The sequence below is a fragment of the Oncorhynchus kisutch genome, linkage group LG17 (assembly GCF_002021735.2).
Source record: "Oncorhynchus kisutch isolate 150728-3 linkage group LG17, Okis_V2, whole genome shotgun sequence".
Lineage (NCBI taxonomy): Eukaryota > Metazoa > Chordata > Actinopteri > Salmoniformes > Salmonidae > Oncorhynchus > Oncorhynchus kisutch.
Genome location: NC_034190.2, coordinates 34,222,282 through 34,332,537, shown reverse-complemented (window position 1 = coordinate 34,332,537; position 110,256 = coordinate 34,222,282). Strand labels below are relative to the sequence as shown.

Genomic DNA, 110,256 nt, shown 5'->3' with positions numbered 1-110,256 from the left:
TGTAGGTCGGGGTCGGTAGGGGTGCCAATGCAAATAGTCTGGGTGGTCATTTGATTAATTGGTCAGCAGTCTTATGGCTTGGGGTTAGAAGCTGTTAAGGAGCCTTTTGGACGTAGACTTGGCGCTCCGGTACCGCTCGCCGTGCGGTAGCAGAGAGAACAGACTATGATTTAACTCATTAGACTTGGAGTCTTTGAAAATTGCCTGGGTCTTCCTCTGACACTGCCTCGAATATACAGTACAGTGCTGTGTAATTAAAGCGGTGTTGTTGTCTGTGTGTGTTTGTGGTAAACTGTCTTAGTGGATGATGAGGCAGTCTAATTTGGTAGTTGGTATTTCATTAGGATCCCCATCAGCTGTTGTGAAAGCAGCAGCTACTCTTCCTGGGGTCCAACACACAACATGAAACATGACATAATACAGAACATGAATAGACAACAACAGCTCAAGGACAGGACGACATACGTTTTAAAACGGCACACATAGCCTACATATCAACACATACACACAAAATGTCTAAGTCAAATGGTGGAGAGGCATTGTGAGGTGTTTCTTTATCTGTTTTTTGAAACCAGGTTTGCTCTTCATGTGAGCAATATGAGAGGGAAGGGAGCTCCATGCAACAACGGCTCTATATAACACGGTCCGCTTTCTTGAGGTAACACCAAGTCTCCACAACAGCCCATACGTTCATTACCAGATTCAGCTCAGTCCTATAACTTAGGGAATGATTTGTACCAAATACAATGCTCTTAGTTTTAGAGATCATCAGGACCAGTTAATTACTGGGCACTCATTCCAAAACAGACTGCAACTCTTTGTTGAGGGACGTCATTAGCTATTAGCTAGTTGCTGCAGCGCAATCAGAAACCTTCTCAATGAAAGTCAATGAGTCGCGGCGCAGTGTCATTCCTTCCACCTCCAGTAACTCTTGAGTGAGAGGTCGGTTGGGGGTTATTTCTGCTCGGGCAGAGCTGTGGGCAGGCCCTGGCACTGTGCTGGGACTGTGTTCAATAGGCACCAAATAGAAGAAAAGCGGCTGAAACGGGGAGGGACTACATGGAGTAGTCTAACAAGAACGGCATGTATTTGTTTTCCGTTTCAAAAAAAAAAAGTTTTGCTACCCTGTGCCATAATGAATACGCCCCTGGTGTCTATGATGGGTGGGGAAGAGCAAAAGAGAAACCCCCGGCCTTCAGCCATGTTGCTAAGGGGCTAGTCACGTAATGGTAGGTCCGTGTGTGTGTGTGCGGCAGTCTTGTGTAGCCATGTGATGGCGCGTCCACCAGACTGGTCTCTCAATGTGATTACACTGTCAAATCATATCCGCGGGCAAGATGAATCAAAGAATGGCATTGGAGTACACCTATCACTATTGAAATACGTTTGACCACAGGCAAGGAATTGTACATCGACTTATAATCTATTCCTTTTGCTTGTCGTATTAGACTGGAATTTGTCCATGATGGTGGGGGAAGTAATGTTGCATAACCATCGAGTCATACGTCTAGTAATAATAAGAGTATTACTTGTAGAATTCCCTCATTGACTGAACACTTTCCCATTTCGTCGTTGCATATGCCACCTCGTATCTCAGTGCACATGAATTCATACAGAATGTTGTCAAAAGTACAGTCTAATGGTTCTGTATGTATGAACACAGGCCTTGCCTTTGTGTTCAAATGTATTGTACGACCACTGGGAAGGATATATGTAATTATGCTCTTGTGCTCTCCATGATAACACCTTCTTAATTGCCTCAAAGCGGTAGAGTATTGTACTGGTCTGAATGAAGAGCAATCGTTAATCAACCTAGTTTTGTGCCATGTTACAATGGAATTACCAGTTGTTGTTTTTTAAACACCTCAACTAAGAGGCCACATTTCAGCAGGCAGAGAGAGGGGCGTAATTGCCCTTAAGGGGTACATATAGTTGAATTGCATTGAACTGAATTCAGGCCTAATTGAATTTAATTGAATTGATGGCCAGACATACCTGTGAACGGGGACCTGGGAGGACAATCGGAAGCAGCGTGGACATCGGAAGCATTGCGGCATTTGTATCGAAAATTGTTTGGGTACTTTGGGTTCTTTGGGTCTCCATCATTGACCACACTGTGCCCCTTCTCCATGCCCTCATCCTTGACCATTTCCTCTTTCACCACTCCACCATCTTGGTTGAAGGAGTCCTGGGACTCGTGGGGCAGGTGGTGGGTCTTTGAGCGTGCTCTTGCCGCAGCGCAGGTAGGTAGGTGTCCGGCTTGCGGGTGCTGTGGGTGATACAGTGGAGTGTCGACAATCTGTTCCGAGCGAACATCTTGGGGCAGAGGTCACACTTAAAGGGCTTGAGGCCAGTGTGGGCCTGGATGTTGGTGCGCAAGCGGCAGCTTAGGGAAGTGGAAGGGTTGGGGAGGATGGAGGTAGTTATGGTGGTGAGGGGTGGATGGGTTGGGGTCTCTTCTCTGCCACTCACCACAGCTGAAAGAATTACGGAAGTCAATAAACTCATCCACATAAATAAGTAGGAGCAAAACGTGAGAAAACCTTTTAAAAAAAGAGGTGCCCCAGGAAATTATCCAATGAAAACACAGATTTGCGTTTCCGTTTCAAAATGTTTTGCTACATTGTACTCGACTGAACACAGCACAGCTCTCCATGCTCCTTTAGGAAGCCTACCTAGTACCTACCGTTGTTGTTTTTCCACTGGAACAGAGGCCTAGGTATATTGCGGTCCACATGATGTGTGGAGCCCTCTGAGTCCCCTTCCCCTCTGTCTCGGTGGTAGAGGTACTTGGTAGTGTTCAAACATTTCTGTCCACACACGTCACAGTAATGTAGCGCCCCCGCCAAGCCGTGGATAGCATTGAGACTGAATTAGAATCAAAAACAGTATTCCTTCCTCAACACTCCCATGTTTACAAACCCTGCTGCCTGTAGTTCCAATCCAACTGATTCCTCCTCGAGCCAGACCTCCATCTGCACGGCCTGTGACTTCAGCACTGATTTGGTGCTGAAGCTGCCACGGCTTGGCGGGGGAGCTACATCACTGTGACGTGTGTAGAGAGAGCTTTATGAACACTATCAAGTACCTATACCACCGCAGGCAGCACTGAGACAGAGGGGAAAGGGACTCAGAGGGCTCCACACACCGGGTGGACAGCAATATAACTAAGCCTCGGTTCCAGTTGAAAAGCAACAATGGTAGGCTTCCTAAAGAAACTGTGTTCAGTAGAGTACAACGTAGCAAACCATTTTGAAATGGAAAATGCTAATCTTTGTCCTGATTGGATCATTTCCTGGGGCACCCCTTCTGTTTCAAAAAGTGTTCTTGGGTTTTGTGCCTACCTACTTATGTGGATAAGTTCATTATTTTACACAATTGACTTCCATAATTCTTTCAGCTGGGATGAGTGGCAGAGAAGACCCTTCCCCCTTGGGCGTGCAAAATTATTCAGCCCCCTTAAGTTAATACTTTGTAGCGCCACCTTTTGCTGCGATTACAGCTGTAAGTCACTTGGGGTATGTCTCTATTAGTTTTGCACATCGAGAGACTGAATTTTGTTCCCATTCCTCCTTGCAAAACAGCTCGAGCTCAGTGAGGTTGGATGGAGAGCATTTGTGAACAGCAGTTTTCAGTTCTTTCCACAGATTCTCGATTGGATTCAGGTCTGGACTTTGACTTGGCCATTCTAACACCTGGATATGTTTATTTTTGAACCATTCCATTGTAGATTTTGCTTCATGTTTTGGATCATTGTCTTGTTGGAAGACAAATCTCCGTCCCAGTCTCAGGTCTTTTGCAGACTGCATCAGGTTTTCTTCCAGAATGGTCCTGTATTGGGCTCCATCCATCTTCCCATCCATTTTAACCATCTTCCCTGTCCCTGCTGAAGAAACCAGGCCCAAACCATGATGCTGCCACCACCATGTTTGACAGTGGGGATGGTGTGTTCAGGGTGATGAGCTGTGTTGCTTTTACGCCAAACATAATGTTTTGCATTGTTGCCAAAAAGTTCAATTTTGGTTTCATCTGACCAGAGCACCTTCTTCCACATGTTTGGTGTGTCTCCCAGGTGGCTTGGGGCAAACTTTAAACAACACTTTTTATGGATATCTTTAATAAATGGCTTTCTTCTTGCCACTCTTCCATAAAGGCCAGATTTGTGCAATATACGACTGATTGTTGTCCTATGGACAGAGTCTCCCACCTCAGCTGTAGATCTCTGCAGTTCATCCAGAGTGATCATGGGCCTCTTGGCTGCATCTCGGATCAGTCTTCTCCTTGTATGAGCTGAAAGTTTAGAGGGACGGCCAGGTCTTGGTAGATATGCAGTGGTCTGATACTCCTTCCATTTCAATATTATCGCTTGCACAGTGCTCCTTGGGATGTTTAAAGCTTGGGAAATCTTTTTGTATCCAAATCCGGCTTTAAACTTCTTCACAACAGTATCTCGGACCTGCCTGGTGTGTTCCTTGTTCTTCATGATGCTCTCTGCGCTTTTAACGGACCTCTGAGACTATCACAGTGCAGGTGCATTTATACGGAGACTTGATTACACACAGGTGGATTGTATTTATCATCATTAGTCATTTAGGTCAACATTGGATCATTCAGAGATCCTCACTGAACTTCTGGAGAGAGTTTGCTGCACTGAAAGTAAAGGGGCTGAATAATTTTGCACGCCCAATTTTTCAGTTTTTGATTTGTTAAAAAAGTTTGAAATATCCAATAAATGTCGTTCCACTTCATGATTGTGTCCCACTTGTTGTTGATTCTTCACAAAAAAATACAGTTTTATATCTTTATGTTTGAAGCCTGAAATGTGGCAAAAGGTCGCAAAGTTCAAGGGGGCCGAATACTTTCGCAAGGCACTGTATATTTTGTTTGTGTTTCGACTGAAAGCAACTTCAAGTATTTATTTTATTACTCTACTGTATGTCTGTGGTGGTGTCCTAGAGTTCCAGAGTGACGCGTCAATCTCAATATGCACCATCCAAGCACCAACATAGACCCCAAAAGAGAACCTTCACGATGAACACAAACTTGCCTTACCTGCACAACCTCATGGAGAAGAGAGTGACAGGGCGTCCGACTGACTCCAGACTCTATCTTGGATCTTCTCTGTTTAAGTTCAACAGCCCCCAGAACCAGAACAAGACCCGGACCCAAACTCTCATACGCTAACAGTGAATCGAATGTGAGACCCTGGAGTTTCCTTTGTGTTCGCTTAATGAGTGGAGGCGTTTGAGCGCTTATCATGAGTGCAAACCTGTCGCTAGCTGATTAGTCTGTTGCTAAGGATAATAGGTAGCTAGGGGCTAGTTTTCATAGCAACACAATGCTCAGGGTGTGTCACGCACCACAGTCCTCAAGGGCTGCCGGGTCTAGTTTTTCTCCCTCACGGACACTTACATGATCGATTCTTGTCAGTGACTAGAGATTACATACATCTGGGTCTGCATCTCAAATGACACCCTAGGGCCCTGGTCAAAAATAGTACACTATAAAGGAAATATAGTGCCATTTGGGACACATCCAAGGTCTAAAATCTGATGAAAGCAGGCTAGGATGATACCAACACTTTTTCCTTGTAAAGAGTTCTTGGTCATCACGATATCTGACCATGCTAGAAAGGATTTATCGAACAAATCCAATTTGAACCACTTTCCATGATTTTAACCCTTAAACTAGTTAGGGATAGGCTGGACGCAAATGTCTCAACTGGCCAATTGCCAGGGAAAATGCAGAGCGCCAGATTCAACTAAAATACTATCAAATTCTAACTTTCATTAAATCACACATGTAAGATACTCAATTTAAGCTACACTCGTTGTGAATCCAGCCGACATGCCAGATTTAAAAAATACTTTTCGGCGAAAGCATAAGAAGCTATTATCTGATGATAGCACCAGCAGTAAACAAAGGGGTTAGCATATTTCCACCCTGCAGGCGCTACACAAAACGTTGAAATGAAATACAAAACATGCATTACCTTTGACGAGCTTCTTTTGTTGGCACTCCAATATGTTCCATAAACATCACAATTGGTACTTTTGTTTGATTAATTCCATCCATATATATCCAAAATGTCAATTTATAAAGCGTGTTTGATCCAGAAAAAAACACCTTACAAAAAATGCAACGTCACTACAAAATATTTCAAAAGTTGCCCATAAACTTTGCCAAAATATTTCAAACTACTTTTGTAATACAACTTTAGGTATTTTTAAACGTTAATAATCGATCAAATTGTAGACAGGGCAATCTGTATTCAATACAGGAATGAAAACAAACCAGCACCACTTTTCACGTCTTGCGCAACTCTCAACAGTGTACCCAGTTCCTAGTTGGCCTACTTCTTCATTGCACAAAGGAATAACCTCAACCAAATTCCAAAGAGATCCAGTGGAAGCGGTAGGAACTGAAAACAGGTTCCTAAGAAATATATATATTATTTTTAATTTTACCTTTATTTAACTAGGCAAGTCAGTTAAGAACAAATTCTTATTTTCGATAATGGAACAGTGGGTTAACTGCCTGTTCAGGGGCAGAACGACAGATTTGTACCTTGTCAGCTCCGGGGTTTGAACTTGCAACCTTCCGGTTACTAGTCCTACCCTGCCGCCCCAATATCCCTTGGCAATGACAAAAAATAATAATTCTGAACAGTTAGTCCTTGGGGTTTTGCCTGCTACATAAGTTCTGTTATACTCACAGACATGATTCAAACAGTTTTAGAAACTTCAGAGTGTTTTCTATCCAAATCTATGAATAATATGCATATCTTATATTTCTGGCATGAAGTAGCAGGAAGTTGAAATTGGGCACGCTATTTATCCAAAAGGGAAAATTCTGCCCCCTAGCCCCAAGAGGGGCTATTCCTAATCCTACACAAAGAACAAATAGCTCATGTTCGTAATCTTGATCATAAAGTCTGTCGATGTTGCCGTTTTGGTCCTTTCAAACATGGCCATCGAGTGACATCTCCTTTGGGTGCAGTACCTCATCCTGTGGTGTAGGAGGCGCTACAGGGACAGTCTCCTGTGTGTTGACAGGTTGGCAGATGAGTTGATAGGAGATTACCACCTCCAGAGAGTTGAATATCGGGCAGCAGATGGAGAACAAGTAGAGGGAGGAGTGGTCCATACCTACGTCTGAGAGGAATGCACACATTATAGACACACAAACACTCAAAAGACTGCAACCCAATTAATACACACACACACAAAGGCAGACAGACACACAGACACACAGTTAAATTGGCTCACATACAGCTGTCAGCCTTCTCCCTCCCTATCACAGTGAATGCTTAGTGATGGATAATGCTGGTAAGCTGACATACTGAGGTTGGCTGCACATTAGCTGTTTCCCTTTAGGGGGTCAGTGGGTGTGAAACAGTCCGTGTGAATTTCTCTGTCTTTTGTCTCCTCCTCCCTGCTCCCTCCTTGGATTCTCTGTGTGAGTTTTCTGAGGGTAAAACAGATGGCAGTTCGCTAACTGTTTGGCTAGGGACCCGCTCCGTATACACACACACACAATCACACACACAAGCAATCATGCACACACACAATACACAGACTATGACCCTAACAGCAAAGTGGATCACACAGACACATGCTGCACCATTTGGTTTCCATTGGAGAGTGTGTGTGTGTGTGTGTGTGTGTGTGTGTGTGTGTGTGTGTGTGTGTGTGTGTGTGTGTGTGTGTGTGTGTGTGTGTGTGTGTGTGTGTGTGTGTGTGTGTGTGTGTGTGTGTGTGTGTGTGTGTGTGTGTGTGTGTGTGTGTGTGTGTGTGTGTGAGCGTCTGCACGTGTCTGGTGCCATTAATAACAATTCCACTTTGTGCCCTTGATAGGACTCGGGAATCTTGGAGCTAAATGTGTTTTAAACGCTGTGGAACAGAGGTCATTTCCTGTTCCCATGTAACAGGCGAGCGCAATACCAGCCACAACTCCAATGGGATGTGAGAGATCTGAGATTGATATGTTTCCCAGCTCAAAATGCTTTGACTGTGTTGACTGACAATGTTATCTTAACCTCGGAGCTCCGTGTTGCTCCCAGGGGTTCACCGTTTAACAAAGTGGACATCGACGACACATCTAAAAGCCTAAACTCAATGCCAATATTTGATCACCTCGGTTGGGCGAATTCTAATATGTCTGGCAGTGTGAGAGAAAAGCATGTCTGTCAACAATGTTTCATCTATTTACTCATTGATTACTAATCACTCACTACATTAATCTTACATTCAAAAGTGCTGCCCGTGAACTTGTTTGTGAACGGAGGGGGTGGGTCTTGTTGAATATAAGCATTTTCTTTGATTTGGCATCTTGGCAAAAAGGTGTTTGTAGTTCGTAGAAGGTTATATAAAACTACAGAGAAAGGTTGAAATATTGTAGACAGCTGTGCCATCACACCTGTGCTGACAGAGTTACAGAATGACAAGCAGTTGGCACCATTGCTGACAGCAGCCTTCAGCGTGCAAAGCCAATACTGATGGATTGTGCAACGAGGCCCCCAGGCTTGTAATGTGCAAACGGTGAGGAATTTCCGAGGAGATGAAACCAGTTTGTTTTTAATCCTCTAAAAGCTTTGGCACTCGAGCTTGCTTGTCCTCTCTAACACTGTACTTGAGGGCAGATCTTCTTTTACTGATATTTATTTTTATATTTTGGGGGGGAAACATTAGCAGTAAAACGCATGCTCAGGTTGTAACCAGGCAAAACATCTTTACATACTGAGTGGAGAAACACTGAACTGGCCTGCAGGACTGAAGGTGTCCGTAAGCAATTGGGGGGAAAAAAAGAGTACATAGGGCAAGGTTCCCCTACTGGCGGCCCATTTTATTTGGCCCCCCAAGTTTTCTGAGCAAAAAAATAAATATATATACACCTCCGTTCAAAAGTTTGGGGTCACTTAGAACATCAAATTGATCAGAAATACAGTGTAGACATTGTTAATGTTGTAAATGACTATTGTAACTGGAAATGACTGATTTTTAAAAATAGAATATCTACATAGGTGAACAGGCCCATTATCAGCGACCATCACTCCTGTGTTCCAATGGCACGTTGTGTTAGATAATCCAAGTTTAGCATTTTAAAAGGCTAATTGATCATTAGAAAACACTTTTGCAATTATGTTAGCACAGCTGAAAACTGTTGTCCTGATTAAAGAATAAATAAAACGGGCCTTCTTTAGACTAGTTGAGTATCTGGAGCATCAGCATTTGTGGGTTTGATTACAGGCTCAAATAACTTTCTTCTGAAACTCGTCAGTCTATTCTTGTTCTGAGAAATGAAGGCTATTCCATGCGGGAAATTGCCAAGAAACGAAAGATCTCGTACAACGCTGTGTACTAATCCCTTCACAGAACAGCGCAAACTTGGGAGGCACAACTGAGCAAGAGGGCAAGTACGTACATTAGAGTGTCTAGTTTGAGAAACAGACGCCTCACAAGTCCTCAACTGGCAGCTTCATTAAATAGTACCCGCAAAACACCAGTCTCAACGTCAACAGTGAAGAGGCTCCTCCGGGATGCTGGCCTTCTAGGCAGAGTTGCAAAGAAAAGCCATATATCTGTCCATTTTGCAAATATTAATATTTTATTTTTATTGAGATTCTTCAAAGTAGCCACCCTTTGCCTTGATGACAGCTTTGCACACTCTTAGCATTCTCTCAACCAGCTTCACGAGGTAGTCACCTGGAATGCATTTCAATTAACAGATGTGCCATCTTAAAGTTCCTTTGTGGAATTTCTTTCCTTTAATGTGTTTGAGCCAATCAGTTGTGTTGTGACGAGGTACGGGTGGTATACAGAAGATAGCTCTATTTGGTAAAAGACCAAGTCCATATTATGGTGAGAACAGCTCAAATAAGCAAAGAGAAACGACAGCCCATCATTACTTTAAGACATGAAGGTTAGTCAATGTGGAAAATTTCATGAACTTTGAAAGTTTCTTCAAGTGCAGTCGCTATGATGAAACTGGCTACCGGTCAAAAGTTTTAGAACACCTACTCATCCAATCATTGATTGGATTTATATAGCACTTTTCTACCAACTGAGGTACTCAAAGTGCTTTACATAGTACGGGGGAAACTCACCTTATCCACCATCAATGTGTAGCACCCACCTCAGTGATGCACGGCGGCCATTTTTGTGCCAGAACTCTCACCACACATCAGCTATCAGTTGGAGGTGTGAGGAGGGATATATGCCCATTAGGAATGAGGGGGATGATTAGGTGGCCAGGTTGGGAATTTAACCATGACACCAGGATGAACACCCCTACTCTCACAATAAGCACCATGGAATTTTGAATGACCACAGAGAGTCAGGACACCTGTTTTAGCATCCAGTCTGAAAGACCGCGCCCTACGCAGGACAATGTTCCCAAATGTAATCAAGGTTTGAAAATGATGTTTTAGTCAAATACTATCTCTGTTTAGGCTTCTTGCGGCCAATATGCAGTCTAAAAATATAATGTATTATTATGTTCCGGAAACCAGACCATTCGCTTCAAAACATAATTGGCCAGCGGCTGAATCTAGTTGATGATCCGTGCTGTAGGGCCTTCTTGTATGGTGTTACTGTGTGTATGACAAAGTTCTAGGCAAAGCATGTTACAAAATTATAGACCATCTCTGGCCTAGGTTTATTCAAACCTTAGTCCTCCTTGATTTTCTTCTGTTTTTCTGTAGGCTTATTTGTCAATTCAGGCCCTAGCTATGAATGAGTAGTGTACAAGATGCAATGAACAAATAAACAGCACTATATTACACAGGCCTAAACATTTCAGTGCATTTCATGGTACACATTTGTCTCTTGTAAAATCAGTGGCCTAACCTTTCTATAAACATTCTCATACATAAATTCACTGTGATATCCATCCAAGCCTAACAAGTGACACTCTTCAATATAGCATCGGGATTTATTCATCCATTTCAACCTTATGCAATGTCGCCCCCTGGTGTGCTAGATACAACCTCACAACTTGTGGAAAGATGAGCGTGGAAAGAAATAGTCGAGGGCTTAAGTGTAGATCGACATTTACGTTCAAATATTATTTTGTGCAGATGGTTACCCCAGATTTTGTTAGAGATATTGACACAATGTATCTATTAGAAATGAATATTGTCTTTGTCTTGTCAAGCATCATTCCTTATGGATGCATTTTTACCATTTTTAGCTAAAACATTTGCAGGTATTCTTAGTAGTTACATTATTTGCTTTATTGTGTCAACGTGGCCTGACTGTACTGCAAGCCAGACAGGTGGAGTTGCTTGCTATACCATCGAGCTCAGAAACACTTTTACTTGTGGTTCCTATGGTACAATGGCTGCTCCTCTGTAGGTCGAATGTCTATATATCACTGAGGGGAGAACGGCGCAAGAGGGGTACAGTAAATTATTCGTGATGCAATAGTGCACTGCATCACCAATACTGTACCACTCTTCATTGGCTTGGTTTATCTTGATGTGCAACAATGAAGACCGCATTTAAAGACTTAATCCAAAAACAGCACTTAGTGTTACAATGTACTGTACCTACTCTTCAAATGCACCCACACCACAGCGGGACATCTACACGAAATATTAGGGATATTATTTATTTATTATCGGCAGAATTTCACAATGGCATTTGACGTGATTAGCATTTTCAACGTATAATCCAGTGTGGAACTGCAACACTGTGATTGGTGATACCTGGTGTATGTCTATATGATCAGTCTGATATAGCTAAGCCAAAACATTTCAAGGGTGCATCAGGTTAAAATGCACCTCAGCATTCATCCACATCTTCCCGGAAGGGACAAACATAAAACACAGTGCCCCGTATTTGAGCCAGCGAGGGGGGGGGGCTCCTGCTCAACCTCTCCACCGTCTCTGTGATGAGGCAAGACATGATCAGAACCAACTCATTGACGCCTAACATTACCAATGCACAAGCACTGTGTTGAGCAAGTTGAGAGATCAGATTTCTTCATGCACCAGGTTTCACCCATCACGGTGTTGTAGTTCCGCACTCAGAAAAGCCATCACAAGTTGCTCATTCATTGAAGACGATGTAACAACATTGAGCACTTACCAGCAGGTGGGCTCCGTTCCATGTGGGTTTCCATGACATTTGTATCCTCTCGAAAAGAGATGTAACTACTATGAAGAAATTTCATTTTCCCAGTATATAATGTGAGCTGTATCATTTTAGATGTCATACGAGGATGAGGTGTTTTCTTGGTTTGCTGTGTGAGTTACCTGCTGCACCGCTCAGAGCAAACACAGCACAGTGAACCAGGGAAAGGATAACCATTGCCATAGTGATAATGGGATCCTGAAAATAAGACATATACAATCAATAACAAACGAGACATCTACCTCAATTGATTAATAGATGTTTTGGGCTGTTAGTGATTCACTGATGATTCCCTCAAAAAAAAGCAGAGGAGCACTTTCATACTGTTGGCTCACATGGCCACAAGGAAACCGATTTCCCATAGTTCCATATCAGTTGAACACAGTACAAAGTATCATGTTTGTGAGAGTTAAATGCTATCATCTGATAGGCCTGTATTGGATTGAACTGTTTATTGGGGCAGAGATTCAACAATAGGGGGGGCAAGTTGGGCTGATTAAAGAGATGCCTTCTGCTCCGGCAAAAAAAAACATGTAGAAAACCCATACGTTTCGATTATGTATTTCATAACATAGGTTATTGGTAGATGACTGCAAAAAAAAAAAACATGGTACTTGGTGTCACCTTGCAAGAGTTTGTCACATGTACCGTTGCTGCAGCACAAGTATTGTGAAAATGAACGTTTGAACCAATGCACCTGTATAATGTTGTCGTCTTTGGTTCATTATCATGTTGATTTGACAGTGACACCGTTTATGAAGGGAACTACATCATGCCACTAATATACTACTAGTATAATGGCACACTGCAATAGGCTTACTGTAAAATACTGCTAGTATAATGGCACACTGCAATAGGCTTACCGTAAAATACTATATGACTTTTACGGCAGAAATAGGTTTAAGAACTCATGGGAGAAAATGAATTAAATGTGTACAATTAAATGTTTCAGATCAACAAATCATCTTCAAATGAAAATATGTGACAGAAAATGAATGTTAATGATTGTAAAAGGAGACTATTCAAGGGGCTGTTGTGATAGGAAAAACAATATGCAGATCGGTCCGTTACAGACCACACTTGAAGGATAATTGTCCCCTGACTGTGACCCAGTCTATCTAGGTCTGCAGACTGTCCGACAACTTCCTCGGCAGCGTCTGTGGCAGATTAAGAGTATGCAGATTGTCCTGCAGCAGCAGGTGCTTTGAGGTCGGGAAGGGCCCCAGGCTAAAATAAAGAATATAAAACATTTTATATGATGTGCCAATGGATACTGAAGCAGGCATTTGCTTTCTGCCTACTTCTCTAAGTGGCAGGATTATCAACCAACGCTTTTGAAGCCACACATCTTTTTGTGCAGGAGGTGACATTTCATCATTTAAAGTGACAGTCCCGAGTGAATGACATGTTTTAATCATATTTCAAAGCGGTATATTGTGGTAGACACAGATGACAATTTTATTTTATTTTAAATATTGATATACAGATATCAGATTAGCAACGAACCGCCCTTGCTGTCTCTGCCTGGCCGGTTCCCCTCTTTCCACTGGGATTCTCTGCCTCTAACCCTATTACAGGGGCTGAGTCACTGGCTTGCTGGGGCTCTCTCATGCCGTCCCTGGAGGGGGTGCGTCACCTGAGTGGGTTGATTCACTGTTGTGGTCATCCTGTCTGGGTTGGCGCCCCCCCCCCTTGGGTTGTGCCGTGGCGGAGATCTTTGTGGGCTATACTCAGCCTTGTCTCAGGATGGTAAGTTGGTGGTTGAAGATATCCCTCTAGTGGTGTGGGGGCTGTGCTTTGGCAAAGTGGGTGGGGTTATATCCTTCCTGTTTGGCCCTGTCCGGGGGTGTCCTCGGATGGGGCCACAGTGTCTCCTGACCCCTCCTGTCTCAGCCTCCAGTATTTATGCTGCAGTAGTTTATGTGTCGGGGGGCTGGGGTCAGTTTGTTATATCTGGAGTACTTCTCCTGTCCTATTCGGTGTCCTGTGTGAATCTAAGTGTGCGTTCTCTAATTCTCTCCTTCTCTCTTTCTTTCTCTCTCTCGGAGGACCTGAGCCCTAGGACCATGCCCCAGGACTACCTGACATGATGACTCCTTGCTGTCCCCAGTCCACCTGGCCATGCTGCTGCTCCAGTTTCAACTTCCACCTGACTGTGCTGCTGCTCTAGTTTCAACTGTTCTGCCTTATTATTATTCGACCATGCTGGTCATTTATGAACATTTGAACATCTTGGCCATGTTCTGTTATAATCTCCACCCGGCACAGCCAGAAGAGGACTGGCCACCCCACATAGCCTGGTTCCTCTCTAGGTTTCTTCCTAGGTATTGGCCTTTCTAGGGAGTTTTTCCTAGCCACCGTGCTTCTACACCTGCATTGCTTGCTGTTTGGGGTTTTAGGCTGGGTTTCTGTACAGCACTTTGAGATATCAGCTGATGTACGAAGGGCTATATAAATACATTTGATTTGATTTGATTTGATTTGTTTTAGGCCGAGTGTAGCTGTTGGATGCAACGTACAGAAAGCTTGACCCATAGGCTGTATGTAAATACCAATAAAACAAATCATGATCCATTTGCTGCATCCCATGTCTTTGCAGTGATGCAGCTTGATCCGTATTTGGACCAGCCTACTGGGCATAGCTCCTTGCACTCCGCCCCCTCCTCCACATCCCCCTACCTCCTCAGTCACATCCTCCTCTCTCCACTTATTCTCTGGGAGGACGGAAACAGGTTGCTGTAGCAATGTTAACATGTTTGTTTACAGACCACTGTCCATGTACAAATCTACCTAGAGTCTACCATTATGTGGAATGTACAATTCAAGTTTTTTTTATAGTCCTGGGCGAGTGACCAACTAAAAACTGAAAATGTTAATTCAACAAAAATAAGAGATTTAAAAAAAAAAACACTTACCAAGAGGCAACGTTTGCTCAGCAACCGTTATCTTCTTATGGGGCACTGCAGTGAAAGACAAGGGAGCACATTTTATTTCTCTTAGAAATGTATATTTCTTTACACATCTACTCCTTTCACAGGCACACGTAACTTTGAAAAAGGGTTCCAGAAGGGAGGCGAGTCTACAGTGGTACAAACTTACCAAGAGTTGGGTTCTGTTCAAAAGGTGTTTGCCTCGTCACCCAGACCCTCTGTAAAAACAGAAAACAGAGACATAACCAGTAAGGAGTGAGATGGGAAACCCTTTACCCACAGGAGGAACCTGTTCAATATCATTATCCAGAAATGGACCAAAACAATTCTCAAGGACGGTCACCCAATTTAAACATCTATGCATTCATTTTTAAGTGGGGGCCTCCCGAGTGGTGCAGCGGTCTAAGGCACTACATCACAGTGCTTGAGGCATCACTACAGACCCGGGCTGTGTGATCGAGAGACCCATGAGGCAGCACACAATTGGCCCAGCGCTGTCCGGGTTAGGGGAGGGTTTGGCCGGCCGCGATTTCCTTGTCCCATCACGCTCTAGCGACTCCTTGTGGCGGGCCGGGGGCCTGCAAGCTGACTTTGGTTGCCAGCTGGACTGTGTTTCCTCCGACACATTGGTGCGGCTGGCTTCCGGGTTAAGTGAGCAGTGTGTCAAGACACAGTCCAGCTTGGTAGGGTCGTGTTTAGGAGGACGCATGGCTCTCAGCCATCGCCTCTCCTGAGTCTGAAGGGGAGTTGCAGATATGGGACAAGACTAGCTACCAATTGGATAACACGAAATTGGGGCGGGGGGTTAAAAGTTTTTATTTGTAATTATGGTACCTTGATGTGAACTAGTTGTTAATATTGATGTTTTTGTTTTTGCACCATAGGTTTATTGGTGTACTTAAAGATTATAGCTACAACGTGACCCCCTTGACAAAGATCAAAACAAGCACTGTATTTATCCATACAGGCCTGGAAATAATAAACATTAATACAAATGGCATCAATACTTAAAACTTCTTATGGCTGCAGGGGCAGTATTGAGTAGCTTGGATGAAAGGTGCCCAGAGGTGCCCAGAGTAAACAGCCTGCTCCTCAGTCCCAGTTGCTAATATATGCATATTATTATTAGTATTGGATATAAAACACTTATAAAACTGTTTGAATGATGTCTGTGAGTATATCAGAACTCACTCATATGGCAGGCAAAAACCTGAGAAGAAATCCAAACAGGAAATGGGAAATCTGAGGGTTGGTTGATTTTCAACCCAGCCCTTATTGAATACACAGTGGGATATTGGCTATGTTGCACTTCCTAAGGCTTCCGCTAGATGTCAACCATCTTTAGAAACTTGAATGAGGCTTCTACTGTGTTGTGGAGCCGGATGGGAGCTGTTTGAGTCAGTGGCCTGGCAGAGTGCCAGGTCCTGGTCACGCATTTCACATGATAGCGACCTGCGTTCCATGGCTTCTCTACAGATATAGGAATTCTCCGGTTGGAACGTTATTGAAGAGTTATGATAACAACATCCTAAAGATTGATTCTATACTTAGTTTGACAAGTTTCTTCGACCTGTAATATAACTTTTTGAAGTTTTCGTCCGCTTGAGTGTTTGGATTTGTGTACTAAATGCTCTAACAAAAGTAGCAACTTGGACATAAATAATGGACATTATCGAACTAATCAAGCATTTATTGCGGAACTAGGATTCCAGGGAGTGCATTCTGATGAAGATCGTCAAAGGTAAGGGATTATTTATAATGTTATTTCTGATTTCTGTTGACTCCAACATGGCAGATAATTTTATTTTTAATCTGAGCGCCGTCTCAGATTATTGCATGGTTTGCTTTTTCTGTAAAGTTTTTTTGAAATCTGACACAGCAGTTGCATTAAGGAGAGGTATATCTATATTTCCATGTCTAACAATTGTATTTATCGACATTTATAATGAGTATTTCTGTAAAATGATGTGGCTCTGCAATATCACCGGATGTTTTTGGAACTAGTGAACGTAACGCGCCAATGTATGCTGAGATTTTTTAGATATAAATATGAACTTTATCAAACAAAACATACGTGCATTGTGTAACATGAAGTCCTATGAGGGTCATCTGATGATGATCATCAAAGGTTAGTGATTCATTTTATCTCTATTTTTGTGACTCCTCTCTTTGGCTGGAAAAATGGCAGAATTTTTCTGTGAGTTGGTGGTGACCTAACATAGTAGTTTGTGGTGCTTTCGCTGTAAAGCCTATTTGAAATCGGACACTGTGGTGGGATTAACAACAAGATTACATTTAAAACGGTATAAAATACATGTATGTTTGAGGAATTTTAATTATGAGATTTCTGTTGTTTTGAATTTGGCGCCCTGCACTTTCACTGGCTGTTGTCATATCGATCCCGTTAATGGGATTGCAGCCCTAAGAAGTTGTTTAAGGCACATTCATGTAACAAGAACAAAACATGAATATACAGCTCTCATCTGTTATGACAAACCAATGACTGAAATGAAAATACAAGTAACTAGCAACATCAGACTAGCCACCTAACAATGTCAGGCGAAAATGTAGACACATAATCCTGTAATAATGACGGAAATAAACAAGACACATAATGCTGTAATAATGACACAACTATTCTTAAACTATTACTTCATCAGTTAAACAGGGGGAAACATATACCTTACTTACAGTTCTGGTATTCACACACAGTGATGAATAAATTGGTCAGAATGGAAATTATGTCCAAAACTGAGATTTTGTGTTCACAGCAGGAAGTAGCGAGTTGCACTTGGTAATGAACTTAACACTCTGCCAGTGCACTTGGTAATGAACTTAACACTCTGCCAGTGCTTGATAGCTTTGATGCGATCACTGAGATCTTAAAAGGACAGGCTTTCTTATAAGAGTCATGCTTTTTCAATTTCAGTCAAGGGGAGGGTTTAGTGTTTTTTTTTAAATCAGGTACAGGGGAGGGTCATGTAATTTGTAATTGACGAAATGTCTATATTTCACAGTGTTTTAGAATTCTTTGATTATTAGGCTATATATCGAAGTGTGCGATGCCACTGGGCGCGCAATATAAACGTTCCTATAGGCTATTTAGTGTGGTCTCAATCAAAAGATCCATAGCCTAAAGGCTAGGAAGTACATGCTCCGAGAAGCACAGAGCAAAGTTATATTTCTAAGATAGCTGCTGGGATGGTGTAAATAACACTAGGCTGCATTACACACTGCAATGGACATTCCAACCCTGAGCCCCGGCCTGATCTCCTCTTGCTAATCAAAAACTTTTTTGTAGCCTCCCGGGTGGCGCAGTGGTTACGGGCACTGTACTGCAGCGCCAGCTGTGCCATCAGAGTCCCTGGGTTTGCGACCGGGAGGTCCGTGGGGCGACGCACAATTGGCCTAGCGTCGCTCGGGTTAGGGAGGGCTTGGTCGGTAGGGGTGTCCTTGTCTCATCGCGCACCAGCGACTCCTGTGGCGGGCTGGGTGCAGCGTGCGCTAACCAAGGTGGCCAGGTGCACGGTGTTTCCTCCGGCGCATTGGTGCGGCTGGCTTCCGGGTTGGATGCGCGCTGTGTTAAGAAGCAGTGCGGCTTGGTTGGGTTGTGTATCGGAGGACGCATGACTTTCAACCTTCGTCTCTCCCGAGCACGTACAGGAGTTGTAGCGATGAGACAAGATAGTAGCTACTCCAACAATTGGATACCACAAAATTGGGGAGAAAAAGGGGTAAACAAATTCACAAAAAAAAACCGCACTTAACTTTGTGTAATGTGTGCTGCTTAGGGCTATGGTGGCAGTTCATAAGGTTCCGTTAAAAAAAGGTTTAGGCCTAGTCCCAAAAAATGCACGTTTTGTTCAGTTTGAGAAGGAGATTGTGATGAGAAGGACCCGGAGGTCAACTTTGATAGATTGCTACTAATATCATTGAATTTATTTAAAACAATATGTTTCTTGCCCATTAGGTATTTATCAGAGTTATTGACCTCACAATAAGCCAGTTTTGAGTAATTAACATTGTCCATAAATGGACAGCTCATGGTGCTGAAAGTAGGCAAATTCGAGTTAGCATAATTAATTTTGACTGCTTCATTTGAATTAGACTTAACAACAAGAGGGCTTTGTGTAATATGATTTAGGCAGCTCTTGATTGGATATTGCAATTCATCCTAATTTCACAAAGATTAAAGACAGATGACTAAAGATAAAGTGATTGTATTGATATTCTATCATGATCTGGCTCACGTTTCAGCAAACATCTTCAATATCACCAATCAACCTAATCTAAAGAGCAGGGGGGAAAATTAACATGAAAAAAGAAACAATATCAAGTTTAACCATTTTTTTTTTTTAATTGGCTGATTTTTCCCTTGTGGCCATGTGAGCTAACTATTTTAAAATGCTCTTCTTTCTCCAGCTGAACAGAACCTGCAGATGGGCAAGTCCTCTTCTCACCGACAACACTGTGTGTTGCTGTTTGGAGCTCTTTTTCAGTGAGTTCTTCCTGACTGTTTCTAGTCTTCTCTTTCTCAGTAATGTATTTTAAAACGTATGTCTTGTTTTCAGAAGCCCATCATCACCATGGCGATGTTGACCATATCTCTACTACTTCGTGCTGCCTTTTGCGCTGAGTAGTGCACCAGGTAAAATGCACCGCAAGACATATATCCATGCGTACTCCACTTGAGTTGACAAGATAATGACAACTTCGGACAATTGCACTGATGATTTCGTTGTCCAGGTGCCGAGGTTTCACTCTCTTTTGTGTGGCAGTTCTTGTTTCAGAACCTTCATTGGAGGGAAACATGGAACATCCCCCTTGGTAAGTGTGTGCATATACAGTATGTCGATAGTGTCCAGCGGACATTATTGAAACTTTTAAAACAATGTCTTCCCTCCATATGTTTCTATGTCATAGAGGATATGGATGATGAGGGAAACACCTTTAAACAGAACCCACCTCTTGGTAAGTCTTGCCTAGGTAGACTCCCTTCACTAGATGCTTCCAGTTTTCAGAGTAAAGATGTGTTGTGAGGAGTAAACGTTCAAACAAAGATGTTGCATAAATATTGCTACGACAGTTTTGATTGAATGTACCCCCTCGTGTTTCACTGTAGAGCCCCTTGAGGTGATGGTCGCTGAGCTAACATTGCCTCTGGGTACGTTAGCAGATCGTAATGTTTGCCAGTGAAGCTTACGTCTATAGATTATTTTGTTTGGCCCCAACCAGTGTGTCAGTCAATTCATTTTGTGTCTGTCCTCCCCTCCAGAAAGTGGAGGACAGAGGAGGGCATGGACCAAATACTGATCTTGCTGCTACAAGTTCTTCCAGACTGCAGGGACATGGGCTGCAGCTGAGGTACAGTATCATATTGTGTTTACCTTCTACGGTGAATCAAGTTACTGTTTGATTGGATTTGGTTGAGACATTTATTTCGTGCCTGGTTCAGGCTCACGGAATATTGGAGAAAGTGAGGCAAGGTCTTTATGAGCATGTTGCCATGGGGATCATCATTTTTAGACTAACTCAAATCACATGTATTTATAAAGCCCTTTTTACACCAGCTGTCAGGGATCCCTCCGGAACTTTCATTACGCACACCTGGCCCCTATTCCCAGTGATTAGTACTTGTATAAATGTGCCCTTGGTTTACCAGTGTCCTTTAGATTGTTGTTACAATGTCCGTTGGTTTGTGTGGGTACCTGTGCTGTGTGTTCTGGATTTTGTGCCATTGTGGATTGCGCAGATGATTACGGGTCTCGTCCCCTGTGTTAATCATTGTGCGCATGTGTTATTTATTCGAGGTACTCCTCACTCTTTTGTTTGGGTTTCAACCCTGTGTTTTGTATAGTGTTTGATTGGTCTACGTCCCCGTGACTTTACACGGCACGCTGTAATTTGGGTAAATTAAAAACCCATATTACGCATTCCTGCACCTGTCTCCCAATCAAACATACCAACGTGGCATCAGCAGAAACCCAGCCTAAAACCCCAAACAGCAATGTCACGACTCTCATTTTTACTATAAAATGAATCTGTTCTTGTCCACCTCGCTCTCTAGCGGCACTGTGTGCACTTCGGGGCGAACCTTGCATCGGTGCAAAGCTCTGCCAAGTGCCATTTCTTACAGGAGGTGGTGATGACCAGTACTGGTGATTTCTCCAAAACATGGATTGGAGGAGTTGATGCTGTTCATGTAGAGTACTTATCGATATCTCTAAAGCCAAGACTCATGAAGTCAAGTCTAGGTTTGGAAGCTCTTTGAGAGGCAGATACTAGAGCAAATGCTCGATGAATTATCCACTGGCTTTGTTTTTACTCTATGGGAATGAGTCTGAGACTTGACTGTTCTTCCCCACAGAAACGGGTGTGGTTCTGGAGTGATGGCTGTAAATTATATATTTTTATAGACCATTTTGTGACAATTTTCTTGTCAGGATCCTCTCATGTGTAGAAACCACCACTTTCACAAGCCCCGTGTTATTCAATAGGTGCAAGCTTTCTATCGGTGGAAAGAGGGGATTGAGTTGTGGTAATTCTCTAGCATAAACACACAAGAAACTATTAAAAATGGCGTCAGGTGTGAAGCGCAGGTGCGTCAAGCTACTCTAGGTGTACCAGCATATTTGTTGTGGTGTTGAGAAGGTTTAAATCCTAAGCAACCTGCCTACATGTTGTTTGAAGTACATTAGACCAACATAGCTACATAGCAGGTCAAAGCTGGAAAACCTTGGTAGAGCATGGGTGAAGTTAGGCCTTTTGCATTTTTTAAGAACAACAAGTCAGTTAAGAACAAATTCTTACTTACAATGACGGCATACCCTGACGACGCTGGGGCAATTGTGCGCTGCCCTATGGGACTCCCAATCACAGCCGGATAAGATGCCGCTTGGATTCAAACCAGGTACTGCAGTGATGCCTTTTGCACTGAGATGCAGTGTCTTAGACCACTGCGCCACCACTGGTACTCGTGAATTTCCTTTCTTTTTAGGCTTCAGACCGACCTAGATAACATGATAATAACAGGCTATATTATTATAATATATCATATTCACAAAACAGAATTGGTTAATTACCATGATCATGTTGAGGTAATTATACTAGTGAGCTGTTCATGGAGGGAATAAGTACCATGCCTGTGAGTACCATGCCATACAATATGGGTCTAATACATGTGCCAGTAATAAGCACATCTTGTACTCACAAACTGAGTTTGGACATTTGTTTGGTTAAAACAGTAGGATAAATACACATGTTGTCCATTCTCGTATTTAACTTTAAAATCTGTATGTACAGTTGAAGTCGGATGGATCAACACTTTATTTTAAGAATGTGAAATGTCAGAATAATTGAGAGAATGATTTATCTCAGCTTTTCTTTCTTTCATCACATTCCCAGTGGGTCAGCAGTTTACATACCCTCAATTAGAATTTGGTAGCATTGTCTTTAAATTGTTTAACTTGGGTCAAACGTTCAGGTAGCCTTCTACAAGCTTTGCACAATAAGTTGGGTGAATTTTGGCCCATTTCTCCTGACAGAGCTGGTGTAACTGAGTCAGGTTTATAGGCCACCTTGCTCGCACACACTTTTCAGTTCTGCACACACATTTTTGATAGGACTGAGGTCTGGGCTTTGTGATGGCCAATCCAATACCTTGCCTTTGTTGTCCTTAAGCCATTTTGCCACAACTTTGGAAGGTTGCTTGGGGTCATTGTCCATTTGGAAGACCCATTTGCGACCCAGCTTTAACTTCCTGACTGACGTCTTGAGATGTTTCTTCAATATATCCACATCATTTTCCTTCCCATTGATGCAATCTATTTTGTAGAAGTCCATCCTGCAGCAAAGCACCCCAACAACATGATGCTGCCACCCCGTGCTTCACGGTTGGTATGGTGTTCTTTGGCTTCCAAGTCTCCCCCTTTTTCCTCCAAACATGATGATGGTCATTATGGCCAAACAGTTCTATTTTGGTTTCATCAGGCCAGAGGACATTTCTCCAAAAAGTACGATATTTGTCCCCATGTGCAGTTGCAACCCATAGTCTGGCTTTTTTATGGCGGTATTGGAGCAGTGGCTTCTTCCTTCCTGAGCGGCCTTTCAAGTTGTGTCGATATAGGACTCGTTTTACTGTGGATATAGATACTTTGTGGCCGTTTCCTCCAGCATCTTCACAAGGTCCTTTGCTGTTGTTCTGGGATTGATTTGCACTTTTCGCACCGAAGTACATTCATATCTAGGAGACAGAACAAGTCTCCTTCCTGAGCGGTATGATGGCTGCGTGGTCCCATGGTGTTTATACTTGCATACTATTGTTTGCACAGATGAACGTGGTACCTTCAGGCACTTGGGAATTGCTCCCAAGGATGAACCAGACATGTGGAGGTGTACAAAAAAATTTCTGAGGTCTTGGCTGATGTCTTTTGATTTTCCCATGATGTCAAGCAAAGAGGCACTGAGTTTGAAGGCAGGCCTTGAAATATATCCACAGGTACACATCCAATTGACTCAAATTATGTCAATTAGCCTATCAGAAGCTTCTAAAGCCATGACATAATTTTATGGAATTTTCCAAGCTGTTTAAAGGCACAGTCAACTTAGTGTATGTAAACTTCTGACCCACTGGAATTGTGATACAGTGAATTATAAGTGAAATAATCTGTAAACAATTGTTGGAAAAATGACCTGTGTCATGCACAAAGTAGATGTCCTTACCAACTTGCCAAAACTATAGTTTGTTAACAAGAAATGTGTGGAGTGGTTGAAAAACGAGTTTTAATGACTCCAACCTAAGTGTATGTAAACTTCCGACATCAACTGTATATACCTAGTGAGAGTTTGGAAACGTAAAGCTACATTCTGGAATTCGAAATACAACTAAATGTTCGCCCAACTTCTTGGTATACAGGGAAGGGAAATGTAACACCTCTCAAATTCATAGATTGTGCTCTAGATGCAAAGACTGACAGTCTATGACATCCACATGATAGTTTTCAACAGATTGTAAAGATGTTTACGTTCTTGTTTGTCCGGTAATAAAACCTTTTGTGTCATTATGGAGAATAATTTATGAATTATATTCTTCAAGAATAAATGCAAGGTTATTAGAATTTTGTGATTTTCTATTTGTTCTTGTCACGACTTCCGCCGAAGTCGGTTCCTCTCCTTGTTCGTGCAGCGTTCAGCGGTTGACGTCATCGGATTTCTAGCCTCGCCAATCCACCTTTCATTTTTCCATTTGTCTTGTCTTGTTTTCCTACACACCTGGTTTCAATTCCCTCAGTATTAGAAGTGTGTCACGTTCGTCGTAACGAGGAGACCAAGGTGCAGCGTGAGATGAATACGTTCTTCTTTTATTAAAACAAAGAACACTAAACAAACTAACAAAATAACAAAATGACCGTGAAGCTATAAACAAGAGTGCTGACATGCAACTACACATAGACAATAACCCACAAAACCAAAATGGCAACCTAAATAAGATCCCCAATCTGAGACAACGATAAACAGCTGTCTCTGATTGGGAGCAATTCAGGCCACCATAGACCTACATTTACCTAGACAATACCAAAACCCCATAGATATACAAAAAACCCTAGACAAGACAAAAACACACATACCACCCTCATCACACCCTGACCTAACCAAAATAATAAAGAAAACCCCCCATGTCTGTGTGTGGAATTGTTTGTTGTTTCATGTATGTGCACGCTAGACTGGTTTGCGCTGGGTTATGTCAACCCATATTGTGTTTAGTGTTCTTAGTTCCGTGTGTTTTGTTCACTGAAATAAAAGGCTCCTTTGTCTACCCAACTTCTGCTCTCCTGTGCCTGACTCCCTTACAGCCAGATACGTAAGGGGAACCTACTGAAGAGATGAGTCTTCAATAAAGACTTAGGGGTCGAGACCGAGTCTGCGTCTCTCACATAGATAGGCAGACCATTCCATAAAAATTGAGCTTTATAGGAGAAAGCCCAGCTGTTTGCTTAGAAATTATGGGTACAATAAGGAGGCCTGCGTCTTGTGACCACATGTAGGTATCTACAGCAGGATCAAATCAGAGAGATAGGTAGGAGCAAGCCCATGTAATGCTTTGCAGGATAGTAGTAAAACCTTGAAATCAGCCATAGCCTTAAGAGGAAGCCAGTGTAGAGAGGCTAGCACTGGAGTAATATGATCAAATGTTTTGGTTGCAGTCAAGATTCTAGCAGCCTTATATTGTTTATTTAGTGCTCTATCTGGGTAGCCAAAAAGTAGAGCATTGCAATAGCCTAATGTAGAAGTGACAAAAGCATGGATTAGCTTTTCTGCATCAGTTTTGGACAAAACATTTCTGATTTTTGCAGTGTTATGAAGAAGCTGTCCTTGAAATATTCTTGATATGTTTGTCAAAAGAGAGATCATGGACCAGAGTAAAGCCGAGGTCCTTCACAGTTTCCTTTAAGACAACTGTACAACCATCAAGATTAATTGTCAGATCCAACAGAAGATCTCTTGGTTTCTTGGGACCATCTCTGTTTTGTTTTGTCATTTACCGCCATCCACATCCTTATTTCTGAAACAGGGTGGGTAATTTTGGGGCTTAACCATGTTGCGACAGCTGTGTATCATCCGCGTAGCAGTCAAAGATAACATTGTTTCCGAATGACATCACAAAGAGGTAAAATATATAGTGAAAACAATAGCGGTCCTAAAAAGGAACCCCGAGGAACACCGAAATGTATAATTGATTTGTCAGAGGACAAACCATCCACAGAGATGAACTGATCTCCTTTCCGACAGATAACATCTAAACCAGGCCAGAACTTGTCCATGTTGACCAATTAGGGTTTCCAATCTCTCCAAAAGAGTGTGGTGATCAATGGTGTCAAAAGCAGTACAAGGACAGATGCAGAGCCTTGGTCTGACGCCATTAAAATATAATTTACCACCTTCACAAGTGCAGTCTCAGTGCTTTGATGGGGTCTAAAACCAGACTGAAGCATTTCGTATTCACTATTTGTCTTCAGGAAGGCAGTGAGTTGCTGTGCAACATATTTTTCTCAAATCTTTGAGAGGAATGGGAGATTCCATATAGGCCGATAGTTTTTTTATATTTTCTGGGTCAAGGTTTGGCTTTTTCAAGAGGGGCTTTATTACTGCCACTTTTAGTCCGGAGAGAACGGGGAGTACGTCTCAAGGTCAAGGTCTCCCTGATCTCTGTCGGCTGGGTAGTGAGACAGTATGTGCGTAGGATACCTACTGTTTGTGTGGAAGTATGTGCGTAGGATATCTTCTGTTTGTGTGTATGTATGTATGTATGTAGGATGCCTACTGTTTGTGTGGAAGTATGTGCGTAGGATACCTACTGTTTGTGTGGAAGTATGTGCGTAGGATATCTTCTGTTTGTGTGTATGTATGTATGTAGGATGCCTACTGTTTGTGTGGAAGTATGTGCGTAGGATACCTACTGTTTGTGTGGAAGTATGTGCGTAGGATATCTTCTGTTTGTGTGTATGTATGTATGTAGGATGCCTACTGTTTGTGTGGAAGTATGTGCGTAGGATACCTACTGTTTGTGTGGAAGTATGTGCGTAGGATATCTACTGTTTGTGTGAAAAATGTGCGTAGGATATCTACTGTTTGTGTGGAAGTATGTGCGTAGGATACCTACTGTTTGTGTGGAAGTATGTGCTTAGGATATCTACTGTTTGTGTGGAAGTATGTGCGTAGGATATATACTGTTTGTGTGGAAGTATGTGCGTAGGATATCTTCTGTTTGTGTGTATGTATGTATGTAGGATGCCTACTGTTTGTGTGGAAGTATGTGCGTAGGATATCTACTGTTTGTGTGAAAAATGTGCGTAGGATACCTACTGTTTGTGTGGAAGTATGTGCTTAGGATATCTACTGTTTGTGTGGAAGTATGTGCGTAGGATATCTACTGTTTGTGTGGAAGTATGTGCGTAGGATACCTACTGTTTGTGTGGAAGTATGTGCTTAGGATATCTACTGTTTGTGTGGAAGTATGTGATTAGGATGTCTACTGTTTGTGTGGAAGTATGTGCGTAGGATACCTACTGTTTGTGTAGAAGTATGTGCTTAGGATATCTACTGTTTGTGTGGAAGTATGTGATTAGGATATCTACTGTTTGTGTGGAAGTATGTACGTAGGATATCTACTGTTTGTGTGGAAGTATGTACGTAGGATATTTACTGTTTGTGTGGAAGTATGTGCGTAGGATATCTACTGTTTGTGTGGAAGTATGTGCGTAGGATATCTACTGTTTGTGTGGAAGTATGTACGTAGGATATCTACTGTTTGTGTGGAAGTATGTGCGTAGGATATCTACTGTTTGTGTGGAAGTATGTGCGTAGGATATCTACTGTTTGTGTGGAAGTATGTGCGTAGGATATCTACTGTTTGTGTGGAAGTATGTGCGTAGGATACCTACTGTTTGTGTGAAAAATGTGCGTAGGATATCTACTGTTTGTGTGGAAGTATGTGCGTAGGATATCTACTGTTTGTGTGGAAGTATGTGCTTAGGATATCTACTGTTTGTGTGGAAGTATGTGCGTAGGATACCTACTGTTTGTGTTTATGTATGTGCGTAGGATACCTACTGTTTGTGTGGAAGTATGTACGTAGGATATCTACTGTTTGTGTGGAAGTATGTGCGTAGGATACCTACTGTTTGTGTGGAAGTATGTGCTTAGGATATCTACTGTTTGTGTGGAAGTATGTGATTAGGATATCTACTGTTTGTGTGGAAGTATGTGCGTAGGATATCTACTGTTTGTGTGGAAGTATGTGCGTAGGATATCTACTGTTTGTATGGAAGTATGTGCGTAGGATATCTACTGTTTGTGTGGAAGGATGTGCGTAGGATATCTACTGTTTGTGAGGAAGTATGTGTGTAGGATATCTACTGTTTGTGTGGAAGTATGTGCGTAGGATACCTACTGTTTGTGTGGAAGGATGTGCGTAGGATATCTACTATTTGTGAGGAAGTATGTGCGTAGGATATCTACTGTTTGTGTGGAAGTATGTGCGTAGGATATCTACTGTTTGTGTGGAAGTATGTGCGTAGGATATCTACTGTTTGTGTGGAAGTATGTGCGCAGCTATAAAATTGATGTTTTTGTATTCTTGACTTTAGAACATTCTCTGAATAAACTGTACTAACCTTTTGCACAAGCTGAGTCTTTGACTAATTATTATTATTATACCCATGGTCTTACAAACCTTGGGGATTGGTCAGAGCTATTGATTGTCAGTTATCATTGGGATAGTAAATTCTCGTGACAGTTACATTTAATTAGTCAGTTAGGTGGTTAACCAATTTTTGTCCTCCGACGTCCTTGGGTAGGTGGAGGGAGTCTGGAAGTGCATCTAGGAATCTTTGGGTTGTCCGAGAATTTATGGTACGGCTTTTGATGATCCTTGGTTGGGGTCTAAGCAGATTATTTGTTGCGATTGCAAACGTAATAAGATGGTGGACCAATAGTCCAGAATTATGAGGAAAAACGTTTAGATCCACAATCTTTATTCCACAGAACAAAACTAGGTCCAAGGTATGACTGTGGCAGTGAGTAGGTCCAAAGACATGTTGGACAAAACCCACTGAGTCAATGATGGCTACGAAAGCCTTTTGGAGTGGGTCTGTGGACTTTTCCATGTGAATATTAAAGTCACCCAAAATGTTAATATTATCTGCCATGACTACAAGGTCCGATAGGAATTTAGGGAACTCAGTGAGGAACGCTCTATATGACCCAGGAGGCCTGTTAACATTAGCTTTAAAAAGTGATTGAGTAGGCTGCAAAGTTTTCATGACTAGAAGCTATAAAGACGAAAGCGCAGTCATTTTTTTATTTTATTGAAATCTGCTATCGTATATGTTAGAAACACCTCCTCCTTTGCGGGATGCACGGGGGATATGGTCACTAGTGTCACCAGGAGGAGAGGCCTCATTTAACACAGTAAATTCATCAGGCTTAAGCCATGTTTCAGTCATGCCAATCACATCAAGATTATGATCAGTGATTAGTTAATTGACTAGAACTGCCTTGGAAGTGAGGGATCTAATATTAAGTCACCCTATTTTGAGATGTGAGATATCACAATCGTTCAATAATGACAGGAATGGAGGAGGTCTTTTTTCCAGTGAGATTGCTGAAGCGAACAACCTAGATCGAGACACAGACACGTTCTCAATGGGGATAGCTGAACTGACTACACTGACTATGCTAGTGGCAGGTTCCACTAAGCTGGCAGGCTGGCTGACAGCCTGCTGCCTGTCTCATTGTGGAGCTAGAGGAGTTAGAGCCCTGTCTATGTTCATAGATAAGATGAAAGCACCCCTTAAGCTAGGATAGAGTCCGTTATTCCTCAGCAGGCCAGGCTTGGTCCTGTTTGTGGATGAGTCCCCGGAAATCTTTTGTGAGGGGCAAATAAACAGTTTTCAACCAGCGATTGACCTGTGAGACTATGCTACAGAGCTCATCACTCCACCTAACTGGGAGGGGGCCAGAGACAATTACTCGATGCCGACACATCTTTCTAGCTAATTTACACGCTGTAGCTATGTTGTGCTTGGTGACCTCTGACTGTTTCATCCGAACATCATTGGTGTCGACGTGGATAACAATATCCCTATACTCTCTACACTCTCCAGTTCTAGACTTAGCCAGCACCTTCTTCAGATTTGCCTTAACGCCAGTAGCCCTGCCACCTGGTGAACAGTGTATGATTGCTGGATGATTATTTTAAGTCTAATACTGCGGGTAATGGAGTCGCCAATTGTCAGAGCAAATGGTGAGAGGCTTCGGTGGCACAGTCCCGGTAACGGGTGGAGGAGAGATCAGGGAAGGCTCGGCCTCTGACTCCGACTTGTTGCTTAATGGGGAGAACTGGTTGAAAGTTTCTATCGACTGAATGAGTGACACCGGTAGAGCATGCCGACAGCATTTCATTCCAGAAGCCTTGAGAAAATTGTCTGGCTGCGGGGACTGTGCAAGGGGATTTATACTACTATCTGCACTTACTGGTGGCACAGATGCTGTTTCATCCTTTCCTACACTAAAAGGACCCTTGCCTAACGATTGCATCTGAAGCTGGGCTCGCAGCACGGCTATCCTGACGTGCAGCTACTGGTTACCATTGACGAGCAGCTACTAATAGCTAGCTGGTGGCTATCTCTCCTTGTATTTCTCCTGAAATTGTATGTGTAACGATTCTCGTCCTCTTCTTCTGATGAGGAGTAGCAAGGATCGGACCAAAATGCAGCGTGGTATGTATCCATAATGATTTAATGATTTAATGAATACAAAATACAAAAGAACAACATGAAAACCGAAACAGTCCCGAATGGTGCAAACACTGAGACAGAAAAATAAACACCCACAACTCAAAAGTGAAACCAGGCTACCTAAGTATGATTCTCAATCAGGGACAACGATTGACAGCTGCCTCTGATTGAGAACCATACCAGGCCGAACACAGAAAATCCCAAATTATAGAAAAAAGAACATAGACAACCCACCCAACTCACGCCCTGACCATACTAAAACAAAAGACATAATAAAATGACTTAAGGTCAGAACGTGACAGTATGATTCTTTGTGAGCGCTGTTCAGATGAACTTTTAAGTTGGTTGGGTTTTCCCTTTTATCTCTGTTCCACACGCTGCCATCTCCTGACACTACATTTGCTTTTGTCCTTTCCAGCAACGTACTCGAAACAATCCCATACAGCACTTTTCCTTTTGCTGCCGCCATTGTTCACACCTATGGTTCACACTTGGAGCTCGCCCTCGGATGTCTTCCCTGTTAGCTACGGATAGCTAGTGATAGTGATGCACAAGCAAAGCCTATTTGAACCATTACCATTTGCTGGCAGCATTTACCCGTCAGATTCAGTAGCTAGAAAACCCCATTCGATTTTTGCCCAATGGAGGGAAAAAAACGAAAACTAAACAATTTATGATGCTTTTCATTTTATTTTGCAGTCAAAGACAATAGTTTCAGTATAGTTTTATGAATTTTTTAAATGTTTTTATTTATTTTTTTATTTTGTTTATTCAATTGTTTATCCAAATTGCATTTTTATTTTAGTATCAGTTTTTGTTGACTGTAATAACCTTGAATCGACGGATAAATATCAAGAATTGAAATGACCATAGAGTAAACTCTGAGATCCTAGACTGTACCTTCAAGAATCCTCTTACAATTATGGTAGTATCATTCACATTTAATAGTGACTCAAAAGAGAAAACACAATGTCTACTCCCGTTTTATTGACAATAAACAACAAAAGCATCACTCAACATATATGAACAACCACTAACTCAAAGTTACAGTTAACAGAAACAACTTATGACTTTACCATAAAGACTGTTCAGTTGGGTGTTGGCACTATGGAGTATCATTGTTGGTTTCAGTTCTTCTGGATTTCACACATTCTTTTGGAGCACACCGAGGGAAAGCTGCTTCCACAGTTTATATCGTTCCAGCCATATTTATCTTAAAAGGAAACACAGCACAGAAATGACCTCTCAAATAATCTCAGGTGTTCACACAACAATAGAATAGTGGGTTTGCGGTGTGTGTGTGTGTGTTTCAGCTTTATTTGATGAATGGATCAGTGAATGATACTGGGCCTACTGTACCTCCCCAGTTGATCACTATACATGGCTCTCTGCCACCGCTATTATTGGGCTCTCCTTTCTTCCAGTTCTGGTAATCAAATTCAGAGCCGTCACTCCAAAACCATAGTCTGTCCTGTGGTGAAGAAGTGTGGTCTCAGTATCCCATGTTATCATTATAATAGTATGCCAATAGATACTGCAGTGACCTTTTTGTTGTTGTTGAGTACATCTATAAGATCCTCCAAACCGAGATCTGACTTTATCAGTGACCCTTGAGATATTGATGAGTTTACCAAAGAAATTACTGATCTGTGAGTATACTCCACCTGAACAGCATCAAATCCTCCAATCCAGGTAGTTGAGAAACCGCCAGTCTTGCTCGCCACCACTTCCTGTAGAAATTGATACTCCGCAGAGCTGTGCACAGACACCAGGTTTGCTCCAAGGGACACACAGTGGCGCTACAGTGAGAGGTAGACAGGGACAAAGACATTTCATAATATAAGTATTAGTCAGCAGTACAGTCTGTGATAACTTATCTTCTGGACTCTCACAATCAAATATTGTCCATCGCAATTAATGCTCCTTTAAAAAAATGCTCTAGGAGATATTAGATTATCTCTGTCTTAACCAATGTCATGTAGGTTCCAATATACAGTAGGCCTTGATTAACATACATATATTTATAAATATGCCACGCTTTAAGGGTAACCTCAAACCAAATAAGCGAGTTGATTTTGATTGAACTTTCCCTTTAATTCACAGTAGGGAGTAACCATAATACCTCTGCTAGGGGCCATGACCTTGCAGTCTCGACGAACATGAAGCAGCGCGATCCAAATTGGAACCAGCCTGTGGGGCATTGGTTCCTGTTCTCTGCTGCCACTACTCCCTCCTCTTCCCCCTTAGCTCCTGGAAGAAGGACAGACAGGCAGGAATTCAAATGGACAAGTCATAGCAATGTTGTTCACAAACAACCGCCCCTGCACACGACTGTTATTCTGATTAGTAGAATCATCAACCTGTGAGAGGTGTCTACCTAGTAGTACTGCGGATGAATCTACTGACATAGGTTTCATGGACAGAGATTAAAAGCTATAATTACCCAGAAGCAAAGCCTGCTCAAAGTCCTGGAACAGTTCTAAAACTGGAACACAAAAAAGAGGGAAGGTAGGCCCTCAGCACCCAGATAACAACAACTTCAACTAGCTGGAGTTCCAGGGATCGACAGGAAAGGAGTGTTTTGTAAAGAATGCTGTAAAGTGTGAACTAAAGTGTATATTCTCGGTTTGCTGTGTGTCCTACCTGTTGCACCATTCAGAGCAACGGCAGCACAGAGCAGCAGAGATATGGTCAACATTGCCATGGTGGTGATGATGGTCTCCTAAAAACAAGGTACTGGAACAATCAGAGGGCAATAATGCTAGAAACATCCAGAATTCTCTGAAAAACAGCATAACAGCAAATTAAACAGTTTATTACTTAATGTACATGAATTGAGGATTTACCTGTTAATGTGAATCACTGGTAAATTCTGCAGGTTCCGTTAATCTGGAGAAAGAGGAGCACTTTTACACTGTCAGCCACAAATAAATAGCCATTTCAAACAACTGTTAGCTGGCAATGGTGTTCCATAGAACTGATTTGAGGTGTGTTCAAATTCCAGATATGAATGGCTTTTCATGGCAATGTCCTTTGGAATGTTTACCTATCGTGTGAGCTATTAAAGATTATCAAAAAAATTAATGGTTACCTAGTAAATGGTTTTCCATGGAACTAGTATCCTGTTGAATAAAGTTCAAATGCCATATTCATGATACTGTTATTGGGAATAGTGTTGCATCCAGGGTTGGGGCCAACTAAAATAGAAATTCTTGACATCAAATAAAATCAAGTCAAATTTGATTGGTCACATACACATATTTAGCAGATGTTATTGCGGGTGTATTGAAATGCTTATGGTCCTAGCTCTACCAGTACAGTAATAAACTAACAATTCACAATAATACACACAAATCTAAAAGTAAAAGAATGGATTCAAGAAATATATAAATATTAGGATGAGCAATGTTGGAGTGGCATTGACTAAAATACAGTAGAATACAATACAGTATATACATATGAAATTAGTAAAACAGTATGTAAACATTATTAAAGTGACTAGTGATCCATTATTAAAGTGACCAGTGATCCCATGTACATAGGGCAGCAGCCTCTAAGGTGCAGGGTTGAGTAACCAGGTGGTGGCCTTGGGATGTGGTGGCCCTGTTCCCTGATTTAAGAGGTGATGACCACCACTCCACTACCATTGTCAACTCTCTCCTGACATGAACTGAAGCCACGTCTCATGTGCCCGCTGATCCACTGGCAAATTGAATGTTTCCTCTCCAAGTACTGTGAGTACCCCTATCAGTTTTCTCTCATTCCTGTATGTAGAGTCAATCACAAACACAATCACATGATGACACATTCAATGATTTTACTCCTTGCTTGGACTAACTCATTCTTAGCTCTTTTGTCTAACTGTATAGTGTGTTGTGTTATTGTTTTTTGTCTTCCCAGTCAAACCCTGTCCTGCAGTGGTCAAGCCTCTGAACACCTCAACTCATGCCTCATACCCTCATTCAATCACTGCTGTGATCCCATCCCAACACTATGTAAGTAACTCATAATATTGTAATTTAAATGTCTTTATTAAACTCTTTAGGTTAAAATAGTTAGTCTTTGATGATTTTTGAAACACACTTTTGTTGTCTCCGTGCGTTCCGCGCCTATACCCTGGGTCTCCCATCCTCCTCAATTTTTCAAGTCCCCAGCCTCCACTGGCCCAGTAATATAGTCAAGTGCCACAAAAAGGAAAGTTACAGTTGGCCCAGAACAAAGCAGCTGGCCCTTAAAGCTCACATTAATAATATGCATGTCAATCTCTCTTGGTGCAAAGAAGAGGAAAGATTGACTTCATCACTACTTGTATTTGTGGGAAGTATTGACATGTTGAAAGCACTAAGCTGTCTGTTTAAATGACTAGCACACAGCTCAGACACCCATGCATACCCCACAAGATATTCCACCAGAGGTCTCTTCACAGTCCCCAAGTCCAGAACAGACTACCCGAAACACACAGTACTATATAGAGCCATGACTACATGCAACTCTATTCCACATCAAGTAACTCATACAAGCAGTAAAATCAGCTAAAAAGACAGTTAAAACTACACCTTATGGAACAGTGCGGGCTGTGAAGAGACACACACACAGGCACAGACACACGCATAAGCACACACACTCTGCCCATGTACATATGGATTTTGTGTTGCAGATATGTTGCAGTAGAGTAGTGTGTAACAATGTGTTGTGAAATGTAATGTTTTATTGTATGTAATTGCCTTAATGTTGCTGGACACTTGGAAGAGTAGCTGCTGCCTTGGCATAATAAATATAAATACAAGGCACAGCACCCATTGGTCAACCTCCATCGGAATTAGCATCCCCACACCGGAGAGGTAACTGACCGCACATTGAACACATGGGACATAGCAGAGGAGAAGATCCTACTCTTCGTAACTGACAACGGGGCGAACATGGTCAAGGCTATTACAGTATAGACAAGAGAATACCTGTGATCAACAACAACCAGAACTGGCCTTAGCTTTGAACGGTGCGGCAGAAATGTCTGAATCTGAGTCGGACACCGCCGATTATTCTTATAAGGCTAGGCACCACAGCCTCATTTTTCTCCCCTTTACCAGTTGGATGTAGACACAAATATCATACATTATTGTATTGCAATGTTTCTGAAATATGTTTAAAAAATATGCAAATATAGTAATATCTCGTTAAATATGTGCATATTGTCATATCGGGCAAATAAATTTTTCTTGATACTGGATGAAGTCAAGTCTATATTTTGGTTTCATTTCATTAAGACACTCCAGGACCGGACTTGTCCAGAGAAGATTGTGGAGAAATACTTTTTTTCATCTTTCTATCTGTCAAAAAAAAAAAGATCTACAATAGAAAATGTACAACATATCAACAAATCTTTCTGGGCAAATCTGGAGAAAAATCTGGAGGATAACCAAACAAAGTGGGGTATGTAGTATGGTAAACTAAATAACATTTACATGAGACTTCAGGAGACAGCAGAGGGAGCACGCCAGCATCCACATCGACAGGACCGCAGTGAAGAAGGTGAAAAGCTTCAATTTCCTCAACGTACACATCACTGACAAGACAGTGTGGTGAAGAAGGTGCAACAACAGCGCGTCTTCAACCTCGGGAGGCTGAAGAAATTACATTTGTCTTGGCACCTAAGACCCTCACAAACTTTTACAGATGCACAATTGATGGTATCCTGACGGCTTGTATCACCGCCTGGTACGGCAACTGCACCGCCCACGCATCACTGCATGCCCTCCAGGATACCTACAGCACTCGGATGTCACAGGAAGGCCAAAAAGTTCATCAAGGACATCAACCACCCACGCCACAGCCTGTTCACCCCGCTATCATCCAAAAGGCGAGGTCAGTACAGGTGCATCAAAGCTGGGACCGAGAGGCTGAAAAACAGCTTCTATCTCAAGGCCATCAGACTGTTAAATAGCCTTCACTAGCCGGCTACCACCCGGTTACTCAACCCTGCACCTTAGAGGCTGCTGCCCTATTTACATAGACATGGAATCACTGGTCACTTTAATAATGGAACACTAGTCACTTTAATGATGTTTACATACTGTTTTACTAATTTCATATGTATATACTCTATTTTAGTCAATGCCACTCCAACATTGCTCGTCCTAATATTTAGATATTTCTTGAATCCATTCTTTTACTTTTAGATTTGTGTGTATTATTGTGAATTGTTCGTTTATTACTGTACTGGTGGAGCTAGGACCACAAGCATTTTACTACACCTGCAATTTGAACTTTATTCAACAGGATACTAGTTCCATGGAAAACCATTTACTAGCTAACCATAAATTTTTTGATAATCTTTAATAGCATTCCAAAGGACATTGCCATGAAAAGCCATTCATATCTGGAATTTGAACACGCCTCAAATCAGTTCTATGGAACACCATTACCAGCTAACAGTTGTTTGAAATTACTATTTATTTGTGGCTGACAGTGTAAAAGTGCTTCTCTTTCTCCGGATGAACAGAACCTGCAGAACTTACCAGTGATTCACATTAACAGGTAAATCCACAATTCATGTACATTAAAGTAATAAACTGTTTAATTTGCTGTTATGCTGTTTTTCAGAGAATTCTGGATGTTTCTAGCATTATTGGCCTCTGATTGTTCCAGTACCTTGTTTATAGGAGACCATCATCACCACCATAGCAATGTTGACCATATCTCTGCTGCTCTGTGCTGCCGTTGCTATGAATGGAGCAACAGGTAGGACAAGAATACACACTTTAGTTCACACTTTACAGCATTTTTTACAAAACACTCATTTCCTGTCGATCCCTGGAACTCCAGCTAGTTGAAGTTTTTGTTGTCCAGGTGCTGAGGCCCTACCTTCACAATTTTTTGGGGTACCAGTTCTTGTTTCAGAACCTTTGCTGGAGAAAAACACTGAGAAAGGTGTGTGCCTAGTTAGTTGCACTTGTTTTGAATTTGGCCAGTACGATAGTAACTTTTTCACACTACTGAGTCGAGTCGAACTGCACTGGGCTGGCCTGGTTACGAAACCACCGTAGTTGCTGGAACAGTGCTGGGAAAGGCAATGTGAAGATAAAATATCTGAGCCAGCACATGACAGTTCGGGTGACCTGAACTTTGCAAAGGCAGCGTTGATTTCATGTGTTTTCTTGTCTTTAACTGCATTCCCTATAGAGTCCCTTGAAAAGACAATTTACTTTGAGCAGGCTTTGCATCTGGGTAATTGTAGTTTTTAATCTCTGTCCATAAAACTTATGTAAGTAGATTAATCCGCAGTACTACTAGGTAGACACCTCTCACAGGTTGATGATTCTACTAATCAGAATAACAGTTGTGTGCAGGGGCGGTTGTTTGTGAACAACATTGCTATGACTTGTCCGTTTGAATTCCTGCCTGTCTGTCCTTAATCCAGGAGCTAAGGGGGAAGAGGAGGGAGTAGTGGCAGCAGAGAACAGGAACCAGTGCCCCACAGGCTGGTTCCAATTTGGATCGCGCTGCTTCATGTTCGTCGAGACTGCAAGGTCATGGCCCCTAGCAGAGGTATTATGGTTACTCTCTACTGTGAATTAAAGGGAAAGTTCGATCGAAATCAACTCGCTTATTTGGTTTGAGGTTACCCTTAAAGGTGATTTGGCCTATTTTTTTTTATAGGCAACGCACGTGTCATGTAAAATATTGAACCTCTCCTTGAAGTTATTGTTTCATTGGAATTTTTCTTTAAGCGTGGCATATTGATTGATATATTTATGCTAATTAAGGCCTACTGTATATTGAAATCTATAGGACATTGGTTAAGACAGAGATAATCTAATATCTCCTAGAGCATTTTTTTAAAGGAGCATTCATTTGCGATGGACAATATTTGATTGTGAGAGTCCAGAAGATAAGTTATCACAGACTGGACTACTGACTAATACTTACATTACGAAATGTCTTTGTCCCTGTCTACCTCTCACTGTAGCGCCACTGTGTGTCCCTTGGAGCAAACCTGGCGTCTGTGCACAGCTCTGCGGAGTATCAATTTCTACAGGCAATTGCGGGGTGCAAGACTGGCGGTTTCCCAACTACCTGGATCGGAGGATTTGATGCTGTTCAGGTGGAGTATACTCACAGATCAGTAATATCTTTGGTAAACTCATCAATATCTCAAGGGTCACTGATAAAGTCAGATCTCGGTTTGGAGGATCTTATAGATGTACTCAACAACAACAAAAAGGTCACTGCAGTATCTATTGGCATACTATTATAATGATAACATGGGATACTGAGACCACACTTCTTCACCACAGGACAGACTATGGTTTTGGAGTGACGGCTCTGAATTTGATTACCAGAACTGGAAGAAAGGAGAGCCCAATAATAGCGGTGGCAGAGAGCCATGTATAGTGATCAACTGGGGAGGTACAGTAGGCCCAGTATCATTCACTGATCCATTCATCAAATAAAGCTGACACACACACACTATTCTATTGTTGTGTGAACACCTGAGATTATTTGAGAGGTCATTTCTGTGCTGTGTTTCCTTTTAAGATAAATATGGCTGGAACGATATAAACTGTGGAAGCAGCTTTCCCTCGGTGTGCTCCAAAAGAATGTGTGAAATCCAGAAGAACTGAAACCAACAATGATACTCCATAGTGCCAATATCCAACTGAACAGTCTTTATGGTAAAGTCAAATATTCAGTAAAGATTATTTGTACTTGTTTTGTTGTTTATTGTCAATAAAACGGGAGTAGACATTGTGTTTCCTCTTCAGAATCATTATTAAACATGAATGATACTGCCATAATTGTAACAGGATTCTTAAAGGTACAGTCTAGGATCTCAGAGTTTGTTCAAAGAATCATACAAACAATTTCAGTATAAATACCAGGTGAGATAGCCACCAGCTAGCTATTAGTAGCTGCACGTTAACCAGTAGCTGCACGTCAGGACAACCAACTTCAGCAGTTTGCATGAAAAGAGCAGAAACATAGCAACCATAGCAACCTCAAATGAGTTTCAAAAAAAGAGAAGAAGCACTGGTTAATTAATTCGTCCAGTCTGAAAATTCCACGAGACTGCGATGAGCCAGCCTTCAGAAAATTCAACTGAACACTTGATACCAAATGTCAAACTCCTGCTGCTGTTAGAGCGAACGGCTTGATTGCTTCGCAAAACTATACAGCAACCCAGAACGTTAAGGAGATTTTGAAAGAGGCATGAAAAATAACCATGTGGATAGACGGATGGAGCAAGAAAGGACTGACTGCTTCGTTTATGGGCATATCAGCCTGTTTCTATCACCCCACCTCCATCAAGGAAATTGAGCAAGCTGAGGAGACTAAACTGCTCGGTGTAACCTTGGATTGTAAACTGTCTGGTCAAAACGTATTGATGCAAAGGTAGCTAAGATGGGCAGGGGTCTGTCCGTAATAAAGCGCTGCTCTGCTTTCTTGACAAGGCTATCAACAAAACAAGTCCTACAGGCCCTAGTTTTGTCACACCTGGACTACTGCCCAGTCCAGTGGAGGCTCCGCAGAAGAAGAATGAGAGTACCATCCTCCTCAGTAAAATTTAATAAAAATAAAAATAGTGAAACAATAAAAAAGTGATCCTTTTTAGATTAAACTATACTAAATACATTCATTTCTCAGCAAATAATTGATTAAAACAAATAGTTTTGCAATGAAGGTCTATAGCAACAGTACTCGCTGGGGTAGCACCATGGTGTAGCCGGAGGACAGCTATCTTCTGTCCTCCTCTGGGTACATTGACTTCAATACAAAACCTAGGAGGCTCGTAGGCCTCAACCCCTTCAATAGATATACATGGTAATTATGACCACTTCCGGAGGACGACCTCCATCCAGTCAAAGCTTTGGCAGTATGAACAGACATGCGGTTCATCCAATCATAGGATTAGAATTAGAGAATGAACCTAGTGTGTTGTATTCGGGTTGTGCCGAATACAGGAGATGGAAGAGGTAGATTATAAATTGTTTTCTTGGTTTTAGAACTTTATTTTTGTGTCCAGTTAGTGCAATTTATTTCAACCAACTGGAATTAAATGTATAGCTGGTTAACAGGGAGCCTTGCATTGCAGGACTTGCCTGCTTTTTGGAAAGTCTGAAACTTGGGCAAAAGGGGGGTACAGTGACCTGAAGTACATTGATCGTTCAACTAAATGCCAAAACAAAATCATGGAGCATATAAATGCCCACATCAGATCTAAGTTGGGAAAAAGCTGAATCAATTATGACGAAGGTCTGCGTATTCAAACCTCGCAACACAACGGGAAAGTAAGAAGAAACAGGGATGTTGTCAAGCGGCATATCAACACCACTGCATTTTGGGTCAGGCCAGAATTGGCTACTAGAGGATATGACACAAGGGCAACTACAAGGAGCTTGCAGCGGTAATTGCGCGTTAAGATGCTTTACTTGCTGAACATATGGAACTTTCGACTGTGCTTTCTGGGATGTCGGTAGGGCCTCGGGTAGGGCCTCGGGTAGGGCCTCGGGTAGGGCCTCAGCACCTGGACAACAAAAACTTCAACTAGCTGGAGTTCCAGGGATCGACAGGAAAGGAGTGTTTGGTAAAAAATGCTGTAAAGTGTGAACTAAAGTGTATATTCTTGGTTTGCTGTGTGTCCTACCTGTTGCACCATTCAGAGCAACGGCAGCACAGAGCAGCAGAGATATGGTCAACATTGCCATGGTGGTGATGATGGTCTCCTAAAAACAAGGTACTAGAACAATCAGAGGGCAATAATGCTAGAAACATCCAGAATTCTCTGAAAAACAGCATAACGGCAAAGTAAACAGTTTATTTTGAAATGTACATGAATTGAGGACTTACCTGATAAATGTGAATCACTGGTAAGTTCTGCAGGTTCTGTTCATCCGGAGAAAGAGGAGCACTTTTACACTGTCAGCTACAAATAAATAGTTAGCAATTTCAAACAATTGTTAGCTGGCAATGGTGTTCCATAGAGCTGATTTGAGGTGTGTTCAAATTCCAGATATGAATGGCAAAGAATGTTCTTTGGAATGGTTACCGATCGTGTGAGCTATAAAAGATTATCAATTTAAAAAAATGATTAACTAGTATTGGTGTTCCATGGAACTACAGTAGTATTCTGTTGAACAAAGTCCAAATACCATGTTAATGGCAATGTTATTTGGAATGGTTATGCAATCAGGGTTGGGGCCAACTAATATAGAAATTCCTATTCAATTATTGACATCACTTATGAAGTGGAGAATTTACGTGGTATTCAAATTCGAATTGCAACAAAAATACCTTCAAGGGGCAATCAAACAGTCGAAACAATAACAAAGCGTACTAACACTAACCTTAACCCCTAACACTAACCTTAACCTCTAACACTAACCTTAACCCCTAACACCTAGCCTAGCTAATGTTAGCCACAAATAATAGGACCGATGAGTCAGAAGTATAACTTTTTGGATGACATGGGTCCCATTATGTCTGGCAAAAACCAAACAGTGCATTCCACAGTAACAACGGTCAAGCATGGTGGTGGTAGTGTGATGGTTTTCTTCCTCAGGACCTAGACGACTTAATAGAAGGAAGCATGAATTCTGCTCTGTATCAGAGAATCTAATAAGAGAATGTCAGGCCAACAGTCTGTGAGCTGAAGCTAAAGCGCAGCTGGGTCATGCAGCAAGACAATGATCCAAAACACACAATCAAGTCTACATGAAAACGGCTAAAAAGTAACACATTTGAAGTTTTGGAATTGCCTAGTCCTAATTCCACTTGAGAGGTTGTGGCAGGACTTGAAATGAGCAGTTAATGCTTGAAAACCCACAAATGTCGCTGAGTTTAAGCAGTTCTGCATGGAAGAGACGTGAGAGACTGATCAACAACTACACAAAACGTTTGGTTGGAGTCATTGCAGCTAAAGGTGTCACGACCAGTTATTGAGTGTAAGGGGGCAATTACTTTTTCACACAGTGGCATTGGGTGTTGCATAACGTTGTTTATTAAATCAATTAAATAAGTATGTCATTATTGTGTTATTTGTTCACTCAGGTTCCCTTTATCCAATATTAACTTTTGATTTGATAACATTCAGTATGAAAAGTATGCATAAGTAGAGAACATTTGAAAGGGGGATAATACCTTTTCACCGCCCTGTATACATTTTATTTGGGGAAAAAAAACATTTGGGATGTGAAATGTTTTCAGTGTAAACTTAAAAATAGAACCAGAAAAAGTATGTAGAAAATATAAATATATTTTGAATAAGATCTGAGGACTAACAATCATTAAAATAAAAGCTAAACAGTCAGGGAAAATAAACAAAATTCCCAAAATGATGCATTTATAAGTCATTTTGTTTTGGCATGGGACCCCAATGGATTTCGTTATGTTTGAGACACTCCAATAGCATTGCAATAAACTAGCTTTAAAACACCTAATTCTATCAGCCCCTGGCATGAAATGTAGAATTGCAGGACATTTGCTTTGCAAACTGCAAATTCTCTCAGCCCCATGGCAAGATGTGTAGAATTGCAGAAAATGTGCATTAAAACCGCAGAACTATCACTGCGTCCAAAAGGAGGACCTCAAAAGAAATTGGTCGGCAAAACGCACCATTGGCCACGGCCACCACCTAAGCCCCATTTGGATCCAGAAAAAGCCCTGACATCAGATCATACTAATTTGAGTGTCCCGGATTTACATTTTATGTCCACACCTTCGTAGAGGTTGCAGCAAGAGTTGGTCCAAGTGGCTGCATAGCACGATTCCTAATAAACACTGTTCGATCGTTGGACCTCTGCACATGTGTAGTTGTTGACCAAAAAACACTAACTGATAATGAAATGGTACATATGCAGAAATACACTGCCATTGGAGCTGCTGTCTTTTAACAATCAATACTTCTGGCTTTGTAGGATATGTTAGTTCTTTTATCAAAAATGACCAAAAGGTGACATGTGAAAGTGATGTTTCAAACATGTTACTCAGTCTGACACAATAACAACAAGGGCTCATAGGAGTTATCACTTTATTAAATGAGCTCATTTCATACAGACAAAAACAGACAGTTGGGTTCTCTCCCTCCTTCCCTCTGTCCCAAAAGCACACCAGGTCTCCTGACCAGGAAGATACAATAGAAACAGGATTGGAATGAAAAATTACTGATAACAATTTTACTCACAGAACATTAAAAAGTGACCTCACTTGGTTTGCTATACACAGAACAGGGTATTTCTAGTATAATTAGCTAGTAGCCTGACCCTGCTGAGATTTAGTTATGAAACCAGCAAACAGGCATGTACATCAACACACAGAACAAGAGGGGGGGGGGGGGGGGGGGGGGGGTTGATAAGCCATTTTGTCCGTGGCTGACATTTTGAAAGCAGCAAGTCGGAATTGTCCTTGATGGGCGTAGGCATTGTCAGGGGAGGGAGGCTGGCTGCACCATCCGACCCCGTGTCGCCATGAAGGCCCTCAGGTTTACCCTTCACATCCAGCGGGTATTTTTTAAAAACATTTATTATGGCTTCTCTGCAGTACAACATGACACTTTCACACAATTTAAATCTCTTACATTGGGCGCCCATTGTAATGAATGGTACAGGGGCCGTGCATTGGCCAAATGGTTATCTGGTAAACTCATAGCCCACAATCACATTTCCCTGTCAAAAGGTCAGTACGTAGGTGACTTCAGGTATAAAAATAAAAAATTAAAACAGGGAAATATATTAGTTGGAATCGTACCACAGATATAGTCTGATCAAATCTGGATATATCCAACCAAACATTTTCAGTCCAACTTTCCAAACATACCAATGTCGTGAGTTCCAAGTACAGTAGATGTATTCTGGAACACTCTACATAATGCCCACAAAACAGTCGGTGCCTCAACCTCTCCCTACACGAGAACACCAAGTGAGGTAATAAATAAAGCCGAGAGACACAGTACAATCACACGTTATGGAGGCGCGCGACCAGAGAGAGACGGAGAGAGAGACATCAACAAACAGGGAGGGAAAATGTGCTCTTTTTTGTGTGTGGGGGGGGGGGTATTTACATCTTGAAATCAGGCCATTGAAACTGATTGTATTTACAGACTTTTGAATGGAACTGAAAGTGGTCCGTGACGAGTTCAACAAGTAACGGAAAAATAAAACACTGTAATAAAAATAATGAGGGGAAATTAAAAGTTGGTGATATTTACAGGGCGGGAGAAGAAAAGATGAAGAAAAGGAATCCAAACCAATATGCTCCATTTCACGCAGGAAGAAGATGGCTTCAGAGAGATAAGAGGAAAAATGTGTTCTTTAAATCAACGTCAGCACATATGACGGTTGTTTCTACAAGTGGGTGGTAGAGGTGGTACAATATCATAACACGCTTGTACTAGAAAGCTCTCAAGTGGTCAGTACTGAGAACTGATCTAAATCTACAACACTGGCTTTTCAAAACGGTGCAGATTGGATTCGGAGTACGATTATTCACATGGAACAACAACACATTATCATCACACACACACAAAACTCTGCCATTCCCTCACCCGCTTCAATTTCTCACTCATTCTCATTCACTCCCACAAGCACAAGACTGTAGGGCTACTATGAACTCGCTATCGGCCACACTACACCGTTAACAGAGTACACGTCTTCACACACACACACGACCTCGACTCCATTTGAGAATTAACAGAACGGAACTGGAATCATGGTCTGTTTCAAATGTCCAAACTGGAGTCAGCTACTCCATGTAGGATACATGTATGTCCACATGGCTGAACCCATAGTTGATAATCCCTTGGTCCTCTACATTCTAGATGGGTGCAACACTGACAAAGATTCTAACAAGTGTGCTGTGAAACTCTCCAGAGCTTTTTTTAAAGCCGTCAAGCACAGCGTGTATATACTTTTAAAAAAAAAAATTCAAATCAGGAGTTCTGGAGAGTTCATGCTATGAATGCATGAGTGCCAAATTAGCCAGAACCAGATTTTGAAATCAAACATATAACCTCACCATACAATATTTTTTATGGTATGCCATATATTGAAGCCAATAGGAAGGTGACATTTCACTACCACAGCAGTCTTAAATACAGGAATGAAGGTCCTATAGATGGTTGTCTTCCCAAGGACAGTAAAGGGAGGCTCAGTTTGGGACTGTCTGAGAGATGCTGCTACACAGATGTGAATCATGGATGTCTCAGTCTCCACATGAACACCACCAGCCTCACCATCTGTCAAACCCTTTCCTTCAGATCCTCAACACACACACACTGGAAATTTGCTAGCAAGTATGGCTACCAACTATAAACTTGAACCCTCCCCTTTCCATGTAAAAATTCACAGTGCCTTCGAAGCAAAAAAATAAAAAAAATAATGAAAAAATAATAAGCAGCTGTCATTTCATATTTTTTAAATATAATTTTATAAAATGTATTAAAACAAAACACAGCATCTTCCTCCCTCCATCTGGCAACCAGAACCATTTTATCCTATTTGTCTACAAATGACTGTAACAGGGAAACACCTCAACTAGCTTGTAGAGACAAACTCCTGTAGAATTTGTGTGTGGCTGTGGCAGAACGCTTCATGAAGTCTTCAGTTAAATAAATACACACACATAAAAAAAAAAAAAAACTTGATAAAAAAAAAAGATATATTATAGAGAGGACCTGCCCCACCTACTGAACCTTCGAATGCCACCCTCAACAGCAGGAACATGAGTGTTACAAACAGGCAGAGAGAAAGAGGGAGCTGGGCCAAAGGAGATACAGCCAGGGAGTGGAATAATACTTAAGGTGTCATCAATACATGAGAAAGTGTGTGTGTGAGAGTGTCGAACTCTGCCTGTAGTGCTGATCTAGTTTCAATTGAATGTAACAAAACTACCTTGTCAGCTAATGATACCCTCTAACGCTATAAATGGTTTGTTCAATGTATGTACAGTACAAAAAGGTATGTTTGTAACCAATGGGGAGGAATAACAAGCAGCGAAGTAGAAAGAAGCAATATAGTGTGTGTGTGCGGGGGGGGGGGGGGGGGGGGGGGGCTGGCAGACAGAGGGTTTGCAGGGATGTTTCAGGTGCTGTTGTTGAGTGATCCGGGTACTGAGCTGTGCTGAGAGGAGCCGTCTAACCCAGAGCCATCTACTGAGGGATAGAGGATAGAGAGGAACAGAAGTGGTACAGAAGAGGACAGTGTTAGATATTTTGAACGGGTATAACAGATTGTTTTTGCTAGTCAAGTATAAACTGTAAACATATGCCATTACGCAGCCAAATTGTAGTAAGACCTCAACTAAAACGGATCAGAAAACATTTTCCAGATAGAGGACCTCCTTAAGACTACAAACATTTACAATGCACAAAGGTGTGGTTACTAAAACATAAAGGAGACAGACGTGTGGTTCTCAGGCTAGTGCCCCTTTGGTTGGCTGCTGTCTTATACAGAAAGGATTACAATGACCAGAAACATGGACAAAGAATATTTGAAGCGATAATGGAAGAGCCATTATTTTTGCCATTTGTAAGAGCAGTCATCTTACTATCCATTTCCCTCATTTCATGTGGATTTAGCCTAGAACTCCACCGAACCTATGTCTGCAAGCCAATTACTACTCCATGACGCTAGCTGCAGATATGGGAATGAATGATTGACAGCTACTCTATCCACTGTGTGGCACTGAAGTGACATGGGTAGCCAATTACTATGTTTGGGATTGGGGGGGGGGGGGGGTCGTACCAGATGAACTGGACTGTGCGCGGGCATGAGGAGGAATTAGGGTGGAGTTCAGTTGGGGCTGGATTGACAGCTCTGGAAGGATAGGAGAGAAAAAGAAAGATAGGAAAAAGCATTAGATTTATAAGAAAGAACTGGTACAAAACTGTGGCAATTTTAAACACCCCAACACATAGCTATACAACGTTACACATAGACAACAAACAAATATATTTCGAAACTTTCTATTGTAGATATCCTAAAAGGACATCTCAATTCTTGAATGGGAGTTTCAATTGATTCCCTGAATTTTTATTGAATCAACCACTTTTGGGTTACAAAAAGGTCAGGGGGTCAACATGGTGTACAGACCAGTGGTGCTGAAGTTGAAGAGCAGGGGCAGCTGTCGGCCGCTAGGCAGCCGGGCGTTGGGCTGGCGCAGCTCGTCGAAGAAGGCGTGAGCGCAGGCCTCCAGGGGTGAAAAGCGCGTGACCGGGGTGTACTCCAGCAGGCGCGAGCACAGGGCGACGGCCTCCGGAGGGGAGCGAGGCTTAAACACCTGCGAGAGGAGGTACAGGTACACACACAACATGAAACAGTTTCAGAAAAAAATAAAGACATTACTTGAAAGACAAAAACATAACCAGGTTGACATAACTATTTATTTTTTTAGAACCATTTACCTTTGTCCAGGGATGTGCTTTGATTTGGGGGAATTTGAACTCTGTGTAGTTGGGGTTCATTTCTCGGATCTGTTCCCGTGTCGGAGTCCCCAAAACCTGAGAAGCAGACATACAAGTACACAGTTAGTAGCGTACAATGGTTGTCATTTTGAATCTCCCCACGTCACTGATTATTATAAACTGGGTGGTTCGAGCCCTGAATGCTGATTGGCTGACGGCCGTGGGGCTGTTCTTAGGCACGATGCAACGCGCGCCTTATTGTTTAATTATATCACTGATTATTACTCCCCTTGCTTTCCCCCACCACTCACACAAAACATTCTCATTAGTCAAATGTCCTCCTAATGTTGGTATGCAATCAGAATGGCGGATATTTTGTCCCTGTAAAGTAAAACACATACAAACACATATTCCTCCTATTTACTCACCTTGATGATCTCCACTAGCTGGTCCACTCCGCTGTCCCCGGGGAAGATGGGCTGTCCCAGTAGCAGTTCGGCCAGCACGCAGCCCGCCGACCAGATGTCGATGTTGGCCGTGTAGTCGGTGGCGCCGAAGATGAGCTCTGGGGCGCGGTAGTACCGCGAGCAGATGTACGACACATTGGGCTCCCCGCGAATCAGCTGCTTCGCGCTGAAGGTAGGGTAAACGGCAGAGGTTGAAGGTTAGACTAATAGTCTTTGAAGCTAAATCTAGGTTAGGCTAATATAGTATTCTAAGCTAAGTCTAGGTTAGGCTAATACAGTCTCCTAAGCTAAGTCTAGGTTAGGCTAATATAGTATTCTAAGCTAAGTCTAGGTTAGGCTAATACCAAATACTTTTTATAACTAACCCAACATAGAACAGAGCCTGTTGTTTCCAATGGGAGCAAATTAATCATAGTGGGAAGAACAAGCAAGGAGATAGGAAGAGCCAAGCACGAGCTAGTGAGATCCTATTGGTGTGTTCTAGCATTTATTAGCATATTTGCATAAGGGAACACCTACTCTGTGAAGTGCGCTTGTGCAATAACTCAATTTGTCCTAAAGCCCCAACATTTTTTAAGGAAGCTTTGGCAAAGGGTAAGGTCTACAAAACACAATCCACTCTGTTACAGATTCTAGTCCTAAATCTAGCTTAAGCTAATGCAGTCTTCTAAGCCGAGTCTAGTTTATTCTAATAGAGCCGTGTTACAATACTTTCATCTCTACCCACTGCAACAGTTGTCGCTGGTACGATAAGCAGTAGATGCTCAGCAGTAGAGGCTAATACTGAGCCCTGCAGGTCTAACCATGTGGTATAGGATTATACCCGACCACATGAGACCACCTGACCCATTGACATTTGGTGGAAACTGTGTTATACAGTGCTTAATAAACACGATGAATGAGGGGTGGAGATTTATACTTATTGATTTACAATTAAGACGGTCACAGTATACTTTCTATAGAAAAGCAGCCCTGTGTCTGCACGGTAACAGCAATGGATGTAATATGTGCAAAATACACAATGAAAAGGGTGTGAGTAGGAGATTGTAACTAAGGATACAACTGGATCAGTGTTCAGTGGATCAGTGGATCGTTTCACATTGTGTCTGGTTGAGCCCATTTATTCAACACATTCAGACACATATGACCCAGGTTTACTTCAATATTTCGGTACCAGTCATTCATTTCGGTTCAATAGTATATAAAACACCGTCTATGTGGAGGGAAATGGGAAATACCTGACCAGCTTACCTCCCAAAGTCACAGAGCTTTAGGATGGCAGTTTCAGGGTCCACCAGCAGGTTCTGGGGTTTGATGTCTCGATGGCAGACACCCTGGGAATGGATATAGGCCAGGCTGCGAAAAAGCTGGTACATGTACACCTAAGGAGACACAAAATGGCCGACGTAGACCAATTAGAACCATAAACAAATCAATAAGGTGGGTTATTTTGTGTCAATGCCAAGCCTGTTTGGGAGAGTAAAAAAAGTATAGTTCATAGTTGAATGACTTATACTAGACAATCAAAGTCTAATGAAAAGACGTTGAGGCAAGCGAAAGTTGGACAATGAAAGAGAAAGGGAGGGAGTTTACCTTGACGTAAATGATAGGAATGATGCTTTTGGCCTTGTTGAAATGCCGGGCCACCCTGTACACGGTCTCCGGGACAAAGTCCAGCACCAGGTTGAGATACACCTCATCCTTCTGTATAAGGGGGAAAGAACAGACAATCATTATACGCCAAATGACTGCACCAGTCATAACTCGATATGTACTCAAGTTATTCATGCGTTTTGAAAATCCCAACTTTGTAGTGGGAAGAATGACTCGTATGAAGAGGAAACAGACCGCTCAGGTCCTCAGCATTCTCATTTCTGCATTAAGGTGTGCCAAAAACAATGGATGGCAACCTACCTTTTCTCCACTAGAGTAGAAGAAGAAGCGCAGCCTCACGATATTGCAGTGGTCCAACTTTCGCATGATCTGTAGCTCTCGGTTCTGCATGGGAAAGGTATTAAACAAAAGCACAGTTCTGGAATTGAACAGTGGAAAAGGGTTTCTAATTGCCCTGTAAGTGAATTGATCTTTACAATGCGTGGGATATGTGTTTGTTCAGTAAGGTGAAGGCAAAGTGTCCATTTCGGTCACAGAAAAACGTAGGCTACAAATACAAATTTCCTCCCACAAAGTCATATGGAAATGTTTCTTCTAAAATGACAAAAGGTGTGTCCTGTATTCAGAAAAACAAAATAGCCTACTCATAACATTATAGGAATTTACGAGACCAATCCAAAAATGGATATTCCTCATCTCATGACATAAAGGATAAGACAATTTAGTGTTGCCATGATACAGTATCACAATACTACATTTTCTATGGCAATAGCCCCCAAAGCAGACTCAGAGTTATGGTCTGTTAAAAACCAGATTTATATAGAGTACCAGTCAAAAGTTAGGACACCTTCTCGTTCAAGGGTTTTTCTAACCCGCCCCCCCCCCCACAAAAAAAAGTGTTAAACAAATCAAAATATATTTGATATTCTTCAAAAGGTAGCCACCCTTTTCCTTGACAGCTTTGCACACTTTTGGCATTCTCTCAACCAGCTTCACACGGAACACTTTTCTAACCGTCTTGAAGGAGTTCCCACATACACTGAGCACTTGTTGACTGCTTTTCCTTCACTCTGCGGTCCAACTCATCCCAAACCATCTCAATTGGGTTGAGGTCGGGGGATTGTGGAGGCCAGGTCATCTGATGCAGCACTCCATCACTCTCCTTGGTCAAATAGCCCTTCCACAGCCTGCCGGTGTGTTTTGGGTCATTGTCCTGTTGAAAAACAAATTATAGTGGGACTAAGGGCAAACCAGATGGGATGGCGTATCGCTGCAGAATACTGTGATAGTCATGCTGGTTAAGTGTGCCTTGAATTCTAAATAAATCACTGACAGTGTCACCAGCAAAGCACCCCCACACCATCACACCTCCTCCGTGCTTCACGGTGGGAACCATACATGCGGAGATCATCCGTTCACCTACTCAAATGTGGAGTCATCAGACCAAAAGGATAGGTTTCCACCTGTCTAACTAATGTCCATTCCTCGTGTTTCTTGGCACAAGCAAGTCTCTTCTTATTGGTGTCCTTTAGAGGTTGTTCATTTGCAGAAATTCGACCATGAAGGCCTGATTCACGCAGTCTCCTCTGAACAGTTGACGTCGAGATGTGTCTGTTACTTGAACTCTGCAGCATTCATTTGGGCTGCAATTTCTGAGGCTGGTAACTCTAATGAACTTATCCTCTGCAGCAGAGGTAACTCTGGGTCTTTCCTGTGGCAGTCCTCATGAGAGCCAGTTTCATCATGATGGTTTTTGCGACGGCACTTGAAGAAACTTTTTTTTAAATCTTGAAATTTTCCACATTGACTGACCTTCATGTCTTAAGGTAATGATACTGTCGTTTCTCTTTGCTTATTTGAGCTGTTCTTGCCATAATAGGGCTATCTTCTGTATACCACCTCTACCTTGTCACAGCACAACTGATTGGCTCAAACGCATTAAGGAAAGAAATTCCACAAATGAACTTTTAACAAGACACATCTGTTCATTGAAATGCATTTCAGGTGACTACCTCATGAAGCCGGTTGAGAGAATGCCAAGTGTGTGCAAAGCTGTCAAGGCAAAAGGTGGCTACTTTGAAGAATCAAACATATATTTGGATTTGTGTAACACTTTTGGTTACTACATGAGTCTGTGTGTTATTTCATAGTTTTGATGTCTTCACTATTCTACAATGTAGAAAATAGTACAAATAAAGAAAAACACTTGAATGAGTAGGTGTGTCCAAACATTTGATATATACACATACACACTGACCAAAAATATAAACATGTAAAAAGTGTCAGGCCAATGTTTCAGGAGGTGAAATAAAATATCCTAGAAATGTTCCATACACACACACACAAAAACAAAAATTCTCTAAAATGTTGTGCACAAATTTGTTTATCCCTGTTAGTGAGCATTTTTCCTTCACCAAGACATACAGGTGTGCCATATCAAGAAACGGATTAAACAGCATGATCATGAAGTTGTCACAAAATAATGCCAAAGATGTCGCAAATTGAGGGAGCATGCAATTGGCATGCTGACTGCATTTATGTCCACTAGAGCTGCTGCCAGAGAATTGAATGTTAATTTCGCTATCATAAACTGCCTCCAACATCGTTTTAGAAAATTCGGCAGACCACGTGTATGACGTCGTGCGGGCGAGTGGTTTGCTGATGTCATCGTTGTGAACAGAGTGCCCCATGGTGGCGGTGGAGTTACGGCATGGGCTACGGACAACGAACACAATTGCATTTTATTTTATGACCATTTGAATGCACAGAGATACCGTGACGAGATCCTGAGGCCCATTGTGCCCATGTTTCAGCATGATAATGCAGGTCCCCATGTTGCAAGGATCTGTACACAATTCCTGGACGCTATAAATGTCCCGGTTACCAATCTATTGCATCTTGCCTATGCCGCTCGGTCATCCATATGTACTGTTAGGTTCTAATTTTCAGACAAAAAAAAAAAAAAAAAAAAAAAAACTCTACGGACACTATAGAAGCTTAACCAAGTTGATTCTTCCCAGAGGGTCCATACAGCTGCATTCAGACAAAAACATGGTTTCACCTGTGGTAATATGCAAACCCCACTTTGATAAAGAGGAGACTCCCCCCACTAAACATTGCATCATTATTGCGTATTAGGTACAGTGCCTTGCGAAAGTATTCGGCCCCCTTGAACTTTGCGACCTTTTGCCACATTTCAGGCTTCAAACATAAAGATATAAAACTGTATTTTTTTGTGAAGAATCAACAACAAGTGGGACACAATCATGAAGTGGAACGACATTTATTGGATATTTCAAACTTTTTTAACTAATCAAAAACTGAAAAATTGGGCGTGCAAAATTATTCAGCCCCTTTACTTTCAGTGCAGCAAACTCTCTCCAGAAGTTCAGTGAGGATCTCTGAATGATCCAATGTTGACCTAAATGACTAATGATGATAAATACAATCCACCTGTGTGTAATCAAGTCTCCGTATAAATGCACCTGCACTGTGATAGTCTCAGAGGTCCGTTAAAAGCGCAGAGAGCATCATGAAGAACAAGGAACACACCAGGCAGGTCCGAGATACTGTTGTGAAGAAGTTTAAAGCCGGATTTGGATACAAAAAGATTTCCCAAGCTTTAAACATCCCAAGGAGCACTGTGCAAGCGATAATATTGAAATGGAAGGAGTATCAGACCACTGCAAATCTACCAAGACCTGGCCGTCCCTCTAAACTTTCAGCTCATACAAGGAGAAGACTGATCAGAGATGCAGCCAAGAGGCCCATGATCACTCTGGATGAACTGCAGAGATCTACAGCTGAGGTGGGAGACTATGTCCATAGGACAACAATCAGTCGTATATTGCACAAATCTGGCCTTTATGGAAGAGAATTGCAAGAAGAAAGCCATTTCTTAAAGATATCCATAAAAAGTATTGTTTAAAGTTTGCCACAAGCCACCTGGGAGACACACCAAACATGTGGAAGAAGGTGCTCTGGTCAGATGAAACCAAAATTGAACTTTTTGGCAACAATGCAAAACGTTATATTTGGCATAAAAAGCAACACAGCTCATCACCCTGAACACACCATCCCCACTGTCAAACATGGTGGTGGCAGCATCATGGTTTGGGCCTGCTTTTCTTTAGCAGGGATGGTTAAAATTGATGGGAAGATGGATGGAGCCAAATACAGGACCATTCTGGAAGAAAACCTGATGGAGTCTGCAAAAGACCTGAGACTGGGATGGAGATTTGTCTTCCAACAAGACAATGATCCAAAACATAAAGCAAAATCTACAATGGAATGGTTCAAAAATAAACATTCAGATGTTAGAATGGCCAAGTCAAAGTCCAGACCTGAATCCAATCGAGAATCTGTGGAAAGAACTGAAAACTGCTGTTCACAAATGCTCTCCATCCAACCTCACTGAGCTCGAGCTGTTTTGCAAGGAGGAATGGGAAAAAATGTCAGTCTCTCGATGTGCAAAATTGATAGAGACATACCCCAAGCGACTTACAGCTGTAATCGCAGCAAAAAGTGGCGCTACAAAGTATTAACTTAAGGGGGCTGAATAATTTTGCACGCCCAATTTCAGTTTTTGATTTGTTAAAAAAAGTTTGAAATATCCAATAAATGTCGTTCCACTTCATGATTGTGTCCCACTTGATGTTGATTCTTCACAAAAAAACACAGTTTTATATCTTTATGTTTGAAGCCTGAAATGTGGCAAAAGGTCGCAAAGTTCAAGGGGGCCGAATACTTTCACAAGGCACTGTAGTTGTGGAATTGTTAGATTACGTGTTAGATGGTTCTGCACAGTCGGAACTAGAAGAATTTCACTACACTCACATTAACAGCTGCTAACCATGTGTATGTGACCAATAGAATTTTATTTGAGTTCTTCCATGGCCTGCATACTCACCAAACATGTCAGCCATTGCGCATGTTCGTGATGATCTGGATCGACAGCGTGTTCCAGTTCCCGCCAATATCCAACAACGCACAACCATTGAAGAAGAGTGGGACAACATTCCACACCGGTATTTGGGGAGTGTCTCCCATTCTTCTCTGCAGATCCTCTCAAGCACTGTCAGGTTGGATGGGGAGTGTCGCTGCACAGCTATTTTCAGGTCTCCAGAGATGTTCGATGGGGTTCAAGTCCGGCCTCTGGCTGGGCCACTCAAGGACATTCAGAGACACGCCTGCGTTGTCTTGGCTGTATGTTTAGGGTTGTTGTCCTGTTGGAAGGTGAACCTTCACCCCCGTCAGACCCTGAGCACTCTGGAGCAGGTTTTCGTCAAGGATCTCTCCGTACTTTGCTCAGTTCATCTTTCCCTCGATTCTGACTCGTCTCCCAGTCCCTGCCGCTCAAAAAGATGCCAGCAGTATGATGCTGCCACCACCATGCTTCACCTTTGGGATGGTGCCAGGTTTCCTCCAGACATGACGCTTGGCACACAGGTTAAAGAGTTCAATCTTGGTTTCATCAGACCAGAGAATCTTGTTTCTCATTGTCTGAGAGTCCTTTAGGTACCTTTTGGCAAACTCCAAGCGGGCTATCATGTACCTTTTACTGAGGAATGGCTTCTGTCTGGCCACTCTACCATGAAAGGCCTGATTGGTGGAGTGTTGTAGACATGGTTGTCCTTCTGGAAGGTTCTCCCATCTCCACAGAGGAACTCTGGAGCTCTGTCAGAGTGACCATTAGGTTCTTGGTCACCTCTCTGTCCAAGGCCCTTCTCCCCCGATTGCTCAGTTTGGCCGGGCGGCCAGCTCTAGGAAGACTCTTGGTGGTTCCAAACTTCTTCCAGAACGATGGAGATGATGAGGCCGCTGTGTTCCTGGGGCCCTTCAATGCTTGATAAAATCCTGTCTCAGAACTCTACGGACAATTTGTTCCACCTCATGGCTTTTTGCTCTGACATGCATTGTCAACTGTGGGACCTTATATAGACAGGTGTGTGCCTTTCCAAATCATGTTCAATCAATTTAATTTATAACAGGTGGACTCCAATCAAGTTGTTGAAACATCTCAAGCATGATCAATGGAAACAGGATGCACCTGAGCTCAATTTCGAGTCTCATAGCAAATGGTCTGAATACTTATGTAAATAAGGTGTCTGTTTTTAAAAAACTGTTTTCGTTTGTCATTATGGGGTATTGTGTGTAAATGGAAGAGAAGAAAAAAAACATTACTTTAAAAAAAATAAGGCTGTAACATATCAAAATGTGGAAATGCAAGTGTCTGAATACTTTCCAAATGCATTGTAAATTATGTGCTACAGATTTGAAAATAAACAAATGTGACTCTGGGTGACAACAAGGCTGTATTTCTCCAAGAGACTGGCCGCCATACCTTGAACCTCTTATCCTGCAGCACCTTCTTTATGGCCACCATCTCCTGGCTGTCGATGAGGCGTGCCTGGTACACCACACCGAAAGAGCCATTCCCAATCACCTTGATGTCCGTGTAGGACACCTCCTGTGGGCGGTCGGGACCCTGCCCAGATGTGGCCACCACCGTAGTCACCTTCCCACTGTCCCCTGGGAAACAAGGACACAAGTCGTGTCAAAAAAATGGTCCTCTTTTCAGATTTGAAATAGAGGAGATTAAGAGGGTTTTGTTCATTCAGTAGGTACAAAACTGAAGAAAACAGACCAAAACGGGGTTGTAGGCCTATTATCTGAACTCTAAGAAAAGCTGTTTTGCTACGGTGTGACATAATGAACATGACCAAGGACATTGTTGCTAATATATGGTTAATTTCTACGTAAACAAGGGCTCAAGTGTATTGACATTTTTGGCCTGGGGTGGTGTAGTGGTTAACATCCCCGCCTTCAACAGCGTGACGGCATGGGTCGGAATGCTCTACCCACCGCTACTTTGTCACATACCCTCACTGACTTCCTTACTTCTAGACTCTTAAAAAATATATATCTGAGGCTTATGGCATTGACAGCATTTAGGGCAAATGATAATAGGCCTTTACATAGCCAAAACAGGCAGAGTAAGCAATTACTCAGCATAGAAAATGGGCCTACAGGGTCATGTTAAGTAAGGAGAATTTTTTTTTAAAGTGGGTGAAATACCATCTAGACTTGTTTCAATAAATGACTTGTCGTTGAAAAATGAGTTACTGAATGTCCTACTGAACTCAACCCAGGGCTCGTGTTATTAACTACCTCGTGTTTGTGTAACCACTACAGTAGCCGCCTGCCTTGTTGGAGGAACGGGTGCTCCTTTGAACATCATTTGACCTAAGGAACACGAGACTTGCGATCCTCCAATAGGCCCATCATCGATCTCATCCAATACACTTGAACTCAAAACAACGGTTACCTACAGGCCACCTCAAACAACTGTGTGTTTGGTGGCCTGGGACAGAGAGTTCTGAGGCAGGCCTACCGCATGTGAGATTCATTCCCTGTATGAGGACAGGACAGGGCCAGTTGGCTGGTTGAACTGGAGACCTTAGCACTTTGCACGGAGAATGACCCCGCTCGAACTCTGCTCAGATCACTCAGCCTCCCACAAACAAATGATGTGTGTGTGTGTGCACAATCACCATGGTGATGACATAATAGTGTGCTCCTGCAGAATGACATGTCCAGGTGTATCAATTCCACACCCTCATGTGCAGAAATAGAGGGAGTTGTTTTTAAAGAAATGGTTGAATTTATGGACCTGTGAACTTGTGCAATAAATACCAGAGATCTGAGACAAAATTCAACTTTGGTTCACTTAGTCAAACGCAATCAACGGCTAGACCAGTAGCCTATATTCTTGCTAGTGTCAAATCCAAACCACATAAATCTTAATGACTTGTCCCACATGAAGCATGAAAAAACCTTGACAAAAAAGGTGACCGGTCATCATTTGGAACGCCGCTTCACCATTTCAAAAGCATCAGCATGTCCGGTTGTCCACATCTTTGCTTAGTGTTTCACCAAGATTGACTTATACCATTAGGTTTGAGCTCCAACTTTCATCATCACATATAATACAATGTGGCTGCAGATCAGACTTGCCCCAGAAATGGTTTCCTCCGGACTAAAGACCCCAAAGCTTCTGCGCATGTGTTTATTCTCTACTTTACACAGTCTCTGTTCTAGCCATAGAGAACAGGCTACTTTGGCAAATGGAGGTCATTTAATAAAAGATGGATAAAAGCTGAATCAATGTCTGCAAGATCACACAATGATAGGTAGAATACTAACAGAACCGAATATAATAGCATAGAATAACGTTACTGTAAGACAGGCAAAATTCGCTCACTGTACATCACTCAAAACAACACTGCAGGCTACTGCGAAAATAACACTAACTCAGGGAGATCTAAACGCATACGGACATTTCACCAGTAAAACTTGAAAAATTATCATTCACCGTTGACAGTGAGAAATGTGCAAGGGACCACAAATCTGTGCAGTAAAGACACACGTGCAGAACGTGATCTGCACATACGCTGAAGCTTCGAGACCTTTAGTCAGGGGGAAGAAGGTCTGGGAAAAGTCAGATCCACAGCCAACAAAATGTACTCTGCATGACAAACATTGATCATCATGGTGGATAAAGCCATCCAATTCCAATGTCCACTACAAGGCACAAAGTGGAAACATGCTCTAACAAAAAAAAACATGTGCAAAGGACACATGGAAGTTGTTGATGTGCTATGTAAGCAAGTATTTCAGCTTGTCACCTTCCTTCTGTATATCTACTAGCCTACTTCTTGGAGAATTACTAGCTCATAATATATTATACAGCTGGCTAGTAGTTACATGTTTCACCACTTTTTATCAAGTTCTGTATCACCGGTTAACAGTCACTGTATAACTAGAGATTTATTTCTAGGCTGGTTACTTATCTGAGCTACTGGATAGATATGTATCCACTATCGACCTAATTTGAACAATAGGTAAGGGTGTGCTTAACATGAATCAGTGTTGGGAAGCACAAAGCTAGTTGTTTTCTGGCTAGCTTACTTACTTGTCAGCCGTTATGAACAAACAATTAGGCTACCTATTGCCTATGCAATATTTATTTCAATTAATACTGTCGTTTGTAGTGTCACGTAACTAGCTCGTTAGGTAAAGAATTGTTGTTTGAACTAGCTAGTTATCACTGATTCGTTTGCTTGTTAAAACAATTAGGCTACCTTGCCTATGCAATATTTATTTCAATTAATACTGTCGTTTGTAGTGTCACGTAACTAGCTCGTTAGGTAAAGAATTGTTGAACTAGCTAGTTATCACTGATTCGTTTGCTTGTTAAAACAATTAGGCTACCTTGCCTATGCAATAATATCACTGATTCGTTTGCTTGTTAAAACAATTAGGCTACCTTGCCTATGCAATAATATCACTGATTCGTTTGCTTGTTAAAACAATTAGGCTACCTTGCCTATGCAATATTTATTTCAATTAATACTGTCGTTTTTAGTGTCACGTAACTAGCTCGTTAGGTAAAGAATTGTTGAACTAGCTAGTTATCACTGATTCGTTTGCTTGTTAAAACATAAAAAGCACTACTACTACTGTAGCTAACTAGATTGAATCTCCTTGTAAACTAGTTAACGTTACCACATAGCCATCTAAAACCGATCTGAGATGCTAGTTATCCATCTGCTATAGCTGCTTCTTACAAGTTAGCTGGCATGCCTTAGCACACGTAGCTAAGGTTGTTTATGTTGCTTATGCTTTCTTTATATTTAGCTAGCGTTACAGTATGGTACCGCGAGGTCATTAATTAGCTAGCATGCTAATATACACGGAACAAAAATATAAACGCAACATGTAAAGTGTTGGTTCCATCTTTCATGGGCTGAAATAAAAGAGCCCAGAAATGTTTCATACACACATCCTCAAATGTTGTGCACAACATGTGTTTACATCCCTGTTAGTGAGCATTTCTCCTTTCACCTGACAGGTGTGGCATATCATGATCCTGATTAAACAGCACGATCAGTACACAGGTGCACCTTGTGCTGGGGACAATAAAAGGCCAATGTACAGTTGTCTCAAGTTGAGAGAGCGTGCAATTGGCATGTCCACCAGAGATGTTGGCTGATAATGTATCTACTATAAGCAGCCTACAACTTCGATTTAGAGAATTCGACTGTTTGCCCAACTAGCCCCACATCCGCAGACCACGTGTATGGCGTCGTATGGGCAAGCAGTTTGCTGATGTCAATGTTGTGAACAGAGTGCCCCGTGGTGGTGGTGGGGTTATGGTATGTGCAGGCATAAGCTATGGACAACGAACACAATTACATGTTATCGATGGCAATTTGAATGCACAGAAATACCATGACAAGATCCCGAGGCCCATTTTTTAAAGGTATCTGTGACCAACAGATGCATATCTATATTCCCAGTCATGTGAAATCCATAGATTAGGGCCTATTGAATTTGTCAATTGACTGATTTCCTCAATCATATGAATTGCAGCTCAGTAAAATCTTTTAATTTTTTAGATTAATATTTTTGTTTAGTATAACTAATCTAGACCTAGCAAGCTAGCTAGCTAACGCGAATTACTTAGTTTTTGGCGTGGGTTAGCAAGTTACAGTAACTAGTTTGCTAACTGACAACTCAACCGTTCAGACAACGACAGTTAATCAAGGCAGTTAACTAGCTAACTCGTTTTTTAAAAACTAACTAACGTTACAACAACAATGGCAATCGTGCAAAATTGACCACATTCGCTACGACACTGGACTGTAGCTACAATGTGTGTCTTTCAATCATCCAAGGCAATATTTTTCAGGAAACACATCATAATAAACTTACTGGCCAGCTTTAAATTTGAGCATCCAGACGAACTGCTCCCCGAGGCCTGCTGGACCCCGGTCTTTCCTGTGCTGCTCCCCACCGCAGCGGCTGATCCGGTGGATGCTGCAGCGGCTCCGGGATTACTTTGTGGCTCAGCAAACGAGCTAGTTCTGGGCCGCCCGCTGCCGCTCATATCTCTGTGCAAGGGTAGCGGGCGGGGGGCTAGAGATTCACACCAAGTGAGTTTAAATGTTGCCTCTTTTGAATGCAAATGCAATAATCGTTGTAAAACAGACAGAATTGACACCGTTCCGATGAGTCCTCCCTTGCACTGCCTGTCTGAGCTCGTAGACAGTAGAAACTGACAAATTGCATTTTCTCCTGGGAAATGAAGTTCGATTTGGCTGTGGCTCACGACTGTTCCCTTGTCTTTGAAAATACCCATAGAACTACACTGCTAAAATAACAGTGTTGAGTTTCACCAGAGGTGGCGCTTCCGTCTGGGATTTCTTGATTTCTACCGTGACAGTAAAAATAATGTATACACGAAAGGGAGTACAGACATGAAAACTACAAATCCCATTATGTTTTAGATAAGAGTAAGAATTTCACATAAAATAAGGGTCATTGCTTTCCGGCATCCTTTGGACGTCCCTACCCTAACTGTAACCATTTTTACATTTCAATGGGGTTATAGTTAAGGTTTCAATGGGGGGGGGGGGTAGGTAAAGAATCCCAAATAGCAGACTTAAAAACGAATCCTTAATATTTATTTCAATACCCTTCACATGCCTCTGGTGGCCTTACAGCAGAGCCCTCCCACTTCTCACACCATTTTAGCAAATTCGGGGGGGTTTCCTGACCTGGCCTTGAACCCAGGTGTCTGTTTCAGAGGCAAATACACAGTTCACAACAATGATGTCAGAAGTGGAAAGTGACTCAAATGTAGTGCCTGATGTCAACTAAAGGACAAGCAAATAGTGTCACCCAGGTATTGGTTCTTTAAATCAACACACTGCCCAAGATCTCTGAATGGTCTGGTACACCAAGTTTTGGATTGACGAGTTTGAGTTTATTTATTTGTATTTTTACAGGGACAGTGCACATTAATCAACATTTCAGTAAAAGTGCCGGTTTTAGCCAACCGGCTAATTTTCAACCGCAGTCCCTAACGAGCATGAGATTGAGTTCATATCTCCACCTGCCTTGGCAGGAAGGATCTTGACATTGTAATTGCAGGTAATCCCACTTTAACATGACTGATGGACAGCTGTGACATGTCTACTTGTGTATAGAAAATCAATCAACAAAGGGAATCTCAAAATACTGAGGATTTCACTTCGTGGAAGCAGCCATAGTCGACTGTGTGGGGGAGTCACAGGTTCGCGTTCTCTGAATTCAGATTCTCTTCCAGTCATCATTTCAAGTATCAGTACTCGCTCAACCTTCAGGCATAACATCTACATAGGATAAAGTAGTTATTTGTTATTACCGACCTTACAGGGGCACTTCCGTTAGAATCTTGGGTCAGTTGTACAGAGATGGATTCCATCAAACCAGCACACTCACATTCACTAATCTGACTCAGAACAAAGTCAAAGACCAAGGATATTGTGTTAGGTCTTTTAATATTTTCAATATTTAGTTGTTTATTTTGCTTAGAAATATTGCACATGGTCAACATGCCTGTTTATGAGCTCACACTCATCTCTCTCATTCTAAAATTCCTTCTCCAAGGTATGGACAGTTTATTTTAAGCACAATCATACAGTGTACACGCATTCGTGTGTGTGTGTGTATGTATGTCTGTGTGTTTGCGTGCGCACATGCATGTTCACGGAATCATTTCAGGCCTCACCTTTGCAAGACTCAACAAATCTTTGATAAATTCTATGCGTTTGATCTTGGACTATCTCATTAATATAACAGTCAAGGTGGCATATAATAGTCCTGGTGACTGTATAAAAAAATACTGCCTCCAGTATATGTGAAGAACATATGATTGATCATGTCTTATTGTATGGTATGTGAAGGGTGTGGCCGAGTCCATACATGCATGTGCGCAAACACACACACAACATCTATATGCACATATGGAAATATAGATATTTTTCACACATCCAACTGTATACAGAGAAATAAAGGTACACCCATAACTACCCCAACTCTTCCCAAAACAAGTGAAGAGGCAAAAAGTGCTATTTGAATGTCTTTGACTTTAGTTAGTTAGCTATGCTCTATCTCTTCAAATATAGCAATCTCAGAGAGTTCTTCTTATGCCATAGTTGTTAGAATGGGTCTTCTGACTGTACTGTAAATATCTATGGCACAGACCCACATAACCCACCCATTCCAAATGTCCTATTGCACCATTTAATAAGGAAAAAAATAAAGTGGCAGAGAGGGAAGAGAGAGGGCTCCAGAGAATGCCCTACGGGGCTGGTCTAGGATCTGTTTTCCCTGAACTAAACTCTAACCAGAGCCATCCTGAGCTACGTAACAGAACTGACCCTGGACCAGTGCTTAAGGGCACTTTCTAACAACACTTGGTTAGTTAGAGGGGCAGGGAAAGGAAGCAAGGGGGAAAGGGGCTCCAAATGGAAGAAGGGGGGATTGATAACATTGAACAACAAGGTTATTTCTAAGAAACAATCTCTAAAAATAATACTTTCCTGATTTAAATTGCAGTCACAAGACCACACATTGTGCAAACACCTGATTTCAACGTTTAAAAACAAACTGCCTGCCCCCTCCTCTATGTGTCTACTGAGCAGTCATGGGAGAGGGGGAATGGCCCAAAGTAAAATTTAGAAGAGGGGTTGCGTGGGCTGTTTCCAAACCCCTTTTATATAAGTTTATGCTGGAGAAACACCAATGAGAGCCACAAGAGAGAAAACAGGCCACAGAAAAAACGTGTTATTTCCACTGCAACAATACAAGATAAAGCAACATATCCACTGGGTGACTCCTAGACGTTGGTTATAAATCTACTTTTGCTTGTCAACTGTCACTTGGGAGCCAAGTGAGCCATGTCACATCATCTGCTTCCGGCTTCCTTGGTGGAATCCGCAGCCTCTTGAGTTGACCAATGAATGGACGATTTGTCTCGTTCAGCCTTTCTCTGTGCTCGTTTACAGCCAACCAATGTTGAGTTTGTTGCTTTGTCACGCATCACCCTTCAAGCTTTACATATTTCATATCTCATAACGGCGTCCACAAGGGGGGAAACCTCAATATACAATATCCTCTCCAGCCAATAGGAACTCAGCCTGTCTGTGACGTTGATTACTGATTGGGCCAGGGATTGGTCAATGGTCACGCTGAGTCCAGCCTCCCTTTTTCGGGAGCCAATGGTTGACTCACTTTCTCCAATCTCTAAAAACTGTGCAGGCCAAAGGCTTGGTCAGGCGAGTGTTGAGTTGACTGGCAGACTGTGTGTGTGCAATGTGTGTCCAGTTCAGTGCTGTCTGTTGTTGCAGCATAGAGGGGCTGTGGAATTTCAGTGGATGTTACATTGGATACATCCCAACCACTGTGCTGAGGAGTGGAGGGAGGGAAGTCAATGGCAACAGAGGGCTGCAAACTGAATCCGCACAAATTGTTACAAAGTGCCATTGTGTACATCTGTGTGACAGTGCTCGTGACTGCCACCCAAGAGTAACAGTCTGAGTTGGTGGGGTGTGTGTGCGCGAGAGAGAGACAGTAAGAATGTGTGTACCAGTGGAGGCTGGTGGGAGGAGCTATAGGGGGATGGGCTCATTGTATTGGCTGGAGTGGAATAAATGGAACGGTATCAAACATATGGAAACCACGTGCTTGACTCCGTTCCTTTTATTCCATTCCAGCCATTACAATGAATCCATTCCAGCCATCCCCCTCTCCTATAGCTTCTCCCACCAGCCTCCACTGGTGTGTACCACAGAATGTTCTGCGTCAAACTACAAATGTGCTGAGGGTACAGCCAGTACAGAACTGTGCCGAAGTGAAACTGATGTCCTGTGACTACATGTACAAGGACATGCTGTGGGACACAACAACACTCCTCTCTCTCTTTTGACACTTTCTCTCCACCTTCTCTATTCTCTTGCTTTTCTCCTTCTTTCCATCTCTCCTTCTTTCCATTCCTACAATTTGCCCACATTCCTGGGCTCCTCGGGACTCCGCCCTCTTTCTCCTGGCCCCGTCCCTGTACCATCTCGAGTGTTGGTATTGGAGGAGCCGATGGCGGCCGAGGCGGAGTCCATTGAACCTATGACCCCTGTTGTTGACCCGCCGGGCTCAGAGATTCCGGGGGTTCCAGGTGTGGCTGTCTGCATGATCTTCTGCCTCACCTCCCTGATCTTCAGCTGCAGACACAGTTTGGTGGGGAAGGTGTCTGAGTATCGTGCCTGGAAGGCTGCAGTGGCCTGAGCTAGATGGGGGGGCGGGGGGGGGGGGGGCAGAGGATGAGAGGAGAGGGAAAGAAGATGAGCCCTCTCTGAAGAAAAATAATTGCAGTGCAACCTTTGCCTGGTTGTATCAGAGACTAGTTGGTTGTAATCTGGCCTTGCTCAACCACAGAATCAGTATACAAGGTGACCACTGACAGTCAACAATTTGGCTACATGAGCCAATGAGAGAAGCAGATGGTGCCGGGTGGTTACCTGAAGGGAAGAAGCCGTGTTCCTGGAAGAGCTGCATAACGAGAGCCCTGCGCTGGTCCAGAGTCCTCCGGAGAGAGGAATACGGCACTTTGTCCATCTCCCCCAGGACATCCTCAGACTCAGCACCTACGGTAGAGAAATGACGGTGGTTGAGAGAAGGGAGGGATGAGAGATAGTTGAGAAGCATGAGTAATATGAAGAGAGAGTGAGAGGAGAGGGTGGTGATTGAGAGAAGAGAGGGATGAGAAGAATGGAGAAAAGAGGAGGCACCGAGGGGAATCCAAACTGATGAGTGAGAAAAGAATGCGAGGAGGAAAGGAAAACTAACTAAGGAAAAAACTACAGGGGCCTAGCCAAAAGTAGTGCACTCCAGAAGGCACCATTTAGGACACAAGACATCACCTATAACAGACCTCCGTACACTCCACACTACATACCAGCTCTGTCGAAGGTGAAGATGTCCCCCTCACACTTGACCTCGCTCTTTGGTGTGTTGGGCTCCGAGCTGCAGCTGGAGAGACGGCTCCGAGCGGCAGCCTTCCTCCTGGGAGAGCTGGGGTCCTCTGCAGACGAGTCCAGGTCTGAAGGGGAGGAGGAGAAGAGGAGGAAGAACAAGAGAATGGGGGGAGAATGATACAGAAGAGGGGGAGGAGGAAGATACAGAGGAAAAGGAGATGGGAGTGAGTGAAGAAGGAGGCGGAGGATAGAGGATGAAGAGAAGGTGTTTTAACCACAGAATCCAATAGAACACGCAACCACAATATATCCTACCTCTGTTTTTAACGGAGGAAAGAAATCTGTTCGAATTCATTTTAGCGGCCGTGCTAGATTCTTAATACATTTTCTTTTGAATATGTTCGACAACTCTCTCCCCAGTCATGCTTGTTTCAGGATAAGGTTTAACCCGACAGTGCAGCTCAAAGCCTTAATCTTGAGACTGACCAAGACAGCAGGGAAGAGTATTTGGCATGAGACTTCCCTCCTCTCTCCGGTTCATTTTCCAGGAGACCGTCATCAGACAGGCTAGAAAGGTCATATCGGACCCCATACGCAGAGTTCCAGCTAATGCCAGCGATGAGGCGTTATATGGTGCCTAGATGCAGGCTGAACAGTTATAAACATCAGTTTGTCCCCCTGTCAATAAAAGTGCTTAACAGCAAGGGAGACATAGAGGCAGACTGAAGCTGGCATGTAAGGCCTTAAAGAGATACTTTGGGATTTTGGCAATGAAGCCCTTTATCTACTTCCACAAAGTCAGATGAACTTACGAATACCATTTTAAATGTCTCTGTGTTCAGTATGAAGGAAGTTAAGTTTTGCGAGCTAATCCTAAATCCGTTTTTCATTTAACCCTGGCAAGTCAGTTTAAGAACAAATTCTTATTCACAATGACACCGGCCAAACCCGGACGACGCTGGGCCAATTGTGCGCCGCCCTATGGGACTCCCAATCACGGCCGGTTGTGATACAGCCTGGATTCGAACCAGGTTCTCTTCAGTTAAGCCTCGAGCACTGAGATGCAGGGCCTGAGACCTCTGCGCCACTCGGAAGCCGTGAAATTGAAAGCGTTATACAATGTTAGCGCAATGACTGGAAGTGTATGGGTATATGCTAGCATTGCCAGAATCCCAAAGTATCTCTTTAATCGTGTGGAACTGCCACCTGGTCGCAGTCTTGCCTGACATGAACTTATGAGCTTTTTTTGTGTGAGTGGGGAGGGGTGTGTATAATGGGGTGTTCTTCTCAACTGATTCTATGTATTTATGTGGAAGCAGAAGCACTTTTTGAACATTTTGTTTGATTTAACTAGGCAAGTCAACTAAGAACAAATTCTTATTTACAATGACGGCCTACCAAGAGGCAAAATGTAGGACAAACCTCACATCACAACAAAATCTCTCTCACTCTCTCACCTGTGGAGTTCCTCCTCTTCTTCCGGTAGCTGCCCAGTATGGCTCGGGGGGAGGTGGCCAGACTCTGGAGGGTGGGAGAGGGCAGCACCTCTTCTGGTCTGAACTCTGGCAGCTCGGCAAAGCGCTCCTCGAAATAGGACCCCGACAGGACCCTGTACAGTTGAAATATAGTTTAATTTTATGACACCCATGTTGGGATCCAAACGTACCCGGTTCCACGAGTGGGCTAAATAAAGGGGCTTGTGCACCTCAGTTTTACTTTCACTATATAAAAATAGTGTGACAGGTTGGGTCAAAAAAAAAGATGCATCTCCACTGTGGAGAGAGCACCGCAGTGTGTGTAGGGGGGCTCTCGAAAGCCACTGGGGCGGTTAGGTATGACTCCTCTGGGTTTCCATAAAAAGCAGGGGGGGGAAAACACTTCTCATCTTTGCGGTAGACTAAGTGAATAATGTGATACGCCACTGCCTGTCGTTTTTTGATTTATACTGTAAGGGCGGGTTCAAGTTTACCAGTCCGGCCCTGGTGAGGACGCCGTGTTGGAGACTCAACTGTCTCCTTCCTGGTTCTCTCTTGTTCCTATAGGGAGGGGGGGGGGACTCTGCAGGAGTGTCTCCGGAGCCTGGAGAGGATGTGCTCTGACCCTTTCCACGGGAAAATGACTGCACCGCAATATGTTCCTGGGTGTGGCATGGAAGTTGTGTCACTGCTGGGGACAACCCCAGTGTCCACTGTGTACCTTTCAGGAGAGAATGCTCCCTTAACTTGCTTCAACAAAGGCCCATACGTGGAAGTTTATGCCCCATCGCCAAAAGTTTAGTGGATTGTGTTTAGGGCCTGGGCAAAGTGTTCATCTGCCCCGGGGTCAACCGTATGGAGTGTCATCCACAGCATGTTGGTCAATATGCAGCATGTGTCCAGTGCTCACATGGAATGTGCCATTCTGCCTCGCCGTCACATGTCCATTAGTTTGGGCAATATGTGCGTTTAAGGGGGGGGGTGGTTTAGAAATACTGAACCGTATTCATTTCAGTTGAAGGGAGACTGACCACTGCTACATCCTGGCAATGTTATTGAGGTTCCTGCCGACTTGGGAGGAACGTGTCTCGAGCATCATTTAAAAATGTCGAGACCAGAATAAGCAAAGACGCTGTATAGCCACGTCTCTCTCCACTATTAGAGCACTGACACGCGCTAATTCGTGAGCACTATTTGTTTCATTGTGTCAATTGGTTGTCCCTGTTAATCAATGCTCCGCGAACTATATATATTCATCAGTGAAGTTACTTTTAATGCCAATATACTCGCAAAGTTACTTTTAATCCCAACATACTCCCCCATTCATTTAGGTTGGTTAAGGAGATGCGGATAAGTCATTCAGTATAATACGGATTCATACCATTCTCCAAGTGGAAACGTTGTTTTGGAGAGCACACCAATGTTTGATTTACTTCATTGCATTTACCAGTTTCCTGTCCATTTCTCATTCTGGGAGCATGTGTCCGGTTCCTCCGTCATGTTTAACGTTGTGTGAACGAGCGAGAACATGTGTGGCCAAATGTATTTAAGTGCCCGTACATTTGTAAATATCATCGTCATCTCCGAAACACCAGCGCTGTGTAAATAAATCCAACTCATTTGCAATGCTACCTGCATGCCTCCTGTTGAATCTTTGTCCTTACGACTGCTAGAGGGAACCCTATTTAACGCTGATGCAGTACAATGGAGAAAGGCTACCGATCGCGCCAACCGGTCACAAAGCCCTCAATGATCTCAGAGTCTCTGCATTTGAGCTTCATGTTTATTGTGGTGCAGCATGATGTAAACAGAATCCAATGTAATTCCAAATGCAAGAAACCCCCCCCCCCCCCAAAATGCCAATTTCAACTGCCCCCTTAGTCACGTTATCCTGTCGCCGGGTCTGGATCGAACTCTCAACACTAGTGATGTAAGCACCAAGCTCCAACCAACTGATTCCCTGGCTACAAATTCTTCTCCACTTGGTCTTAACTGTCAACTGTCAAAAATGTACCACATAGTGACAACAGAGAGAAGCAACGCGATGGTGATGTGTTTTCAGATCCTCCCATTGCACCCCTCCCCCCATCCCTGTCACTCACTTTTCAATGGCGTCTGAGGGCTTTTTGAGCGGCGGGGGGCGGAATTTGGTCTTCTTGGCTGAGGGGGGCACGTCCCTGTCAGTCTGTAGGGGAGGCGGAGGAGGGTCCAGTCCTGTGGTAGGGTGGAGAGGTTCCCTCGGTCCAGCCTGGAGAGAGAGAGAGAGAGAGAGAGAGAGAGAGAGTGAGAAAGCCTTGTCCTTGATAAGTGCTTGTGATAATTGTTTACATCGCGATAATCCAATTGTTTGCATTGCGTTTTGCAATCTCTACAGAAGTCATTGTTTTCGATGGGTGCTTAATCTTCAGCAAAACCCAGAGTCTCGTACCTCTTTGCTGTGGCCCCCGTTGCCACTGTCCCCTTTGTTGTTTCCCTCATGGGGCCAATCCTCTGCCTCCCTGGACTCCTCTGGTTCAGGCGTCCCACTCTCCTTCTTTATCTCCCTCTCCCTCTCTCCATTCCCTCTGGCATAATCTCGGTCATCGTCCGTATTCTCTTCTTTCATGTGGCTGGCTCGACCACCGTCTTCTTCACTCCCTGCAGGAAAATGCACAATAGTGGCCCATGACTCCTAGTAATAATATATTGTAACATAGCTAGTTATAAAAGAGGCAACTATAGCAAAATACATGCACTGAAAGTACATTCAAAAAGGCCATAAGCATAGAAGGGAAGAGAGGGGAGGTGGAAGGAGAAATGGAGGCGTGAAAGTGAAGGGAGGCGGACTACAGTTTCGACGTACCTGTTGGTATATTGCTGCTGGACATAGCCATTGAGTTAGCACCAGGTTTGCTATATGCCTCGACATCCTCCGTCGTATTCTCTTTCTTTATCTGAGCCTTGTTCTTCCGTTGGGCCTGGCCCTCCACCTGTGACTTTTGCTCCAACTCTGCAGTCAGGTGTGGCATTCCCTCTTCATGTGACCGGGTAACGTCCTTTGAACCCTGCACGCCGACAGCCGAGGCTGATGATTGGCCAGACACTTCTTGAGCCAAATTGGGGGGCACGGAGGTCATGGCGACCACACCTGACGCTAGGGTGATGCTTGGGGCCGGGTAGATGGCGGTGAGGAGTTGACGTCCCGTCCCCAGGGCTCCAGGGGAAAGGGCTGGGGCTAGTAAGGGCGGTTGGCCCGCTACGAGAGGCTGCATCAGGGCTTGGCCGGCCGGAGCAATGGCGGTGAAGCCCAGAGACGTCAGGGACGACGGCAGGTAGGCGGGTCCTGGAGAGAGAGGGGCCTGGACCGTTGCCGTGGAGACCACTCCAGTGCTGGATTGGACATAAGTGATCCTAGAGTGAAGAAGAGACAAAAAGAAGATGGGTTAGCTATGAACACACTGTTTTGATGAAGGTCAATTGACCAGCCACAATAAACTAAAAGCAACTGCCATGTGAAAGTAATAGTGGGACATACAGTGCATTGGAAAGTATTCAGACCCATTGACTTTTTCCACATTTTGTTACGCTACAGCCTTACTCTAAAATTGGTTAAATTGTTTTTTCCCCCCTCAATCTACATACAGTACCCCATAATGACAAAGGAAAAACTGTTTTTTAGAAATTGAAATATCACATTTACATAAGGATCCTTTACTCAGTACTTTGTTGAATCAGCTTTGGTAGCAATTAAAGCCCCGAGTCTTCTTGGGTATGGCACTACAAGCTTGGCACAGCTATATTTGGGGAGTTTCTCCCATTCTTCTCTGCAGATCCTCTCAAGCTCTATCAGGTTGGATAGGGATCGTCGCTGCACAGCTATTTTCAGGTCTCTCCAGAGATGTTAAATCGGGTTCAAGTCCGGGCTGTGGCTGGGCCACTCAAGGACATTCAGAGACTTGACCTGAAACCACTCCTGCTTTGTCTTGGCTGCGTGCTTAGGGTTGTTGTCCTGTTGGAAGGTGGACCTTTGCCCCAGTCTGAGGTCCTGAACGCTCTGGAACAGGCTTTCATCAAGGATCTCTCTGTACTTTGCTCCATTAATCTTTCCCTCGATCCTGTCTCCCAGTCCCTGCCCCTGAAAAACATCCCCACAGCATGATGCTGCCACCACCATGCTTCACCACCGTAGGGATGATGCCAGGTGTCCTCCAGACGTGACTCTTGGCATTCAGGCCCAAGAGTTCAATCTTGGTTTCATCAGACCAAAGAATCTTGTTTCTCATGGTCTGAGAGTCTTTAGGTGACTTTTGGCTCAAAGCAGGCTGTCATGTGCCTTTTACTGAGGAGTGGCTTCTGTCTGGCAACTCCACCATAAAGGCCTGATTGCTGGGTGTCCTTCTGGAAGGTTCTCCCATCTCCACAGAGGAACTCTGGAGCTCTGTCAATGTGACCATTGCGCTCTTGGTCACCCCCTTCTCCCCCGATTGCTCAGTTTGACCAGGTGGTCAGCTCTAGGAAGAGTCTTGGTGGTTCCAAACTTCTTCCATTTAATAATGATGGAGGCCACTATGTTCTTGGGGACCTTCAATGCTGCAGAAATGTTTTGGTACCCTTCCCCATATCTGTGCTTCGACACAATCCTGCCTCGGAGCTCTACGAACAATTCCTTTGATGTCAAGGCTTGGGTATTGCTCTGACATGCACTGTCAACTGTGGGACCTAAATATAGACAGGTGTGTGCCTTTCCAAATCATGTCCGATCAATTGAATTTACCACAAGTGGACTCCAATCAAGTTGTAGACACATTTCAAGGATGATCAATGGAAACAGGATGCCCCAGAGCTCAATTTCGAGTCACATAGTAAAGGGTCTGAATACATTTGCAAACATTTCTAAACACCTGTTTTTGCTTTGTCATTATGGGGCATTGTGTATAGATTGATGAGGACACTTGATGAGAATACTTTCCGAATGCACTGAACATACTGTATAATCAGACGTTTATTGTAGGTTTAAAGTGAGTACCTTGTTGGAGGCGAGGTCAGCAACACAGTCTGGGGGGGTTTGATGCCCGGAGTCATCACAGTGGCTGTTGCCATGGATACAGGGAAGGGACTCCCAGGATGCACTGCTCCAGCAGGGTGGACATTTGTCTGGACCATTGGCATGGGGGCGATGTGGATGATCTGTGCAGGATAACACACACACACACACAGGTCAGCAAGGAGGCTAGTGGTCCACATGCATACTTGCACCATCAGAGTTGTGGTTTTATTCCCTCAGTAACAATAAATTGAACTGTAGATCATGTTTGCTTAATGCCTATATTGTGATCATCACAGTGTGTGCCTATGTATTTGACTGATGTTCAAGCCTTTTATTCCGGAAAGAGGTCTACAAGTTGCTGTTCTGTGGTATGCTTGTGTGTAATAACCACTACCTTGTTTCCTGGTAGAGCACCATTTTGCACAGGAAGGGGAGGGGCCACGTGGGAGATGGGCTGAGGAGGAGTAGAGCCTGTTCTCACTGTTGCCATGGGAACCAACATCTTGCTCTGCAAGACTGGAGACTGGGCTTGGGCTGATGAAAGCGAGAGAGAGAGAGAGTGAGAGAGAGAGAGAGAGAGAGAGAGAGAGAGAGAGAGAGAGAGAGAGAGAGAGAGAGAGAAAGAAAGAGAAACAGAGAGAGAGAAATAAAGAGAGAAACAGAGAGACAGAGAGAGCAGTTGAGGTAAGACTGTTGACATGACAACTAATGACAATCATAAGGTGACGAATTCTCTCTCCCGGAGTATGCAAATATTGGAGATAGTTAGATTAGCATAACAGTTTGATGAAAACATTTACATGCTTTGCAAGAAGAACGATTTCCCTAATAATCCTGTTCACACATGGACACATCTGAAATCAGGCTACCTGATGGCACTCTGATAAATGCAGGAAATCACCAATCAAAATAAAATGTTCAACCACAGCGAATCATTTGGTTCCACCATTTGGTTCCACCGCTGGAACGTCGATTAAGGTTTTAACATGTCCTAATCATTTGAAAGATTGTTCTGAAAACCAGCTGTTTTAATCTGTGTATTGCTCACTTCGATTTTGACCTTATGCTGATGAAGATAAGCAGCGTAAAGTGTTGCATAATCTGTCTACTGCCATAATCCGATTAATATTGAATTATTTGGTTGCATGTAAATGTACTCACTTACAGGTAATATTAAAGAGCAGGGATATGCGAGACTAAATGGAAGGTTACACGTATTCTGGGATTGAAGGGGACTTCAACTAATTTCCCCCCCCCCCAAAATAACACTTAGACATACAGTTGAAGTCGGAAGTTTACATACACCTTCGCCAAATACATTTAAACTCAGTTTTTCACAATTCCTGACATTTAATCCAAGTAAATATTCCCTGTTTTAGGTCATTTAGGATCACCATTTTATTTTAAGAATGTGAAATGTCAGAATAATAGTAGAGAGAATTATTTATTTAAGCTTTTATGTATTTCACCACATTCCCAGTGGGTCAGAAGTTTACATACCCTCAATTAGTATTTGGTAGCATTGCCTTTAAATTGTTTAACTTAGGTCAAACTTTTTGGGTAACCTTCCGCAAGCTTCCCACAATAAATTGGGTGAATTTTGGCCCATTCCTCCTGACAGAGCTGGTGTAACTGAGTCAGGTTTGTAGGCCTCCTTGCTCACACACTCTTTTTCAGTTCTGCCCACAAATTTCTATAGGATTGAGGTCAGGGCTTTGTGATGGCCACTCCAATACCTTGACTTTGTTGTCCTTAAGCCATTTTGCCCCAACTTTGGAAGTATGCTTGGGGTCATTGTCCATTTGGAAGACCCATTTGCGTCCAAGCTTTAACTTCCTGACTGATGTCTTGAGATGTTGCTTCAATATATCCACATCATTTTGCTTTCTCTTGATGCCATCTATTTTGTGAAGTGCACCAGACCCTCCTGCAGCAAAGCACCCCACAACATGATGCTGCCACCCCCGTGCTTCATGGTTGGGATGGTGTCTTCAGCTTGCAAGCCTCCCCCTTTTTCCTCCAAACATGACAATGGTCATTATGGCCAAACAGTTCTATTTTGGTTTCATCAGACCAGAAGAAATTTCTACAAAAAGTTCGATCTTTGTCCCCATGTGCAGTTGCAAACTGTAGTCTGGCTTTTTTTATGGTGGTTTTGGAGCAGTGGCGATATAGGACTTGTTTTACTGTGGATATAGATACTTTTGTATCCGTTTCCTCCAGCATCTTCACAAGGTCCGTTGCTGTTGTTCTGGGATTGATTTGATTCACTTTTTGCACCAAAGTCCGTTCATCTCTAGGAGACAGAATGCGTCTCCTTCCTGAGCGGTATGACGGCTGCCATGGAGTTTATACTATTGTACTATTGTTTGTACAAATGAACGTGGTACCTTCAGGTGTTTGGAAAAAATGTTTCTGAGATGTTGGCTGATTTCTTTTGATTTTCCCATAATGTCAAGCAAAGAGGTACTTAGCAAGGAAGGTAGGCCTTGAAATACATCCACTGGTACACCTCCAATTGACTCAAACTCAATTATCCTATCAGAACCTTCTAAAGCCATGACATAATTTTCTGGAATTTTCCAAACTGTTTAAAGGCACAGTCAATTTAGTGTATGTAAACTTCTGACCCACTGGAATTGTGATACAGTGAACTATAAGTGAAATAATCTGTCTATAAACAATTGTTGGAAAAATGACTTGTGTCATGCACAAAGTAGATGTCCTAACCGACTTGCCAAAACTATAGTTTGTTAACTTCTTTGGGACAGGGGGGCAGTATTGAGTAGCTTGGATAAAAAGGTGCCCAAAGTAAACTGCCTGCTACTCAGTCCTAAAAGCTAGAATATGCATATAATTAGTCGATTTGGATAGAAAACACTCTGAAGTTTCTAAAACTGTTTGATTGATGTCTGTGAGTGTAACATAACTCATATGGCAGAAATAAAAACCTGAGAAAAAATCCAACCAGGAAGTGGGAAATCTTAGGTTTGTAGTTTTTCAACTCTTCGCCTATCCAATATACAGTGGAAATTGGGTCATATTGCACTTCCTAAGGCTTCCACTATATGTCAACAGTCTTTAGAACCTTGCTTGATGATTCTACTGTAAAGGAGGGGGGAATGGGAGCTGAATGATTAAGAGGTCTGCCGGAGGTATTTGGACATAAATGATTAACTTTATCGAACAAATCAAACATTTATTGTGGAACTGGGATTCCTGGGAGTGCATTCTGATGAAGAGCATCAAAGGTAAGTTAATATTTATAATGCTATTTATGACTTTGTTGACTCCACAACATGGCGGATATCTGTATGGCTTGCTTTGTTGTCTGAGCGCCGTACTCAGATTATTGCATGGTGTGCTTTTTCGGTAAATCTTTTTTGAAATCTGACACTGCGGTTGCATTAAGGAGAAGTGGATCTAAAATTCCACTTGTATCTTTTAGCCATGTTTATTATGAGTATTTCTGTAAATTGATGTGGCTCTCTGCAAAATCACCGGATGTTTTGGAACTACTAAACGTAACACGCCAATGTAAACTGAGGTTTTTGGATATAAATATGAACTTTATCGAACAAAACATACATGTATTGTGTAACATGAAGTCCTATGAGTGTCATCTGATGAAGATCATCAAAGGTTAGTGATTAATTTTATCTATATTTCTGCTTTTTGTGACTGAAAAATGGCTGTGTTTTTCTGTGACTAGGTACTGACCTAACATAATCGTTTGGTGTGCTTTCGTCGTAAAGCCTTTTTGAAATCGGACACTGTGGCTGGATTTACAACAAGTTTATCTTTAAAATGGTGTGAAATACTTGTTTGAGGAATTTTTATTATGGGATTTCTGTTGTTTTGAATTTGGCGCCCTGCACTTTCACTGGCTGTTGTTGAGGTGGGATGCTACCGTCCCGAATATCCCAGAGAGGTTAACAAGAAATTTGTGGAGTGGTTGAAAAACGAGTTTTAATGACTCCAACCTAAGTGTATGTAAACTTCCGACTTCAACTGTATGAATCTTGGATGGTTGTAAGCATATCCCCTTGTATATAGCAAAGTACCCTCCCCTTTTCCATAGGTCCACCCCCTTTCCATCCCTGTCAGCCAATCACTCCTCTCTCTCACCTCTTGCTCCAGGACTGACCCCTCCCACTGCGGCATATCTTATTCCCGCTCCTGCCCCCGAATGTATTCCATTGGCCTGGAAGACATGGGTGGGCGGAGTGGAGGGCAGCGTGAGGACGCCGGTTGGCTGCTGGGTTAGCTGGGGGGAGGGGCTCTTGGGGTTGGCACTGACAGAAGACAGCATGGGCAGGATGTACTGCACCTGGGTGAGGCCAGGCTTGGCACCGCCAGCGGAGGTGAGAGAGGCGGCAGGAAGGAACTGGGGCTGCAGCAGGGGGAGGGGAAGTGGCAGGGTGCTGTGGGTGGGGCTTAAGAGATGCTGAGGCGGGGCTATGAGCTGTATAGACTGGTTGGGGAAAGCTCCTCCCAGCACTAGACTGGTGACCTGCAGCCCCCCCGGCCCCACACTCACGGGATTGGGAGAGGACGAGGACAAGTACCCACCCCCTGCTGTGATAGGCCCACCTACTGCTCCCGGTCCACCAATCAGAAGCGTGGCTTTCTTCTCCCCAGGGAGGGCACTGAGGGCGATGGGGCCTTCCCTTGGCTTGCTGGTGATAGGGATGGGCGTGCTGGCGATGGGGCATACCACATTGGTCACCATGGTGGGGGCCATCCGGACTGCACTGAGCACCTGGGTGAGTCCATAACCCAGAGCGGGGGTCGAGTTGAAGGGCGCCGATCCAGGGATGGAATTAGAGGGAACCTGCCCCCTTCCACCTCCTCTTTTGGATTCTCCACTTCCCTCTTCTCCTCCCTCCATCCCTCGTTTTCTCTTCCTCTCAGAGCTCTCTCCAGTGCTCCCCCCTGTGTTCCCCTTGGTAGAGTCGGAGTGAGAGTCGGCGTGGGAGGTGCTGGTGGCATAGGGGAGAGAGGAGCGGACCACTGGCTGGAAGACTCGCTGGACGGGGAGAGATCAAAGAGAAACATTAACTAAGGTCCCTCCTCAATTAAGTCTCTCAGTGCACCAGTGTAGAATTCAAAACTGGTGGGGGAATGAAACAGATCAGACTCACACCATCTTAGCATGTGTGGGAGGAAAGAGTGGGAATTGAATATATATCTGTTCAAATTCAATATGGCTATGCTACTTCATTTGGCAATTCCATTACCCATGAAATCTAAATTGTAGCTAGTTCATAGCACCTACAGTCCAAAGGGCTAAGAGGCTATACGGCTAAACGTGTAGAGTACCTGTCCATCCGGCTCATCCTCGTCACTGTCAGTCACTCTCTCTTTACACTTGAGGTCTATGGATCCCTCAGGGCACGAGTCCTCTGGAGATAAAGATGATCCGATAGGTCCAATCAGACAAGATAGGACAGTAAAGACATGGAAATAAAACAATAGTGAATGTGCCATTAAAAACGGACCAATATGAGACAGACCAGCAACACAGCAGCTATAGGAGTTGTCTCTAGGATAGTTACTGTAGTAAAACATATATAGACTAAATGTGCAAGACATTGAGGTGCCACAGAACAGCTATAGAGCAGCATTAAGACCATATACAGCGCATTCGGTAAGTATTCAGACCCCTTGACTTTTTCCACATTTTGTTAGGCTACAGCCTTATTCTAAAATGGATTATCAATCTACACCCAATACCCTATCATGACAAAGCAAAAACAGCAGCAATTACAGCCTCGAGTCTTCTTATGTATGCCGCTACAAGCTTGGCACACCTGTATTTGGGGAGTTTCTCCCATTCTTCTATATTAATTATTTTCTCCCATTCTTCTTCTTCTCTTCTCTCAAGCGCTGTCAGGTGGGATGGGAAGCGTCACTGCACAGCTATTTTCAGGTCTCTCCAGAGATGTTCGATCGGGTTCAATTCCAGGCTGTGGCTGGGCCACTCAAGGACATTCAGAGACTTGTCACTCCTGCGTTGTCTTGGCTGTGTGCTTAGGATTGTTGTCCTGTTGGAAGGTGAAACTTTGCTCCAGTCTGAAGTCCTCAGCAAGTTTTCATCAAATATCTCGCTGTACTTTTCTAAGTTCATCTTTCCCTCGATCCTGACTAGTCTCCCAGTCCCTGCACAGGCCAAAGAGTTCAATCTTGGTTTCATCAGACCAGAGTATCTTGTTTCTCATGGTCTGAGAGACCTTTAGGTGCCTTTTGGCAAACTCCAAGCGGGCTGTCATGTGCGTTTTACTGAGGAATGGCTTCTGTCTCCAACTGCACCATAAAGGCCTGATTGGTAGAGTGCTGCAGAGATGGTTGTTCTTCTGGAAGGTTCTTCGATCTCCACAGAGGAACTCTGGAGCTCTCTTAGAGTGACCATCAGGTTCTTGGTCAACTCCCTGACCAAGACGCTTCTCTCCAGATTGCTCAGTTTGGACGGGCAGCCAGCTGTAGGAAGAGTCTTGGTGGTTCCAAACTTCTTCCATTTAAGAATTATGGAGGCCAGTGTTTTTGGGGACCTTCAATGCTGCAGAAATGGTAGATCTGTGCCTTGACATAATCCTGTCTTGGAGCTCTACGGACGATTCCTTCAACCTCATGGCTTGGTTTTTGCTTTGATATGCACTGTCAACTGTGGGACCTAAATATAAACCATAAGCCAATCCAAATCATGTCCAATCAATTGAATTTACCACAGGTGGACTCCAATCAAGTTGTCAAAACAGGATGCACCTGGGGTCAATTTTGAGTCTCATAGCAAAGGGTCTGAATACTTATTATTTTATTTGAAAAATTAAATATTTTGAAAAAATGTATAAAAAACGGTTTTATAAACAAAAATAATATTAATCCATTTTAGAATAAGGCTGAATAGTTTCAGAATGCAGTGTAAATAGAATAGGGAATCTATTAGGGAATCTAATAGGGAATCTATTTTATTTCAGAGAATGAGACAGTGGGCACACAGAGTAGTCACCATAGAGATCCTATTAAATTACTAGAAAGGCTATGCCATTAACCTTCCAAGTTCCAAAATGGAACGATAACGGAGGCCATTTCGGTCAGGGAGAAATCCAAACCAGTCTAATTGAAATGAATGGCGGTAGAGCCATAGGTGATGCATTTCCTGCTTTAAATTTTTTTTTTATTCTACTTCCTAATTCTATGGTAGCCACACTAAATATGACTGCGACCTCACCCATGACATCATCGTCCCCCTCTTCCTCACAGATGACCATGCGCTCCTCGTCGCTGGTCACGTCCTCGCTGGCCCCACACTGTGTCAGGGAGAGAGTAGGGGGGCGGCTGCGGAATGAGCCTGCCCCATCTCGACACAACTGAGAGTGAAACACAGAGCTAGAAGTTAGCTCCACTGTGATAGAAGGTTTGGCTCAAAATAGCCGCAGTGCATGACCTGGGTGTGGGTGCTAGACATTGGTGGTGAGGGAGTTTCCTATTTACTATGCTAAGTGCTTTTAGATCAAATGCAGTATTTTACTGGAAAACTATTACTAAACAGAGAGAGAAGAAAGATGAAATGAAAAATGAAAGACAAAAAAAAGGGGAGAAAATGGCGTACAAAACAGGTAGAACAGAAGAAAAAGTAATGCCACCAACTATATCAGTACCTTCTCCACATCTCTGGCCCGCTCCCTCCTCTCCAGGCTGTGTACTGCACTCTGGGAGAAGGCCCGGGGGCGAGGGAGCTGACCACTGTAGGCGCCCGCATGACGCTCAGAGCCCCCAGGCCAGTCCGGGCCTGCCGCACCCTTCGCCTCCATTCCCTGAGAGACTGACTCAGGCTCTACGGCGGAGGAGGGGGGTAAAATAGTCTTAGTAAAATCACATTAAACAGGGCTGGTCTCCCAGACACAGATTCACTCCTGGACGAAAAAGCACATTCAATGGAGATTTTCAAATGAGCTTGCCATTTAGTCCATTGTCCGCGAAACAGGCCAATAGAATAGAGGACGTTGTATACAAGACATACCAAAATAGCAAATACACTCATACAAGCACACAATCACACAATTACACACAACCAAGAAGCTTAAAAATTGCTTGCACAAGCACAGGAAAAAACAAACCCACTCACATACATGCACCCTCAGAGGAGTGGAGCACGGAAATATACAAATAAGTATGGAACCCTTTTCATCAAAGTGCTCTCATTACTATGTACATTTTCCTGTAAGTAAAGTGTAAGACCTTAAGATGATAAATAAGCACACACAAAACACACCTATAGTAAAAAGACATGCAAACACACACACACACAAACACGCACACACACGCACACACACACGCACACACACACACACACACACAAAACACACCTATAGTAAAAAGACGTACAAACACACACACACACACGTTAACACACACGCACTCTGACCTGTGCTCTCCGACATGCTCCTCTCGCGTGCCTCTTTGGCCCCTGGGGTCTCTCGGCCCTCAGAGATGGACTTTCTCCTGTCCTTGTTGCACCACTTCCAGTCTGGGTGGGCCTTGAAGTGAGCCTCTTTCACCTGGGAGACAGTGAGGGAGAATGGAGGGAGAGAGAGAAAATGGAGTCAGACACAGAGTCATAACATGAAAAGGATAGAAGGAAGGACAGAAAGAAAACATAATATCCTATTCTCCGGTTTAGAGTCCTTGGGTGTATTGAAAGGCACAATAAACAATACAATCAATTGATATAAACATCATTATTATAGCCTGGTCCCAGATCTGTTTTTTTTCTGTATGGTATTTGTATGAGAGGTCAACCGACCGGCATGGCCGATTAATTAGGGCCGATTTCATAACAGTCGGTAATCTGCCGTTTTGGACACCGATTATGGCCAATTACATTGCAATCCACGAGGAGACTGTGTGGCAGGCTGACCACCTGTTACACGAGTGCAGCATCAAAAGGACTTGTGGCTGAAAGGAGCCAAGGTAAGTTGCTAGCTAGCATTAAACGTACCTTATAAAAAATATCAATCTTCACGTAATCCCTAGTTAACTACACATGGTTGATATTACTAGGTTAACTAGCTTCTCCTGCGCAATGCGGTGCCTGTTAATTTATTATCGAATCACAGCCTACTTTAATTTCGCCAAACGGGTGATGATTTAACAAAAGCGCATTTGCGAAAAAAGCATAATCGTTGCACAAATGTACCTAACCATAAACATCAATGCCTTTCTTAAAATCAATACACAGAAGTATATTTTTTTAACTTGAATATTTAGTTAAAATAAATTCATTTTAGCAAGCAATATTGTGTCAGTTCTTTGCGTTCAGGTATATATGCAACAGTTTGGGCCACCTGGCTCGTGTGAAGACCATTTCTTCCTAACAAAGACCGTAATTAATTTGTCAGAATGTTACATAATTATGACATAACATTGAAGGTTGTGCAATGTAACAGCAATATTTAGACTTAAAGGGATGCCACCCGTTAGATAAAATACGGAACAGTTCTGAATTTCACTGAAAGAATAAACATTTTGTTTTCAAAATTATAGTTTCCAGATTTGACCATATTAATGACCAAAGGCTCGTATTTCTGTGTGTTTATTATATTATAATTTAGTCTATCATTTGATAGAGCAGTCTGACTGAGGGGTGGTAGGCAGCAGCAGGCTCGTAAGCATTCATTCAAACAGCACTTTACTGCGTTTGCCAGCAGCTTTTAGCAATGCTTGAGGCACAGCGCTGTTTATGACTTCCAACCTATCAACTCCTGAGATTAGGCTGGCAATACTAAAGTGCCTATATGAACATCCAATAGACAAAGGTATACGAAATACAAATGGTATTGAGAGAAACAGTCAACGCATCATATTTCATAGAATAACTTGCGGCGAAACATGAAAGGGGTTCCTTCGTTATTTTACCGTTCATGTCTTCCATAGGGAATGTCTTGATCTACTTCAAATAAAGTCTGTTTCGTGCAGGCTCAAACCGCCTCTGCGTTTTGATACCCGTGTAAATCTGGCTAGGATAAGGTAACGTTTGTCAACATATTTTAATAAATCCACTCTGCAAAAAACATTTTTTTTCTTATATTTTGCCAATATTGATCAGAGTTACTGTGTCCTATGGATATCTACACAGTTATCAAACTGGCAAGGTGGTGTAAACCTACACGAAACACAGACCTTATTTGAAGTGAATCTAAAAATATCCTATGGAATAAATGAATGAAGGAACGGCTTTTCAGATTTTGCCGGAAGGTGTCATGGGAATTATGAGTCACACTTTGGTAGTCAATGCTTACCATACCCATTATTAAAATAAGATTTCCTGCATATAGAAATGACAGTTTTTGTTTTCAACATTCATCACAGGTAACTTCAACTCTAGTTTTTTTAATTATTCAAACATTTGAGAGTATTTGTGTCTCCTAAGCAGACTCTTCAGTATCATTGTCACGTCAGAGAGCTGTGTGTGTGTGTGTACGATTATATTCATTTTACAGATGGCAGAGAAAAGCAGAGCACCAGTGAGGGACTATTTCATTGAATTGGCACCAGGGAAAGCCATGTGTCTTATTTGTGATAACTGTCATAATTACAAATATATATATAAAAACCGGCCAATTAATCGGTATCTGCTTTTTTTGGGGTCCTAGAATAATCGGTATCGGCATTGAAATATCATAATCGGTCGACCTCTAATATGTACCAATGATGTATATAAACCCTGGATTGCTGATGCTTTGTATTGGCTACTGAGAGGCTTTGAAGACACCGGTCGGCCATATTGGCACTCCCCAGTAGGAGCAGTCCATAGTAATGAAAGGAATTGTACAGTATTTCAAATAAATGTTTCAAGGACAAAATTACATGTATTTAAGTTTTTTTTTTGTAGTGGGGACAGTAACATTAGTACTCTCAAATAAATATTTTAATATATTGTTATTAGATTTATGTTTAGTTAACATAATTGAATTTGCATTAAGGTGTCTGTAACAGAAGATGAATGTAGACATTAATAAATGTATTTCTATAGCTATCAAAATTGTTTTCACAATGGAGGAGTACCAAGATGGCTGTGCGGTGGCTTCAATACAGAGCCCCCTGTCAGTCATCCAGGGTTTATATACATCATTGGTATGTACCTGGAAGGCGAGGTCGTGGTACTTCTGCTTCTCTTTGGGCCCCAGGGCGTACCACCACTCGCCCAGGATCTTGCTGACCGTGCGGTTGTCCTGGTTGGGGTGCCTCTGGTGCACCAGCGCCCGGTGACGCTTGCTAAAGATCATGAACGCGTTCATTGGCCGCCGAATGTGGTCCTTTTCCCTCTAAGAGAGAGAGAGAAAGAGAGAGAGAGAAAGATACATGTGATAAGGGGGTGCATGGAAGGGATGAGCCACAAGGAGTAGGTCGAATTTGCCCCTAATCACTGATACAGGGTCAGTTATTTTTTTGCCCCCTAATGGTAAGATTGGGATTGGGGGTCAGGTAATCTGATCCTCGATCTGTAGATAATGGCAATTTCTAGTTTGAGCTAATAGCACACAGAGAGAAGGACACATAATGTATGTGAGTGGGAGATATTGGACTGAGAGACACAGATAAGAAAATAAAAGCCAGAGACAGACAAGCAGAGAGCTCACCTTTCTGTCTCCATCTTTGGGAAGGGCGCTGAGGGACTGAGTGCGCCTCTTGATAGGGCCCGTAGACGGGGCAGGATCATTGGCTACACCCGGAAAAAACCTGCCAATCAGAAACTCAATGTGATAGCGGCCTGCCAATCAGAAAGTCTGTGTGAATATGGCCTGCCAATCAGAAACTTAATGTGAATATGGCCTGCCAATCAGAAACTTAATGTGAATATGGCCTGCCAATCAGAAACTTAATGTGAATATGGCCTGCCAATCAGAAACTTAATGTGAATAAGGCCTGCCAATCAGAAACTTAATGTGAATAAGGCCTGCCAATCAGAAGCGTAATGTGAATATGGCCAGATTTTCCAATCATCTTCAATTCTGTGCTAATAGCTATTTCTTCAAGAGAATATGCCATTAGTAACATACTGTACCTGGATAAAGAAAGGTTGAGGAGGGCAAAAAGCTTGTATCCTTCTTCATCACTTAAATACCAAGCTAATTTTGTGGTTTTAAGTGGTACATTCTATGGTATACAAACACAACTATGACACTTTCTCTATGTAGGTCTCTCCATCAAACTAAGATTATTCAACAATCAATGACGCCAGGGCAATTGAAAGGAACTGGTCTTTCCAACTGCAATGCAAGCATTTGTGATGGACTGTTCTCGAAAGCCATAGTGTCAAAGACTACAGACAACATTATTTCCTTTGACATCCCACTCGTAGTGTGTCACCTGACACACCTTCGAACGACCATTAAACAACCTAGGAAAAAAAACAACGTACGGGTCGTCTGCATCGCTCTCCGTCTCGCTGTCGGCTCCACCTCTTTCTGCTCTTCCAGCTGGGGGGTCGTTGTCATTGGAGGAGGGTGGTGGGCGGGATGGAGACCCTTGCTCTGCGTCTGGTGGACCCACCCATCCATCACTCACTACGGCCACCCCACAACGGGGCTCTGAGACAAGTGAGAAGGGAGTTAGTTGGTGGACGCTGGTTGTTTTTCATCACTCTGCTCCGTGTCGTGGCACCCACCTTCTGCACAGTGCATTACTTCCAGAGAACGCATAGCCCCTAGTTGATTATCCCTTACAATAAGAAGCTAAAATGGTTTAATAGAGAAATTATGATTATTGGACACAATAATCAACTCAATGTAACCCAATGTAACCAGATCTCAAGGTAATTGCAAAAACATGCAGGTCGAATGTCACCAACATAAATGTATTTAAAAAAAATTGTGCTGAGAGTTATTTATTTTTGTTCAGTTATTTAAGTTATTTATTTATGAAGTGATGCAGCAAATAGTGAAAGATGCAATACGGTATACTGTACAATAAATATCTTTACAAAATAAGTAAGTACAACACATGAGTTGTGTATGCAACCTGACTAGAATAGGCCTATTTATTTCAACACGAGTGAAGTGTTAAACAAATCCTCACCTTTGCTCTGATTGACAAGCTGTTGGCCATCAGCGGGCTGGGCAGCCGCACTCGATTGGCTGGGCTCCAGGAAAGGGACCAATGAATGCCAAGGAAACACTGGCACTGAACGAGGCTCCACATTGGTCCATACTGTGGGAGGAAAAGGCAGATTCGGAAGGAAAATATTAAGAATAGTTGGTGATTTATTTTAAGTCTCAAATAGTGAGGGTTAACTGCAGTGGTTCCCAAACGTCTTTGCGCAGTGACGGCGTGACCATACTGAATTCTCCGCCATTTGAATTCTCTTGTGACCCTTAAGAAAAACAAAATATTTCCTGTCTGAGCAGTATTTAGTCATGCCCCTCTCAGCCCCATTGGGAATTGACCCACCATTTTGGAAAACACACACTCTTAGAAAAAAAGGGTTCCAAAAGGGTTCTTCGGCTGTCCCCATAGGAGAACCCTTTTTGTTTTCAGATAAAGCTATTTTGGGTTCCATGTAGAACCCTCTCTGTAAAGGGTTCTACGTGGAACTCAAAAGGGTTCTACCTTGAACCAGAAAGGGTTCTCCAAAAGGTTATCCAATGGGGATAGCCAAAGAACCCTTTTAGGCTCTGGATAGAACCTTTTTTTCTACGAGTACACTGGTTAACAGTCATACAGTCAAACAGTTCAAGGGAAAACTAATATTTAGGGTCTCATTGGAAAAGCAACATAGGTCTTGATTAGTATATAATATGCTTCCATTATTTTAGATATTTAGGAAGTACATAATTGAGATCAAATTCTCTTTTACAATGACAACCTAGTTGGTCAAGAACAACATATACTCATATGGGCTTTTGCACATTAGAGCTGCTTAAGATTTTTGAGTCACATTGAGATTGATCCCTTGACATTTTCATATCACCAAGGATCTATTATGGTCCACACATACCAACACAGTCACGAGAAGGGCACGATAACACCTCTGCCCCCTCAGGAGGCTGAAAAGATTTGGCATGGGTCCTCAGATCTTCAAAAGGTTCTATAGCTGCACCATTGAGAGCATCTTGACTGGCCGCATCACCGCTTGGTATGGCAACTGCTTGGCATCCGACCACAAGGCGATACAGAGGGTAGTGCATACAGCCCAGTACATCACCGGGGCAGAGCTCCCTGCCATCCAGGACCTCTATACCAGGCGGTGTCAGTTCTCTCTGCTACAGCACGGCATGTCCCAAGTCTGGAACCAACAGGACCCTGAACAGCTTCTACCCCCATTCAGTCACAAGCACTTTAGTGAGGTCGGGCACTGATGTTGGGCGATTAGGCCTGGATCGCAGTCTGTTTCAATTCATTACAAAGGTGTTCGATGGGGTTGAGGTCAGGGCTCTGTGCAGGCCAGTCAAGTTCTTCCACACCGATCTCGACAAACCATTTCTGTATGGACCTTGCTTTGTGAACGGGGGAATTGTCATGCTGAAACAGGAAAGGGCCTTCGCCAAACTGTTTCCAAAAAGTTGGAAGCACAGTATCTGTGTCATTGTTTGCTGTAGCGATAAGATTTCCATTCACTGGAACTAAGGGGCCTTGACCAAATCATGAAAAACAGCCCCAGACAATTATTCCTCCTCCACCAAACTTTACAGTTCAAATAAAAGGTAGCGTCCTCCTGGCATCCGCCAAACCCAGATTTGTCTGTCGGACTGCCAGATGGTGAAGCGTGATTTATCACTCCAGTGAACGCATTTCCACTGCTCCAAAGTCCAATGGCGGCGAGCTTAACACCACTCCAGCCAATGTTTGGCATTGCACATGGGGATCTTAGGCTTGTGTGCAGTTGATTGGCCCTGGAAACCCATTTCATGAAGCTTCAGACGAACAGTTATTGTGTTGACGTTGCTTCTAGCGGCCTACCACTTTGCGGCTGAGCCGTTGTTGACCGGGGCAGTTGACAGGGGTAACTCTACCAGGGCAGAAATTTGACAAACTGACTTGTTGGACAGGTGGCATCCTATGACGGTACCATGTTGAAAGTCACTCAGCTCTTCAGTAAGGCCATTCTACTGACAAATGTTTGTCTATGGAGATTGCATGGCGGTGTGCTTGACTTTACCTGTCAGCAACGGGTGTGGCTGAAATAGCCAAATCCACTAATTTGAAGGGTTGTCCACATACTTTTGTATATATAGTGTATCTACCTCAATTACCTCATACCTATATATAGCTATATATAGCCAAGTGGAATGCTTACTTAGGGGGCCCTTCCTATCAATGCAGAGAGAAAGAAAATAGAGAAATAATAGAATAATAAGTCAAACACATAATAATAGATGCGCAATGAGTAACGACAGTTACTCATTGCGCATCTATTATTATGTGTTTGACTTATTATTCTATTATTTCTCTATTTTCTTTCTCTCTGCATTGATAGGAAGGGCCCCCTAAGTAAGCATTCCACTGTTAGTCTAGACCTGTTGTGTATGTGACAAATAACATTTGATTTAATTTGATGTTGGCCAGGTGAGATACTGTACATGACGAAGGATGACTGAGTTGCCTTTAGAGGATAGAGGGGTTTCTTCTCAGAAGTGTTTGAAGTCTTGAACTTGCAAGCCCTCCTCAGGTAATCTCATGACACATGGGAGGGTCATGGCGGAGCACATTACTTCATGCACACACGCTGAGACTACTGCTCTAGACAGGGCTAGCTTTAAACATTCACTTCATCTCCCATTGACTTCAACAGGACCATAGAGTATAACGTGACAGAATGGCGGAGAGAAGCATGATCCAATAAGCAAAGAGAGCTGCACTAATTCCATCGAGAGACTAATTATCCATGACAACACTTTAATACTTTTGGTCCTTCCCATTTTGGTGGGATAAAATAAAACCACTGGACTTGCCCTTGGTTACTCTGCCCGGGGTTGTGTATCGTCTGCTATACTGGGCTCTGTGTGTTTGTTTGTGTGAGTCCTCCCTGCTCTCAGCAGCCTTGCATGTTGAGACACGTCCCTTTTTCAAAGTTGAACTGAAACTGAAGCACACAGACCCACACCCCTTATCGCACACTCATTGACCCCCCCCCTGCCCCACCACACACACACACACACACACACACATACCCACACCCCTTATCGCACACTCGTTGACCCCCCCTGCCCCACCACACACACAGACCCACACCCCTTATCGCACACTCGTTGACCCCCCCTGCCCCACCACACACACACAGACCCACACCCCTTATCGCACACTCGTTGACCCCCCCTGCCCCACCACATACACACACACCCACACCCCTTATCGCACACTCGTTGACCCCCCCTGCCCCACCACACACACACACACCCCTTATCGCACACTCGTTTACCCCCCCTGCCCCACCACACACACACACACACACACACACAGACCCACACCCCTTATCGCATACTCGTTGACCACCCCTGCACCACCACACACACACACACACACTGAGCCACACCCCTACAAACATTCTGAAAGACATAACATACGACAACCACAAAACGTTATGCTACCTTACGCCTGACACAGCACTCTTGCGGCCATGTTGCACCATTTCACCACACTCAAATGTACAATTATTGTCTCTGAAGTCACTCATTTTTAAACATACGTAACTGCCAAAAATAAAGAAAACACTTGAGTAAATGAGGGTTCTGGCGCCTCTGCTATGGTGTGGGGGTGCATTTTCCTGGCATGGTTGAGATCCACACAACCCCTTAGAGGGCAAGGTAAACAGCAAAAAATACACAGCCATTCTGAGTGATCACCTTCAACCTGTGGTAAATCATTTCTACCCTGATGGGAGTGGTCTCACTCTCTTCCAGGTTGACAATGCCCCCATCTGCAGGGCACGAGTGGTCACTGAATGGTCTGATGAGCATGAAAACGATGTACACCATATGCCGTGGCTGTCTCAGTCACCAGATCTCTACCCAATTGAACACTTATGGGAGTCAACAAAACACCAACTGATGTAATTTATTGTGGAAGAATGATGTTGCATAACTGCAATAATAACTCTTCCCATTTCCCTTATCACTGATGTATGTTACTATGATGTCTATAAACCCCTAACCTCTATAGACCGCTATATACTAACCGCTATACACCTCTATTAACTAACCCCTATACACCTCTATATACTAACCGCTATACACCTCTATTAACTATACCCCTATACACCTCTATATACTAACCCCTATACACCTCTATATACTAACCCCTATACACCTCTATATACTAACCCCTATACACCAACCCCTATACACCTCTATATACTAACCCCTATACATCTCTATATATTAACCTCTATACATCCTTATATACTAACCCCCATACACCTCTATATACTAACCCCTATACATCTCTATATATTAACCTCTATACACCCTTATATACTAACCCCCATACACCTCTATATACTAACCTCTATACACCCTTATATACTAACCCCTATACACCTCTATATACTAACCCCTATACACCTCTATATACTAACCTCTATACACCCTTATATACTAACCCCTATACACCTCTATATACTAATCCCTATACACCTCTATATACTAATCTCTATAGACCTCTATATACTAACCCCTATACACCTCTATAGACCTCTATATACGAATCCCTATACAGCTCTATATACTAACCCCTATACACCTCTATATACTAACCCATATACAGCTCTATATACTAACCCCTATACATCTCTATATATTAACCTCTATACACCCTTATATACTAACCCCCAAACACCTCTATATACTAACCTCTATACACCCTTATATACTAACCCCTATACACCTCTATATACTAACCCCTATACACCTCTATATACTAACCTCTATACACCCTTATATACTAACCCCTATACACCTTTATAAACTAACCCCTATACACGTCTATATACTAACCCCTATACACCTCTATATACTAACCTCTATACACCTCTATATACTAACCCCTATTCACCTCTATATACTAACCCCTATACACCTCTATATACTAACCCCTATTCAACTCTCTATACTAACCCCTATACACCTCGATATACTAACCTCTATATACTAACCCCTATACACCTCTATATACTAACCCCTATACAACTCTATATACTAACCCCGATACACCTCGTATACTAACCCCTATACACCTCTATATACTAACCCCTATACACCTCTCTATACTAACCCCTATACACCTCTATATACTAACCCCTATACACCTCTATATACTAACTCTATATACTAACCCCTATACACCTCTATATACTAATCCCTATACACCTCTATATACTAACCCCTATACACCTCTATATACTAACCCCTATACACCTAGATATACTAACCTCTATACACCTCTATATACTAACCCCTATTCACCTCTATATACTAACCCCTATACACCTCTATATACTAACCCCTATACACCTCTATATACTAACCCTATACATCTCTATACATTAACCCCTACACACCTCTATATACTAACCCCTATACACCTCTATAGACCTCTATATACTAACCCCTATACACCTCTATATACTAACCACTATACACCTCTATATACTAACCCTATACATTAACCCCTACACACCTCTATATACTAACCCCTATATACCTCTATATACTAACCCCTTTACACCGCTATAGACCTCTACATACTAACCCCTATACACCTCTATATACTAACTCTATATACTAACCCCTATACACCTCTATATACTAATCTCTATACACCTTTATAAACTAACCCCTATACACGTCTATATACTAACCCCTATACACCTCTATATACTAACCTCTATACACCTCTATATACTAACCCGTATACACCTCTATATACTAACCCCTATTCAACTCTCTATACTAACCCCTATACACCTCGATATACTAACCCCTATTCAACTCTCTATACTAACCCCTATACACCTCGATATACTAACCTCTATATACTAACCCCTATACACCTCTATATACTAACCCCTATACAACTCTATATACTAACCCCGATACACCTCGTATACTAACCCCTATACACCTCTATATACTAACCCCTATACACCTCTCTATACTAACCCCTATACACCTCTATATACTAACCCCTATACACCTCTATATACTAACTCTATATACTAACCCCTATACACCTCTATATACTAATCCCTATACACCTCTATATACTAACCCCTATACACCTCTATATACTAACCCCTATACACCTAGATATACTAACCTCTATACACCTCTATATACTAACCCCTATTCACCTCTATATACTAACCCCTATACACCTCTATATACTAACCCCTATACACCTCTATAGACCTCTATATACTAACCCCTATACACCTCTATATACTAACCACTATACCCCTCTATATACTAACCCTATACATCTCTATACATTAACCCCTACACACCTCTATATACTAACCCCTATACACCTCTATAGACCTCTATATACTAACCCCTATACACCTCTATATACTAACCACTATACACCTCTATATACTAACCCTATACATTAACCCCTACACACCTCTATATACTAACCCCTATATACCTCTATATACTAACCGCTATACACCACTATATACTAACCCCTATACACCTCTATATACTAACCCCTATACACCTCTATAGACCTCTATATACTAGCCCCTATACACCTCTATATACTAACCCCTATACACCTCTATATACTAATCTCTATACACCTTTATATACTAACCCCTATACACCTCTATATACTAACCCCTATACAACTCTATATACTAACCCCTATACAACTCTATAGACCTCTATAAACTAACCCCTATACACCTCTATATACTAACCCCTATACACCTCTATGTACTAACCCTTATACACCTCGATATACTAACCTCTATATACTAACCTCTATACACCTCTATATACTTACCCCTATACAACTCTATATACTAACCCCAATACACCTCGTATACTGACCCCTATATACTAACCCCTATACACCTCTATATACTAACCCCTATACACCTCTATATACTAACCCCTATACACCTCAAAATACTAACCTCTATATACTAACCCCTATACACCTCTATATACTAACCCCTATACACCTCTATATACTAACCCCTATACACCTCTATATACTAACCCCTATACACCTCAAAATACTAACCTCTATATACTAACCCCTATACACCTCTATATACTAACCCCTATACATCTCTATATACTAACCCCTATACACCTCAAAATACTAACCTCTATATACTAACCCCTATACACCTCTATATACTAACCCCTATACATCTCTATATACTAACCCCTATCCTATACACCTCTATATACTAACCCCTATCCTATACACCTCTATATACTAACCCCTATACACCCCAATAATAATTGTTGTCTTACCTGTCCCGGGTCGTCCAATGATGATGTCCTTGCGGGGTGCAGGGTGAGGGGACTCGGCTGGTAGGATGAGGGGCAGCAGGGCGGTTGGAGAGGGGTGGCAGGCTACCGGCTGGGGCAATGCCCCTCCAATGGCGTCCTGGTGCCCGCCGGGCTTCCTCTCCCACTCCCTACCTCCTGATCCAGAGCTGGAGAGGGCGGAGCCAGTCGAGGAGATGGAGGCGGAGCCACCACTGAGGGTGGGGCTGGAGTGGGCAGGGTGTCCGGCGACGGCTGGGGTCAGGGACTGGGAGGAGGTTACAAGGACAAGGGTGGAGGCGGGGTTTCGCAGGAGGACTGCGCCATTGGTGGCGGCGCCGTTGATGGGCACGGGTGCTTGGAGGCCGGTGGCAAGGTGCAGGGGCTGGCTGTGCTCTCTGGAGGAGCGGCCTCCTCCTCCCCTCCTCACCAGGGGTCCATCTGTGAACTTGGCCAGGGGGACGTCGGGGTTCCGCACGATGACGGGGGAGTCTCGCAGGGGCACGACGCGGCGGGGACTGGGGTCCTGGGGAAGGGGGGAGGGAGGGGTTGGAGACACCAGCATTGGTGGGGGGGTGGAGGCGGCGGAGGACGGGGGGCGGCTGGTGGCGCTCCGGGGCCGGGGGAAGGAGAGGGAGGAGGGGGTGGTGGGCTGGCTCTGAGGAGAGAGCACCCTGAAGGCGGCTGGGCTTAGGCCTATATTCTCCCCTAACTGCTGGTCGGGCTTGGAGTAATCCTGGGCAGAGAGGGGCAGGGGCGGAGGAAGGGCATCAAGTTTCCGCTTGCTGGGGCTCATAGGCACAGTGAAGGTGAGGTTGGTCTGGAAGGTGGGTACGATGCCCGACAGGTGGCGCTCGCGCTCCGAGCCCGGCGTACCCACCTTAGTGCCGCTCAGGTGGCGGTGTCGGCGAGGGGTGAGCGAAGGCGGCGCCGTGATGGGGCTGAAGGTGGCCGGGCGGAAGACGAAAAGCGGGGAAGGCGAGGGCGACGGTGTGGGCGAGAAGGGCGACTGGTTGGAGATGGGAGAGAAGGAAGGCGTGCCCGAGCGGGAGCTGCCCAGAGATACCAGCATTGTGGCCGCCTCGCACTCATCAAAGTCGAAGCGTGATAAGTCCTGGGGCAGGAGCGAGGGCAGGACCAGGCGGGGTCGTGAATCCCCTCCCCTACTGCTCGCTTCGCTGCTGTCTCGCGACGTATTGTCCCAGTCGAACTCTGAACTGGTCCGGCCGCCGCCCAGCCTCAGGTCTGATGGGGTTAGGGTGCCCGTACTGCTGGCCCCGCCGCGGTCTCTGCCCCCTCCGCTGGCCTCCATCTCTTTAGTTCTCATGGAGAGATGACGCGAGCAGTAGCCTCTTCTCTGGGACTCCTTAGAGCAGCCCTCTCTGGAGCATAGCCTCCTCCACTGCTTGCCGTTGAACTTCTTGCGGATGCCCGTGGGGGTACACACCACGTCGCCCTTCTTGTACTTCTGCTGGGCCGCCGTGAGCGGGGTGCGGGAGCGCGACGAGGAAGTCGAACCCGAGCACGAGCCTCCACCCCCTCCAGATGCGCCGTGGGAGTTGGAGTTTGAAGAGGGCGGCTTATCCAGGGAGCCGCGGGAGGATGAGGAGGACAGAGGAAGGAGCTGAGGGGTGGCGATGACGGCCGCCCCCGTGGCCAGCCCTCCCGACTCAAGCCCCAGTAGCACCGTGGGGGAGGGAGGGGGGTGGGGGTTGAGGGCCAGGTGGGGGCCCACCAGCGGGGTGCCTCCGAGGCTCCGGACCACGGACAGGTGGGGGCTGAGGTAGCCCGGGGGCGGCTTGGAGAGGATGTGCCTGTGTTGGGACACCGCCAGTGGGCCTGTGTTGACCGCCCCCCCCGCCGCCCCCATGGGCACCATGCTGAAGTGGGACACCTCTATGTCCTCCTCGGGGGTCAGGGGCATGAAGTGGTGGTGCTGCTTGGCCCTCTCTCGGTTATCTCTCTCTTGTTTCCTCTGGAGCTCCCGCTCTCTCTCCACCAAGTCCTTCTCTCGCTCCCAGTCTCTTCCGGGCACCAGACTCAGCACCGAGGCGGGGGTGACGGGGGAGCTGACAGTGGAGGAAGACGAGGAGGCGGGGGCCGTTCCAGGGTATGAAAGCCTCCCCAACACGGACCCAGCCACAGTCGCGCTGAGCCCCATCCCACGGCTGAGGCGACACAGCTCCTGCTCCACCTCTATCTCATCCCTGTCCTCTTTCTCTCTCTCTCTCTCTCGCCCTCTCGTGGCGGTGGCATCGCTTTCCTCTCGCCCCCCTCCACAGGGTCCCAGGTCCAGGTCCCAGGGGGGCACCAGCAGGCGGAGGCTCTGACGGGACACCCACACAGCGGTCGGAGTGCCCACCCTGCCATCCCCTTTCTCATCCCCTGGGGGCACTCTATCCTCTAACAACACTCTATAGGGGTAGGACACAGCCGGGTGGGAGTCCACCTGGGTGACCAGGCCCTCTCGGTACCACTGGCGCTGGGCCTCTGTGGTGCCGCCGTCCTCGTTGCCTCCGAAGGGCACGCACACAGGGGTGCCGATGGGGACGGCTTGGGAGCCGGGCGGCGGGGCGTCCATGATAATGTCCACAGGTCCCTGGGCGCCCTCACGGAACGGGTAGCGGTAAAGCTCCTTCTCGCCGTTCAGCTGCACCTCCAGGCTGCCGTGCTCGCCGCTCACCCGCCGCACCACGCCCGCTCTGAACACTGAGTCCATGCTCTCCCTCCCCCCTCCTCCGTTCTCCTCTTCCCCCTTTCCAGTCCTCCTCCGAGCCTGCCTGGCTAGCACCCGCTGGTTCTTTAGACCTTTGGCCAGGGCGTCGGCTAGCGCGTCCGACAGGCTCTGTGGGGTCGGAGTTTGCGGGGTGCTACGTTGCACCAGGGCCAGGGTGTGTGCTTCGGGGGTGGGGTTGGCGTGGTGAGAGTTGGAGCGGTGTGGCTCGCTCACGTCCAGGTCGTGTTCGCTGGCCGTGTCTGTAGAGGAGCAACGGACAGGGCTGGGGGAGATTTCTCTGCCTCCCTCTGGGCCTCTCCTGTCTCTGTCCCCTGTGGGAGGGGGTCCAGGTGTGTTGTCCCTGTCCTGTGGTGGAGCTATAGTGGTAATGTAGTCCTCCACTGGTCTCCTGGTCTGACTGTTGATGTCAGTGAGCGAACCGCACTCCCTCGCCGCCGACCCGGGCCCTGAAGATAAGCTCGACAACTGACTTCCGGCGTTACTGTCACTGTGAGCACTATTTCTGTTCAGTGGAGGCGCGCCGGTGTTGCCGGGGCCTCCGTGGTTGGCGGCGGCAGCGGCGGCGGCAGCACAGTGCTCAGAGGTGTACTTCTTCTTGGGGACGCGGGCCTTGAAGGTGGCCGTCTTGCGATTGGATGAGGGGTTGGGGCTGTTGGCAGCGCTGGTGGCGCTGCTGCTGCTGTCTGTGCTGTGGGCGCTCAGCGATTTGACGCTCCCCGGGAGGGAGTCCTCCGACTTCCCAGGGAGGGACCCTGCTGCTGCGGCCACTGTCTCTGGGACCCGGGGCCCCTCTCTGTGGCCCTCCCTCTCTGGCGTAGCCATCGTTGTGAGTGTCACCGACTCCTCCTGAGAAGACTCTGAGTGAGATGAGGTTTGGGGTGAGGTCTGACTTTTGGGGGATCGGTCTCTGTTCTCGTCCGAGTCTCTTTTCTCTCCACTGTCCCCTGTCCCCCGTCTCTTCCCCCCTTTGGCTCGGGTCGACGGGGGCGAGCGCCTTCCTTGCTTTTTAATCGGCTTCATCTCTGCATTGGGAGGTTTCTTGACTATTTACAGTGGCTTAATTTTCCAGAATCTTTGTTCCTCTCTCCTCCCTCTATTTCCCTGCTCTTCCAGCTCCTCTCTCTTCTCCCGCCCTTTCCTCTTTCTGTTTCTCCAGCTCTTTCCACCTTATTCCAGACCCTGAAACAGAGCAGAGCGTAACAAGGGATGGATTATTCATGTGGCGAATGCATTGTGACATTATACAAATCCTATTCACCAGGTAAGGTAGCGGTGGGGAGAAGTGGTCGTCAAAGAAGAACTGGGCCCAGTTTGACCAAATAATTTCAAATACAGACCTATTCTATAAAGCCATGTATTTTGTGTCCTTGGTAATGCATTCATTATTGATATGAACGATGTATCATTCAACTCAAGAAGTAATGGGTATTACCATTTTATTACAAAATCATTTCACATGAATTTCACTGAGTGTACAAAATATTAGGGGAAACTGCTTTTTTTCCATTACATAGACTGACCACATGAATCCAGGTGAAAGCTAAGTCTTGATACAACTGAGACACGGATTGTGTGTGTGTGTGTGTGTGTGTGTGTGTGTGTGTGTGTGTGTGTGTGTGTGTGTGTGTGTGTGTGTGTGTGTGTGTGTGTGTGTGTGTGCCATTCAGAGGGTGAATGGCCAAGAGAAAAGATTTAAGTATCACATATAATTATACACATAACACTGTGTGAATACAAATGAAACCATAATGAAGCAATCTTATAGTGTGTAAAGTAATATAACAATATAGCAGAATAGTGGCGAGCACATTTGGAAGTGCTTGTCCAGACAAGTCTGCACCCACACACACACACACACACACACACAGAGGCACACACACAGACACACAGACACACTCTCTCTATCTCTCTCTCTGGTTTCTTGGCTATGACAGTTGAGGAGGGGGAATTCCTTCTTGTTCACTCGCATTTCTCTCTTTCTCTTACTCACTCGTTCTTTCTCTCTCTCTCTCTCTGGTTCTCGGTGATGACCTTCATCTATTTCGTAGCTGAACCAATCCGCCCCTACAATCCACACTTCCTGTCATGGACCATTACCTAACTTCCTGCTACTTCATTATCCTCTCTCTTTAGCCCTCTCTTCTCCTTAGATTTCATACCAACAACCACTCTCTCATTTAGAGGCATTTTTCACTGCCAGGGAAAACATCGATGTTGCTCGAATGCTGACAAATTTGGTTGACAGAGACGAACTGAAAACCAACAGGTTTGGTTTGGGTTTTCTATTGAAACAGGCAGCGCCATTTGTTGTAGGCCTAGCATGCTTACATTCTGGGTCGTTTGTTCCAGCACACAGTTCCCGTCCGCCTCAGAGTTTCAGACAACACAACGCCGTGATTCAACAAAAAGTCTATCTAATCCTCTAACAAAGCAGGACCAAAGACAAACATCAAAGTCTAGACAAAATCATATTGTGGAGTATGAGTTAGCTTTCATCACGTTAGAATTGAATGCTGCATGTCATGGAGAAATGATATTTATTGAATATTAGGTTGTTACAATGTCATGTACGTCTAGTAATTGAATTATTTTTGCTGTACAGAACTCCAAGGTATCTATCTACTTGTAATGAGAAACTACAGACCTGCGTTGTTGTGACCACACTACACGTAAAATGCTGTTTGATAATACACACAGTTACAAACCAGTACCTGTGTTATGCAAATTATATTTGGGAGACTTGCGATTGCTTTCAAAGAACTGTCATCATAAAGTCATTTGTTGCCTCACTTTTTTCAAGTTAGAAGTGTGCACATTGTTTACTCAATAGTGGACACCTGGCAAGTATGTGGGTGAGTGTCATAATTATAACAATTTCGATAAATGAAGGTACAACGCATTTCCCTTCTAAATGTATGAGCCTTATCCATTTATCAATATTGCATCAACGTTCACTCGGGCTCCAGAGTGGCGCAGCTGTCTAAGACACTGGATCTCAGTGCTAGAGGCGTCCCTAGTTCGAATCCCTGGTTTGAATCCAGGCTGTTTCACAACCGGCCGTGATTGGGAGTCCCATAGGGAGGGCGTCGCACAAATGGCCCAGCAGCGTCCGGGTTTGGCAGGTGTAGGCCGTCATTGTACATAAGAATTTGTTCTTAGTTAAATACAGGATACAAAAATATATTTTGCCCATATCTATGCTGTATAAACCCTAGCATGCTGAACTATTACCATGTTATAGCATTGTCATTGGTCACCATTGGAGAACTTGTGGTAATATCCTATGTGAGAATAATGAAAATCAATGTTCACATAACATCCCAATGTGCACAGACGTCAATTCTACGTTGGTTAAACGTAATGTAATTTAAACGAAGTGGGGGGAAAAAACGTTGATTCAACCGGTGTGTGCACAGTGGGATGAATTTCCACCTCTACAATTTCGATACATAACTATAAAACGATGAGAACTACTGGAGAACATTGACCTATAGTGCAACTACCGGATAATTTACAAACTTCACGTAGGGCCTGCCTACCAAAGTACTTAGGCTGAATGTAGATCAAAAACAAGCAACAACCCTAAACTGAAGTACTGTTAAATGCAAACGAATGCAAGAACCGGGGAACTGTTACTTTTGCTGAATAGTAACGTTGCCGTGCGGTATATGTGTCAACCACTCTTATTGGTCGTAGTGCTTTTGCGATTACTATCAGCTTACTACACAACAGGGCCGTGAAGTCCAGTGACGCAGGTCTAACAACACAAGGCCGCTTAGCAAAATCTTCTTCGTGGAACATTTAACACGGGACATTAAACACTTAAAGGCCTAGTAATTCCAAAATATGGTGCTGTGGAACAACTCATCAAAAGGTATTGACAAACAGATTTAGGCTTACTTAAATCGAACAATATGTCATGAACGTTACATCGTGCGACAGCAGCCAAAGTAATTATGCTGCGATTTCATTCGTGACAACCGTTGTCAAATGTGGACATTACTGGATGCAACTTAGGAACTAATTTACCGGCGAGTGCAAACTGCAACGTTGTACATTAAGTTACAATAAAAAGTAAAAAAAATTGTGGACACAACGCAGAAACGCGGCCCACAAGCCTGCAGGCGAAGGACAGATTCAAATAGACATTTTGTATCACGAATAGTAGCCTAGGTAGAGATAATAAAGCTAATAACTATGTGGGTGATGCAGATTGCTTCGATGTTTGCTTTCAATCGCAACCTAAGAAAAACACTTCTAGGAAGTCTCAGTCTTAATAATGGCAGTTATGGCGTTGAATATTTTCTGGGGGAAAAGTTTTAGGCTGACAATCCACCCGCACCGCTCCCTTTTCATTAAGTGTGGCATCCAATCCTCTCTTTACTTCTCTCCGTAGAGTATTATAAAAAATGAATATATAATTGTATCAGTAGTTACAGAGGGTGCTTATTATTGGCAACGTCTACAACGTAGCAGGTCGACAAAGCAAAACAGGCTACTGCAGCGCTGCAGAAGAAAGATTTGTAGGTTTTACTCACCACAAAATTATTTTCAATGCAGATATTTATCGAGCCAGTAGCGAAATCGTTAGTAGGCCTATAGTCGGATATCCAGGGTTGACATTTAACAGACTGTCACATTATCTTTCTTCTGTAAAGCAACTTAAAGGAGGAAAAACTACTGACTGCTCTGTACATTCTACTCTACAGTCGCAAAATGGTGAATGAAGCCCAAAGCCTTGACACTAGTCCATCTAGCCAATCAGAGGACACATTTGAGTACAGTAGCCAGTAGATTTCATGAATCCAAGGAACTACAGGGCCATGTATATTTGATTGACACCGTGTTTAGTCGAATCGTGCTGTGGCAAAACACCAAACAGCTGTTTAGGACAGGGCTGCGGCATCCAATAGTGCTTTAGGGGAGGTCTGCTGACAGGGAGTAGGCGGGCGAATGGAATAAAAATAACACTCCTCACCAATCTACAAACGCATACAGCGGAGATAACAGTCCTATAAAAATTTGAATTTGGGAACTGATGTTCTTTAACGCTCGTGTTTTGCAGTTGTGGTAATATAAGGACATCTGTTGTAAAATAATAATAATTTAAAAAACATTTAACCTGTAGCTTACATGACCAGTATAGAAGAGGCAAGTGACGTTCAACCAGCAAGTAAATGGGGAGGGGAATAGGATAGAAAAAAAGTTTAGAGCTGCTTATTTTCGCTGATCAATGCGCTCAAGCAAGTGGCATCGAAAACCTAGACATTATGAATGTGTTTTTTTAACCGTGTTTTTCCCCTATTGTATCCTTTGATATTTTCATTCTTCTCCTTTACATTAGCCAGTCTAGCCAATCACAGCGCTCTATATACTATCGTTGACGTCAGTGCGCGCTTTGCTCCGCCTCCCCATCCAACTGATAGACTGTAAAGCTAACGTCACCAAATCAATCTACGATTGGCCAAATGATAGAGGGTCTCTAGGCCAATGACCAAGTACTGTGATGAGGTCATCGTGCTTGTTGCCATCAGCTGAGCCAAACAGGAAGGGTCCAGAGTAAATGAGTCTAAACCTAGGATTACTGTTCCTAAGGGAATGAGCCATATATATTCCTCTATAACATTTCATAATGATGATAGGTATCATGTTCGTGGATTGGTTTGTAGCAGTGCAACACACTGTGCACTGTGGACTGGTCTTGGTCAACACTATAGTTCTGCTTACTGTGGCAATGAAGTGTGTTTGTCACGCACATACCATGTAGTTATAACATGTTAGGGTGTTATGTAACCTTTGTGCGTGGAAGTGCACACACACACGCACACACAGAGCAGGTTCATACACACATACATGCATGCATAGACGCGCATACACACATGCCAAGCTCGTACACATATATGCGCATGCATAGGCCTACATACCAGGCTCATACACACATACTGCACATGCACACACACACGCTGTACGTGCACGCACACACACACACACACACACACAGAAGGTGCACAGACATACACGCGCACACACACACAGGGATATGCAAGCCGTTCCACGCCTTGATGGGTAGAGCACTGCAGTCTCTCAGCAGTCTGTGTTCATTCACAGTGTCTACGCATCATCAGAAATGTAGGACAACAGAATACGAGAGAAGTAACTTTGAGAAAGGATTTCGTAAGCCGGTGACATAGAGATGCAAACATCATACAGAATCTCTCGTTTTTGAATGAGCTCGTTGAGTAATCTGGTAACATTTTACCTACAGTAAAGCCTGGTTTATAACTCTGAATAAAAACATTACAATGACTTATAATAAGGCTTATATTATTTCATACTATTTTAAAATAATTCTAAAAAGCAATTTGTCAAAAATCATTATGTGATGATTATAAGGCTTTTACAAGGGGACTATGCATGGGCATGACAAGTCTTACAATGCATTATAGCTGCATCATAACCCATTACACCTAATCCTGTTCTTATCTCAGAGCCCTTTTTAGGAGCATGATAAATACTCCATGTAGGAAAGCAAAAATCTTATATCCACATTACATAAATGCATACCTATGTGGGAACGCTCAATCCCTCTGTGACACTGGCTCACAGAGGATATGTGCATGGACAGAGAGGAGACAGCACACAGTAAACATGCACTGACACGCAACGCTGCTACTGTGGGCAGAGTTCAAGTGGTGAGTCTGGTCAGGTTTGAAAAGTAGCTCTCCCATTCACATGACACACTGGTAATGAATCCCGATCACAGGGATCTGGCTCACATGCTGTCCAGGCCAATCTCTCTCCCTAAATACACAAACACACACACGCAAGCATACTCCTGCACACACATATGCTCTCACACACACAATAACTCTTGGGCTTTGGGTTTCTGTTTACAAAAGGGGCTTGATGCAGTCTGTGTCTTCAATTGGTTGCAAGGAACCTGGAATAAAAGTACTTTCACTGTAAATTGTACATTGAACATGCTTTGTACTCCAAGGTTAGGCTTACCTTGGGTCCATGCAACCAGCACCTTATGTTCAGAAAAGGATTATAATGGAGGTCTCCTCGAAAAATAGCAGAGAACAATATGTGTTGTAAACCAATGTAAACAAAGGCAAGGACAAGTGTACACTATGTAACCCATGATGCAATAAGCTGGAGTTCTATAGATGCATACCATCAGAAGCCTATAGACCTGCACAAAGCAGACAAGGCCCACAGTTCTATTGATATAACTTTATTTTACAGCACATAGTTGCATATTGACTACAAAATGTTAATTACATTTTAATAACCTTTGAATAACTTATTTGTTTCTGCTAATTATAAATAAATTATGTTAACGTTATGTAGTTACCAGTTGTGTAGAATTATTATTTTTATTTTTAGAAAACTACCGTAAAAAAAAAAATGTAAGTGCTACCATTCTATCAACTAGTTACCTCAATCACAGAGAAGTTCTGTCAAATAAATAATTTCAATATTTTTTTGCACAAAATAAACAATTTGCTATACCCACTAGTTGACATACAACATTATCTGTCTGTGTTGAGTTAGTGAGAGTATAAAACAGTGGGTTACTACGGCAACGCACATAACTGAGGATAATTAGCAGTCTTTGTGATCTTGTTCTTCGGCCGGCCTCCATCTCTTCTCAAAATGTTGACCTCTGCCCTCAGCCTAGGGCCAGGCAACAAACCCTCCCAGCGGGCAGCTCAAAGTGTCCTGTCAATCAACCTTTGTGGAACGGAGCCCCCTGGTGAGCTGCTCTGCATAAGATTTGATGAAAGTTAGACTGGCAAATGTAGAGCAGGGAGAGATCACCTGATGACATTCGCTCCAATGAGAGGTGACAGTGAGAGACGATGATGGAGGAGGAGAGATAGGGCGATAAAAGCAGAGAGGAGAGATACATTTACATGTTGTTGGGACAGGTCCTAAAGCATGAGGAACTGTCCGGGATAATAGAGGGAGTGTTAAACACTGCAAGGTATCAAAGGGTGATATTCTGCAATGTTTCAGAGTGATATAATATCCAATATTCCTAAGGCTAGGGGTTCGGGTGAGGTTTTGGGTAGTTTTGTCGTGACCATCTTCTGGTTCTCTGAATAACCTGCAAAAGGTCCTTCAAAAAAGCATGGTAACACATCCATGTTCAAGACAGGCCATTTCCCCTCAGATACATTTTGGCAATGCAGCATCTTTTATGTAATTGTCCAATCATAAAAGCCTTTTTATCTTAAGATTTTAAACGTGTATGTCTGTCCCTAAATGCCTCTTGGTATGTGTTTTTGAGTGGCAGACTTGTTTATATTTAGTCAAGTTAAAGTAACAAGCAATGCGTTGTATCTTTTATATAATTTTAAGCACTTACATCTCTCGGATTAAAGGATAAATATCACAAATAAGGAACGTAAAAAGTGGATGTTTTAAAATCCGGAATGTCCCCTCTTACCCTTTGCCTCAATGAACATGGAGTGGCCACCTGACCTCTCTCTAGGACAACTAAACTAGGCTTTATGATCTTAATTGAGGACATTTTTCCTCTTATTAGGACATATCTTCATTTTTAAAGGACACTTTTTGTACATTTCTGTACTCAAACAGCCCCCTTCTCCCCATTTTGAGGACAGCATATCTGTATGCAAAATCGGTATGTGCATACATCATTTAACAAGGACTGTTAGCCCTTAACAATGTATTTTGCAGTCCTATTTCATCTAGTATTTACGATAGAAAGATATACTAGTTATAATTACATAACCATCATAAACCATCATTACCATCTGTAAAACAATTAAATATTATTTTGTATTCAACGATATAGTTCTGATATTTCCTATCGTATCCGTCTCCTGCGTACGTTACTGGTTGGAGACACTGACATAGTACACTACTGAACTTGTCTCAAAGCAGGACCGTAAATGACCAGCAGAGGGGGGGGCAGTCTCCAAGTTAAGGAAAGCCATGGGAAAATCCCAGGTCAGTTCCTGCATCTTTCAGTGCAGCCTACTTCTCCGTTAAGGAGTTTGGTTGGTCGTGATGTTCACTGGCCTTCAACAACAAGAGCTAGTTGGTCGTGATATTTACTAGCTTTCAAGTTAAAAAAAAAATCAATTTTAGCACAGCAATAAGAGTCCAGTTGTGGATGGGTTTGAACATGTCACAGAATCAAGGGGATGGAATCTGAATAGTGAAGGATGTATAATGACACCCAAGACAGATAGAATATGGAATAACACTATACAAAAGGATTTAAACAAACAGTTACACTCTTCAAAGAAACACATATACATGCACACTCCATTCCTGTCTGAGTACTTCCATTACACTGGCCACAGTGCCTTTAGAAAATATTCATACCCCTTAAATTATTCTACATTTTGTTGTGTTACAGCCTGAATTCAAAATGGATTCAATATTTTCTATCACCCATCTAAACACAATAGTCCATAATTACATTGAAAACATGTTTAAAAGTTTAGCAAATGTAGTGAAAATGTAATGCATCTCATTTACATAAGTATTCACACCCCTTTGCTTTGACACTTCAAATTGAGCTCAGGTGCATCCAATTTCCTTTGGTCATCCTTGAGATGTCGCTAAAACTTGATTGGCGTCCACCTGTGGCCAATTCATTCATTTGTTTGGACATGATTTAGAAAGTAACACACCCGTCAGTCCCACAGTTGACAGTGCATGTCAAAGCAGAAACTATACCGTGAACTCCAAGGAACTGTCTGTAGATCTCCAAGATAGAATTGTGATGAGGCATATATCTGGGGAAGGGTATAAAACTTGCCAGAGTGTTGAAAGTTTCCAAAAGCACAGTGGTCTCAATCATTGGGAAATTGAAAACTACCCAGACTCTGCCTAGAGCTGGACATCCGACCAAACTGAAAAACCAGGCAAGAACTTTGTTCAGGAAGGTGACCAAGACCCCAATGACCACTCTGACAGAGCTACGGAAGTTCCTTGGCTGAGATGGGAGAACCGGCCAAAAGTACAACATTCTCTACAACACTTCACCGACTGGCCAGACAGAAGCCACTCCTGAGAAAAAGGCATGATGGCACGTCTGGAGTTTGCAAGAAAGCACGTGAAAGACTCCGATCATAAAAGCCCAAAAATCTGTGGTCTGATGAGACCAATTGAACTCTTTGGCCTGATTGCAAAGTGCTATGTCTGGAGAAAACCAGGTACAACTCATCACCTGTCTAACACCATGCCTACCGTGAAGCATGGTGGTGGCAGCATTGTGCTACGGGGATGCTTTTCACTGTCAGGGAGTGGGAGACTGGTAAGGATAACGCGAACAATAAATGGAGCCAAATACAGGAAAATCCTTGATGATAAGCTGCCTCAGAGTACAAACAACCTTAGACTGGGGCGAAAATGTACGTTCCAACAGAACAATGACTCCAAGCGTACATCCAAAGCAACGCTTGAATGGCTTCTGAACAAGAATGTGAGAAGTCCTTGAGTTGCCCAGCCAAAGCTCAGACTTGATTGCCATTGAAAATCTGTGGAAGACTTGAAGATTGCTGTTCACTGCCGCTCTCCATCGAATTTAGGAAAATGGGAGAAAATCCCCAAATCCACATGTGCAAAGCTAATACAGACGTACCAAAGACAACTCAAAGCTGTAATCGCCACAAAACGTGCTTCCACACTCAGGTGTGTGAATATCGAATCAAACTTTATTTGTCGCATGAGCCAAATACAACAGGTGTAGACGTTTACAGTGAAATTCTTATTACAAGCCCTGAACCAACAGTGCAGTTCAAGAAGAGTTAAGGAAATATTTACCAAGGAGACTAAAATAAAAAGTTATAATAAAAAGTAACACAATAACAAGACTATATACAGGGGGCACCAGTACCGAGTCAAGGTTAGTTGAGGTAATTTGTACATGCAGGTGGGGGTGAAGTGACTATGCATAGATAATAAACCGCGAGTAGCAGCAGTGTACAAAATGGGGGGGGGGGTAATGTAAATTGTCGAGTGGGGCAGTGTGGAGTGTGATTGAGATTGCGTCATCTGTGGATCTGTTGGGGCGGTATACGAATTGGACTGGGTCTAGGGTGTCCGGGAGGATGCTGTTGATGTGAGCCATGACCAGCCTTTCAAAGCACTTCATGGCTACTGATGTGAGTGCCACAGGGAGGTAATCATTTAGGCAGGTTAAATTCGGTTCATTGGGCACAGGGACTATGGTGGTCTGCTTGAAACATGTAGGTATTACAGACTCGGTCAGGGAGAGGTTGAAAATATTTTTTATTTTATTTTACCTTTATTTAACTAGGCAAGTCAGTTAAGAACAGATTCTTATTTTCAATGACGGCCTAGGAACAGTGGGTTAACTGCCTGTTCAGGGGCAGAACGACAGATTTGTACCTTGTCAGCTCGGGGATATGAACTTGCAACCTTTCGGTTACTAATCCAATGCTCTAACCACTAGGCTACCCTGCCGCCCCAATATCAGTGAAGACACTTGACAGTTGGTCTACGCTTTGAGTACACGTCCTGGTAATCCCTCTGGCCCAGCGGCTTTGTGAATGTTGACCTGTTTAATGGTTTTGTTCACATCGGCTACCGAGAGCGTTATCACACAGTCATCCAGAACAGCTGGTGCTATCATGCATGCTTCAGTGCTGCTTGCCTCGAAGCGAGCACTGGGGAAAAAAAGGCATTTAGCTCTGGTAGGCTCGTGTCACTGAGCAGCTCGCGTCTGGGTTTCCCTTTGGGTTTCCCTTTGAAATAGTTTTCAAGCCCTGCCACATCCGAAGAGCATCAGAGCTGGTGTAATAGGATTCAATCTTAATCCTGTATTGACACTCTGCTTGTTTGATTGTTTGTCTGAGGGCATAGCAGGATTTCTTATAAGTGTCCGGATTAGTCTCCCGCTCCTCGAAAGCAGCAGCTCTAGCCTTTAGCTCGATCCAGATGTTGCCTGTAATCCATGGCTTCTGGTTGGGATATGTACATCCAGTCACTGTGGGGACGACGTAGTCGATGCACTTATTGATGAAGCCGATGACTAAGGAGGTGTACTCCTCAATGCCATTGGATGAATCCCGGAATATATTCCAGTCTGTGCTAGCAAAACAGTCCTGTAGTGCAGCATCTGTCCACTTCCGTATTGAGCGAGTCACTGGTACTGCCTGCTTTAGTCTGATACTTACAACTCCAGTCAAAAGTTTTAGAACAGTTTTAGAACAAGGGTTTATTTGTACTTTATTTGTACTATTTTCTACATTATAGAATAATATTGAAGACATTAAAACTATCAATTAACACATACGGAATCATGTAGTAACCAAAAAAGTGTTAAACAAATCAAAATCTATTTTATATATTTGACACCCTTTGCCTTGATGACAGCTTTGCACACTCTTGGCATTCTCTCAACCAGCTTCATGAGGTAGTCACCTGGAATGCATTTCAATTAACAGGTGTGCCGTCTTAAAAAGTACATTTGTGGAATTTCTTTCCTTAATGCGTTTGAGCCTACCAGTTGTGGTGTGACAAGGTTGGGGTGGTATACAGAAGATAGCCCTATTATGGCAAATAAGCAAAGAGAAACGACAGTCCATCATTACTTTAAGAAGGTCAGTCAATACGGAACATTAAGAACTTTGAAAGTTTCTTCAAGTGCAGTCGCAAAAACCATCAAGCGCTATGATGAAATTGGCTCTCATGAGGACCGCCACAGGAATGGAAGACCCAGAGTTACTTCTGCTGCAGAGGATAAGTTCATTAAAGTTACCAGCCTCAGAAATTGCAGCCCAAATAAATGCTTCACAGAGTTCATGTAACAGACACATCTCAACATCAACTGTTCAGAGGAGACTGCGTGAATCAGAACTTCATGGTCGAATTGCTTCAAAGAAACCACTACTAAAAGGACCCCAATAATAAGAAGAGACTTGCTTGGGCCAATAAAATGAGCAATGGACATTAGACCGGTGTAAATTTGTGCTTTGTTCTGGAGTCCAAATTGAAGATTTTTGGTTCCATTCGCTATGTTTTTCTGAGACGCGCTGTGGGTGAACAGATCTCTGCATGTGTATTTCCCACCGTAAATCATGGCGGTGATGTTATGGTGTGGGGGTGCGTTGCTGGTGACACCGTCTGTGATTTATTTACAATAAGGCACACTTAACCAGCATGGCTACCACAGCATTCTGGTTTGGGCTTTGTGGGACTATCATTTCTTTTTCAACAGGCCGTGTAAGGCTATTTTACCAAGAAGGAGAGTGATGGAGTGCTGCATCAGATGACCTGGCCTCCACAATCCCCCGACCTCAACCAAATTGAGATAGTTCGGGCTGAGTCGGATTCGTAGAGTGAAGGAAAAGCAGGCAACAAGTACTCAGCATGTGGGAACTCCTTCAAGACTGTTGGAAAAGCATTCCAGGTGAAGCTGGTTGAGAGAATTCCAAGAGTCTGCAAAGCTGTCATCAAGGCAAAAAGTAGCTATTTGAAGAATCTCAAACAGAAAATCTATTTTGATTTGTTTAAGACTTTTTTTTGGTCACTACACAATTCCATGTGTTATTTCATAGTTGATGTCTTCACTATTATTCTACAATGTAGAAAATTGAAAAATAAAGCAAAACCCTTGAACAAGTAGATGTTCTTAAACCTTTGACAGGTAGTGTATGTAGATGAGATTTCTGTATTTCATTTCAAATAAATCTGCTAACGTTTCTAAAAACACATTTTCACTTTGACATTATGGGGGTATTGTGTGTAGAATTCAGGCTGTAACATGTAGAATAAGTCAAGGGTTCTGAAAACTTCTGAAGGCACTTGTAAATGACTTGTTCCAGTCATACTTTGCAATGGCTGTCACGAGAGTAATTTGCGAGAGATGGCCATTGTCGGTTGTTCAGGAGAAAAATGTACTTAAAGTTACATCTGCACAAACCTCAACATGAAGACACAACATTATTGTTAACGGAGTTGTGAAGCTAGCTTAACAGCATAAATATTTGATTCAATTTAAATTGACTGATTTCCTTATAGGAACCGTAACTCAGTAAAATCTTAGAAAGTTGTTTTGTTTTTGTTTAGTGTATATGAATATTAGGCCCTAATCTATGGATTTCACATGGCTGGGAATAGAGGCATGTTGGTCAACCACCCTAATTAAAATTAAAATAAATGTATCCATTCACTATCTGGTGTGACCATTTGCCTCTTCAATGGCTGTGTGAAACTGCTGGATATTGAAAACATGGTCAATGGATGACATGTCTTGAGAGTATGCAAGCCATGGAAGATCTAGGACATTTTCAACTTTCAGGAATTGTGTACAGATACTTGCGACATGGGGCGTGCATCCTCATCATCATGCTGGAACAGGTGGTGATCGCAGCAGATGAATGGTATGCCAATGGGCCTCAGGATCTCGTCACAGTATCTCTGTGCATTCAAATTGCTATCGATAAAACGCAATTGTGTTAGTTGTCCTTAGCTTATGCCTGTCCATAATATAACACCACCATGAAGCACATCCGCAAACCTCTCGCCCACACGATGCCATACATGCTGTCTGCCATCTGCCTGGTACAGTTGAAACCGGGACTCAGCCGTGGAGAGCACACGTCTCAAGCATGCCAGTGGCCATCGAAGGTGAGCATTTGCCCACTGAAGTCAGTTATGACGCCGAACTGCAGTCAGGTCAAGACCCTGGTGAGGACAACGAGCATGCAGATGAGCTTCCCCGAGACAGTTGAAATTCTTCAGTTGAACAAACCCACAGTTTCATCACTTGTCCGGGTGCCTGGTCTTAAGATGATCCTGCAGGTGAAGACTGATT

The 110,256-nt window shown here is 43.4% G+C and overlaps 4 protein-coding genes and 1 long non-coding RNA gene across 12 annotated transcripts; 1 reads left to right on the top strand and 4 right to left on the bottom strand.

Annotated features, from left to right (window-relative positions):
• Positions 1 to 31,327: 31,327 nt before the first annotated feature.
• Positions 31,328 to 33,372, bottom strand: LOC109908456 (ladderlectin). Of its 2 annotated transcripts, XM_020507099.2 has the most exons (7): positions 33,207 to 33,371; positions 33,004 to 33,082; positions 32,804 to 32,845; positions 32,483 to 32,610; positions 32,025 to 32,159; positions 31,720 to 31,831; positions 31,328 to 31,573 (listed from the first exon to the last, which is right to left on the bottom strand). In XM_020507099.2, the coding sequence occupies exons 2-7, from the start codon at positions 33,062 to 33,064 to the stop codon at positions 31,488 to 31,490; spliced, it is 564 nt and encodes a 187-aa protein (XP_020362688.1). In that variant the 5' UTR covers positions 33,065 to 33,082; positions 33,207 to 33,371; the 3' UTR covers positions 31,328 to 31,487. The 2 variants fall into 2 exon arrangements, with proteins under 2 accessions (XP_020362688.1, XP_020362689.1); XM_020507100.2 differs by lacking the exon at positions 32,804 to 32,845 and having other exon boundaries at positions 33,207 to 33,372.
• Positions 33,373 to 36,745: 3,373 nt separating this feature from the next.
• Positions 36,746 to 39,110, top strand: LOC109908657 (ladderlectin-like). Of its 4 annotated transcripts, none has more exons than XM_031793670.1 (7): positions 36,746 to 36,894; positions 37,020 to 37,098; positions 37,207 to 37,287; positions 37,778 to 37,905; positions 38,327 to 38,461; positions 38,655 to 38,766; positions 38,896 to 39,110. In XM_031793670.1, exons 2-7 carry the CDS (start codon positions 37,044 to 37,046, stop codon positions 38,979 to 38,981), a joined length of 597 nt encoding a protein of 198 aa, XP_031649530.1. In that variant the 5' UTR covers positions 36,746 to 36,894; positions 37,020 to 37,043; the 3' UTR covers positions 38,982 to 39,110. The 4 variants fall into 4 exon arrangements, with proteins under 4 accessions (XP_031649530.1, XP_031649531.1, XP_031649532.1 ...); XM_031793671.1 differs by having other exon boundaries at positions 37,006 to 37,098; XM_031793672.1 differs by lacking the exon at positions 37,207 to 37,287 and having other exon boundaries at positions 36,749 to 36,894; positions 37,006 to 37,098.
• Positions 39,065 to 41,382, bottom strand: LOC116354395 (uncharacterized). Its single transcript, XR_004203600.1, has 3 exons — positions 41,206 to 41,382; positions 41,003 to 41,081; positions 39,065 to 40,882 (listed from the first exon to the last, which is right to left on the bottom strand). It is a non-coding gene; the product is annotated as an uncharacterized LOC116354395 (long non-coding RNA).
• Positions 41,383 to 43,367: 1,985 nt separating this feature from the next.
• On the bottom strand, positions 43,368 to 61,103 carry LOC109907543 (glycogen synthase kinase-3 beta). 2 transcript variants are annotated; one of them, XM_020505568.2, is made up of 10 exons: positions 60,610 to 61,103; positions 56,177 to 56,364; positions 50,134 to 50,217; positions 49,813 to 49,923; positions 49,471 to 49,601; positions 48,181 to 48,385; positions 47,753 to 47,848; positions 47,442 to 47,628; positions 47,094 to 47,165; positions 43,368 to 46,501 (listed from the first exon to the last, which is right to left on the bottom strand). In XM_020505568.2, exons 1-10 carry the CDS (start codon positions 61,034 to 61,036, stop codon positions 46,431 to 46,433), a joined length of 1,572 nt encoding a protein of 523 aa, XP_020361157.2. In that variant the 5' UTR covers positions 61,037 to 61,103; the 3' UTR covers positions 43,368 to 46,430. The 2 variants fall into 2 exon arrangements, with proteins under 2 accessions (XP_020361157.2, XP_031649500.1); XM_031793640.1 differs by having other exon boundaries at positions 43,368 to 46,498; positions 60,610 to 61,037.
• A 1,097-nt stretch (positions 61,104 to 62,200) lies between these two features.
• On the bottom strand, positions 62,201 to 100,157 carry cica (capicua transcriptional repressor a). 3 transcript variants are annotated; one of them, XM_031793637.1, is made up of 20 exons: positions 99,968 to 100,157; positions 92,678 to 96,608; positions 85,272 to 85,403; positions 84,616 to 84,784; positions 83,834 to 83,933; positions 83,336 to 83,518; positions 80,620 to 80,752; positions 79,853 to 80,028; positions 79,423 to 79,561; positions 77,514 to 77,596; positions 76,320 to 77,220; positions 72,586 to 72,725; positions 72,171 to 72,331; positions 70,008 to 70,555; positions 69,594 to 69,802; positions 69,268 to 69,413; positions 67,148 to 67,299; positions 65,672 to 65,815; positions 65,235 to 65,360; positions 62,201 to 65,002 (listed from the first exon to the last, which is right to left on the bottom strand). In XM_031793637.1, the coding sequence occupies exons 2-20, from the start codon at positions 96,447 to 96,449 to the stop codon at positions 64,716 to 64,718; spliced, it is 7,701 nt and encodes a 2,566-aa protein (XP_031649497.1). In that variant the 5' UTR covers positions 96,450 to 96,608; positions 99,968 to 100,157; the 3' UTR covers positions 62,201 to 64,715. The 3 variants fall into 3 exon arrangements, with proteins under 3 accessions (XP_031649497.1, XP_031649498.1, XP_031649499.1); XM_031793638.1 differs by having other exon boundaries at positions 76,764 to 77,220; XM_031793639.1 differs by having other exon boundaries at positions 76,785 to 77,220.
• Positions 100,158 to 110,256: the final 10,099 nt, after the last annotated feature.

Coding starts and splice junctions, on each gene's coding strand:
- LOC109908456 (XM_020507099.2), bottom strand. CDS start 33,064: ATGGCAATGTTGACCATATCTCTGCTGCTCTGTGCTGCCGTTGCTCTG. Junction 32,846..33,003: donor TGCTCTGAATGGTGCAACAG/GTAGGACACACA, acceptor TTTGTGTTCCAG/TTTTAGAACTGTTCCAGGAC. Junction 32,611..32,803: donor TGAGCAGGCTTTGCTTCTGG/GTAATTATAGCT, acceptor TCCTTCTTCCAG/GAGCTAAGGGGGAAGAGGAG.
- LOC109908657 (XM_031793670.1), top strand. CDS start 37,044: ATGTTGACCATATCTCTGCTGCTCTGTGCTGCCGTTGCTATGAATGGA. Junction 37,099..37,206: donor TGCTATGAATGGAGCAACAG/GTAGGACAAGAA, acceptor TTTGTTGTCCAG/GTGCTGAGGCCCTACCTTCA. Junction 37,906..38,326: donor GGTCATGGCCCCTAGCAGAG/GTATTATGGTTA, acceptor CTCTCACTGTAG/CGCCACTGTGTGTCCCTTGG.
- LOC109907543 (XM_020505568.2), bottom strand. CDS start 61,036: ATGGGTATTTTCAAAGACAAGGGAACAGTCGTGAGCCACAGCCAAATC. Junction 50,218..56,176: donor TGCAGGATAAGAGGTTCAAG/GTATGGCGGCCA, acceptor TTTCCCATGCAG/AACCGAGAGCTACAGATCAT. Junction 48,386..49,470: donor AAGCTCTGTGACTTTGGGAG/GTAAGCTGGTCA, acceptor CCCTACCTTCAG/CGCGAAGCAGCTGATTCGCG.
- cica (XM_031793637.1), bottom strand. CDS start 96,449: ATGAAGCCGATTAAAAAGCAAGGAAGGCGCTCGCCCCCGTCGACCCGA. Junction 72,726..76,319: donor GGTCAGTCCTGGAGCAAGAG/GTGAGAGAGAGG, acceptor CGCTTTCATCAG/CCCAAGCCCAGTCTCCAGTC. Junction 65,816..67,147: donor GAAGAGGAGGAACTCCACAG/GTGAGAGAGTGA, acceptor CCTCCCCTTCAG/ACCTGGACTCGTCTGCAGAG.